General features: G+C 51.5%; 14 protein-coding genes across 14 annotated transcripts; 8 read left to right on the top strand and 6 right to left on the bottom strand.

Annotated features, from left to right (window-relative positions):
• Nucleotides 1-3,217: 3,217 nt before the first annotated feature.
• Nucleotides 3,218-6,286, bottom strand: IUM83_02034 (major facilitator superfamily; the record flags this gene model as incomplete). Its single annotated transcript, XM_067925930.1, has 4 exons — nucleotides 3,218-3,252; nucleotides 5,754-5,778; nucleotides 5,876-6,013; nucleotides 6,083-6,286. The coding sequence occupies 4 exons, from the start codon at nucleotides 6,284-6,286 to the stop codon at nucleotides 3,218-3,220; spliced, it is 402 nt and encodes a 133-aa protein (XP_067800617.1).
• A 21,102-nt stretch (nucleotides 6,287-27,388) lies between these two features.
• On the top strand, nucleotides 27,389-27,982 carry IUM83_02033 (bZIP transcription factor 1; the record flags this gene model as incomplete). The annotated part of the gene is made up of 1 exon (XM_067925929.1): nucleotides 27,389-27,982. One exon carries the CDS (start codon nucleotides 27,389-27,391, stop codon nucleotides 27,980-27,982), a length of 594 nt encoding a protein of 197 aa, XP_067800622.1.
• An 8,642-nt stretch (nucleotides 27,983-36,624) lies between these two features.
• On the bottom strand, nucleotides 36,625-39,159 carry IUM83_02032 (sulfatase-like protein; the record flags this gene model as incomplete). The annotated part of the gene is made up of 2 exons (XM_067925928.1): nucleotides 36,625-37,438; nucleotides 37,535-39,159. 2 exons carry the CDS (start codon nucleotides 39,157-39,159, stop codon nucleotides 36,625-36,627), a joined length of 2,439 nt encoding a protein of 812 aa, XP_067800805.1.
• A 3,249-nt stretch (nucleotides 39,160-42,408) lies between these two features.
• On the bottom strand, nucleotides 42,409-42,986 carry IUM83_02031 (putative retroelement; the record flags this gene model as incomplete). The annotated part of the gene is made up of 3 exons (XM_067925927.1): nucleotides 42,409-42,456; nucleotides 42,553-42,808; nucleotides 42,928-42,986. 3 exons carry the CDS (start codon nucleotides 42,984-42,986, stop codon nucleotides 42,409-42,411), a joined length of 363 nt encoding a protein of 120 aa, XP_067800620.1.
• A 1,794-nt stretch (nucleotides 42,987-44,780) lies between these two features.
• Nucleotides 44,781-44,999, top strand: IUM83_02030 (uncharacterized protein; the record flags this gene model as incomplete). Its single annotated transcript, XM_067925926.1, has 1 exon — nucleotides 44,781-44,999. One exon carries the CDS (start codon nucleotides 44,781-44,783, stop codon nucleotides 44,997-44,999), a length of 219 nt encoding a protein of 72 aa, XP_067800621.1.
• Nucleotides 45,000-46,219: 1,220 nt separating this feature from the next.
• On the top strand, nucleotides 46,220-50,975 carry IUM83_02029 (Testis-expressed sequence 10 protein; the record flags this gene model as incomplete). The annotated part of the gene is made up of 2 exons (XM_067925925.1): nucleotides 46,220-46,583; nucleotides 50,707-50,975. The coding sequence occupies 2 exons, from the start codon at nucleotides 46,220-46,222 to the stop codon at nucleotides 50,973-50,975; spliced, it is 633 nt and encodes a 210-aa protein (XP_067800928.1).
• A 5,382-nt stretch (nucleotides 50,976-56,357) lies between these two features.
• IUM83_02028 (putative secreted RxLR effector protein) lies at nucleotides 56,358-57,227 on the top strand (the record flags this gene model as incomplete). The annotated part of the gene is made up of 1 exon (XM_067925924.1): nucleotides 56,358-57,227. One exon carries the CDS (start codon nucleotides 56,358-56,360, stop codon nucleotides 57,225-57,227), a length of 870 nt encoding a protein of 289 aa, XP_067800927.1.
• A 5,215-nt stretch (nucleotides 57,228-62,442) lies between these two features.
• IUM83_02027 (uncharacterized protein) lies at nucleotides 62,443-65,301 on the top strand (the record flags this gene model as incomplete). The annotated part of the gene is made up of 5 exons (XM_067925923.1): nucleotides 62,443-62,538; nucleotides 64,561-64,615; nucleotides 64,680-64,754; nucleotides 64,826-64,923; nucleotides 65,206-65,301. The coding sequence occupies 5 exons, from the start codon at nucleotides 62,443-62,445 to the stop codon at nucleotides 65,299-65,301; spliced, it is 420 nt and encodes a 139-aa protein (XP_067800924.1).
• A 3,678-nt stretch (nucleotides 65,302-68,979) lies between these two features.
• IUM83_02026 (uncharacterized protein) lies at nucleotides 68,980-69,476 on the top strand (the record flags this gene model as incomplete). Its single annotated transcript, XM_067925922.1, has 2 exons — nucleotides 68,980-69,341; nucleotides 69,419-69,476. The coding sequence occupies 2 exons, from the start codon at nucleotides 68,980-68,982 to the stop codon at nucleotides 69,474-69,476; spliced, it is 420 nt and encodes a 139-aa protein (XP_067800923.1).
• Nucleotides 69,477-78,030: 8,554 nt separating this feature from the next.
• On the bottom strand, nucleotides 78,031-79,327 carry IUM83_02025 (uncharacterized protein; the record flags this gene model as incomplete). The annotated part of the gene is made up of 6 exons (XM_067925921.1): nucleotides 78,031-78,248; nucleotides 78,329-78,418; nucleotides 78,489-78,668; nucleotides 78,727-78,814; nucleotides 78,892-78,956; nucleotides 79,120-79,327. 6 exons carry the CDS (start codon nucleotides 79,325-79,327, stop codon nucleotides 78,031-78,033), a joined length of 849 nt encoding a protein of 282 aa, XP_067800926.1.
• Nucleotides 79,328-79,568: 241 nt separating this feature from the next.
• Nucleotides 79,569-82,878, top strand: IUM83_02024 (uncharacterized protein; the record flags this gene model as incomplete). The annotated part of the gene is made up of 8 exons (XM_067925920.1): nucleotides 79,569-79,590; nucleotides 79,717-79,781; nucleotides 79,859-79,946; nucleotides 80,005-80,184; nucleotides 80,255-80,344; nucleotides 80,425-80,509; nucleotides 82,639-82,743; nucleotides 82,842-82,878. 8 exons carry the CDS (start codon nucleotides 79,569-79,571, stop codon nucleotides 82,876-82,878), a joined length of 672 nt encoding a protein of 223 aa, XP_067800925.1.
• A 109-nt stretch (nucleotides 82,879-82,987) lies between these two features.
• On the top strand, nucleotides 82,988-83,725 carry IUM83_02023 (Pol protein; the record flags this gene model as incomplete). Its single annotated transcript, XM_067925919.1, has 3 exons — nucleotides 82,988-83,181; nucleotides 83,256-83,595; nucleotides 83,699-83,725. The coding sequence occupies 3 exons, from the start codon at nucleotides 82,988-82,990 to the stop codon at nucleotides 83,723-83,725; spliced, it is 561 nt and encodes a 186-aa protein (XP_067800920.1).
• A 5-nt stretch (nucleotides 83,726-83,730) lies between these two features.
• Nucleotides 83,731-97,454, bottom strand: IUM83_02022 (uncharacterized protein; the record flags this gene model as incomplete). Its single annotated transcript, XM_067925918.1, has 3 exons — nucleotides 83,731-83,765; nucleotides 83,854-83,915; nucleotides 97,288-97,454. 3 exons carry the CDS (start codon nucleotides 97,452-97,454, stop codon nucleotides 83,731-83,733), a joined length of 264 nt encoding a protein of 87 aa, XP_067800919.1.
• Nucleotides 97,455-110,908: 13,454 nt separating this feature from the next.
• IUM83_02021 (uncharacterized protein) lies at nucleotides 110,909-126,119 on the bottom strand (the record flags this gene model as incomplete). The annotated part of the gene is made up of 2 exons (XM_067925917.1): nucleotides 110,909-111,272; nucleotides 125,860-126,119. 2 exons carry the CDS (start codon nucleotides 126,117-126,119, stop codon nucleotides 110,909-110,911), a joined length of 624 nt encoding a protein of 207 aa, XP_067800922.1.
• Between the last annotated feature and the right edge of the window lie 8,314 nt (nucleotides 126,120-134,433).

Below are 134,433 nucleotides of genomic sequence, written 5' to 3'. Positions count from 1 at the left end.
GCTGAAGCACGTAGGATCGGAGAGTCGGCGTCCATACGCCCAACTCCTTGCGCGTCCGCCAAGGCAGGACATGGCGAACGCGACCTTCGACAGCGGGTCGACGATGCGTCGAGCCGCTATGGCTGTGTCGAGTTCGACAAGCCATCGGAGGAGAGGCTCGCCCTCTCTTCCCACGTAATTGCTTACGCTCAACTTTAATGGTTGAGCACGCGGTGTCGTCCCTGACGACGCCGTCACTGAGGAAGCAGCGTCACGCTGCTCCTTCATGATGAACCCCAGAGCAACACCATGTTGCTCCGTCGGCGATAGCGTACGCAGCATTGTAGCTATCGCCGCTTCTCCAATGACTGTTGACAGTCGTTGGAGGGCCTCCCACTCTGGGTCAGACAGGTGGGAGCAGTCTGCGCGTGCAACATGCGTTGCAGGCGTGTTGGAGCTCTCCATGGGCACCTCCGTGCTCATGGGGTTCTCGGCTCCGCGTTCGTACACCGCGTACGAACGTCAAGCAGTCGGTCGTTGGACGGACTACAAAGTGCTACCAGTTGTAGTGGGTCTAACTTGACTCACTACTTTTGCTTACACGTTGCGCAACGTGTATGAGGAAGCGTAAGTACTTAGTAATTACTTAGGTTAATTATACTTGAGTCCACAAGTATAATATAAATCAAATAAAACACCAAGTAGCTAGTTTAAGGTAAAATGAGAACTGTATTGCTTGTAAATTGACCTTCCTCTAAAATCTGCTAAAAACTGTTTATCATCTATGAAAGGGTTGACAGCGGCTGGCTGTCAGAGCCCCGCTAATATGCATGTCTCTGATTGGTAGAAAGATGCTGCTAGGATATTTGGGTATGTGTGGACCACTCACTGTGGTGGTCCACTTCAATGTATCCATCGATGTGTCTTACACCAATGTGAGGAAGTATCCAAAACGTTTAACAGATAACCTATCTGTTAAATTCACAAGTGGCTTGCAGCCACTTGTACGTGTAACCCCGTTACAGAAGGTGGTGGTTGCTTTGAGTGCGACTTATGACATCGATTCGAACGTAATTTATATTGTTGGCTGTCCGTGAAAGCGATTTATGATATCGGTTTTCGAGTAAATTACACGGTGATCTATGACATCGATTCCTGCGACAGGAATATTATGCTACGCGGATTGGTGCATTCTCCGAAGGACTTATGACAAAAGCGCGAATTATGACTTCGGCGATGCGGTAATACCTTCTATCAGCTTGCTGTGTTCGGTTCCTAATAGCAATGGGAAGAGTTGGTCCATTAGTTCCCACACACCTCGTGGAACGTGCGTAGTCTCAGCGCAAACAGGTTTTCTTCAAGCCGAGTTGTCTGTAGGCCCGCGGGCCGCCATCGACACAGGAAGACTTGGCGGAGCTGCTGAGCTGCTGGACATGCCCAGAATATATGATGCATAGAGACTCGACTAGCCCTCACGCACTCCGCATGCGGGCACACAAGTTGATCCTGTGTGGGGTCATACAGGGAGAAGGCGTGGTGGCGCAGCCTCAGCAACATTTGGCCCCCCAGGAGCCGAGCCCCACTATTCGGCGCAAACGCTTCCACTCCAGCATCCGCAATCCAGCCACTGCTGCCTTACTTTGCTGTTCCCAGAGCTCCTCCCGGTGGGCGAGCCCCGTCGTCGGGAAGCAGCAGCCACCATCGTCTTAAAGTGATGTCATGGTTGAGTCCACCGACGTTTGCCAACCCACAGACACACCAATCTACTCACGCTAGGATGAGGGTGGACGTACTTAACACGAATCTGTGGATAAAGCTCCTTGGTCACGAAGGTGACCAGCTAGCGGTGACTAGTGACGTGCTGCCTTTTTGGCGGTGCATCGCACGCGTGGATTACGCGTGCTTCGACTGGCCGGGAAGCTGTCATTTCCACCACTACCGGGTGATCGATCGATGTAGCAAATGTGGTGTAGCAGACGTGCCAAAATCGTTAGCTTCCCACTCCCACATCAACAACACCTACACTCGTTGAGCGTAGGCTTGTCGGGTGATCCGAAGATCGCCCAGTCCGTTTACAGCGGTGTAGTGGCTCCTCCCTAGACACCTGTCAAGCTCTTCCAAGAGCCGTGCCACGAGCACACAGCACGCTCCCCTTACTTCATCCACCTCTTCTTCTCCTTCTTCTCCTACTCCTCCTTGAACCCGTGCCCTCCATCAAAGGATGGACGGAGCTTTCGCCTTGACGGGCCGTCGGTGCAAAGCCGCACCGACCTTAATTCGCTGGCGGGTCGAAAACCCGCGCTCGTACGTTCGACAAGCTCCTTGCCCTGGGGGCAGATGTCCAGAAACCACCACACTCACACGCGCTTCTTGGACTTGCCGGGTGGCCGAGATCACTTCCGTCACTTCGATAAGCCGATCTTAGCGGTGGGCATGATCTAGTCCTACGGGGACGGTCGTACCTCGAAGAGTCGCCGCGTGTCGCTTGTGTTGGACCCCGAAATTCCACTCTGTATTTATGTTTGCTTTGCTGGGCTCAACGGCCCTCCCAAAGGTCCCTATATAAATATCTAATGAAAATGGGCTGTTACGGCCTCTCCCATACTAAAACTAATTCGATTCGCGGGCCGACCCTATAGCTCGCCGACCTCCTCGGCGAAACTCCTCGGATCGGTGTCACGTGTACAAACTTGGGTCAGACTGGTTTTGATCACCGAATTAAGTGCCTTGATGTAGACTAAGAGATCGCTTCACCGCACAGGCTTAGCTCGCCGACGTTGGAACATCGGCGAAAATACTTGACTTTCGGCCTGTAGGCAGCCTCGACGGGCGAAAAATCACTTCACCACACAAATATCCGTAGCTCACAGCTAAAAGTGGCCGGATGAAGGAGGCTTGGGAAATTCGTGACCAACAACTGAGCAAGCAATTCCGGTTGGCGTTCGAAGGTCGGAGTACGCCGGGTTTTGTGACACAGAGCAGTGAAAGTGACACGACCACCTCCATGACATCGCCAATGAACGATATCCCGCAGCCGACGCCCTGTATACGGGCATTGTCGCGTTAGACGTGTCGACCTGCAGTTCGACAATGGCGGAATACGATCTCACTGTTGCATTTTTCAACTCCCTCTCAGTCAAATTTGACATAAACTAGACCAGGAGTTGAAATGTTGTGTGTCAAACCCTGACGAAAATGGGGATTCGGCTACCAAATCGTAGTAACCCGCATCAACCCGTCAGAACAAAGCACCAACAGCAATGAGTACGCGTACTATCACGAAAAAACGAAACAACAAGGTGAAACTATCGACGAACCCTATTACAATCAGAGAATTGATTCCGGAGATGGCAGAAAACATCGTCAAATCAAAACTCGTTTTCGAACAAGAAAACAAAACCCTTCAGCAGGCATTCCAAGCAGAGGAAACGAAGGTTTTCTCGATCGTAACGAGCTGCGAGAATGTGATGAAAGAGATTAGCAAAATCCGGCTAGCTTTGTTGCTGAAAGCCTCACGGTGGATGCGCCAAAAATCAGATCTGATTGAAGAACTTGCGCGTGTGCGCCTGTGGTTCCGCTATGTGCACGGCTCAGTGACCAACGGCAACAAATTCACTACGAGATGGAAAGAAAAAAAAACTGTCTGGGCTTGCTTCCCCGACATCCCGTGCGGCGTTATTCAAGAGAACCGGAGAGATGCTGGAGAACATAAAGGACGAGTCGAAACTATACGATATCTCTCTGGCACAGGCGCTGTTTGAACTGCTGTTGTACGCCGCAGCCCATGAGTTCTTCAAAACGACTTCTGGATCCAATTGTTAGCCACGACCCATGTGCCATGGATCCAGTCCTCAGACACCCGACTACTACACCCGAATGCACTAATGGCTATCCTTCGCACTGAGTGCGGACGGATAATTCTAAATCGACTGACAAGCTCTGGGTGGACACACCCGATCCTGGCCACACTCATCCACCTGAGGGACGACCATGAATGGCTAGCAGAGGAAACAGCGATGCAACAAATGCAGGTGCAGGATGGCAACATGCCGCCCCGCTGCACATTGACTGGGGGGGGGGGGGCAGAGAACCTCTATTTTGTTTTTAACCCTTTCGTTCTAATAACAATACATTAAGTCCCATTTAGCAAAAGTGGGTAGGCGACCGGGAGAGCTCATACTGAAGCCAATATTATCTGCTACAACCCACCAGCTTTTGCTAAGTTGGATTTCTTTGCGACAACAGCCTTTTGTTTAGATTTTCAACCAATCAAGATGCAACCAAGTATCAAGTAGTGGTACATCTATTGTGCCTTGGCGCCTCCAGTCTAGCTGGAGCTGGAACGAGCGTCATCCCAGACAAGTTGCGAGCAGCGCAGCGCACCTCCGTGAAGGTCTGGCCGATGGTGACCAACAACTCGCTCACGATGGCAGACTGGCGGGAAGGGAGAGACGGAGAAGGAGGAACTGCTCGACCGCGAGGGACGCAGAGAACTAGCAGACGCACGAGCAGGATGGGGTAGACGACAGCCATCAAGATGCTGAACACGCCCTGGACACCGGCGGACAGAACGTCGTGAGCGAGCTTGGCGTTGTCGCGGAGCTTGGCGTTGTCGCAGAGCTTGGTGAAGAACTCCGGCTCGTTCTTCATGATACGGGTGGCCTCCGAACAGCAAGCCGACGTGAAGGGGAAGAGAACAGGTCGCCAGCGCTGTCGATACGCTGGTACTCCACAACCTCCTGCGAGCCCGTGCTGAAGCCGCCCACACTGGCGGTGGATCCGGCCAGGGAGCTACAGATGATGGCCACCTCCGAGTCGTCCATGCTAGCCAAGGGTTTTGTGGTCGCAGCGTGAGGGGGATCTCCCGAACTCCCAAGCAGCGGTGTGGTTTAGCGTGCATGCACCGATGCCCCGACAGACGTCGAAGTGGTGCCTTCGTCTCCTTCCTGCAGCTGGTTCACACTAACGACAAATCCCTCGAGCACGTCCGACGACTGCCAAAGTGCTCCGTGAGCCCACGACCAGCCTTGCCGAGCACACCGAACGATAAGCTCTCGTCCAGGAAGATGCGGAAGAAGTACTTGTTGCACGATTCCACCACCTTGAGCAGCTCGATCATGTCACAGTGGTTGCAGAACACAGCCTTCGTCACGGCGCTGGCAGTCCGAACCGCGGTTCTTGCGCTTGTCCTCGTCGCGCACGCGCTTCAACACGTGCTCCAGGTCCTCCATGTCGTTGTGCTTGTGGTAAATCACTGTGGAGCGGGCCAGGATGGCGTCCACCAGGACCGAGTCGTTACAGCCCTCATCCATGACAATGTGGTCGCCACGTTTGGCAAACGCCGCCAGAGGACGAAGTGGCCTCCGTGCCCGAGAAGGTGATCGAGTCGGTGGTCCCCATCACCTGCGCGATGTCCTACTCGAGGATCTCGTGCGTGTCGTCGACCTCGTACGTGTATTCAGCGACCTTGTCGGTGAGTGCCAGCGCATCAAGGCGCGGGGGAGAGACCTGCGAGGACGACTCGGAAGTCATTGACGTCGCTCCCGTGGATTTGCGGCGAACCCCCGAGGGGGACGGCGGGGGTGTCACGCTCGGCGATTCTGACGCAGGGCTGGCCGGGCCAGGAGAGCCAATGACGTCTCCGCTGGAGCTCGTCGGGGACATGTCCGACTCGGTGTCCTCGTCCTTGAGACCCTCCTTCATGGCGAAGGGGGACTTCTGATCCTTGTCAGTGGCCACCCAGATACGGATGGTCTCCATCCGGCGCTGCACACCGGGCATGTCCATGTTGTCGGCGTCCTAGTTCATCGTCAATACACCGGCAACCGCACAACAAATCAGTCACAAGATTCTGAGAACAATACGAGAAGCACGAAATAAAAAATTTCGGACGTACGGGGCAGAACCACTCCACGCACACCTCCAGGTCCGTGCGGTCAGCCAGCACGGGGGTCAGCAGCTGCACGAGCGTGCCGCGTGTCACGGCGTCCAGGTGCGGGATCTCGATGCCGCGCACCTCGAGCGTGTTGATGGGCTGGAATAGCACGACGGCCGTGATCCACTTGGCCAGGAAGTTGAACTAGTCCACCTCGCCGCGGCACACCGTCTTGAGCAGCACCGTGAAGACCTCCTCGGGCACCTTGTTCTTGGACACGTCCATGATCTTGCGCAGCGCGAAGTCCTCGCGCACCTCGAGCAGCAGCTTGGACTCCTCGAAGCCATGAATGCCCAGCTGGTAGCAGCTCTCGCACAGGTGGTAGTTGACGCACTTGGAGCACGAGTACATATTCCCCACGATGGAGTCCATGCCGCAGCCGTCGCAGAACGAGTCCTCGTTCACGTGCGAGGGCGGGAACTTCATCGACTGTAGACGCCGCGTGGGAATTGGACTTGTAGAGGAAGGAGGTGGAGCACTGATGTTGATTGGGTTCTAGTATACCGTTCTCAAAAACTTAGTGAAGAATTGCCAGCACCAACCATTTAGCACGTTTCATGTCGCTGGGAACTATCATTCTTCATGTATGCAATAGTACGAGTCGCAGTTATGTCCAAAGACGAGCCTAACAGCATCTCTGGCTCGTCGTCAGGGATCATTCTTATTGGTCATAATTTGCATGCACATCCCTTGCAAAATCGCTCAGTCAGATTTTGTAAATCGACAAAACCGCCAGGCCGAAACTTGTTTTTTTGCGTTTTCTGGCGCTTCCAGAGGGCCTACGGCTAATCCGAGACCGGATTTGAGCTCTCCTCGTGAGGGGGGTCAGCTGGTCGGTTTGCCGATCGGGACAAGTGTGTACGACTCGGCAAATTCTCAAATGAGGCCGTTTGCAAAAATTCTATTAGTTCTTAGAGTCATTAGTTTTTGGAGTGGATGTCCCGTCAATTCATGGGTATCCAGACGGGATACTTTCTGTGATCTGCAAGGGATTGGTTCGGGCCGCACGGTGCGGTCCGCATTTGATCGTTACTGGCTCATTTAGCAACTTGCCACCCAGAGCTTAAGCAGAAAATATACTGTTTTTGCTTACTTCTTGCTTTTGATTCGTGTCCTAGTTGTTTTTGACTAAGAGTTTTGGTAGCTCTCTGCAAAAATGGCTCGCACGAAGCAGACAGCAAAGATATCCGTGGGTGGCAGGCCTCCGAAGCGGCAGCTGGCAGTGCGAGCAGGCTATGCCGAGGCAAGTATGGCCAGGGCCATGGCGAGGAAGTGGAAGGTTGCCTACCTCCGCGACCGTGTCGGAACAGGCGCCGATATCAAGTACACCGTGGTGTGGAAGACTCGTGTGGGAGGACAGCGCCCCGAAACGGATGAACCTGCCACCAAGCTTCGTGAGGATGGCTTTGGTGACGCCATGGCCATCGTGGATGAGTGGGTTGATGCCGGGCGTGAGGGCGACTTTCTCGTCTGGGCACGAACGCATCACGAAGCTGTGCTGGGCGCCAACATCAATGGCACGTGCATGTTTGAAGCTTTGGCGAAGGCTGCCGTCCTTGAGGGTTCTCCGTCCGCAGTGCCAAGTGAAGAAGTTGAGCGTTTCCAGGAGGGTGCTGCGGCTCGCGGCGTGGACATTTCGCGTGGCATCAGCTGGAAACAGACGTGCGCCTTCCTCAACCAGCTGCAACGTGCCGGTTCACCCCTATCGGTTCCCGACTTCAAGTTCAATTACCAGCAGTCCGGGCACCGAGGTGCTGCAGCAATCCGGCGTCTCAAGCTCAAGAATGGGGTCTACGTCGTTGGAGCTCAAAGTACTATGGGCGTCGGGCATGCATTTGCTCTTCACGTAAGCGGACGGAAGCTAACCGTGCACGACGGCGATGCCAAGAAGACCTTGGGACGTTATGGCGAGTGGATTGACGCGGTGATGTTCGTGCGCAAGGTTGTCATTCAGGCTTAAGCAGATAATAAATTTGCTTCATTGACTCTGTCACTCATGTTCACTATTTATTGTTGTATATTCGGTGAGTGTGCCAGAGAAACCTAAATGAGGGTAAAACCTTATAAGACGCTACGAGTAAACCTATTGTTAGGGGAAACCTCAAGCTGTCCTGTGACTCATAAAATAATTGTTGTGAAATGGTGAATTCACTTGTGTTAGTGTGTTGACCTATCTATTTGTTAGCGAATTAATGGATCTCATTCCTAGCTTATTTCTTAACGTTCTGAACTGATTCTTGTCAAGTGATTTGGTAAAAGAAAATAACTTCTTGCATGCAATGACATAAAGCAATGTACTCAGCTTCTGTAGTCGAGAGCACTGCGGTGTGGTGCTTTCTCGACAGCCATGACACTGGACTTGTTCCGCTCATCGTAGCGTATCCGCCAATCGACCTTCTCGTGTCAGGACAATTAGCATAGTCTGAGTCTTGTAAGCTGTCAGATGATCAGCAAAGTTGTTGGCATCAGCAGATAGTGGCCCACCGAGTAGTAGACCTTGATCTGTTGTACCCGAAAGGCTTTTAAGACCTCTTACCGCTGCCTTCCAGTATTCCTTTCCAGGATTGGACAAGAATTGGCTAACTCGCGCATATATAAAATGCCAGATTGGGGCGAATGCCAACCATCAGGTACATGATACGACCAACGACGTCTTGGTAGGGAACTTCTTTCATCGCCTCCCTCTCTTCTTGAGTGGTAGGCGCTATGACTTTCGTCAGTTTAGCGCTGTGGTCTGATGGTGTCGCAGTTGGGTATGTGACAAGGTGTTTGAACTTGTTGAGGACATTAGTTGTATACTTGTGTTGATGAATGAATATCGTTCTGACCTAACGATGGGAAACTGTCTTCATTAAAAAAACACGTCGGAACTGTAGACAATTGCATGGGAGTTAACATTCATCAGGCGATAACATTTCTTATGCTCGGGGACGACCAGATATATGATACTAGGAACAGCCACGGGTTCACAAATGTCAGAATGAACTTTATGTAAAGGCATCATAGCCCGTTCAACGTGTCAATAAGACGGAAATGCATTGCAGTGTGACTTCGTGTAAATGCATACAGAGCAAAAGATACTGTCTCGGGGAAATACGGTTGTGATATCCAGTCCCCTCAACGCTTGGCTTTATTAAGAGCCTGTTAAACACGGATACAGCAGTCTTTAGCGCTTGGGAAAAGGACTTATAGAGGAAGGCGGTAAAAAGAAAAGGTAAGCTTAATAAACTTAGGAGAACTTAGGCTCATTGGGTTCTAGTATGCTATTCTCAAAAACTTAGTGAAGAATTGCCAGGCACCCACGATTTAGCATGTTGCCTGCCAATTGGAACTATCATTCTTCATATATGCAATAGTATGAGTCACATTTATTTCCAAAGACGAGCCTAACTTCAACATCGCCCACCATGGCGCTGGGCGGGATGATGGTCTCGGGCGTCCACAGGTCGCACAGAGCGTCGATCTCGCGCTCAGAGAGCTTGACGGCTGTGCCCTTGGGCTTGTCGCGCTTGCCAAACGTGGTGTAGATGACGAAGACGGTGAGGGACGTCTCGATGAGCACATGCTCAAGGCTGCGCTCGTAGATGGAGCGGATGTATGCGTAGTACGAGCTGGGTGCGTTGGCAAACGCCGCCCTGATCTTGACGGTGTCCAGACTCAGCAGGGTCGCCATCGTATTATACAGATCCATGCTGGACAAGGCGTGCTTCAACGCCGCTGTGCTCTCAAGTAGAAGGTCGCCATCGTGCCAATAAGATCAATGCCACCGTGGCGAATACTACGCAGACATCAAGAACAAGCGTTGTGCGCAGCAGTACCGGATACTGCTGCAACTTTGAAAGAGCTGGAAGAGAAAGGCAGTGACCAGTTCGATGTGGACAGTTGGGTGAGGCAAGTGTAGGGATTTTGTGCAGCTCTCGAGTTCGAGCGGCGGCGCTATTCGAGTAAGTACGCAGATGAAGAGATCCCGATGATTGAAGGTGCGGTGTCCGGAGTCGAATATACCATTTCAGGTCCTACAAGGACGCCACTGATTCTACCTGTGCGGTTATTACATCCTCATGAAGTAGGGTTGCGAACCAGCGATACAGTTCTAGGCCGTGGCGCCTTCGCGTCGGCGCATCGAGGGACCTGGCTCGACTCATCACTGGTGATCAAGCGGGTGCTTCAAGTCGAGACGGCAAAAACGTTTCGAGTTGAGGCGAGACAATCTTCAAACACGAGACGGATGGCTGGTTTTGACTGAATCACTCTCACGTGGTAGCTCTGTACGGCGCCTGCAACGTGGAGTTGTCATTTTTTGTTTGAGAATACGCTGCCAGGGGCACACTGACCAATTTCCGGAACGCTACGGTGGCTTCCACGAACGCTTTGCTCCCGCGGTGGTGGAGATGCTCTTATCCATCTTAGAGATGAAACAAACAATAAATATCACAGCACAACCGTATCAAGATGTATTTCAGCGCCATTACCAACGGCTTACCAGTTTGTAAACTTGGTTGAGCGGTAGAGCTTCGTACGCCAGTTCCGACGGTTGCTCTTGCTGCCATGCAGGTGTGCGATAATACGTGCACTTTGTGCATGAACACGGCCCCCAAGTCAATTCCAACCGCCACTGATCCGCGATGATGTCCACTTCGTTCATCGCCGTCCATAGGTGTTGTATGCCATTGAACTTGTTCTCATAAATAAGGCCTTGAAACCGGTACTTTGACATAACTTTCTCGTCGTTCGAAGGGTTTAGCGCCATCTTGATTCCACGCTCAATATGCGCATCAAGAAACTTTCCTTTGCGCACAAGAAAATCTTTGAGAAATTCGAGGCGGTCACGAATCATTTGGCGAGTTATCTGTAACACGAAAGGGCTTTGTGAGCGTTCTTGTTTCTGAAGGTGCGATGCATACTAAAACTCTTACCCCTGAAATATCCATGGATAATTGAAGCCAGTGCATCATCCACAAGAAGTCATGCAAGCGCTTCTCGTTTCCTGAGCAGACTGCTTTATAGACAGAGTGCATCTCTTTCACCGGTAACATGTCGATAAAGTCGTCAATGTCTTCAGTGGACCCGAACGCTGTTTCGAAAACCTACAACAGACATCTTCTGTTAGTCTACAAGCGTTTACAACCCATTCAATTGTACGGATTCGGCTATACTCGATCTTTGGCCGGCACAAACACAGGGAGCAACGAGTCGAAGTTCACTTTGGTTGGACTGCAATAGTAGAAAAGCGCTACCGAGAGTGTTGAGTTTACGTAGATTCGCCGTCCATTGGATGCTGAGGCGCCTGCTATAAAAGGTAACTGCGACATTGCCCATCAGAAATCTAGATATATCTACACAACCACGCTGGAGTGACTAACGCGAATCTTGTCCACTCGGTCGTCCATGGTTGATCTCAGAACTCAGGTGGAGTATGTCTCTCTTGTTGTTGATCTGATGTCGACGGGGTAAATTGCGGAATGAGCGGCTCCTGCGGTCGCTCCGATCATGAACAGTCAGGGGAGGACTAAATATCTCGTATTTTGTATGTCAGCCTTCGTGTGGTGGGCTGAGGGCTTCCAAAGATCTTCATGGGTTCATGAAGATGGTTCATGGAAAGAAACCCACTCCACCCCACGGAACTGAATATGGCTCGTTACATGAATTCAACTATGAGTACGTTTATTTACGTGATTGCCTAAAGGCTCAAAATCGAGCTGGCGTGCAAGGCGACCGGCTTCGCCTTCACCTCGGAACGACTTACATGGCGTCACGTCTTGCCACCAGCACCTCTTTTCGGCGCGCCTTGACGTCGCTATCGGGGAGCAAGTGCTGTATGGACAAGCTTGAAGTCGAGCAACTCTCCATCAGCCCCCGAACCCGGTGAGGAACGTCTTCAGATGATCACACGCCTCAAGTGTGAAACGACTCCCAGCGCTTGTCCAACCGCTACAAAGACCGCATGTGACGCATCTCGTCCAGCGAAGGCACCAATCGAGTCGGAAACCCGACGGCGTACCCTTATCCCCGAAGTCCAACCGTTGGATAATGGCAGCGAACGCGATCAGACGTGGGTGGGATGAAAGCCATCGCAGCACGAGAAACGGCGTCCGGCACTGGGTAAACATGGCCGCTCAATAGCGCTTGGTCCACGCGCGGTGTCATGTAGCGCGGCAGCGCGGTCGGTCCGGTGTGGCGTTCCTTCCCTGGGTTATGGCACTCGTTGTCACGCGGCGCCGTCCAACCCAGTCGTCAGTGTGTTGTGGTGGATAAGATCCAATGTGCGGGTGGGCGTAAGAACCAGCATTGTGAGTTTCAGGAACCGGCACGTCGCTCGGAGTCTAGCATGTCGCCATCCAACTTGCGTAGACTTGGTGTAGAGCATCGCAACGTTAGCAACTCAAGTGTGGTGCTTACAACGCCATCGCGGATCCGTCATCCGGGCACTCACCATCGAGTACGGGGCTGTCCACGTAGATGTATCCAGCAAAAGGCACCACAAACGACGGAATCTGGGGCACGGCGCTCGTTGCTGAGTGTGGAATCGCCTAAGAAGATTACGCTCGGCGTCGTGCAGTACGGCACGACAGAGCGATCAATCCGGAGTAGTGTTGGTAGATTCGTCGTTGGTCCGACATCCGGGCCACGGTACACAGCTTCGAGCACGGAGCTGTCCAGTACAGCGACCTCGGCGTCGAGTATGACGTCGCCAAGGGGCGCTTGAATAGTCGGCAAATGATGTACGGGATCAGCATACGCGGACCGATAGCGTGGGAGTGGCGAAGTCGTACGAGCGCATGATGCAGGCGTGCGGCATCAGCCGTATGGAGTCGACGCGGCAGCATACGGGCACCATGCTTGGTATAGCTTGGAGGCGACACGGACGTTGTGGAGTTGTGGGTGAAGCCGCACGGTGAAGAGCGTTCGTTGCAGCGGTCTCTTGGACAATGTGTGCAGGCCGAGGTAAATTGGAAACTGAGAGTCGATCAGCAATTGGAGATCTTTTCGCGCCACAGAGCATCAGGGCCATCGAGTGCCCGTTTAGATCTGGCGCGCGTGGTTCCGTCAATCACAGTCTTTCATTCAAATATGAAAGATGTTGATTGGCGGAACCGGACCAAAGCGAACCCAAGGAAAAACTTGTGGCAAGATGATTGGCGGAATTTGCCAACGCGAACCCCAAGACGAAACTCAGCACCGATCTTTTGTCAACTTCAACTTCGCGCCAACGCCATGCGTTGGCGTAGTTGACCCTAATGTGCATGTTACACTATTAAATAAATTGATGATATGTGAAGTTAGAATAAAGGAACTGAGTGTCCTCTGTTTGAATCGGTATTATTGAATTCGTAAAGATTGATTTCTACGACGAGGAATCCAAGTATTATTTCGCCTTGCGACAGCCCAGCAATAGGAAGGTCCCAAAATTGGCTGGAAGCGAATTTGATGCAGAACGCACCCAAGACACCGACCAGCATGCCGGCGGGGTTTCTGCTCAATGTGAATGCTGGAACAAGTCACTTCGGTAACGGTATTATAGTCTACTGAACCTCATAGGGCGTATGTGTATCGCCGTCTCCTCCATTTCAATTGTTCAGTATGAATATTTTCCGCTTCGTTTTCATAAAACCAAGGTCGTTCAGTAAACCTTCTCCATTGCGATATTACAATATTCAATTAGGTGTACGAGCCGCGGCTTCTGTAGATGTAGCTCAGTGCGTGATCGGTTTGGTGGTATTGCCAACCGACGACTACTGCAGTTATACGAGCCTCTGTGTAAGCGTTTCCTGCTTGGGTAACTATTACCCCAGCTGGTTCCGATCGCAATGTCGACGGCGGGTCAAGGAAGGAAAGATGTATGCGTGTTTTGGTTGCTGTAACTGTATAGCTCACCCCGAGAAAGGATTGGTGAGTTGACCAACCAACGACTACCGTAGTTTGTATGACCTTCTGAGTATGCGATTTTTCTGGGGTGACATTGACCGAATATTGCCGCTGGTCGTTCCGACCAACAGCGGGCCGCTGGGTGAAAGGGGTGCCTATGTCGCGACCGCCGTAGATGTAGCTCAGTGTGAGATCGGTTTGGTGGTATTGCCAACCGTGAATGTGCGAGCCTCTGAGTAAGCGTTTCCTGCATGGGTAACTATTACCCCAGCTGGTTCCGATCGCAATGTCGACGGCGGATCGCGAGCCGGAAGCAGTTGTGGTTACTGTAGACGTTCGGCACGCTGTGATTTAACAAAACACTATACTTTCAGGCCATTTATATATTTAATTGTATGAAATGAGTTAGGAAATCTAGGGTGAAATTACTACCGGAAGTCTAACAATTAGCGTACCGGTCCTATCTATACTAGCGCACGCAGTAAAGCTGTGACGCGAAGTTGAAGTTGACAAAAGATCGGTGCTGAGTTTCGTCTTGGGGTTCGCGTTGGCAAATTCCGCCAATCATCTTGCCACAAGTTTTTCCTTGGGTTCGCTTTGGTCCGGTTCCGCCAATCAACATCTTTCATATTTGAATGAAAGACTGTGATTGACGGAACCACGCGCGCCAGATCTAAACGGGCACTCGATGGCCCTGATGCTCTGTGGCGCGAAAAGATCTCCAATTGCTGATCGACTCTCAGTTTCCAATTTACCTCGGCCTGCACACATTGTCCAAGAGACCGCTGCAACGAACGCTCTTCACCGTGCGGCTTCACCCACAACTCCACAACGTCCGTGTCGCCTCCAAGCTATACCAAGCATGGTGCCCGTATGCTGCCGCGTCGACTCCATACGGCTGATGCCGCACGCCTGCATCATGCGCTCGTACGACTTCGCCACTCCCACGCTATCGGTCCGCGTATGCTGATCCCGTACATCATTTGCCGACTATTCAAGCGCCCCTTGGCGACGTCATACTCGACGCCGAGGTCGCTGTACTGGACAGCTCCGTGCTCGAAGCTGTGTACCGTGGCCCGGATGTCGGACCAACGACGAATCTACCAACACTACTCCGGATTGATCGCTCTGTCGTGCCGTACTGCACGACGCCGAGCGTTATCTTCTTAGGCGATTCCACACTCAGCAACGAGCGCCGTGCCCCAGATTCCGTCGTTTGTGGTGCCTTTTGCTGGATACATCTACGTGGACAGCCCCGTACTCGATGGTGAGTGCCCGGATGACGGATCCGCGATGGCGTTGTAAGCACCACACTTGAGTTGCTAACGTTGCGATGCTCTACACCAAGTCTACGCAAGTTGGATGGCGACATGCTAGACTCCGAGCGACGTGCCGGTTCCTGAAACTCACAATGCTGGTTCTTACGCCCACCCGCACATTGGATCTTATCCACCACAACACACTGACGACTGGGTTGGACGGCGCCGCGTGACAACGAGTGCCATAACCCAGGGAAGGAACGCCACACCGGACCGACCGCGCTGCCGCGCTACATGACACCGCGCGTGGACCAAGCGCTATTGAGCGGCCATGTTTACCCAGTGCCGGACGCCGTTTCTCGTGCTGCGATGGCTTTCATCCCACCCACGTCTGATCGCGTTCGCTGCCATTATCCAACGGTTGGACTTCGGGGATAAGGGTACGCCGTCGGGTTTCCGACTCGATTGGTGCCTTCGCTGGACGAGATGCGTCACATGCGGTCTTTGTAGCGGTTGGACAAGCGCTGGGAGTCGTTTCACACTTGAGGCGTGTGATCATCTGAAGACGTTCCTCACCGGGTTCGGGGGGCTGATGGAGAGTTGCTCGACTTCAAGCTTGTCCATACAGCACTTGCTCCCCGATAGCGACGTCAAGGCGCGCCGAAAAGAGGTGCTGGTGGCAAGACGTGACGCCATGTAAGTCGTTCCGAGGTGAAGGCGAAGCCGGTCGCCTTGCACGCCAGCTCGATTTTGAGCCTTTAGGCAATCACGTAAATAAACGTACTCATAGTTGAATTCATGTAACGAGCCATATTCAGTTCCGTGGGGTGGAGTGGGTTTCTTTCCATGAACCATCTTCATGAACCCATGAAGATCTTTGGAAGCCCTCAGCCCACCACACGAAGGCTGACATACAAAATACGAGATATTTAGTCCTCCCCTGACTGTTCATGATCGGAGCGACCGCAGGAGCCGCTCATTCCTCAACAAACCGTCTAGACAGCGTATATTGTACATGGTTTGGCCTTCGCCAAACGATGGAGAATGATTCGCCTCGTCGAATTACTCGAGGTCAATCTCAACCTGTCGTTATATCGGGCAGACGAGGTATTGCGGCATATCATGACGGCGTATAAATTGGTGTCTCCTAATCTAGATTCGTGCTCTTTTAAATGTAGTCGATGCAGCGAGGTTCAAAGACGTGTGGCGGATTTTACATCGCGCGGGATGGGATTCGAAGCCACCTCAACGTCGGAGCCTAGACAACCGTTACAGATATATTCCTCCTGGTGGAAATGTCAATGGCAAAGAAGGCCGCGATTTTTTTCTTGGCGAGGAGAGCCTTGTCGAGCACTACGAATCGTTGAGTGGAGAAAAGCCGTCACGTGATGGAGACACGGAGGCTATGGATATCGCGACAGCTGGTGCTAGACGTGAACGCGACCAATCTACCAATCTGAGTGTGCCTAAATCGCAAGTCAGTGGTAATCGAAGCCTCTTTGCATGTGCAACTAGTGGGTCGATTCCAGCTCCATGTGGTACGCGCGAAGCGATTCCACAGAGCGAACATGATTTGGAGGAACAAAAGGATGCTGAAGTTCATAGTGACGCGTGGAGTAATGTTCAACACAGTTTAGCGCAAAGTATTTCTGCTACAGTATGCGTTGTTTGTCAGATGGAGTGCTCTCTCGAGCGTTCGTGTTCGAATTGTGGTGCATTCATGCACCACTTCTGCTCACATGATGTGTGCGCTAGACTTGATCTTCACGACAGCAACGGTGAAGCGATTGTTGACTTTGGGGAGTCATGCTATTGTAGTGAAAAATGTTACATGGCGGCTACAGCAAACCGAAGCGAAGTTATTTGGACCCATCATTTATATACAGCAAGGAGGGACTCACAACCGAGTTTGGATGGTCCTGCGGCAGACCTAGTGCCTGTGTCGGCGCTGAGCAATACAACAGTACCTATGCCACTCACGAAACGCAAGACAACTTCGATTGCGGTGGTCAAAACGTGTGATCGCGCAACAACGATAACAGAGCATACCAAGCGAAAACGGCAAAAAGCAAAGCATCCCTCTCCGTTGAAGAGGACAAGCGCTACGTCTTCAGAGAAAACTTCGCCACCCACGAAGAAAAATACAAGAAAGCCTGGCTCAAGTTCATCTGTGTTCAAGGCAAAAAAGAAAGGAAAGAAATCCACCAGCAACGTGGATGCCACTTTCAGATCCGAGCTCCTGCGCAGAATCCAAATTTCAGCGGATCGGTTTATCAACGCAAAGGTTTCGTTTTCGCCTGCCGAAGAATCGTGGATGCCAGCAAAATCTTACCGTGATGTAGGAGCAGCATATCTCACCGGTATCATCACTCGCTATGTAATTGAAGAAATGGAAAGTGGTGAACGTGTAAAGGTTCCAACACCAATGTTCAAATAGCTGTTGACAAACACAGCCTTCCAATCGAAAGACCACGTTCACGGAATATCTGAAGACGTTGTAGTTCGTGGTGTCGCCCAGTTTGTTCGTTTGCATCGAGGTCAGATAGAGTTTATGGAGTCGTGGAGTTCACTGTGCAGTATGGTGCCCAAGTACTCCAACATTCCGGCTCTTACCGAGGAGTATGAGGAACTAGATGAAGCAGACTACCGAGAATTGAGTGCATTTCGAGGTAGGAAAGAACTTCAGATCGCACTGAGCCCCGATGAAGTTGAAGCTATCGAATCTATGACATTTGTACCAACTGGATCACTCGAACAGCCAGCGGGCTTGTTTACCCATGCCGATGGGTCTACTAAGACTAAGGTGCATGAAAGTAGTCGCAAGTACTTTGGTCACTCAGCGACCTCAAGTTTTTTTGCGTTTCTTCCGATTTCGTTCTGGAAACAAGTTGTCGAATTCAGTAATGCTTATGCAGTTGAACGAGGCAATGCTTCCCGTCAGCCTATTACATTGGATGAGCTCATGATATTTTTGGGTATCCTTTGGTACATGTCTCTTGTCGATAAAGGCGAAATGAAGAACTATTGGAGAGACAACGAAGAATCAAGAATATTTCCCGGGTCAGGTTCAACCAATATGGCGGGTGTTATGGTGTGGAATCGATTCATATACATCAGAAAGAATTTAGCTTTTCGCGCAGAGGTGACGCCGCGAGAAATGGAGCGGGATCCGGCTGCTAGAATTCGCCCCCTACTTACAATCCTGAAAACACGTTGCAAGCGCCACGTTGTTGTGGGCCGTAACGTGGCGGTCGATAAGGCCAGCGTGGCTTGCAGATCCAAGTATGCCAGGCATATAATTGTGTATAATCCACGAAAACCAACAGGAAAGTACCACTTCAAATTTTACATGTGCTGCTGTTCGACGACCTGGTTTGTGGTAGACTTCAAGCTACATTGTGACAGTGAGCTTCACGACCGTCTGGAAGGTGTACTAGAGACTTCTGAAATTGTTCGGTTGGCAGAGGCTACAAAAAATCGTCAGAAATACGACGACACGTACTGGAAGTAACGAATTCACTGAAGGGGTCACGTCGAATTGTAAACACGGACAATTTTTATACTTCTTGTTTGCTTCTCGAGAGTCTGCGTTCAGTTGGGTTACATGGTCGGGGAACAGTTCGCTCGTCCAGTAAGCATTTCCCGCACTTCACCATGCTTGACCCAAAAGTGGATAAGGACCGAGGGAGTATGAAACAAGGTGTGTGTTTGGACAAGCATATTGTAGCGGCAAGTTGGATGGACGGGTCGATAGTCAACATTATATCGAACGCTGATGACTCCAGCACTACTACCGTTCTGCGTAGAATCAAACAGGATCGTGTGGGCTTTGAAGCTCCAACGTGTGTCAGCGAATATAACGCTGCCATGCAGGGTGTTGATCGCCACGACCAGCTTCGTGGTAGATTTTCTATCGCTGACGGGCATTCATTCAAAAAATGGCACAAAAAGGTGGCCATGTCTGCTATCGATATTGCACGTTGCAACGCGTACATTTGTCACGGACTTGCAGCTGGAGGGTTGAACAATGATGGTGGTAGTGATAGCTCGCATTGTGAAGACAGTAACGTGCCTGACATGCCAACAGTCATCCATCTCACCCACTTCACCCTGTTGCGTCTGGGTTCAACGGATATCAAGACTCACCTACTTCACTAGGTTGAATAAGATCTTTAGGGTACGCACGACAGGGGTGCATATCATCTGGGCTAGCTCGTAAGAACAGCGGAGCGCTAGCCGCTGCATCTCAATATCATTCAGTTCTCAATTTGATCACAAGGACTCAAGTGGGTTGTCACTTTGAATCGATTCAAACAACCAAGCGACCAGGCTCACCCGTCGCGTCAACCTACTACGATGTATGGCTCCGGGAAAAAGGATGCCAAAGAACGCTACCTGACTTACTCCATCACCGTACGCCCGGCCGACAAGGAGAAGGGTGTCGAAGAAGAGGTGGTGACGAAGAAGATGCCCAAGTTTATCGACGGCGGGCCGAAGGACTTTTTGGAGTGGGTGTACCACTTTAAACAGCTCGGCAACACCAAGCACTGGAACGCGGAGGACAAGTTTCTTAACACGACATTACTACTGGAAGGCGATCTCCGCGATGCCTTCGACGATGCCTCTATCACCGACGATGACGTGCGTATGGAAGACGAGTTTTGGAAAACTCTCTACACCGCGTCCAAAGTCATCCTGCCCGTGGACTACAGTGAGAAGCTCCAGGAGGAGCTCTGGGAAATCAAGAAGACCCGCGGCGAGTCGCTCGCTGAGTACAGCAAGCGCTTTCGAGCGTTGGCACGAATGGAGAACACCCTAGCTGGACTGAGTACGAATTCCCCCATGTGCGAGGACGCACTCTGTCGTTTGTTCAAGCGCGGTTTACCCTATGATTGGCAAAATAAGTACGACGCCAGTGGCCAAGTGTATACAACGGTCGCTGCGCTTGTTCCATTTTTCGAGCGCATTGAGCAGGGCGAACAGCGTCTGCACCGTGCCAGTGGATCTAGTGGCCAAGAGCGGAGGAACAACAGTCATCACAACTCGCGAGGCAACGGGCGTCGAAGCAACTACAATACTCGCAACAACAATCGCAACAACCAGAATCGCCAGCAAAATCGGGGTGGCAACAGAGGCCGTGGAAGTAACGATGGCAGCGGCAACAACAATACTAGCAACAAGTATTGCAGCTTTCACCGGACTACAACGCACAACACGCAGGACTGTCGCGCTCTGCAGCAGAACAACCAACAAGAAGAACACCAGCAAGTTGATCACCAGCATGGCAACAACGCTCAACGTCACGGCGGACACAGACAAGTAGTTCGCCGTCAAGCGCAAACTCGAGTGGAACAGCGTACCCACCGTAGCGACAGTTCCAGTGACGAGGAATACATGTTTCTCGGTCTCAACGCTCAGCGGCCCGCTCAAGAACCGCCCATGAGAATCACGATCAAGCTAGAGCACGGTAAAACCCGCTACCACGCGCTCTTGGATACGGGATGCTCGCGAAGCATCATCCGCAGCGACTTTATGCAGACACTCCAAACCCAAGGCGGCAAACTGCAAGATTCTCGTGTCTCGTACCAATTGGCGCAAGGGAACACAAGCAGCACCGGACGAATGACTGTTCGCTTCCGCATTCCAAATCTCAAGCGCGATTCAATTATCATTCACGACTTCGAGGTATTGCCCAACCTCCGCGACGAAATGGTGATTGGTCGCGATATAATGTCGGCGCTGGGGCTAGTTGTGGACTTTGGAGCAGGAAAAGTGTCTTGGGACGGAAGTGAAATGACTATCCAGACCGAGGAAGGTGTGAAACCATCATCTGGTGCACGCGGACTAGTGGCTGTCGCCACCGACGAAGTGGATGAGCTATTTGCCGGAGATGTCCATGACTTGAAACCTGCTGACCTGCTACCAGTGCATCTCGAATCAGCTATCCAGCACTGCTACCTCAAGGTCCTCGAAGAATTTTTCGATTTGTACAACGGACGCCTCGGGAGAATTCGCTTGCCGGACTATGTTTTGCCACTGACAAAAGATTACGTGCCTTCACACGCAAAGCCCTACTCGATCGCACGCAGCCAAGAAGATGCAGCTCGACGGGAGATCCAGCAGCTCCTCGAGCTCGATGTACTGGAGCAGATTTATGACTCCGAAGCAGCAGCGCCAGCATTCTTCCTGGTCAAGCCAAGTGGAGATTTACGGCTTCTAGTGGACTTTCGTCGTCTCAACCGTTTTCTTCGCCGCTCGCCTTACTTCGTGCCAAAGATTCGTGAAATTTTGCTGCGGCTTGGAAAAGCTAAGTGTATGAGCACACTTGATGCGAATATGGGTTATTTTGCACGATGTTTGGCCCAACAGAGCCGCGCGGCTACCGCCTTCTGTCTGCCTTTTGGCAAATTTCAATTCAAACGGCTTCCGATGGGGATATCGACAGCACCAGATGAGTACCAGGCAGCCATGGAGCGAATTCTTGGAGATCTACCATTCGTCATTGTGTACGTGGACGACATCCTGGTCTTTTCGGAGAATGAAACAGAGCACCTGGAACATTTACGCATTGTGTTCACGCGTCTTCGCCAGTACGACGTCACTTTGAATGCCAAGAAGTGCCATATTTTGCGGGAATCTGTCGACTATTTGGGCTTTACTCTCACACCTAACGGGATCCAGCCACAAGCAAAGAAAGTCGATGCCATCCTGCAAATTGCGGAGCCACGCAGCAAGAAGGAGCTACGGCGGTTCCTCGGTATGGTTTCCTACTATCGTGAAATGGTTCCTAACAAGTCAGCCCTTACAGCGCAGCTCAATCGGCTGACTTCGAAGAACGTGCCGTTTGTGTGGACACCAGAGGCGTCAGCAGCTTTTCACGAGATCAAAACCGCACTGGCTCGCAACGTGTGGTTGGCGTTTCCTGACTACACCCGCACATTTCACGTTTTCGCTGATGCGAGTGGACGGCAGATTGGCGGAGTGGTTATCCAGGGCAGGCGCATTATTGCTTGCTTCTCTCGTTCCATGACTGATACCCAGCGCAAGTATTCCACGATGGAGTGGGAATTGCTCTCAGTCGTCGAAATTCTCAAGGAATATAGGACCATGTTGCTCGGATTTCCAGTCGTCATTCATACGGACCATAAGAACCTCCTCTATCCTCAAGAAACCTCGCTGCGAGTGAAGCGATGGAAGTTGTTACTGGAGGAGTATCGCCTCTCGATCGAGTACATCCCGGGAGAGCAAAATGTTGCACCAGACGCGTTCTCGCGTCTTCGGTACGACTACGTGAAGCAAGCGATCGAAGATGAACTCTATGCAGTGGAGGAAGAAGACGTCGCAATCGACGGAGCAGTGATAAAGAAGCACCAGCTTGCGGATCCGACGACTAAGGAAATTATTGTTCGACTAGAGCAAAACTCTGCGGATCCAGAATATTCACTACGGGCGGCACTCGGTACCGTCCTGCTGCACTTCCGAAAACAAGTTGTAGTTCCTGCTTCTCTCCGTGACGATTTGGTGGAGCTGTACCACGACTATCTCCTACATCCCGGTGGTGAGAAGCAATTTCGATCCATGTCCACCTTCTGGTGGCCTGGGATGGAGACTGCGGTGAAAAAGTACGTCAGCGCGTGCCGCCAGTGCAAGAAAGCAAAATGGCATGGTGGAAAGCAAGCCTACGGACACCTTCCGCCTACTCCAATGACCAACGACGATCGCCCATTTGATGTGGTACATGTGGATCTCGTTGGACCGCTACAGGACGATTTCTACTGTTTCACGGCCATTGAACGTCAATTTCGCTGGCTAGAAGTATTCCTACAGCGTGGACGCACGTCTGCTACGACGGCACTGAGTTTCGAGCGGTGCTGGCTGTGTCGCTATCCCCGACCAAAACGTGTGGTCCACGACCGAGGCCCTGAGTTTACTGGAGACGAATTTCAGCTTCTGCTCAAGTCTATGGCGATCAAGTCAAAGCCGATCACGACAAAAAATCCACAGGCCAACGCTATATGCGAGCGTGTTCACCTGGAGCTACTCAACATTATCCGCGCTCGACCCGATCTCAACGACCAGCTTGAAGTTGCACTGGACTACGCAGCCTATGCAATTCGAGCAAGCTACCACTCAGTACTGCGCGCTTCACCTGCACAGTTGCTATTTGGCGAAGATTTGATTACCAGACAGCTCCATTTCGCTAACTGGAGCTTTCTCTCTAAACAGAGGTTCGCTGCGATAATGCAAGAGAATGAGCGTGAAAATATCAGGCGGATCCAGCACTTCTACCAAGTCGGCGACCAAGTGATGCTACGAGTTCCTGCTCGTGACCGCAAGAAGACCGAGGAAGTCGCACGTGGACCCTTCCTCATCAAGTCCGTTTACGATAATGGCACCGTGACACTGGACACCGGATCGACGGAATCGCGCGTGAACATCCGTCGTATTTTTCCTTGTTGAAGTGTGCTTCGCCATGGAGGAGAATGACATGCCAACAGTCATCCATCTCACCCACTTCACCCTGTTGCGTCTGGGTTCAACGGATATCAAGACTCACCTACTTCACTAGGTTGAATAAGATCTTTAGGGTACGCACGACAGGGGTGCATATCATCTGGGCTAGCTCGTAAGAACAGCGGAGCGCTAGCCGCTGCATCTCAATATCATTCAGTTCTCAATTTGATCACAAGGACTCAAGTGGGTTGTCATGCCCCAGGGACGTGACCCACACCGTGTGTTTGTCGCTGAGCTCGTTCGCGAACTTTTTGATGGATCTTGGAAAAAGTGGTTGAGTCCTGCAGAGGGTATTGCATACGCCGGAGAAGATCCCACATCTACTCAAGTCATTCAAGCACTCAGCGAAAGCAATAGAAGCAGCGTAACGGAGAGCGCAGTACCTATTTGTGTCGCTAAAGAATCTTCAGTAATTTTGAAGAACAGGAGCAGGGCGAAGCGTGAGTGCACCGTGTGTAGGTTTGAGGGGAGAGTCCCTACTCAAAAAACCGATTTTTGCGAGACACACCACGTCGCGCTATGTAAGCGCTCCTATTCAGTTGATAGCACGAAATCACACCTGTGTCAAGAAGTATCTTGGACTTGCTGGCAAAAGTTTCATCATTACTACTTACCTCGAAAAGTATACAGTCTTGGTGGGAATTTGCTTCGAAGCTCAACGATTTATAAAGCCCAAGCTCAATATATCAGACGGCGGAACAAGGATCGTTCCCGATGTGCTACCAACGAAACCAGCTGCCCGGAGAGCACAGAGGACGCTGATAGCTTTGCTACATCGTGTACCTGTTAGAATAGGCATTCATAAAATAATTCATGCTTTTAAAACTCATCCATTTGGCGTCAAAAGTATTTACAAAGACTCATGAACTGACGTGTTCCGTCCTACATATGGGCATCGCTCATACTCAAAGGCCATTACCGACTGAATCTGAATGTCCAGGCTGAAAGCTAGTAGTGAGACTATAGAGTAGAGGGCTAACGTTGTGAACTACCGCATCGACAGTTAGATTCTCCTGTGGAATCGAATTGCACCAGTGCCGTACTAAACGCCACTGGTCGCTGATAAGTTCTGGGGCTGTTGCAGGCAGCATTGTTTTTCAGTGCACTTCGTGGCCGTCCACCAGCTCCACAATACACAAACCCAACGCGAAAATATCGATGGCAAACCATTCATCGCCACGTCCATCCTCCCGCGGAACCCCATTGTCACCAAACCCACCATGATTGACGATGCCGTTCCATCCACCAGCATATTTTTAATTTTCAGATTTCCGCGCTCGAGTCCGCGCTCGGGAAGATAATGCAATCCTTGGGCCACTTCCAGTAGTTTTCTCCACACCAGTTTCAAGGGGTCGCCCACAGATCCGTTCCATTGATGGTTGAGATAGCTACTCAATTGACCGTGAGCCACGTATTCGTAGACATTGTAGCGATCGGCACCAAAGTCGCAGACGCCGTAGAGTTTGAGGAGGTTGGGGTGGATATTAGAAGCACATTGATATTACCGGGTCTCTCATTCAAGGCCGCTCTCCTGGGAGATGTAGCTTCAGTGAAAATGCACGTGTCCAGCAAAATTCCTATCACTCGATGTAAACGCGAAGCGGTGAATAGCTTTGACATGTCTTCTATACGTTCCAGCTGCGATAATTTGTTTGTAGAATCGTCCTCTCGTTAGGTACAAGCTACAGCCTGTCGTCACAGCAGCAACGGCTCACACATTAGCAGCATAAAGAATCCAGCAGAAAATTATCCCTCCAGTCTTCTTTGATACATATCACATGAACATACATTGGGTGCTCTTGAGAGGGCACCACTTTCTGGGCGCGAAATGCGCGAATCCAATCCGTCAATTCAGGTACTAGCAAAAAGCTGACAAATTGATAGTATAAAACACTCGCAGTCATTGACACGTATGAGAACGATACCCCCAGCCAACAAGTTACGATTTACTACACAGTCGCAGCGATATATCTTGAGTTGAAACACCCGTATGGTAGATGCACCCTGGTGTAGTGAAATACCCCACACTTAGTAAGTACAACAAACAAACGAATTAGTAGATGTGATCGAGCTTGGGCACATACCGCTACCAGATTAGAATCGCACCCAGCGAACAAGTGTTGTGCTGATTTAGGTTCGAATTACAGCAGCAGGTTACATCTCTTGATGCCAAAGCATTTTTTTCTTTTCGAGATTGCTCTCGAAGTGTAACTGCGCACGAAGCCCGTGCGGTTGTCGCCCTTGGTGTTCAAGAGGGCGGCGCTGTGTTCGCGATCATGACCGCCTGCAACGTGGTCTTGAAGCTGTTGTAACGGCACATCGACACTGAGAATGACGGACAGCGAGTCGCGTCCAGAGAACTGGCGCTGAAGACCAGCAGCAGTATGTTCGAAGGCGGCTGCATCACTGCGTCGAAGCGAGAAGGCAGATAGCTCCAATCCTGGCTATCACCGTGGAGCTCAGCACGAGGATGGCACGCCGCTTGTGTTTCTGCTACGCGATTGGCGGTTGGAAAGCAGTTTTCTTGTTCTGAATGTTGGCGTTCCGCACGGTACTACCAAAACGGTGAGTTGTGCTTGGTTTTTGACGAATAGCAATCATGCAAGATTTATTTCGGCAAATCGATGCGTCGTATGCAGAACCATACTTAATGCCCCATTTTGTTGAAGGGTCGCCAAAACACTTGCACTTCTTATAAGAAATCCTGTTATAACTCGATTTACTTAGCAAAACCTCTACGAATAGATCAGTAAGAACCAGACATAATGTCTCTTTTTACAGATTTGACTTGATTTCACTATAGATCAGCTTAATATAGAAGTGTATGGCCGAACGAAAGGGTTAACTATACAGACCTGGATTTTTCTGGAGGCGGAGCCTATTGCGTTGCCGGTAGCCATCATGGGCTAGAATCGCGATTGCAACGTTGGCGTAAATGTTCCTTGAGCCTTGAAGGCTGTCTTGGTACTCATGCTTGGCTTGACGCCCAATTTTCTCGGCGGTGCTTGGACAGTAGAAGTCGATCACCATTGTTTCGTTGTGGTCAATTCAATCCTTGTACTCCTCTTCCCAACAACCCGTCGAAGTCGACACGCTTTCACGAAGCAGCTTGAACCGGTTGGGGCACTCGGGAGGGAACGCGAACCCGTGACCAAGTGTCCGGGGGTTAGTAAATACGTACCTTTAACGTGACTAGCGCGGTTGCTATGAGCTAACACACGCTGCGCGGGGACAGGGGGCAGAGGGCCCGGAGGCCGGAACCGATGACCCAAGTCGGAAATTACCCGGTCTAGAACGAGTCTTGCCTGGTCCTGCCATCTTCCGATCGCCGAAATTGACAAACGAGGCTCTTTGTCGATCTTGGAGAAGACGTCGCAAACACAGAACTAGTCGCACGGCAGCTTAGAGCGAAGCTGGGGACATACACAAACCGGAGACTGAATCTCAACGGAGCTCGCCCCCCCCCCCCCCTTGCAATAAGATGGCGTTTCGCCCACCGCGCAGACAACATTTCAACAACGAAGTCATCGCGCACGTGAACCAGCGCGTTCAGTCACGCGCACAGGATATTTCCTGCGTGCAGGAGAGAGAGAGACCATCAACAGCGCACGCAAGCACGCAGTACGCATGGGTCATGTCATTGGTAGCTAAGCTGGATGATAATCCCGCAAAAGGCCGATTTTATCAGCCGCGATACCGGCAGAGGCAGCTAGACAAGCTTATTGGATTGGAGCGAGGTATTGAGAGGCTTCAAGAAGAAATCAAAATGTACCAACTGCGACGTGAACATAATTGGCGAAGTATTTGCGTGAAGCTGACACCTTGGCACACGGTAATGGAGTACTATCGCCTCTTCCGTCACGGCATTGCCGGCTTCTCGCCTGCGCCTCCATCCCTCGCCACCTTCCAGCCGTCGCAGATTGCACTTAAGCAGCAGTTACAGTTTCTGCATTTGGTGATGACGCCTGACGTGATCTGTGACGATGGAATCGGTATCGAGGTGCACTTGGCGCAATGGAAGGCACGTTCATTGTGCTTGGCCGAGTTTGACTTGAGGCTCGTGCGGCTAGAAGAAGAGCGTGGCGGATGGCTAGTCGCGACCTCCATACTTTCTTTCACTATCACCAACACGACCCTGCGCCGTGGGTTTCCCCGAGTAATTATCACCAGTAACCAGAAGGAGGAGATAGACAAGAACAAGCTCATCGCGGCCAAACTTCTCGTAAAGCGAATCGAGACCGCCTCAGTTACACGCTTTTCGTGGGATGATGCGCAATACCGAGTAGCGACGCTGCAGTTCCAGGCAGATTTGGTCACTCCACTACTCCGCATCCTGGGTTCGTTAGAGCACATGGAAAGCTTGTTCCGTGACGCCCTTATTTCCCAAGAGGGGCGGGTTGCGGCGCCGTTTACAGCAGCTCATCGTTAAAGAGGAAGTTGCTCTCCGACCTCGTGGTACTTGCGTCGGCATAAAGGATGGTCTTGTCCATGCGTAGGGCTCTTTGATTACGGGAATTCGGGCCAATTTCCCACAAAGCTGTGCTTTGCACGGGGAAGCTCTGGATTTTGCAAGTCATTTTTTTTTCAAATTTTATATTTAAATTTATGTGATGATTAAAGCACCTCACAGACAGAATGCGTAACAAATAGAATGCCAAAACCAAATTTTCGAGCATTTGGATTCGCTTGATAGCTATTTCGTAGCACAAAGAAAACAGTTTCCAATCGCTGGCTAACATAATACTTGATGCATTATCGTTTTACCTACCTAGTGATAGAAGCCCAAAATAGCATTACAATGCATTCAGCAAAAAGTATGTCGGCTTCCTGGTCAATATTTTTCCAGGACAAAAGATTGGCCTCATATGGGATGCCGCCTCAATCCACACGTGCTATGGTGAACGAGCAGCAGGACCCGGGGCGCAAGATAGAATACATGTTCAGCCACCTCGGACAGGACCCACGACAGCCCAATAACCACCTTTTTCAAGAGCACATGGGTCGACTGCAAGACAACAAAGTTTATAATTCGCTCCTCCTGAATCAGACAGCTGAAACCATTGAGTAGGGAAGCTGCAGAACGCTTTCCAGCTTTTGAAATTTGCCAGCTAATCTTAACATAAAGAATGCATATTTTCCTTTTCAACTGATGGTCATAACAGTGCCAAACAAGCTGCACTCAAAGCATTCTTTTTGTGAGGTACGGTAATTGGGCTTCTCCTTCAGTTTTGCGGTATGCAAAACAAAACTTGGCAGCCTTCTTGGAAATAATAATAAGATGATTTGTCTTTGCTTTGAGCCTTCGCGTGCTTCCATCGGAAGAAGCTTGGTTTAGGTCCGGCGTGGTGCATGCCTGAAACGCGCGGAGAAGGGGCGAGCTACAGTAGTGGGGGCTAGGAAGGACCGTAAGCGCAAGCCTTCCGCTGCTAAAAGGACCGGTATTGATAGTGCACTCCACGCGCAAACAACGCTTTGCCGTAAAGACGCATCGTAGCTCGAACTGGAGTATGATTTCCCTCGACGGGATTTGTCGCTTGAACACGAAGCTGTTCAACATTGTGCAGTCAAGTGCTTGGTCCTCCTGCGCGCCAAGCTCTCGAATGCGTTGAAGCATCACCACAGCGGTGAGAGTAGGTCTTGTCCTGTGTGCTTTTTGCCGCAAAAACGAAAGTGAACTAGTTCTCGTTGGATGGGAGAGAAGCCATGCACCCGTTAGCTCCGCGAGTTATCGTTGCACCAAACTAACTTCAGTACGACAGGACTGTGAGCTTGAGCTAAGTAATATGTATATGTAGTATTCTAGTATGCAATATTGTAGGTATTTCTGGTTGTTGCTCTTGTGAGTGTGTTTCGTGACCATCATTGTGTTAGATGTGTATTGAGTTAGAAGCAATATTCAGTTTGGTGTGAAATGATTGTAACGGTTTAATGCAGATATAAATCTGTTGTGTTCAAAATTGGGAGGGTTTGGGATCGCCCCAACAACTCTGGATTAAAAGAGCTGCGATATCGAGCTGCTCTCTGCTCTCTATCATCCGTATCCGTTAGATGTTTGTAGTGTTCGTTCCAAACTTCCATGTCCACATCTGCAGCAAGCAGATCACGAAGTGGTGGGTGCAAGGCGTCAGGGGAAAAGTTCCGCATCGAAACAAGTCCACATCGCGCAAAAGCGCAGAGAACACTATACCACCATTAAAACATGTACAATCTACTCCCCCCCACCGCTACCCCACCCCAGGAGCAATTTTACCAAGCTCAATTTGATTTATATTAGCTGAGCAGCTCGAGGCGAGTTGCTTGTGGGCCGACCTCTCACGTACGGTATCCCGTATTTTTGCCGACGTCCCAACCATATCCACAGCAGCCAACCAACGAATCACATGCCATCATTTCTTGAACGGACGGGATTTTTGGCGCGGTAGTGCTTTGCACTCCACTGTAGTGACGGGGAACTAGATGCACGGTATCATTGTGCACTGAAGTTCTGCGCTGGCACTATGGGCAAGAGCCATTACTAATATTAAGTTTTATTATATATGGTCGTTAGGGCCTGTTCCGCAGACACAGATTTCAGCGGATTTGGCCATTCTAGTGGATATTTACGAAACAGCGGATTACTCAAAACTTTACTATACTCTATCCGCCCGAATTTGGCAGATAGAGTATTCATCCAGCGGATTGAAGTGCTGGTGTCTGTAATAGCACATATTGCTGGGTTATCAGCTACCAATCGCAACCGTGCCGACATCGACATAATTATTCTGCTCGTGGTGTACTTACTAGTACCGTGATATGAGATTTTCATTTGCACTACTTGCGACCTTGATCAGGGAGCGAGATCACCTCAAAGCTACGCCGATATCGGGTGAAGAGTAACGGAGCGCAGATCGAACTCACTCACAAACAACTTGTTACTCTTAGGGGAACTTTCGGACTGAGGGCACGCCGAGTGCGGACTCTCTGCTACGGCCTTTCTACCATCACTCTGCTAGCCAGTTCCAGAAGATGGCTTCAACTTCACTCGTTGTGACAAAAGATGATGCGGTTTCCAACACGCCTTCCTCCGAAGTGAAACTCGTCACTGAGGAAGATGCTCTTTAGATAAACCGATCATAGCACTCAATGTTTCGAGCCTATCGCTGGCCAGTGGCTTCGTCATGAGATCGGATGGATTCACGTCCGTCTTGACCTTCCACAAGTCCACGGTCTTCTTCGCCACTTGGTCACGCACGTAGTGCCAACGTAGCTCGATGTGTCGCGTCCTGCGACTGTAGGTTGGGTTAGTAGCCATTACGTAGGCTGCTTGGTTATCGATGCCCATTCGAAAACTGAACTCCAAATCTGGAAAAACTTGGATCAGCATGTTGCGTAGCCCTTGGCCCTCCATGCATGCTTCGCATGCTGCAACATACTCCGCCTCAGCGGTCGATTGCGCCACGATGCTTTGGCGTCTTGATGCCCACGAAACTGCACCACCAGCCATGCAGTGAACAAAACCTGTGATGCTCTTGCGTGTGTCAGGGTCATTTCCCCAATCGGAGTCGCAATACCCATCAATAATTAACTCGGGCTTTTGCTCTGCTGACTTGTTCCGGGTGTATACAATTCCTTGCGTCTTGGTCCCAACTAGGTACCTCAGCACTCTCTTGGCGGCGCCAATGTGCTGCTGTGTAGGGTTTGCACGTATCTGCTAAGCTGTCCAACGGAGAACGCGAGATCTGGTCTTGTACAGGTAGTCAAGTACATGAGGGATCCGACCAGCTCACGATACGGGAAGTTCTTGCCGTTCACGGGTTTCTCTTTGCGTCGATCCGTATCAGTGTCTTTCACAGTCAAACGCATGTTCGTCTCCATAGGGATCCTACTTGGATGAGCGTCCACAAAATGGAACCGCTCGATTATCTCTTCGCAGTACTTCGCCTGGTGAATTTTAATGGAGTCTGCGTTCTGTTCTACCTGCACACCGAGGTATGTGTTCAGAAGACCTTGGTCCTTTAGTCCATAGTCCTGGTCTAACTGCTCAAACATTCTCTTCTTGAACTCGACGTTGTTCGTCGCGCACAGTATGTCATCAACGTACAGAAGTACGATGGCGAATTCGCCGTCTTGATCGTAGAAGTAGAGGCACGGCTCGGTCTCACACTGCTTGAAGCCGTAGTCCACAAACCAGCGATTCACCTCGCTGTTCCATTCTCTACCGGACTGGCGCAGCCCGTACAAAGCCTTTTCGACGATATATATCATTCCGTCATCTTCACACGGGTAGCCTTCAACCTTTTCCAGGTACTGTTTTATACCTAACGTAGCATTAAGGTATGCTGTGTTAATGTCTCCTTGGTAGATCATCAACTTCAAAATGATGCACACAGCAACAAACGTCCTGAATGTCGCCATTCGTGCCACCGGAAAAAATGTCTCTGTGAAGTCAATACCAAATCGCTGTTTGTCACCACGTGCAACTATGCGTGCTCGGTACCTCACAATGTAACCTAGATGATCTGTCTTCACATCGAAGACCCACATGGTCTTGATGGTCTGCTGCCCGCTAGGCAATCCTGAACGTGGAATCTGCCTTAACACTCCTTTGGCTTTCAAGGCAGCCATCTCCGCGTCCATAGCTTCACGCCAGAACATAGCTTGCTTGGAGCGTATCGCTTGCCTATAGTTCTTAGGAATCTTGATGTCACTAGCACGTGATCCACCATTGCCACGGCGATCTGCGTATAGTGCTTTGAACGCTGAGCACACATCGTAGTCCTCGAATCGTTCAGGTTTAAGGTTCTTTGGGACTTCACGAAGTCCTGGGCGCCTTGTTGCCGCTGCATGTTTGGCCCTCAACTTTGTACGCTTCTTGTCATGCGTACGACGAATATCTTCGTCTCTTGGATGCACCTTTCCGATTAGCATTTGCGTTGGAATTACTAGAACACCATTTTCAGCTGGCGCTGGCGGTTCACTCCCGTCATCACTTACGCCGTTATCACCCTGTGCCTCGTGATCATCGCTTGGGTCGAACAAATAATCGTAGTCATCGTCGCCATCAAGCTCTCTCTCATTCTCTTCAGGAACAGGAGTCAGATCAGACACATGGCTTGCCAGTTCATCAATTAACTCGCCAACATAATTATCATGTTCATCAAATTCTCTTTCTGCATCATCACCAACTTCGCTCTCAGCTTGGACAACAATGCTAGCTACGCTGTCGACAACGTGAACAGTTTCTGCATCCTCGTCCTCCTGCGTTTCACACGCATTTTCGTCCTCCTGTGTTGCACACGCATCCTCATAGTCGGGTAGAGAGCTGTTCTGCAGAATATCATTCCATAGTTGCTGGTCATTTTCCGCTAATTCACTGCTAGAGCCGCTCCTGTCTTCATTGGGAAGGGCGCTGTTGCGCACCATATCATTCCACAGCACTTGCTCAGCTTCGTTGAGGTCGTCTATGCTTGCAGCAACGCTTTGCATTTCGACACTGCTATCGTCACGCACGGATTCGGCGTCACACTCTGCTCGTTGAGATGCTTCGCTGTCATTTTCTGCGTCATCGAAGTCTCCATCCCGAAGAAATTCGTCGAACGTCTGTAACCATCTGTTCACCTTTGTCTTGAATCCGCTGTCGTAGCGGTCTTTGTACTTAATCGCCTCGTTCACCTTCACATCAGCCACGAAGCCCTTTTGGTGCTCGGTAGGAAAATATACCTGGCAGCCAACAACGTCTTCTTGATAGCCAATGAGAAAACCCACCTTGCAGTTCACACTCAGTTTCTTGCGTTTGGCCACGGGCGTGTGACAGTATACCAATGACCCAAAGGTACGAATGTGATGAATGTCCGGTTTAGTACCGTACATCATCTCGTATGGGGTTCGTCCGGCGCCCTTGCAAAATACTCGGTTCTTAATGTAAACAGCAGTTTGCAATGCATGCATCCAAAACGATCTCGGTAGCCCCGAGTCATGCATCATTGTCTTTACCATTCCAATTAAAGTCTGGTGCGTTCGCTCCACGAGGTTCAACTGAGACGACTTCGGACCAACCTTGGTGTGGACTATGCCCTTCGTAGCATACCAGTGCTCAATAGTCTTGTTGCAGAATTCTGCACCCTTGTCGGTTAGCACTTGCTTCACCGGTCCGATAGCTTCGTCTTGCTCATCACTAGACTCTTCCTCAGCACACCACCGACGGGTCACTACCGTATCAACTTTCCGTCCGTGCTGCCGTTCAGCCCACGCAATGTACTGCTTCATGTACCCGTTCACCTCATCTTCTGTCTTCGAATTCAACAGGTACGTGGTCACAAAACGCGAGAATCCGTCCATCACAACTAACACAGCACTATATTTCGTGCCATTGTGTAGTCCAGGAATCAATAAGTCGGCGAAGACCATGTCATTCACGTTCACAATGTTGCGATCGAGGCTCTTCTTGAATGTCTTGCGTCGTTGCTTACCAAAATGGCAGTCAGTGCAATCCATCTTGCCACGCCTCTTCAACATGATGCCCTTGGCCATTCCGCGATCAACCATTAGGCGAATATACTCTGGGCAGATGTGCCCCAAGCGCGCGTGCCAGACGTCAATATCTTCGACACCGTCTGTCACCGCAAAATTTGCCACTATTTGCTTCTTCACAGCAGGTGTCTTCTTGTCGACCTTAACGCCACCAATATTGTGCACGTTGAAAGCCCACAGTCGATGCTCATGCACCGCACGAAGCACCTCTGTGCCATCTTTCGTCATACCAAACATCATTGTTTCCTGCTCCCACGACATTTTGAAGCCTTGCTCCAGTGCTTGTCCTGGTGAGAAGAGGTTACGTCCAGCTTTTGGTACGTATAGCACGTCTTCGAGGAACACGAACACCATCTCTTCATCAATCATAGTAGCTAGAAGAATTGTCCCAAAGCCTTCAGCCTTGGCGTCAACACCATCTGCGAATCCCGAAATATTTGGATTCCAATCACTTTCCTCCATGTTGTTCAGCACAGTAAAATATTCTTTTGTCGCTACAATGTGTGCGTTAGTTCCGCTGTCGAAATACCAACGACTTGCGTCGCAATCCTTTGCGACTCTCTTGACAACTTCTCCCACGACAACGTCACGCTTGTGCACCCAGTTGCTGTCGTCATCAGTCTTCTCCGATGAGATCTTCACGGGTTTCTCACCCGAGCGTGCCATCTTCGCGTTTGCCTTTCTCTCCGCACTGGGTTTCTCTTCCAAGTCGGGGCAATCGCTCTTGTAATGGCCCTTGCCACCACAGTTAAAGCACTTGACGTCAGGCCTCGACGTCTTCTTCTTCGATCCATCACCAGTAGTTTTGCCCTTTGGGCCACTTGAAGCAGTGCCTTGCTTCTTCTTGCCTTGGTTACTGCCAAAAGCATTCTTCTCCCAGTCCTTGTTGCGCGTCTCAGCCGTGAGAATCAATTCTCGCACTAGTTCTGGTGTGTATTTACTCATGTTGGAGCTAAATAACACTTTTCTACGAAGCTCGTTGTAGCACACCTGCTGCGGCAGGCTGCGCAGCAACATGTCCACCATCTGAAGGTCACTCAACGGTGATCCAAGCTCCTTGAGCTCGTTTTTGATCCGGAACATCGTGTACAAGTGTCCACGCACGTCTCCGTTAGTTCGCAGATGAGTCCTGTGCAGCTCACCTTGTAAGCGATACACTTTCTGCGCCTTGGTGGCATCGTTGTTCTTCCCCTCGTAGATCTTGCAGAGCTCGCCCCACATAGCAGTTCCAGTGTCCTGGTCCAACAACTGCTGGGAGAGTCTCGTCGTCAGCGAACCCATGATCAGCATCTGGATCTTCGCTTGCTTCTTGGTGTGTTCATCCTTCTTTTCTTGACTCCAGGTTGGGTCTGCCGTGACCTTGCCGCTTGCTATGTCCTCTAGCAAGCTCTTCTGGAACACGATCTTCATGCTCTTCTTGTAGAAAGGCCAGTTCTCGCCGTCCCAGTTGACGGGATTGCCGGAGGAGTTGATCCTGAACTTCTTGTCCGTCTTGCTCTTGCGGCGATCGTCGTCTGAGTCGGATGAGGATGACATCTTGTCGTTGTAGTGCAGCTCACCAACGTGTAGCGCAGCGCGTAGCGTGTACTTGGGTTTGGGCTCGTGACCCTAACGGAGCGCAGATCGAACTCACTCACAAACAACTTGTTACTCTTAGGGGAACTTTCGGACTGAGGGCACGCCGAGTGCGGACTCTCTGCTACGGCCTTTCTACCATCACTCTGCTAGCCAGTTCCAGAAGATGGCTTCAACTTCACTCGTTGTGACAAAAGATGATGCGGTTTCCAACAAAGAGATCCACAGGGGCCACGCTGTTGCCACAGGTCTGGTGCTCGTCTCGACGCTGTTCGCCGCCGTACGTACGTGGACTCATGGATCGATTTAGCTCGCTGGAATCCAACGCACATTCTGCAAAGATCTGTAAACCTGCGGCAAACTAGCAATGTGTCGAAGACGGTTAGAGGCGTCAAGTACGTGGAAGTTGCTCTTGAAGAAGGTGGAAGTGTTTCGGCTGACGATGGAAAAACCCCGAAGATGGACGGCGTGAAGCATACCGTTGACTACAACCTAGTCACGCGCAGCGCGATCGATCGGTGGGCGAAGCGTGGCGTAGCTCTCCAGAATATTTGGCTCAGTATCCCAACGATCCTTTTACCGGAAAATCTACAAGTTAACCCCTGAAACGTTCGCCTGGATTAATTTCGACTGGTCGTCGCTCCGAACGCCCAAGTTTACGAAGAGCTTGTACGCTCAGTACAACACCCAAGTTACTCTGGAAGATTATATGGATACCCGAAAGCTAAGAGACATTTTCAGCTGAACCTAAGACGCAAAGTGAGTGACCTTCAAAAAATGTCGACGGCGTTCAGAGACCAACTTCTGTAACGAGCATTCACGAGTTTGTTTTCTTAATATATCATGACAAACTTAGCATTGAAAGTTCTTAAAACCTTAAATATAGTATTTAGAAGTAGTAAGTATCCGCAACACTAGCGTGGAATTGCATTTATACCCGGAAGTTTTCCGGGATTCACATCTTACATTGAATCCACTAGAATGTGATCAGGTACTGCACTTGACCGCAAGTAAACAATTTTCATCCCAGCGCTTCATATAATACATTGCAATGCGACGGCCGTCCTCTCGAAATGCCTCCCACTGTGCTCGCTCTTCAGCTGACAATGCCGGCAACAAATCGGACTTCATGAAATAATCGGTCTCTGTGTTGTGGAGCATCATCGTGTCCGTCACGGCATCGTAGCGGAGGCGCTCATGTCCACGAACAACCGCCATTTTGCGAATTGGGTCGTTGCTGAACACTACGTGGTCGCCGGCAGAAAACTTTCGCTTGAGTGAGCGACCTACCCCGCTCTGCAGGAACCCTCCTTCAGGTAAACCTGTGATGTCGGCGAGGGTATTGAGAATATCGTACTGCTCCGCCACCTCGTCAATCACAAGCCCCACAGCATCACCTAGTCGGCCCTCCGCTATGATGACTGCTGGCACACGCGTGACGGATTCTTCGTGGATGTTGGGATTATTTATCTCGGGCGCTTGGCCATGGTCTCCCACAATGACGACAATGGTGTCATTGAGAATTCCTTCCGTCGCCATGCGATCCATGAACTTGCCCAGCTCCATGTCAGTAAAGTACCTCACTTCCAAATAGTTTTTAATTCTCTCTGCGTGTTGCTCTCCTCCGTAAATGTCAGAGAAATCGGGTTTTTCGGCTTCGAAGTACCATCTTGGTACTGAATCGTATGGCTCGTGACTCGAAATGGTGTAATGCGTCAGAAAGAGAGGCCGCTTGGTCTCGCCGTTTGCCACGCGCTCTCTTTGCTTTGTGGCGCGGTCGATGATCAAATCCCCGAGAAGTCTGAAACTCAAGTCATCGTGTACACCCCAGCCAAACCCTCGATGCTCATCGCCGTGTAACTGTTCCCGAGTGATATTAAGGTCTCTTTCCGCTAACCTTGCCATTTTCTTGTCATCCCAAACAGTATCGAAGCCATGCGCAGGGAGAAACACGTTCCATTCATCCAGTGTAATTGAAGACCCAGTGGTAAAGTAGGTTTCGTAGCCTTTTTGCTTGAAAAGCTGCGGCAAACCCGAAAGCGCCGTGTCCTTCTTGCCTCCAGTTATTCCGCTTTGCACATTGCTGTTGTATGGAATTTGGGCGAAGAGCAAGCTCTCAAGCGAACGGCTCGTTGGGATACTGGACCAAATGTTCCGGAGAGCTACGCCGCGCTTTGCCCACCGATCGAAATTCGGCGTAATAGTAATATTGGTTCCCTTGAACAGGTTTGAGAGGTCTGCATCTCCGACGAGGTACCGAGAATCTCTAAACCTGAAGGACTCCACTCCGATGACCAGTACATTTGGCGGGTTATCGCTGTCAATGCTGATATTGAAGGCGAGATCTCCAGTAAATCCTGTCGTACGTCGATACAGAGTGTTGTCTCCAAAGCGGCGATGCAATTCGGAGTCGTCGATATACTTCTCCACCCACGGAAGAGTCTCGTTGCCCTTTGTAAGCTCAACAGCGAAAGGCTCCGGCTGGAATGCGTGGAGGAAAAACTCGTTCAATGTCGCGTTAAGAGCTGAGTACGCCACCAGAGGCGAGCAAGCGCAGCGTATTCCTACTGTGATCGCAGGTACGCCCACAAGTCCGAGCAGAATAAGCGCGCCGCACGCGATCGGATTATAGTCAACCGTATGCTTCACGTCGTTCATCTTCTGGGGTTTTCCATCGTCAGCCGAAACACTTCCACCTTCTTCAAGAGCAACTTCCACGTACTTGACGCCTCCAACCGTCTTCGACACGCCGCTATTTTGCCGCAAATTTACAGGTCTTTGCAGAATGTGCGTTGGATTCCAGCGAGCTAAATCGATCCAAGAAGTCCACGTTCGTACGGCGGCGAACAGCGTCGAGGCGAGCACCAGACCTGTGGCAACAGCGTGGCCCCTGTGGATCTCCTCATATGATATCGGCGCAGCCTTGAGGTGATCTCGCTCCCTGATCAAGGTCGCAAGTAGTGCAAATGAAAATCTCATATCGCGGTACACCACGAGCAGCATGTCCACGACAAAAGGCGCCATCATGGTGAAGAAAAACAGCCACGACACAGCAAACTTGGCCACCCCAACAATAATTCCAACCCGAATTCCACGTATTTGCGTAAACCGTTGAGTGACCGAGCGCTGCAATGTGTCAAATGTCCATAACCCAGCTGCAAAGTAGCTGGTGCACACAAAATCCTCGAGAAACCCGAGGCTTAAAGCGGCGGATCGTACGGCTACAGTGTAGTCCTCGGCAGTCCCGTACATGTCGACGAGTGACCGGAGCGCGAGGCTCCGAGCAACGGAGAAGCAGAATTGCATGAACGCGTAGACGACGAACCACCCGAACCACGGGCGAGAGCTGTACTCCGCCACGACAGCTGTAGCTGTCGCCCAGCTCCACCTACGTGAGACCTTGACATCGAACTCCGTCGGCGTAACAAGATGTTTGGCATTTAAGGTACGGACTTCGGGGAAGCGACATCGAGGCGAGTGGTGGCCGCTGCCTTGCGGGTAGAGTGAGGGGTGCGAGTCCATTGTCACGTGAGACTTGACTGTAGGCAGCAGACGACGCCGCTGCCGGGTGGCAAATTTTCGAGTGAGTGTGCGGTCCGTGCCCCGGACTCCATCATGAACAATGGAGACTGCGTGCCTACAGTACCACCACTGACTGCCTACACTCGCGAAGGCACGAGTGGACGATTTTACTGTTAGAACGCGGGATCGTCGACCAGCTGCAGCCATCGTGTTGAATTCTGTGTCGTGGACGGACCAGCGCGGGGCGCTTTGTGGGTACAAACATGAGCGTAATGAGATGGCAGCGAGCTTGGCTGAACTGCTGAAAGAAACGCTACTCTTGCGCCAGCGGCCTTGGTGGTGCTTATGGATGGCCACACTGGGTTCACTAATCAAATATCCGGACGCACTCAATTGTGCTGAGTTCCAAGTCGCTACCGGCACACCTTACCTTGTAGATGTAATTCGCGGAGTGCCGATGAAATTCGACATCAAATTCATGAAGTGCAAGTTGTAATTCATCAAAAACCTCTTTGAATTAAGATTGAGACTGACCTTTCGCGATATAATGCTTTAGTGGTCATTGAGAAATGGAATGGTCGTCCAAGCAGAGGTTGTTTTGCGCCGTGCTAGCGAAGCACTAACTTATCATAGCGGGTGTTGGTGGCGTGGTCTACAAAGTAGTGGTGCAGGAGAGTATCCTGGGCCAGGTTCTAGCTCAATCGGTATATATTGATGGGCATGAGCCCTTCTGCCTGTCACGTGGTAGTTGTTGTAGTAATAGGCAAATTGTCAACTGAGTGTATTTTGCCGTTGGTTAGACTGTCTTGTACTTCCATGGTCTCTAAGTATGTCCTTGTAGTATCCTTGCTTCTTGACATCTTCAACTTCAACGTCAACCTACTGCAATCTCCCGCTACACATGTACTTGGCTTGTTTCAACATGCACTCGGCTCAGTTCAGTCGATGAGATACACAATACAAGTCCTGCTCCACATCCGTGCTGGTGCACACCCGTTCGTAGAGCTCGCATGAAGAGCTCACATGAGGCGCTCGCATTCACCCATCATGTGCGGAAACCGCACACTGCCATCCTACATTTTGATGCATAAGTACTCAACCATAATAATATCTTACAGGATGACAAAGATTCCGAAGGTTTTGCTGAATTACGGCTTGCACTTCACCAATTTAATTTTGCTCTTGCCAAATTTCACCGGCACTTCGCGAATTACGCCCAGAAAGGTGTAATCCACTTCTAAGGCACAACAATTCGTACGAAACTTCTGATTTTGGCCTTCGAGCTATAGCATCTTAGTCTTCATCCCGATAATATAGCTATTGCTGCATGGATCGCCATGACATCGTACAAGGGCTTGGAAGTACGGTGCCGGAAATACCAGGTCAGCTTTGTTTTTGCGTTGTTGTCACTTACCGATTCCAAACTACAGCTTCTTCCAAACCCGCTCAGAATTATTTATTTTCTCGATGGCGTCCGCATATACATTCGCGACATTAACCCCCACCTCGACGAAACGAACGGCAGGCACTGCAATGGAGCAGCGCTAGAGACTTCTAACACCCTGGTGTATAGCGTTAAAGCCGCACCTATCATATTACAACGTACGGGCGGATCACGAAGGGCGTAATATCACAATTCGCCATGTTTCGGTGACGATCCCAGCTCGCGATAATTTCCATGGCGGTGGAAGTCTCATCCAGGCAAAACCTTCGCAAATACTTGAGGGTCTCGCCGTGTTGGTTGGTGGCTATGAAGAACGTGGATCGCGCCAGGTAAAATACTGTGGCGTGCACGTAGGTGACGAGGCGAACGGCTTTTTGAAGAGGAGATCCCAGCTCACTTCCGAGCTGACGTTGAAGCTTGAAGGCAGGCAGTCGCAGGGGTACGACTTGGTTCGGTTCTGCGGTGTTCAGCAACATGAGGGTGCCAGCGAAGAGTATGTTAACATGTTGACGAAAATTGCAAGCCTGGACGCAAATTGCAGCGCGATAGTCCATGCAAATTTGCAGCGCGATAGTCCATGTGTGGACATCAATATTCCGCTTCGTGTGTGCTGCACATGTACAGTCTCAGGAATATATACGGTAGGGATGCTAAGAAGGCTCTTAAAGGCATCCACTGTGGTGAAAGCATTATCTGCAACGAGTTAGATAATTATTATCGATCTTCCATGGTGAATGAACTGCCGCGTGGATGTATTCGATGCACTTCTGTGATGGAACCGTTGACTGCAGAATTTAGCGATTTTCTCATTACTCATGAAATGACATGAATCATGCAGATGCTGGTGGAGAACAATGTATGGTTCTCAGAAATTACTAATGAGTGTTGATCTGAACGAAAACCTGGCGGATGCGTGGGAGTCTGACCGACCAATGGGACGGATCGCGATTCAATGCCCATGGCTACAACCCAATCAACTTCGAACGCTTCTCGTGATGCTGGACGCCAAATCGGCGACTCGAACAATTCGACATCGTGGTGCTTTTCGAGAACCATTGACGCCTTCAGGAAGCACCACCTAACGCCTATCCAGCTACTGTCTATGCCTGACCAAAGAAAAATGCAAAGTCGAGCTTCTGACCGTGGTTTTATCCGGAAAAGCTGGGCGAAATAGGACTCGACGTATTTGCCAGCTCCACCATTTCCCACTTTGCACCCGCCCGTCCTCCGTAAAGTGTTCTTTCGCCCCTGACTCTGACACGGTTTGCCCATGGCATTGGTCGCTGTCAGGTTCAGCGCAAACACTTGGTGTTTACTCAGCCCAGCACGCTCCAAGCGATCTCGGGAGGCTTAACATCGCTGGAAATTCGATTTGTTTTGGTGCTAGCACGGAGCGGCAAAGCGTGGCTTGCAGAGGCGCTAGCTCGATCGCGTCGACGGCCTGCAGCAAACAGTTGATGCCCAAACTGCCATCGGCTTAGACTCAGCAGCTCGTGCCTACGACGAACACAAGCTGCACGAGTTAGTTCATTGACACCGTTAGCTGAGCGCGGGGCGCGGGTGCCCGACAGGCGCTTAAAGATGGCGTCCAGCTGGTCCGCCACGAGCTCCTAGCCGCCGTTGCCCTGCGACACCTGCTCCTTAAGCCTACCGGGCGTGGCGGCCTCGTCCGCCATATCGCCGAAGCTCTCGTTGGACTCTGCGTATGCCGTCGCCAGCGCGTGGAATAAGGACGCGATGTAGTCAAGCGACACCGTTTTCGTCAATCCCACTAGGTTTACAAGCGTCGACGTCGGAATTTCGTTCTATGCCTTCTTAATGGCCTTGACAAGGTCCGCCTTGGTCTCGTATTGCTTGTCGTTGACATACACAGCTCGTGTTAGGACCCCCCATAAGTTTTCAATAGTATTTAAGTCCGGAGACTTAGCAGGCCACCACATGACACGCACATTTCGATCCTCTAAATACCACTTGGCAGCTCTCGCCGCGTGGATGGAGCCATTGTCATGCTGGAACTGGAAGTTTAGCCCGTGATACAGGTGCGCAAACGGGAACCGGTAGTCACCCAACGTGATGATGTACTTCTCAGCGTTCTGCTTGCCCTCCAGGAACTCCAACTCACACTTCCCCTTCGCACTAAAAGCGCCCCACACGAACACACTTCCACCACCAGACTGTCGGTTAGAGTAGATCTGTTTCTCCTTTCTAAGATCCCTCCAATAATATTGGTAGCCATCAGGACCATCTAGGCTAATTTGTTCTCGTCCGAGAACACGCTGTTCCATTTGCGCCCATGTTCCACAAACTGATTTGACCACTTCAACCTGGCCGCGATGTGCTCGGGTTTTAGCGCTGGGCACGCCAGTCGCTTCTCGTGCACCATGTTATCCGAGTCGTGCAGCACCTCCTGCACTCTGCGCACTGAAATCGGAAGCTGGAGGCTTTCTTTTAGTGATCTAGCGCTCACACCTGTCTTTGAAGCCTCACGTAGCAGGCAGCGCTCGGCGGTAGGTGTCAGCTTCCTGGGTCTCCCAGTGCACTTTCTCGTGCCGTACTCTTCCGGGTGGCGCAGGAAGCTGTCCACCACCTTCCACGAGCGTTCCACGCGCTATGCAATTGCATTAGTGGACAGGTTGCCTTCCCGGTAGGCTACTATCTGACCCTTCTCGATGTCAGTCAGCGCTTTGCCTCTCCCCATCTACAACCGTTAATTTGAAGACTGCAATGGCATAGCAACATCCGTTAGTGCTTCCTCTATCCATACTAGTAAGCAAAAGCCACCAAGAAGCTCGTGTCAGCTGCAACCGTTGGAATTGGGGGGTACTGGGGAGAACAGATTTTGGAGTGCATCTCCGCCGCCACGTGTCGGATTCGAGCAAGCGACACCGCAAACAAACCGCCAAGCGCTGCTGATCATTAGGTAAAAATCATAGCTTTATTAGCGTTGATTTGGTAAATATGCGACTGAAAAACGTTTTTTGCCCATAATTTCCGCGCGCACTGTACACCATCCTCCCAGTGGGTTTCGCTGTCATTCCCAGCTGTTGTTGCTGTCCGAGTCATCGTCGTCCGAATAATCCTCGTCGCAAGTCGGGCGGATGGAAACATCAACACAGAGATGGCACGCTGTAGTGTCTGCAGAATGCCAAACCTGGCTGTCGTTAACCAAAGAAGTTAAGAGACATCAATGCGAAACAAACAAACATGGTCAAAGTGTATTACTTGGTAAAGTCAAAGTGGATAGGACATGAGCTACTCCTACCGGTAGTACTGCGGCTCCCATCCGGGGGAGGGGGCACAAAGTGGAGTGAAAGCGAAAAATGCTCTGGCTCATGGAGAAGACCGGCGTGCTATCCACCACCTTCAAGCCGTCTACTAACGCAAAGACAACACAGCTTTCGAACGACAGCAATTGATCCCCGAAATGCATTGGGTAGGGCTCTAGCAGTAGATCGTGAACTTGATCAGGCATTAAAACCCAACGCAATACATGTAGCATGATTTCTTTTATCTAACACGACTCGTGTTATACGAGTGGCGAGCTACATCAACGCCCGTACTTGTGCACGTGGGCAAGAGGTAAGTTACCGCCATTCCAGGTGTGCGCTGCGCGGGGAAATTCAAGACTGAGGGGAAAGTTGCCGTTCCGGATGACCGACCTTTCCGACCATTTTAGAAATGATCGGTCATTTCGGAAATCGTTCTCCCAAGCAGCTGAACCATTTCGCAAAATGCTATGTCCGCTGACCATAAGAAATATGGTGACCATTTCGGTCAGAAAATGTCGGCCAAAAAGCTAATTCTGACCCCCCCCCCTAATTTACGGATGGCCGACAGATAGCAAGTAATTTGTCTTCAGTATAATCACAAGAGCCAGTGCGATTAGTCGGTACGGTTTTTCAGCGAATCACTAACGACTGTCCATGAATTTGACCAATTATCAACGGTAGGGTTAGGTTTACAACGTGCGGCACGTGGCCGACGCATAATGTCAGCAACGACAGCCAGACACTTGTCCGTCAATACTCAAAACAAACCATTCGCTCATTTACCGGATATCAAGCAGACAGACATACAAACACTGAGTCTACAAGATCGTACCCCTGAAAATATGAAGAGGGTCTAGTCGACGGCGATCAGCGTTTTCAAGGCATTCTTAGCAAAGGACAACGTCACGATGGATTTCGTTCGTGGGGTCTTTCTGGCAGACAGCAACGGCGCGGTGTTCGTGAAGCTGTTAGTCCGATTCGCCATGTTTCTCGCCTCTGCTCAAGGGCGCGGTGGCGAGCTGCGCAAGCGCAACATCGTCATGAGCTACTACCGCAACGTCAAGAACTGGTTGCTCGAAGACTTCCCCAGAACCGTCATGTCATCGAGCAGCGGCTACGCAAGATAGGTCGCATCCTGGAACGCTACTGCATGGAGCGACAGCAGGGAGAAACGGTGGAAAAGGCACCTGCGTGCACCAAGGATGACTTGCACTCTCTGTTAGATGGTCTTTACTACGACGAGAGTTCGGCCAATGAGTACCAAGATGCTGTGTGGTGTAGCGGGATCCGCGAAATCTGGGAGATTGTTAGATCCAACTTCCCAATAGCGCCCGGACACCGACTAACGGAGGGGGTCCCCCGATGATCCGTGATCTGTGCTGAACTTCTCACCTTGTGTACCCGTTGGTAGGGCTGGATCTTGCTCTTCTGGTAACTTCCGAAGAGTCCAAGCGGTGGAGAAGGATTGCCTTGGCGAGACGCGGGGATCCGGGTGGAGCAGTGTGGAAATCCTCACTCTGCTCGCGGTATATACTCCAGATCCAATACCCGTGTACTTGGATCCGGCTGTAGGGGTGCCTTGTATGTGTTGTGACGCCTTTTCTTGCCTTCGTAGATCTTCCTTTGTCGTACTTGCCGTCTCCTATGACGGGATCTTGGGTTGCGAGAACCGAAGGGATCCACCGGCCAAGTCGAGAACTCGGGTGGATTAGGCTTAGGATGGATCACTAGGAGGTTGGATCTGGCCAATATATTATCCAGAATTAATAACCAACACTAGATCTCCTACCGTTAACCTCTCTACGCCGTGTAGGGTCAATGTAGTTCCCGGATCCAGGCGAGGGAGGGAGGTCTTGTGGTGTCCAAAGCAAATTCGGTTCTGATTTACCGTTAAGTCCGGTCCTATCCCAAAGTCCTATCATTCCTATCGATCCTATCTTCTCATCACTGTCTACTGACTCTACGTGGCCTGTTTATCTTCCTTGCGTGTCTCTTGATTACCTCTGACAGACCACAGTCTCAGATCCAAAGCATATCCCCAGATCCAGGAATCAGGTTGGATCCAGGAATCAGATCCCTCTAACCTTTGGATCGAGCATCCTCGTGCCCTGCATCGTCTTCGGGACCCCTTGAATATTATTTTCACACACTCCATGCATCTCGCAAAGCTTTCCATAGCCCAGATCCATCGCTAGTAATAATCCACCATCAGTAATAATATACCTCCATTTCCAGGGTCGGGATCCAGGTCCGTCAGTCTTGCGGATTTGTGACACAGTCTGGATCTATCACTTCCTTCTCTCGAAAACTTGAAAATCACTTCACCACAGCTGCACTCCTGAGCAACATGTCGCTGTCTTCGGGCAATATACTGTTCATTCGTCTGATCAGGGCCAAGACGTCTGAAGAACAAGGTATTTCTCTCTTCCCAGACAAGAAATCGTTTATTACGTGTCCTCTACACGCTATCGGGATGACGCTAGCGATGCAAGCGTTTCCAGTTCCGTCCGTCCTCGACTTTGAGCATGTCAAGGCCACCGAGGTCAACGAGACTGCTCCAATGCTGGATCAGATGCCGCTATCGGACGCTCTTCTTCACTGTGGAGATGACGAAATTCCAGGTCGTATCACGTCAGAGACCACGACGCAGCCTCACTCAACCACCCCACAAAAAATGCAAGGATACGTCAACCGGATTCTGAAGGGAGCAAGTGAGCACCAGGCTTAAGCTGGAGTGTCAGATGGCCTGTCGTCACGTTCATTCCGTCGGGGGCGCAGCACGCAAATGCTGACTCTGCTCTGAACCCGCAGTGGATTTTTGACCGTGGTAGCTGGAGCATGACGGCTACCAACAAAGCGTTCGCATACGTTTTCAACACCACAAATGAGGACAGGAAAGTTCGAAAGTTCCCAGCGATTGGAAACCAAATGATAACCCCACCGTACCTTCGCTGGCTACTTTCGATTCCGCAACGAGAATGAAGCTACGCAAGCTGGCGCGTATTCTGTTCGCGTCAAACATGACTCTCGAAGACAGAGCCCTGACCATCGATCAGCAAGTTGCCGACCTTGTTGTGGCTTCATTAATCCAGCATTTTCCTGAGGTCAAAGAGTGGTACCCCGTGAGGCCATACACATCGAGAATGTGAATTTGCCTTGTTCCCTCAAGGTGTGGATGTCTGAATTACTTGCGTGGAGTGTGCAGCTGAATCGCAAAGGAAGTGAGGTCAGCGCTGACGAGGAGAGGACGATCACACGTGAGGTGGAACTGATAAACCACCAGAATGCTGTCATTGTATAGCTTATTGACGAAAACAAGAGTTTGTTTGCTCGTGTGGCTGAGCAGGAGAAGAGAAAATCGAACAACGAGACTGCTGAAATCTCAAATCCCGACACGACATCTTCTGTATTTACACCTGCCACTGCGACGCAGTCATCATCGAAGCCGAAGAGAAGAAGTGCATCTCAGTCTCCTGCTGCGACGTGGTTCGAGTGGTACACGAAAACACTGCGTCTGTGGGAGGTCTGTGATGACCGACAATACAAGTCTCAGTCAAAACAAATTGTCGGATTCATGAAGCTATTCTTACCTCAAGGCTTTCGGCAGGATCCGTCCGATGAGAGGTACTCCGCCCTAGTTATGCAGGCTGGAAACCGGGCACAGACCACCATGTACAAGTTTCTCAAAGAGAGAGGCATAAAGCGCAACTTTGGATTGGGTCTGCTCAAACAACTTCGTTTGCTGCACCGAGATGGAGCTTTTCAAGAGCTCATCGAAGCGTACCGTGGACGCCTTGCCATCGACATGATTTTCGACCCCGTACCTGAGTCAACGAAACACTTTGTTTAGAAAAAAGATAGCACAAGAGTTTTGCAGCATTTTTTCTTCACTATTTTATCGCTTAGAAAACGTCAAAAATAAATCCAGTCATTCGTTACAACAAAGAGGAAAGGTGGTGCCACTTACCCATTTTTGAAGACGGTAAACGATGCCCAGCCGCAAGGGGTATGCTTCATTTCTTCTACAAAACTTCACCAATGTTACGGCTACAAACGAGGCGCTTCGCCTACTTCGCCTCGCAGCTCGAGACAATCTCCACGGCGGTGACCTACCTGCGTTCTTGGCCGAGGCATTTCGAGCGCTCCGTGAACCCGCTCGAGGCCCCATCGAGGGGTGCCACGTGAAAACCTAGCGGAGCTCGACGTTCCTGAACGAAGAACGGTGTCCTGTGATCGAGGCAGCACCGTCCTCGTCCAGCGGTGTAGCCGCTGATCCCTCAGACGCTGCTGAGCTTGAAGTCGCCGCAGAAGCGAAGGAACAGGGGGTCGCTGTTGCAGAGGTGACCGCATCGGCATTCGCTGCTACAACCCCAGCTGAAGCGAAAAGCTTGAATGCTGCCTTAATCAGCTAGGGGTATGACAATGACGTCATCTGGATCCCCGGTCCTTCAACTCCCTTGGAGATGGCACCACCGCCAAGTCCAAGGGCAGCCAACTGGAAGCTTGGCTGCAGCACGCACATAATACGTACGGCAGATTTTAGGCTCGTACGTACGCAGTGGTCGGCGCGTCTACTTCGTGGACTGGGAATCCACCGAAGAGCCGGCCGAAAACCTGCCGTCGCGAATGGTAGCTGACTTCAACCGTCGACGCCGAAGTCTCGTCCGCCGTATTTTCATCGAAGATGCAGCTCGAGGCGGTCGTGCACAAGCGCGGCCCTCAACGCCAAGATGCCGACGCCCACTTCATCGTCCTCGAAGAATTGGAGATGCCTAATAAGCCAGTATCAAAGCACAACAAACTGAACACACTATCACAGTCATCCGCATTTATTACCCATGATGGATCAAGCCAATGCCGCCTCCGTACAACGAGGTGTGCACCAAGTTTAGAGGCGTCGAAAGGTACGACACGAGTTGGGGGCGGAACAACGAAGCCTGACACCAAGTTTCACCCCCCCTTTCAGCAACATTTTCAACAGTCAGCTCTGCAGCACAAGGAAGCAAAACGTTACTAACACGAAGCAAAATTCACGAGTCATAGCCTTACCCAACTGTGTCTGCTGCCTCTTGGGTGCGAGCCCCCCCCGCACGCGAACGCCCCGTGCATACTGGCGCCACGGCTTGTGCTACTCTGGCATTTTTCTTTGTGGTGCGCCGTACCGGCCCTCTGGACTCGTCTTGAGACTTTCAGCGAATGAGATGATTTTGGGTTTTAGCGAATCAGACTCGACGTACCGACCAATCAGGGCCCTGTCGGCGGCTGTCGGCAATTTTACGCTATAGCTTAATTTAGCTACATTGGCGCAACATTACGTTCTGCTGCAACATTCAACCAACTGTCCCATCTTTTTGAAAACCGTTTAAAAATGACCAAGCAACATAGATAGGATAATAATGTGAGGAGAAGCGGGACTTCTTATCTCCGTGGCGCGCCGTCTTTCGTAGTAGAGTCTCGTACACGGCGCTTCTGCACAGCCGGGGGGGGGGGGGGGGGGGGGGGGGGGGGGTGCTGGGACGCGCCGAAGAGACCCACCTGGTGCGTCTGCTCACCCCTTGGCGCTTTTAGCAGTTGGATTAGTTGCAAAACACGGTGTGAAATTTGGAGAGCATGATGTGGGAGCGCGGAGACATAAGGTTAACCGCACATACAAAATAAGGAAATGCACAGAGCCAGATACGTTAAATCCACAGATACACAATACGCAGTGCCGCAGCTCAGCAACTCTGGCCCTCTCACTTACCTTTCTCCACCACGGCGCGCACGCGTTTTCGGTCCTTTCCGGGACCCGCCGCCCCGCGCTCGCCGCCGCCCCGCACTCCCCGCAGTCAGTCACCTCCGCCTCACATCGGCGACGCGTTGTGACGCGTCGCAGCAGGCGTACCGTCCACCGCGCATTGCGCCGCTGTTGGAGGCGGAGGTTTAGCTGTCGGTTTCCATAGCAACCATTCACTAAACAAGCTTTTTTTATCGAAGAAGTATGGTACTGGGTTTCTCTATGGGGGACTTGGCTGCCTTGTGGAACGTTGGGTACACTATCAAACGAAAGGTATTTCGTGGGTCGTTGTGCGATGAGGCTCTACATGAAGTTGAGCATTTGGACTTCGAGCCTGTATTTCGCAAGGTTCATGCGAAGAGGCTTGACCCCTATCGGGGCCAGGCGAACTTAGACTTGAATAGCAATGGTTTGGCAAACATTCATAGCGTGGTGGCCGGACTTGTGGAGGCAGCTAATACCCAGTGGGAAGTGAATGAAGGTACGTGGCATGCAATGAAATCGCTACCAGGAGGTAGAACGCAGGCACCGCATCAAGACTTTCCGACTTTTGAGATCACGCGGGCATTTTTACGCCATAGAGTTGTGCAAGGGTCGGTGATCGTGGCGTTAATGGATAATACAGCCATACATGTTTATCCGGGTTGCTTTGGAGGTCCAGTGGAAAAGGGTGGAATAGTTACGTTGCTACTAAGCCGAGGCGATCTCCTTTTGTTCCGTGGAGATCTCGCTCATGCAGGAGCCAAGTACGAAGAGGAGAATATCCGTCTTCACTGCTACGTACGGGTGATAGGTTTTCCGCAAAAGCCAAATGCAACGGAGGCTGTTCTGTTTAAAACCTACGGCTGCAAGAATTGCATGCACATGTTTTATTCTCACCGCGACCTTAGAGAACACAAATCTGCGTGCACTACCCGAGGGACATTTCCCTGCCCTAACTGCGACAGCAGCTACAACATTCGAAACTCCCTCACAAAGCACATTGGCCGTGAGCATCGCAATGAGCATCAGCCCCCCCCCCCCCCCCCCCCCCCCCCGAGCCCGCGCACGTGATGCAGAGGAGGGCGAAGAGGACGACAACGAGGACGGAGAGGATCCCAACGACGACGTCGAGGACGACGATGAAGAGGACGATGACGACGATGAAGAGGACGATGACGACGAGGAAGATGGTGACGACGAGGAAGACAGCGATCTGAGTGAGATCGACGAAAGCTCGGCGGAGGAGAGCATGGAAGAAGAGAGAGACGAAGTGATGAACGGCGCAAGCGGCAGTGAAATGAGCGAGGAAAGCGAAGACGAGATGGACGACGAGTTCGATTTGTAGAGTTGAGTTTCGGGTAAACAACAGCATTTAGCAGATAATTTCAATTAATTTGCTGAACTGGACTAGCGAAGGACTAATGCATTTAGGTGACTGGCATAAAATTAGTGACCGGCAAAAAGTAGGTGACCGGCATAGAATAGGTGACTGGCATAAAAGAGGGGACAGACAGAGAGTAGGTGACCGGCAGAAAGTAGGTGACCGGCGGAAAATAAGAGAACAGCGATACTAATAACTACATTACCTATGCAAAGTAGGTGCCCGGAGAGAAGGTGAACACGGTTGCAGCGATGAGACCACACAAACACTACAAACTCGATACACGAACGGATGACATGAATTAGGTAATGGTACTAGCTTTGGCGTCGGTGCTGCTTCGTATCCTGTTTCGCTCCACCCAGACGGCAAACAGGCCTATGTATCCGTGCAAAGTATATACTGCACATCCAACGCGCGTGAAGCGAGCAGTGGACGCCCTCGACTCGGGTCTGTAAGCGTTAGTGCTTTCGCGTCCGTAGCGTGATCTGGTTGTGTTTGCTTCTGCTTCTTTGCTGATGATGTGGGTTTAGCCTTTCTAACTTGTCGGTTGAAGAGCTTTTCCGACTTATCCTCGACACCAGGGCGCGAAAGTCGCTTTGCTTTTCGGCCGACAATGATGTGGCAACACGTCTTGAACTTGGTGTAAAATTTACACCCACAGACGCACTTCCCAACATCTACAATCCACCCATCTTCAGGCATCGTGACAGAGTGTGCATACCATAATGACCACGTGACCACGTTGTTGTACAGACGCGCAGCACGACTGCGTTGCTCTCGAACAAGAAGCACGTGTCCTACACTGAGTTCAGTTTCATCTTGCTCCGTCGATTCAGCACCGGTATTAAACGGGCTGTCCAGTGCGAGGGAGAGATCCTCTAACTCTTGTACTTCGTTGTCATCGGCTTTAGGAAATTGCTTCACACGGCACAAAGTCGGGTTGTCGGCAGCATAGACAACAATACGCCCGGTAGCAATCATTGATGCTGCAGCTTTCGACGCTGCAGTCGTAGGTGCGTGGATTTTGGTATCCGCAGTGGGTGTATGAATGTTTGCGTCCTGAATGACTGTCATGGTGACCGAGAGAAGTCGTTGCATGAAATATCTGCGTCGTCCGGTATACTTCTTCAAAATAGCGTTGAACGTCTCGCAGGGATTATTCGTAGTTGCATAGCCAACGGGCGTATGAAAAACTAGCCACCGCCAATAACGACTGTCGAGCCATTGTTCCTTAAAATACTTTGTAAATTTCGTTAGCTCCGGGATATCTTTCCATTCTCCTAAAATTCCATCCTTCAAGGCGTAGTACGCGTTGCTCTCTGCGTAATGTATTTTCACAATTCCATCCATAACAGCTCTCCGATGTTTTAGCTGCATGTGGTTGGTGCGTTTGCGGACGTTGTAGAGTACGTGAAAGAAGCACATCAAGCAAGTAGCCGAATCAAAGGGCGACACCTGTTGAAATCCGTTAAGTTGGGCATCTTCAGCATCCCCCATTACCGCGTCGATGTGAAGGATAGATGACGGCCGTATTTGTTTCACCATGCGAACAAATGCACTTAAACACATCGCATATTCTTTAACTGTGCGGCGGCTAACAATGAATATTGCAGCTAGCTGATACGACCTGGAAGAATCCGAGTAGCCGCACGTGATCAGCGGATACCCCAAATCACTCAACTTGAACGTTGCGTCCGCATGAAACAGCGTGAATCGACTCGACGACGCGTACTCAATACAATCATTCACCAGAGCTAGACTGGTTACTCCGACAACGAAAGAGTCGTCGTCAGTACCCTTGCTAATGAACACATGTCCGTCATCATCTTCTCGATTTCCAAAACAAAAGGCTCTGTTCAGATTTCCGGTCGGGTCAATTGCGTGTTCACGAACTAGTTTGCGTACGACATGAACGGAATTCTTCGTGCCTTGTAAGCGCCGTAAATATTTAGCGCAGTTTGATACTTGGCGCAGCGTAGGGTAGCCTCTCGTCGGCTCCACAATGTCTACTGATCGCCTCATGCTGCTTAGGATGAGCTGCGGGGGAATGGCACATTCGTCTTGTTGTAAAATGAACTTCTTCATTTGGGCAGTTATAATAGCGTTGTGAGGACCTTAACAGTCTAACTGGCCATCACGAGCATGGTCAATTCGGTTGTGAAATACTTGACAAGCGTTGGTCGTCTCGCACAACCAAATCTTCATAACGAACTTGCATTTCCCATATAGCTTACACGTTTTGCTTCCACACCGCATTCGGCGCTCTACCATCGTGTGATCTACACCATCGCAAATTCGACATCGACGAGCTGGGGCCGTGTGGCCTACGCGAGTGCAACAAAACTTGATATCCAAGAATTATCCCAGTGCTTCTGCAGAATCCAGAGTACAGAGGCTCACCCAGTTGTACGATACGCGCGTAATCTCTGGTCTCTCCCACTCTCATACACACTTGTCACCACGACTCCAACCGTCTCCACTAGTCTCCTCCCCTCGTCACCTCGCTTTCACTGGCCACCTCGCTTCCACTGGCCCCCTCGCCTACACCGGTCACCACGTCACCACGTCTCCACGTCTCCACTGGTCACCTCGTCTCCAGTCGTCACCTCACCAACACGCCCCCACTCGTCGACGAGTGCTCTACTCCGCAACTGGTTACCAAAACGCTTCTCCTAAAGCTCCACGCGTCACCGGTAATCGGCCAAGAAAGGAGTGGCCTGAGATCGATTGAAATCCACACTGATGTAGGGACTCTTCACATTATACTAGTTGTGGCTGTACTCTTTTAAGGTGAACCACTTAATAGTTACAAGTTGTCTGTGCTTTTCATGTTAATATCTGTGGATTTCAACCATGTGACCAGTTTACCTGTGCGATTCCTTGATTGTCTGTCGATTTACCGCTTCGGATGTGCGATTTGCGTGTATTGTCTGTGCAATTCTACCGTTCTCGAGCGCGGAAGACATGTTGAAGTATTCGGATACTTTGGAACAATATATCGTCCGGTTCTGTGGGGCTCAGCAACTCACGGACCAGGAGTATTTAAATGTGCTGTAGGAAATTGCGGCTTTGAGTGGAGAATTGCAAACGGAAAACGAGAGGAAAATCACCGTGGAGATTGTTTTCTCGACCTCCGCTTACAAGAGGTGGACGGGTGCTTAGCCCCGCTCAGAGCATCCAGGCTACTGAAAAAGTGGCTAGGGATCAGTCGGCGAGTTATGACCAAGAGGTGGAACACGGGAAGGTTCGATGTGGAGCCGACGGTTGTAGGCCAGTCCCGGACGAAGCGTGAGACCGTCTGCTTGTTGGTCTTCATCATGATCGCTCAGCATCTGCATTACCGCGCTCTGGAGCGTCTTCAGTCGCCGCACTCGCGTGGTTTTAAAGGATTTCGTGCGGTTAGCCGGCTGCTGGTTTCGGTGCCGTCCGGTCAGGTCCGATGATCAGCTGATAAATAACTTGAGCTGTTCTGCCAGATAGACACGATCTACCTCGATTTCTCAGATTTCGTGATGGCGTACGACTTCAAATCGATGCTGTTAGCTATGATGGTTTGCCAGACAGCCCGTCACCTCACACCTAAGTTTTTGGGTGGGGCCAAACCACCCAGGAACAGCGGCCATAGATGGGAGTGACTCGCGTATGGTTTATTGTCGAAGCGAGCTCGCGCGTATTCCTCGTTGGAATCGCTAACGCTGGCCGGGTTTGATGCTTGAGCGCTGAAGACATGCGCGGATTTATGGCTATTCTAGAGTCAGATCACCCTGAGAAGGATGTTTGCTTCGGAGACCTACCATGCGTGATTGCAGGCAGAGATGCATCGCTGAAGGCAGGTTTTCCATTTCACTGGTTCGAGATGAACGGGCAGCCTACCTTGGATGTGTACAATACGTATCTCAAGTGGCCTGCCTCAGTTTCTGAGGATGGTTAACCCTTTCGCGACCAAGAATGACGCTGGACATGAACGAAATCCTTTAAAGCTGCCCCGTGTTGGAAGAACTGTCGCTCTCTAGGGTCTGCGTAGTCGTGCGCCTGAATTTCAGCGAGTATCGTGCGAAACACGAGGTGGTTCCTCAGGTAATCTGCGACTGGGGAAATGGATTCGAGCTCTCTCGTTACTTGAGCAATGTAGCAAACCCAGTCGTGAAGTGTGTGCATCGCCTACGCGTCCATCTCGAAGAAGTTCGCGACATACGAGTCCATAAAACTTTGAAGGCACTTCTGAGGATGCTAGACGTGAACCGCAGTCTGGAGTTTCTCGATGTGTGCGTGCCATTTCTGTTTGAATGTATTCATCCCCCCGTTCAGGGGAGCCATCTCACGCCAATTGGTCGCCCACTGAAGCTACCGACACCAAACAAGCTCGCGTTTCTGAGTGTCTTGGCCCGTCAGCAAAAGCGAGCAAAGCCAAGAAATACACGACACCGAAACTTATTATGTCATCTCTGGATAACAACGTTATCTCCAGGGTGCTCGCATTCGCTGCACCTCCTGCTCTCCGCGACGTATATTTTCGCTGGGATTACCACTGCATTTTGTTTCACATCTTCTTCGTGTTGAGGAGTAAAGAACACCGCAGTTCCGTGATATGAAATACATGTATCAACTACGAAATACCTACACAGAAGTTGTTCATTGACCAAACATTGTCATCCTCAGCGAGGGCCCCTCACATCTCGCACGGCTATCTTTCTTCTCTAAAGTTGTAGCCGGATGCACGATTCTGAATTGGATTGGTGTAAACACTGGTCGCGGAGATCGATAGATCGAGATAGGCGATCTGCTGCCCGCCACGCGCGTAAACTTTTGCAAAGTAAAGTTAACTACTGTATCAAAACGTGCTTGAAGTCCACAAACATACTACATGCACAGTGAAGAAGGCCGTTGTGAGGGTGTTTCATTTCACCGTTTATGGTACATGTACTACCAGGATCTGTACAACTTAAAGTTCGTAATTCGAGTCACTTGCAGTGTCCCTGCCACTGCCACTGACTGCTGGCAGTGCCAGCGACCAGGGAATTCCTGGTCTTCGTGAACCGTACATACACCTGTTTCCGCTGCAAGGATTGAGTCTGGGCTGAGCTCCAACCCTACGCGCCAACCCTTGCAATGAATGCCTTCATCATGAAGGCACATCGCATGAAGTTCATGCGATGTTCGTTCTTCCCGCAGGATAGTGATCAGCCGATGTGTTCCTACGGCTCGACTATAAAGCGCTCAGCTGCAACACGCACTCATGCGTGTTGCGGGTGAGCGTGTCATAGTCCAGTCTTCAATTTGCTCCGTGCCAGTCATTTGATCCTCCAGTGTTCCATCACCGACGACTCCGATCGAGCACAACTAAATATGCGACCTTACTTCGTGCTGCTACTGGCGCTGGCGCTGATTCATGCCTGCTCCATCGTGGTGCTGGCTGACTCGGGTCGCGCTCTCGAGACGGCCAACGGCGAACATGGTCGTTACCTTCGAGCCGCCGAGACGGAGGTCGATGATCTCTCCGACAATGATGAGGACAGACTTCTCGGCTACAACACGCTTCAACTGTGGCGAATGAGGCGTGCAGCGGGCAAACTCATGAACAGCCAGCTCACTACCCAGCAAGAGGCCGCCCTGAGAAAGTGGCTGGCGGCGAAGCAGGACGGATTCCTGACGAAGTGGTTGCAGTCGTCGTCGGTCTACCCTGACCAAGTGTACAGCAAGCTGGGACTCACCAAATTGGGAGAACGCGCTAAGAGTAGCCCCAACTACAAACTGTACAAACAATACACCGACGCGCTGTTGCAGCGCTGGACCAACTTCCAGGCGAGCCCGGAGACTGTGTACAAGTCGCTGCGCCTCGACAAGCTGGGCACAGCGGCGAAGCAGAGCCCAAGCTACCCGATTTACGAGAAATTCTTGAAGTTGACGCAGGCGAAAACCTCCCAGCTGACACCAACGCAGCGGCTGCAAAAGTGGTTGGAGTCGTCAGGGACTTACCCTGACAAGCTGTACAAGGAGCTGGGGATCGCTGGATTGAGCTCGGACAGCGCAGACTACAAGCTGTACCAGCGGTATGTCGACGCTTTGTTCGAACGCTGGTCGAGCTTCCTCCCAAGCCCCGAGACCGTGTACAAGTCGCTTCGCCTTGATACTCTGGGTGCTAATGCTGCTAAGAGCCCCAGCTACCCTATCTACGAGAAGTATTTGAAAAGGTTCTTGAATCAACCTGCGCACTAGCTCCTATAACCGGTGTGAGGACACGGAAGTTCGTAGCAGCTATAAATCAAACTTCATGCTTTAATAGCCGTTCATCGCCTCACTTACGGACCCGATATCCGTGAACTTGGATCCTGCGCTGCAAGTGCAGACCAATGGGCAACGCGTCGTTTGTCTCCGAGGGTAGTCGACTACATTACTGAATTACTAGTATCAACGTTAGCACTGGGTTTGTCTGTGTGCAGCTAGGCTTTCAAGAACACATTATCCATATGCAATTTCTTGGCCGAGTCTCAAGATGAATCATTGTATTTTCCGCGGGCAGTGAGCGTAGCCAACGGAACAAGATGATGGAAGGCATTCAGCTCTAATTCAAGGCCAACCAAACGCTTTTATCGGGCAAGACTCAAGAGGATATAACGCGCTCCGGATTTTTCAACCCGCCCACCATCCCATTGGGGCTGCCATTCGGCACCTTGCCTTCCACGCAAGGACCCTCATAACAATGGTCCATAACCGAAATGGACCACTTTGCCCCCATTACCTGTATGATCGATGTGGAAATCGCAAATTTGAAGAATCCTGGAGCGCCAACTCGAGTTTCTCTTTGCGCTATGCTCTTTCGTATCCCCCATGCCAACGGCTTTCCCGCTTAAGCTCTTGTTTCCCAGATAACCAGTAGTCAGCGTCTCGGGCCACAAGTTGCGACCCTCCTTTTCAAAATATTTTGGTTCGTCACCTCCTCATCAAGTGTTACAAGGAAGAAGAATGGAATAAGTCGCCCTTTATGACGCAGAGTTTGCGCGTCTTGCTGCCCGCGCGGCCGAGAGAGCCACGACGAGTGCTTATCCAGGTTGAGCGTTACAGATTATGGACAAGAGTTACTAAATAATTCCCGGAAAGTGAGGGAGGCCCTGGCGCTACTAGCTGCCGTGGCTCAGGAGGATTACGCGGCGTGGAGGTATTTACTAGGGAAATACTGCTTAATAGGCATCAGCATGGAAGGAGAACCAGTTTACGGGGAGAAAATCCCAGTTAGATATGTCGGGAGCCTAAGCTCCAATGGACAAATTACGGGGTTTCCGGGACCTTGAGCTGCACGAGTACGACTTGCTTTTACTTTTTGGGCTACACCAACGCCGTCTCCCCAGTGATGAATACCTGAAAACTTTAAGGAAGGAAAATTGCTGCGCTTGACCAAAATTGGCAGCGAAGAAAAGCGGGGTTTGGATGTCGAGGTCCCCGTCCGCCTGGAATTTACGAATGCCAATGAGATCAAATACGCGGAAAAACTTGCTGACGTTGGAGCAGCGGCGACGATCTTGAAGGAGCAATGGAAGAAGTACCGCCTATCTAGTGAGAACAAAATGCCTGCCCTTGGAGAATGGAGAGGTATCTTCGTTTTGGAGCGAATGATTGGAAACTTGCCTGGCTACGATTTGAGTGATGAAGTGAGGCCAACGATTAGGATCTTGTTGTACCAGTTTTCACTGCTGTCGGAGTGTTTTGATAATGATTCGATGATATCGTATCGCCAAATCATTTCAAGTGGGCTTGATCATACCCGCCGGCACCCAGAGATCGCATACACAGCGTGCTACGCTGGCTTTGACCCCCTAGGCGATGCTTTGCGTCCGCTGCAGCTGGATGAGATCGGGATTATTTGGACTCCTAGTCTGCGAGTTGACGACTTTGGAGTGATGTGTTCCATAATGGTACACACTCAGATGACAAAGAACCTATCGATGCGCCTCTGGATGGATATACACGACCAGGGGAGAAATCGACAGTATTGAAAATGGCTAGCGTGTGCACTCTTTTTGAAGAGAGCTCGAGCGTACTCGTCTGTGGAGTCGCTGGATTCCAGATATTTTGCAGCATGAGTTTGTCAGATAAGGAGGCATTTACATTCCTACTGGAGTCTGGATACCCCGAAGAATATTAATTGGACTTGGCTACCGGACTAGTGAAAGCAAGAGGCGCGACACTACCTCTTGGCTCAATAGTTCGGTGCATGCTGAACGATTCAACTAATACCCAAAGCATCACATTTGACGCGCCAGTACCTTATGTCTGAACATTCAGTGATGATGGTAAGAGCACGTAGGTTGACTGCATCGTTCCCGGCTACGGTCGATGTCGAGTTCAACGACGCGATTTAGTGTTCGGCAATTGCATCAACAGCAATGATGGTCCGACTTATAAAGGAGGAGCTACAACCTCCCTCCGATCCAAATTTCAGAAGGAATGCCCTTCAGAACCTGTTCTCCGAGAAGTCTACTTTTGCATGGCGCGTCGTACCAAATTCGACCTTCTACACGACGACGCCCTTGTCTAGACAATTTCCGTAGTAGTAATGGCTGGCGTGAGATCAGTCATTATAATATACTCGCTCGCTTCAAGAGATCTTCAAGTGAGGTGCAAAACTTTAACTGCTTATCGCCATATCATCCTCGCCACCAAGAAATACGACAACAGACCGACAGACACGCCACTCCGACTTGAAATGAGTAAAATATGCGTTTTTGAGCGTGTTATGTGATCGACAAGGATTACGAGGAGCCGGAGCGATGGTGTCACAGAAGAAACGCAGAACGCCGCAAGCGTCCTAGTATCCAAGACTTTTACAAACGCGTCTGGTTACAAACTGCGGGAAGTGCGTATTCGTAGCTACAGATCGAGCGTGTCTGAGCAAGATGATTCAAGTATTGACGTTGAACTTGACGACCTGAATGACAGCGAAGGTGGCCCCACTATCAGTATAGGTGACTCGAGTTCTGGTGTTTCTTTCAGCGAATCAAGTGACGGAAATGAGAGCGATTCTGCGCTGGTTCTGTAGAATCAAGTGACGGAAATGAGAGCGATTCTGCGCTGGTTCTGTAGACCAGTGGGCGAACTATTTGATTTTGTAGCACTAGGCAAGTACCGTGATGAAATTCGCTTTCAGAGTCCTGCGTCTATGGGCTGTCACGTATATTACTGCATGTTATCTTCAAGGAACAGACGACTATGGAATTCCAGCACATTTAGCCCAGGCCATCGTAGTCGAAGTCGACGCCACAATGCTGCCGCGCTGCGATCGCCTTGGCTATGGAGCATTTTCAGTCTGTAAATTGACCGACGTGTACTTCCGCCATTTGCGCCATTGTCACGGACCATCCATACAGACTAACCGAGATCTGTAAAGCAGGATAACTATCAGAAACCGCAGTAGCGCACCGGAACACTTCATTATTAGAGCCCACTGAATCCATAGGCGTCGGTGCTGCACCAAATGCGTCAAAGGTCTTACGACAACAAGTCTAGGATGTCTTCCTCCTCCTCCGAGTCCATCGCTTCATCCACTGGAGGAGTCGGTCGGATCTGTTTCACCGGGTCAGGTTTTGGCGGCGGTGTTGATTTCACCTTCACTGCCTTCTTCGTATGTGAAATGCAGCTGCGTGGCTTCGACGACTCCATCGTTTGTGCCTGTGTCGCCACCGGTCCAGTCTTCACTGCACGATCCCTCATCTCGCCTCTGCGTTGCCTCATTCGCCTCTTCCTCACTCTTGATAATATCATCCATGCTCGACAGCAGGTCTTCCGCGGAGCTGATCTGCACTAAGCCTGGCTTCACACTCGCCGGCAGCTGGCTGTACGCGCTGATCGCGTTTCTCTTAGCACGTTCCCTTCATCGTCTTCCGCCTCGTCCTCCGAAACAGTACTCTCTCCTCCGCTCTCGTCCTTACTCGAGTCCTCCTCGCTCATGTCTTCCTCTTGCTCCTCCTCCTGCTTCTTCTTCTTCAACTTGGCCCTCGTCCTTCTTGCCGTTCAGCACGGCGCAGAAGCCGCGAAGGAGCGCGTCCTCCTGCTGCTGGCCGCCAGCGCCGCCTCGAGCAGCATCTCCTTCCGCTCCAGCAATTTCTCCAACTTTACCCGAGACGTTGTATAAGGCACGATAAGAAAAGAAACTTAATGTTGTATCAGACACGTTAAGGAATTTTATACTTAGTTTTTGTATAGGCTTAAACAAATTTGACGTCAAATAAGGATGGGGTTCCGCCCATCGTTCCTTCACAAGTGTGCATGGGTTGTGCGCAGGCTTACATAGAGATGCAAGCAAGTCGAACTTCAAGAATATAGCATCTTGAAGACTTTATGGGACACATATTTGTATCGAAAGTGGAAGGTGCTTTTGTCAACCGCCAGAAAATACAGGACCTTAATTGCCTGCTAGCGTTTTGTGCAGGACAATTTGTTCGCGAAATCCCGATTGCAAAGCGTGAGGACCTCCTAATAAAGGGGCTTTCAGTATAGAGCCAGTACAAAGAGCACTTTGCACCAAAATTTGCAGGACTCAGTTCCTGCTTTCCCTCATTGGCTAAAAACGGCTAAAAACCATGGAGACGGTGGAATGGAGCGAGCTAGAGAGAAAGGTTGGGGAGATCAAGCGCAACTGTAACGGGGTTACACGCACAAGTGGCTTGTAGCCACTTGTGAATTTAACAGATAACCTATCTGTTAAAAGTTTTAGATACTTCCTCGCCTTGGTGTAAGACACACCAATGGATACATTGAAGTGGGCCACCACAAAGAGTGGTCCACACATACCCAAAGATCCTATTGGTAGAAAGCAGCATCTTTCTACCAATCAGAGACATGCATATTAGCGGGGCTCTGACAACCAGCCGCTGCCAACCCTTTCATAGATGATAAACAGTTTTTAGCAGATTTTAGAGGAAGATCAATTTACAAACAATACAGTTCTCATTTTACCTTAAACTAGCTACTTGGAGTCTTGTCTAAGTTAACTTATATTTGTGTATTCAAATATAATTAACCTAAGTAATTACTAAGTACTTACGCTTCCTCATACACGTTGCGCAACGTGTAAGCTAAAGTAGTGAGTCTAGTTAGACCCACTACAGCAACACGGTGACCCCCCGCTCCCGAGCTGTGTACCAGAACTCATACGGTCGCTTTATCACGTGGATATTCTTTAACAAGCCTAACCTCATGTCACCTGCATTTACTGAGCGACTAGGTGATTTGTCTGGGCTCTCTGTTAAACAAGTTCGTGGGCGCCTCAAACCCCTTCTCGATGATGACGAATCACGCCTCCCCCCTCAGTTTGACGCCCTGCACGTCGAAGTGTTCATGACTTGGCTCCTCACCCTCCAAAAGCCCGACGGTAGCCGTCTAAGCTACTCTGCTCTCAACACCCATCGAGCAGGATTCTTCAATTTGTATCGCGACTATGGGCGCGAGATGCCCCCCCGAAATGGAGAAGGACCTGCGCCACTACTTCAAAGGACTGAAGCGTGAGATGGCGAGTGCTGCGTCGCGAGGTGAAGTGCGCGCGAAGACAGGCAATGATCCACTGTCGTTTAAATTGTATCTCTACTTGTGTGAATAGCTTCTCAAGTTTCCATCAAACGACATCATTTTCGCGCGGACATACATGATTGTAGCCTGGAATCTGATGTGCAGATCAGCTAACGATTTTGGGACACGGTACGCACACATGGAGTGGAGTGGGGATGCACTGTGCGTGTATTTTGCACACCAAACGAACGACCAAGATGGTAGCAGGCCGCGCGACCCCAGGCACATTTACGCCAATCCTCTCCGATCATCGATCTGTCCAGTACTTGCCTTAGGTATCTTCTGGTCCACTACAGCGTTCGATGAAGGCGATCAACTATTTCCCGGCAGCAATCTGTACGAGCGGTTCCGCAAATACTTGCAGCGCCTCCTACAATTTGATTCAGTGGCTGAAGAATTGCGCCGGAGAAGTGTTGATCGAGACGAGCTTGGTTCGCATTCAATGCGCAAAGGCGCAGCAACGTTCTGTGACTCGGGATCCACGGCGTGCCCCTCCTCAACATCTGTGCATCTTCGAGCAGGATGGTCGCTGGGTGGCGTACAAAACACTTACCTTCGCTACGAAGCTGCAGGTGGTATGCACGTTGGAACGACGGTGGCTGGACTCCCTCCAGATAGTCACGAGTTTGCGATGCTTCCACCTCATTTTGATGAACGTGACGAGCAGATCGAAGAAGCAATCGGGTGTGTGTTCCCTGGTTTGCCTTTGCACCTCACATTCAACGGTGAATTCTGCTTGGCATCGATTGTCTACCACGCGTCATATCTGCGAGAACACTTACCAGCGAACCACATACTGTTTGAGTCAGCGCTATTTCAACTCCCTCGCCTATTACGTCAGTTGTCAGTAAAGGTACGCTGCGGGTTTAGCGGACCCACCACCCACCTGCAAGCCACAGGTGTGCCCCCACACGTGTCAATTCTGGGCAAAATGAAGAGCCTACAAGAAGCAATTCTGAAAACTATGGAGCGGATTGACTCCACGCGGCATGCAACCGTGAAAGATATTGTTAGCGAGTTGGAGAGGCGCACGATTGGAGCTAACACCGTGACGTTTGATGGGATAGATGAGGCGTTAAAGCGGTGCCTTGACCCCGCTGGGGTTACGGAGATATTGCAGCAGCTTCACACAGGTACATATGATCACGGCAGTGGGCAACTCGGTGAGGATGGCCCACCAACTATCCCAACCTTCATGTGGGGTGGTCGTCTTCGTCGAGTTCCCTCAGATTTCAGGCTCCCTGACTGCTCGGTTGGGCAGTTGTGGGTGTTGTGGCAGTGCGGGAACGCTACCAAGAAGACCCCCCCCCCCCCCCTCTGTTAAGATGCTGGACGGTAGAGATATGCCGAGTCGCAACCTACAGAAGCATCTCAGTGACATCCGTTATCTGATGGGCATCGTTGAGGCGGAAGCAAACGTACCGGCTTATGACGCGCCACTCAGACTGTCGAGGAGGCCGTGAAAACGTTCACTGCGTGTATGGGGAGAATTTCAGTTCCTCAGCTGACGGCATCAACTCGTAAGCGGCGAAGGGGGAAGCTTAGCTGGACGACGGTAGCGGCGCTTCACCGGCGGGCTCACAGACATCAAAATTCGTAATAGTGATTGGTCCCGTTTGTTGAGAAACCTTAGCTCTCATTGGCTATACATATGGCATTGCCGTGTTCTGCAAATGTCCTACAAAATCCGTCTAACATTCATTTTCAGTTCAGTTCGAAATCTCCCTCGCTCCAGCCAAACGCCCGCGTCGTGGCGTTCCAACCTCGCTGGAGGGAGCTCAAGCGCCCATGCTGGACCTCCGAGCGCCTAGCAGGCCTGTCCAATGAATTCTTCTACATCAAGCCGGGCAAGAGCAAGAAAGGTGTGCGCGGCGATGAGTTCTTTGTCGGCGAGCACAAGTTAATGACGGATTTGGATCGGCTGGACCTCGGTAAGCTCGACATTTTGGTGGATAATTTGCAGTACCTTACACGTCGTATATGTCGACAGACGGCGTACTCGGACGCGCAGAACCATTCCACAAATAGCAATGACACACGAAAGGGTACGTATTGAATGACTTGTACTATATATACATTACACTGCTGACGCTGTCATCTATTATACAGAATCGTATAAACAGGCAGCGCAGACCCCAGCGCTGACCGAAGGCAGGGACGACCCGGGCAATCCGACGGTTGCAGGTAAATGGTGGCTTCATTTGCCACTATTATTCTATATACTGGCTATCGTTTTCACCAAGTAGAATCCCCAGAACCCCCTGGCCTTAGCCGTGAGTTGATTGTAATGTCGCCACACGTAATGAGCGAAGGGAAAAACGCGACAAGCTCACAAAGTGGTGACAGCACACCGGTAGGCGAATTTTGCTGACAGTGCTATTGTTTTGGGTGGGAACTAGCCGGTGTGTGGATGCTGTCTCCAGTCGCTGTAGCCGATGATGGCAGCAGTGATGAAGGACCAGATTCATCCTCGGATGACGAAGAAACATCGAATGGATCGACGGCTCCCATTCGCACGCACGCACTATATAAATAAACGGAGGAAGACGAAGTTGCATCTAGCCCTCCAACATTCGGTTTGTGTATCGTGCACTAACACACTAATGATACATGTTATCAAACTTAATTGTGTTAGACACTGTTGCAGAGGATCCAAACATTGTCCTCCCTGGCGATACCAGACCGCTCTTGGAGCGTTCCTGCATTTTGTTTTGCCCCAACTGTTGGATAAAATCGAAGGAGCGAATAACGGCTACTTTGACAAGAACGTTGACGAGACCTTTGACGCGCGCGTGCAAGCACAACATGCCAAGCAAACCGACCCGGCGCGGAGGCGACCAACTTTTCAAGTGCAAACCGCACAACAAATCAAGACAACTGTGAAAAAAAATACACACTAGAAATGTCGGGCAGAAATCTGTGCATCTTTATTGGTTTTCTTATAGTCATTCAAGCCCAATTCACTCGCTGGTGGGGTAACCAAGGGATCTTTGTGTTCGGAGCAGGCGGCAGCACTACGAAGGATCGTATTGTGCGTCGTGATCCAGCTACCGGCGAACAAGCTGAATTAGTGTGTCCATGATTCAAGAAGGCCTACCAGACTTTCATAGGCGGTGTTGATGTCCACGATCAACTGCGCCTACGGCGACAAGTTCCCTAATCGTGTACATACAACGACGTGTATTATACAACAGGTATTCGCTTCAGCTGACCAGACGCTTCAAAAAGCACTACAAGTCGTTGTTTTCCGACCTAATTGGCATGCCAATTAGCAATGCCTTCATCATTTACAACGCACGCCGCATCACCGATGGTAAGAGCAAGGTATCTCGTCAGCTTTCTAAAGCAGCTACACCTGGAGCTCTATCGGTTCCAACCAAGCGACGGGGGACCAACAGCTGCATCACGGCCTCCAACGTTGTACATACTGACAAGTGGGGGATGGACAACGGCGAGGAAATGCGGAAGCACAGACAGCGAGCGCGCAAAGTGTGATCAGTGTTGAAGGGCGCGAGTAAAGCGCGTGGAGGGGAGACAGCGTTTTACTGTGTGGCATGTAAGCTGAAGGCCGCCTCGGTGGTAAATGCGATTCGGTTGGCTAGTCGAGCGACGATTCGGCAAGTGTCGCTCCACCGAAGCGGCTTCAGCGTACACCCGCCATTGATGACTCGGACACGGTCCACGTAGGTGTAATTGACTCGATGATAATATATTACATTATCTTGTCGTGCTTGCACATCGCCATCTGCCGTTACTTCAACAAATCTGTGCACTGAATACTCATCGATTGTTCCGCCTTTGACTAGACAGTGCTCGTTACCTATCACCAAAAGACACGATGTACGTGTTACCACGTATTACTCTTTATCGAGGAGACACGTTGTAGCCGATATACTCAGTAAGGAAGCTGAGGAAGAGCTAGGGATCGGGTGCCGTCCCGACTTTGAAAAGGGCACGTTACCAAATATGTTGATTTGACTATAGAAGCCCATCCTTGGGATAAAATTATCGTGTCTAGGGATTCGGTTACTGGGCGCAACCAAAAGGACTTGGGTTGGGGGGGGGGTTGAATCCTTATCTTCTCTTCCTTCTCTCTTCTCTTCTCTGCGCCTGCTGCGCAGCCACTTGATACAGCAACTGGCGCCACTTTCCAGCCGCGTCATGTTCCGTCACGGTCTCGAACTGAACGGACGAAAACTTCATGGAGAACCCAACGCGCTCCATGAGTTTCAGCAGCGTCTGGTCGGCCCGCGACCGGCGGAAGTCGAAGCGCGGCTGCTGGCCTCGAGCCATGGGGCTCAACGCCGACTGCATCGCCGTTAGGGACTCGAGGGCGGAGCAGGCGAGCGCCCGAGGAGACCTTGGTCTCGAAGAGAGAAGAACCGTCCAGCAGCTGCAGGCAGAAAGGAGGTGAAGAAGAAGAAGAAGAAGAAGAAGAAGAGGTAAAGACCAGGAAGAGCGGGAGTAGAAGTGTTGTCCACGTCCATGGCAGATATCTCTGCCAGAGACATATTATAATATAGTACACATATTATGTGGTTGAACGAGAACTTTTCTCTTGTCCGAACCTCCTATAGTTGATACGTCAAAGTATTAAAAGACGAGGGTCAGATTTTTGGTGAATTCAGACAATGGAATTGAGAGTTCGGTGACCCGAGGTGCAGTGAGCGTGAAGTTTTAAGAGAGCATGTGCACATCCAGCTGGGAATGCGCTAACGTTTTTTTCGTGATGCGCCACGCTTCTGCTTCTGTACTGTATTTGTAGCATTGTTGAACTATGTCAACACACTCAGGAACACCAGTTTACTCTAGAGGGCCAGTGCTCGATCGGTAGGTTCCAGGTGGTGCTTTTGAAGTGATTCATGAAGTTTCCGTGAGTGATCAAACGGTGTGATGACGTCGAGATACCCCAATATTTTGTTCGCATCCAGCATTGCAGTAGACCGTCCTAAATAGAGTTAAAACTTTGTGCCGAATACGTACCCATTTTGTCAATGGATTGTTAAGATTACACAACTTGGTGGTCAGCGTTGCAACATCATGCCAACCGTACGTGGGTTCAGGTAGCAGTAAGTTGTTGGTGTGATAGGCACTGAAGTATATACGTACATCCACCGCCTCTCGTCCATGCAACGCGAGTTCCTTCAGATTAGGCCACCTTCTCAAAGTTATGCTTTCGTCGAAATCACCGGAGGCACCTCTGAGCACCAAAACCTTCAGCGACGATCCCCCTGCATCAATAAATTGCGGTAAACCGTCAGTATTGAAAGAAACGGTAATATCGAGCTCAATGAAGAAGGAAGTCAAACCGTGTGCGCCACGTTCTTCAGCACCGGTTGCACCAAATACAAGGTCGATGCGCTGGACTTGGCACCACCCAGATCCACCAATTACGGCATCAACAAGTTCACTCTCTCCGTCGTCGCTAAAAGAACGGGCGAAAGCCATATCAGTCTCGAACGTCAACGAGCAGAGATCGCTTCGGGGTTCATCTCGATGACTCGAATATCCGATAAATAGGAGCACCTGTCTTAATTAAGAACTGTATTGCTTTCATCAAGTTTTTCGCGGGAACAACCACACAAATCTTCTTCTGGGTGCTCGGACTTTACGATATCTGCAAATGTCTCCTCCACATCACCCACATTCATACTCCCGATTGACATCGATGTGAGCGACCCCACAAACAACACCTCATGAGCTCTTTTCGCAAAAAGACCATAGGCTAGCTGTTTAAGTGTTTGCTACTAACAGGACAGTCCAAATCCGGTGGTAAACCCAACGACACCATTTCGGATGTCTGATTGACGGCCATCGACGAACCCATCCATCTGAAGGACTCTGTCACGGGCCACGTCTGACACCTCGGCTGACAGCCCTTCTCCAGGTCATTGACGGTGCGTTGGCTCAGGAAGAGTCGCGGCGCCTGGCGGAGCAAGGTCGGGGCAGGCAAGCATTTCAAGTTTAAGTGGTGGGTCTACTCTACTGGTGACAGATGACGCGAGGTAAGGAGGAGCTCTGCACGGAACATTCGCTGACAGGACGCCAATGACGGGGGACACGAACTCGGCTGCGGCTCGGAAGCAGGAGGCGTGTCGTCCCCAAGAACAGGTTGAAGTAGGCGGAGAACGGGTCGGCGGGTAGCTGTCGACCGCGCAGGGAATTGCGGAGAGCTCAGTCGTGAATTCTCCTCGTTAAAGCAACTACTTTTCGCAGTTTCGAGTGTGTTAGCCTTCGTTCCTTCTAGCTCCTAAGCCAGCAAGCTTCACGTCGTTCACCTGTTCGCCGAAGTACACGACCGTGACGGAGGAGGACCGCGACAAGTTGGTGAAGAAGCAGGGTATTTCTCACTGACGGGAACGGCGCCTGTACTAAGGCGTACTGAAGGAAGGAGGCATTGGGGAACTGGATGTGTTCTCCTGGGGAGCCCGGAGACGGGCAAGGAGGCGACGGTTCGCACCACGAGGACGCCGGTCGAGTCTTCGAGTTTGCTGGGACCTACGACGTGTTCGCCAGCGACAGCGAGAGTGGGGCCGCGCATGGCTCAACCGCGGAGAGGTTGGAGCCGATCGTGGAGGAGATGATCGTCGGGGACGTCGCGCTGAGTGGAACGATCGTGCCGGGTGGAGGCGCCTCGGGCGTGGCGCCAGCCGCGGTTGCGGTGGGTGGTTCGGAACTGCGTCCGGACATTCCCGCGAAATGCGAAGGCACTGGACGCCTGAACCTGCTCGAGACACCGGAGGGCCGGTGGGCCTTGGACGGCTTCCTGAGGTACCTAGCCCTGGGCCACCGGACGGATGTGGAAGCTGGGTTGAGGGGCGTGTCGGCGGAGACGTCCCCTCCGCTAGGGGGTGGAAGTCCATTGGCGGCGACGGCTGCGTCGACGGCGGCTGGGACGAGTGGTAGTGGAGCGGCTGTCACTTGGGAACGGGTGCGGCGCCTGCTTGGACAACGCGCCCCGCTCCAGTCACGACGATGGCGACGGGAACCGGTGTGGCGACGAACGTGGATTCGGCGAGCGCGACTCGTCCCCTCTCCTGGGCGAACGCACCGGCAGTGGTTGCCAGCGCGGCAGCGCTCCCGCTTGCTTCCGCGGGTGCGGCACCTCCTGCGCCAACTGTGTCACGAGTCCTTGCTGGTGAAAATGGAACTGCTGACATTGTAGAGATAGATGTGCAGCTGAAGGCTATCCTATCGAAGTTCCTCTGCCTCGATGGTCTATCTCTATGATGTGCATGTGTAGGTGAGCTTCAAGCAGTTGTAGACGAAGCTCAAGCAGTTGTCTGCTTGCGTGGTTCTCTACATTGTGTGTTATCTGGTAGCTCACAGTCTTCCCCACGCTGGTCCTTGTAAGGAACGATACGCTGAATGTGATTCATCTCGGTGTATCGCCTCTTGTCAATTACCAGCGTCCCGTTGTCGCGAACGGCAAGCACCGTATACGGGCCGTCGTACGGCGTGGTCAACTTGGAGTTGATGTTGCCGTCGCGCTTCAGCAGGATACGATCTCCTGGCTAGTATGCCCATGTACGTCTGCGTGCATTCTCACGCAGGTTGTTCTTACGCACTTGCTCTACCTTTCGAGTGTGCTGTGCTTTCCAGTCGGTGGTGTGCTCGACGTCGAAGATCATGTCGCGACCGAATGTCGCTTGTGCTGGCGAGATACCAAGCATGGAGTGCACCGACGCTCTCAATGCAAACGTTGCATTATGCAGGAAGTTCTCCCAGTCTTCCTGTGTTACGATCTGTTGCGTTCTCATCTTGTTGCCGATCACTCGATGTAGTCTCTCGATGATGCCGTCGGCCTGTGGGTTACGTGTCGTTGTCGGCACCGCTGCTATGCCGTAGCTCTCAAGTAGCTCGAAAAACTCCTTTTTAAACTCGGTACCTTTATCGTAGATCACGCGACCAGGGCGGGGATATCTGCATAGCCAAAGTCTATCAAAGATGTAGGCGGTCTCGTCACTGGATGCGTGTACCACTGTTTGCATTTCTACTAAGCGCGTAGTGGTGTCGATCATTGTGACGGCTCTGAATTTTTTGTTTACCGAACGGCCCAATTGAGTCGATGGCCACCTCGAACCATGACCGGGTTACCACAGTCTTCTCCGGCAGTTTACCGTACTTAACCGTAGGGTGCTTGTTCTCGGTGCAGATCAGGCAGCTGCGCACATGATGCTCGACATCACGTGCCATGCCGGCCCACGTCAACTCATTCTGCATGGTTTTCAGCATGGCCGTCGTACCCGGGTGGATGACCCACTCGTGGTAAGCGGCGATGATGGAGGTCTGTAAACTCGAGGGGATAATGACACGGCCGTGGTGCTGTCCACTTGCAGTTCCACGCCGTTAATCTCCTTCGTCGTTGCGCCTTTCAGCGCCTCCGTGCCATCTCGCTTCTGAGTGCGATCACTTTCGCGAAGATCAACGTTGCTGAATGTGGTTAAGTCCATAGCAGCGGTTGCAACAAGTGCCTCCTGCTGCTGTACGCTGGTTTCGTCTTCACGAGGTAGTCGTGAAAGGGTGTCAGCGACGACATTGTTTTCACCCTTCACGTAGTGGAGCTCTGGCCCAAACTCCTCAATCTCGAGTCGCCAGCGCAGCATGTGAACGTTGTTGTATGTTCCATAGGTCAGGTTCAAGTGATCAGTATGGATGTGGACTTCGTGTCCCAGGAGCATCGTCTTGCAGTACTAATTTAATGCTTAGTAGCTCCAGTTTGTTCGCGGGGTATTTCTTCTGAGCGTCATTGCACGTTTTAGACCAGAAGACAATAGGTCGTCCCTCCTGCGAAATCACGGCGCCCAGTTGGTAACCAGAGGCGTCGGTGTACACGTGGAACAGCTTACTGTAGTCGGGGAAAGCCAACTCGACCGTCTGCATCATTGCGGTCTTCATGCGAGCAAATGCAGCTTCATGATCATCGGACCACCGGAACGGAACAGTGGGCGACATCAGCGCCGTCAAAGGCGAGAGAATTGCCGCTCGTCGTGGCCACATGTCCCTGTAATAGTTTACCATTCCGATGAAACGCCTCAGCTCACGGCGTGTGCGGGGCGATGCGATCTTTGCAATTGCTTCCACCTTGTAGTGTAGTGGCTGGGTCCCAGTAGTGGTGATCCGGTAGCCCAGGTAGTCTGTCGACGTTGTGAACAGCTTCGATTTGCGGGGGTGAATTGTCAGGCCAAACTCCTCGAAGCGCTCAAACACAAGTCTCAGCAAGTCCACGTGCTCCTCGAAAGTGTCTGACAGAATTAACACATCATCCAGGTACGCCCAACTCCATCCAGGTCACCCAGCATCATATTCATAATTGACTGGAACTCATCCGGTGCTGTGCTTACTCCCATCGGCAGGCAGCCAAACACAAATTCCCCCCACGGGAACACAATGGCCGTGACACGACGGCTAATTTCATCGAGGATGCGTGCGTAGTAGCTCATGGGGGTATCAAGTGATGATATGTACTTAGACTTGCGGAACTGACGTAGCAAGTTCCCACTGGCAGCGGGTAGAAGCTGCGAAGTAGTAGTCGATTGAGTCTGCGATAGTCACATACCAGTCGCACGGATCCGTCTTTCTTCAGAATCACGAACGCCGGTGACGCCCACTCCGAATCATTATTGGGGAACAAAATACCAAGCTTCACTAGTCGGTAGATTTCTCGCTTAGTTGCCTCGAGATGCACTTGTGGGATCGGATACGGGCGACAAGCAAATGGCGTCGCTCCCGGTTTCAATGGTATAACGTAAGGCTTGGCTTTGATCTTGCCAAGACATCCCGAACAAACGTGCGAAAACGCTGCAACCAGATGCTCGACTCTCACACGCTCAGCGGCTGAAAGCATCTCACCGTCAATCATCATGAGGGGGTCGAGAGCCTCAACTAACTCCTTGATTGGCGACCTCCACCATGGTCTCAGTGTCGGGCTCCGTCGCGGCCACCTTCGCAGCTGGAGGCTGAGCGTAAATCATCGGAATGCGAATGTCATCCCACTCGAGGCAGTTAGCCGAGAACAAAATGTCAATACCGTGACTCGATAGAAAATCGGTGCCGAGAATGATCGGATGCAACAATCCGTCAACCAGCCTCAGTGTATACGCGCATTCACGCTTGCTCGAAAATGCAGGAAGGCAAAATACAGTGTCTGCCACGTGTGTAGTTTTGTGCACAGACAGATTTGCCATGCGGTATGACCCCTCCTGGCGTCGTAACTGGAGGCCTTTCTTCACGGTCTACACTAACTTTTCATCAATGGCGGACCTGGTGCACCCGGTGTCGAGGAGAGCGCGGAACGTCTTCTCTCCGATGCGAATTTCTGTTTCGAGTGAAGGCGTTCGCGCTGCGGGTGGAGCTGCAGGCTGCTGTCGCAATGGTACTAATGTTTCTGGTCTGTCATCGTGAGACTGCTTCTCATTCACACACTCGTTATCGATCATTACACTTAACTCATCCTGGCGGTAGAAGCGCAGGGCACTCAGCTCTTCCTCATGACGACGTTTCATTTTTTGCATCATGGCTGCCATCTCCGCAACCTGTTCTTGCATGGCAGCAAAGGCTCGATCGTTGCCACTGCCTCCACTGTTGCGGTTGCTGTTCGCGCTTAAGCCCCGGTTGTTGTGTCGTCGCGGCCGATATGCCAGCGACTCGGGGTTGCGGAAGCACTCTGCGTCCGTGTGGTTGCTGCGCTTACAGAACTTGCAGTATTTTCCGTTGTCTACTTCATTTCGGTGCTGCCGTGGCTGTCCACGCGACTGGCTACCGTGGTTATTCTGGCGAGAGGCCTGACCCCGCCTCTGGTTTCTGCCCTTCTGAGGTTGCTGTGTTACTTGGCTAGTGCGACTGCGCGGCCCTCGGCCTCCGTTCCTGAGCATTTCTTCTTCCTGCTCATTGCGCTCGATCAACTCAAATTGATGCACTAAATCGTTGTACTCCCAACTACGCGAAAGTTGACTTCAATTTGCCAGTCAATTGGCATGCCACTCTTGTACATTCTGATCACGTCAGAAGTTGGGATGGCTTCATTGTCCGTAATATAATTCAGCATGCGCCCGAGCTTCCGAAAGCTGCGGGTGTACTCTCGCACGCTGACGCCGCACGTTTTCTTTAGCGCAGACATCTCGTCGAGAATCACGCCTCGGGTTCCATCGGGACAGTGACTCTCAGTCTGTCGCTGAAGGGCGACAGGGCGACAGTCGTGGGCCGTAGAATACTCTCCTCGGCCACGGAGTCGTTAAATTGCTGCAGGTCTTCATCGAACAGAAGGACTTGAATGTCCTCGACGAATGCTACTTGGTCCTCTTCGTCGTCTGCCACATAGCCCATGAATACATAGTACTCAGAAAGGCGGAGTAACCACTCCAGCCAATCCTTCCAGTCTCCGTCGCGGAAGGTGGGCACTCTTTTCTTCACCACAACTCCGTTGCTCTTGACCTTCTCGAAGGTAACTTCTGCTGGGTCGCTGCTGGACATCCTTGTGGTTGGCGTGGTGAAGTCTCGTAGATTCGCTACGTTTTAGCTATAGCTAAATGTCACGAGTCCTTGCTGGTGAAAATGGAATTGCTGACATTGTAGAGATAGATGTACAGCTGAAGGCTATCCTATCGAAGTTCCTCTGCCTCGATGGTCTATCTCTATGATGTGCATGTATAGGTGAGCTTCAAGCAGTTGTAGACGAAGCTCAAGCAGTTGTCTGCTTACGTGGTTCTCCACTGTTGCGTCTTATCTGGTAGCTCACAAACTGCGCCACCGGTGATGACGGCTCCGGTTCCAGCTTCTGTGAGTACGGCGAGTACTGCACCAGCCGCTGGTACAGGGGTGGCACTGCCGGGTGGGGACCAAGCTTCGAGTGGAGACCCCGAAGTGGATCTGCTGGCCCGAGTGCTGACGAGAGCCGTCCGCCTGTCGACGACGTCCCAGTAGCAAGGCTCGGTGACGCAGCAACAAGCAGGCGCTGGTCAAGCTTCGGCAACGACGGGAGGGCCGACGCAGGCAGTACATCAGCCTGTTGGACCCGTCCAAGCTGCTCAAGTGCCGAGTGTTGGCGCGACGACTCAAGCCTCGGGAGTGGCTCAAGGTGTGCAAGTTGGTGTTGGAGGAGCAGTACCGCAGCATGCGGTTGTGCCTCCAGTACCAGCAGTCTCGCAAGGACCAAGCGTGCCCCTGCAGGGGTCGGGAATGGACCCTGCGGCGGAGGCGTACCTGAGCGAAGTGGTACGTCTTGCCATGCCACGTTACCCTGGACGGTGGATGGGTGCTTCGGCGACAAGTACGGCTAGGCCGAGTGGGTTATCCACGAGCGCCGTGCCGACAGCTTACATGGCGACACCATGACGATGGCCGTGGCGCCGCAGACTGTGCCGGTGGCGCCTACTCCGGTACCTCAGTCACGTGGCCTACCGATGGCTACGATTCCCTCGCACGGAGCTGTGACTATCGCGCCTACACCGATTGGAGGCGGAGGAGCGACGCCGGCGAGCGCGTTCTCCCCGCCTTTCAGTCAGTTATGACGGCCTCACCAAGGGCGAGTGCGCCCGTGAGTCAAACACAGCGGTGGCAAGCATCGAGCGGTGCGACCGTGGCCCCCTCGAGTGCACCGAATCCACCGCCGGGCTACCAGAGGTTCATAACGTCAGTGCCAAATGTGCCGCCGGGGTATGGCCAAGCACAATCCGGTCTCCTGCCAGTGGGTCAAGTACCGGTGCCTGGACTTGGACTCGGTGGTGATGTCGGACCACAGCATGTTGGTGGTGAGGGTTCTGTGCTAGGTAGCTTCCATGTTGGAGTGACTCCGAATGAGCTACGGAATGCGGTCAAGGTGATCGTGCCGTTCTACTCGGAGTCGGCCTCGAATGAGCGGGCGGCCACGTTCTGGCGTTCGTTCGAGAGGTGAATCAAAGGCATGGACGACGCGTTGAGGTTGATGTCGTTCGAGCAGTGTCTGAAGGGCATGTTCGGTCAGGAGTGGTGGTATAACTCCAGGATCGAGGACTTCGAGACGCTCAAGGTGCGCTTCCACAACCGGTTCGCGAGCTGAACGCAAGCGCAGATGTGGCACCAGCTCCGGACCGCCATGCGAAACTACGGCGAGTCCGTCGAGGAGTGGGGCGACCGCATCGACCGGATGTGCGAGGCACTGCAGTGCAACGAGCCGCGGATGCGGTACGAGTTCTTCGTGGAAGGCATTCGCAACAAGCAGCTGCGTGCGATGCTGAACGCGAGCGTGGTGACGTCGATTGCGGAGGCGTGTACACTCCTGCTGTTCAAGGGACTCCACCGCTCCGTGGAAGAGGAAGACGAGTTCGCTGAGGAGAGCAAGGAGGCGGCCGGTGGAAAGTCGACGCAAGTGAATATGCTCGAGGAGATGCAGCAGATGAACGCGATGCTGCGGCAGCAGCAACCTCGGCAGACGCCTGTGCCACCTCCTATTGTTCCCGCGTTCGCCTCGGCGTCCTTCGGTCAACGCGGTTGCGGCCCCGTTGCTAGTGTCGACTGTGCCGAGTGGCGGTGGCACCATGACGAGGCGACTCAACATCCGCATGGGGCCAGACACAAGGACGGGCTCTCGTTAAAGCACCTTCGGGTTGAGCACCTTCCGCACCTTTGTGCACCTTTACGCACCTTCAGCGTAGAAGTTGCGCACCCTCGTGCACCTTCGAGCACCTTCACTTGAGCACCTTTGAGCACCTTTGGCACCTTTGAGCACCTTCAAATGAAGCTGCGCAACTTTTAGATGAACGGCGGCGCAACTCGAATATTTGCAATAGCGCGGTTAGCGCTAACAAGTGAACCAGTTACACGCGTCACGCCAGCGGTCGTAACCGTAGTGTTGATTCATTTGGCAATTCCTCACAGTCCGACACAGTGCTGTGCAAGGCAAAGTAATATCGATCAGAAATAAGAGTTCTAGTTCGCTGAGCTGCTACGTCTAGCTATTTCATGCACGCCTCGCTGCGAAAATCAATACTCAACAGCCCCTCAACTGTACCAACGCTAAAGTTATGCCTCGCTACGGGCAGACGCTGTGAAAATCTGTTGATCTTCATGTCGGTCGCTAACACTTCGGGATCATCGCTAAACTTTGCATCGGTAGCGGTTTGTACTTCATCACAGTCACGCAGAAGCTGCCACATGGTGCATAGGCGCATCGCCTCAACGTCTCCGTCCCCCACTGTCTTATTCAATTTGAAATTGGTGGCGTCGATGTTGACGTGACTATACGCTTGGGCCAAATATTGCACACCACAACTCACTTGGTCAGCTGGCGTGAGTGTTTAATCACTTCTTCCTCTACAGATGGAGTGAAGACACCGAATATACGTTGTGCCACATTAGTAGAGTCCAAAACGTTATTTGTATTATCCACAGCGTTCTCCTTCGACGAGCATGGCTCCGGTTTAATTTCATCGCATCGGGTTGAACCCGGACTATTCGCATCTCCACGTCCCGCATCACTATTTGCATCGCGAGCATGCCAAGCTTGAAGAAGTGGTAGCGTGTGTGTCTTCCATTTACTTCGAAGCAAATTCAAATTCTGAGCTGCGCCAAGTGGGTAGTAGAGAATCAACTTAAAGTTGGGCATCACCGTTGTGGATACTGAACGGCTGACAATCTGGCGAATCCAATGAAGCCGATGCTTCAACGTTCGCATATACACAGGAACAACTATGTGGGCATAGTCCGTCATTCTGTGCACCGACAGCTCAATTTCGTTACCGTCTATGTTAAGAGGGTCCACCTCGTACACAGCCTCTTCTGGGGTGAGAATCGATAATGGAAAGCGCAGTGCATAACCATATCACTTAGCCTCGTTTCACCTGCAATATGATCCACAACATCAGTAAGCTCCAAGAATCCCCCCCCCCCCCCTTCCTGTACTACCAGCACTGAATTTAAATTTCAACCATGACTCCGCCAAAAGTTGCGCAACTTCCTGGGCAATCTGAGAAATGGGAGGCATCGTTAATGGATCGTGCAGCACAACATTAACACCGTTCAGATGGCTTCAATCTCTTCGAATCCACTCGAGATAGTCCTCATAACGGCGGATGACGTCCCTCGCAATATATATCTGCTGAACCACATCTGCGTATCTCCTACAACTTGGCAAATTAAAATTAACAGCAGCGCTATAGTTTTTAGTTTCAGCAAATGCATCCAAAAGCTCCAAGATGCTCTCGTCTATAAGATCGTTAATACCTGGAGAGCAGCGTACAGTGCTTTATTGAGGTTGTGGCAGTGGCATGTCTTCTGTTGTTACATGTTTTATGAGCAGCTATACTACATACGGTATTTCATTACAGAGAAATTACTCTCCAGTGATCCTAACCACCCACATGTTTGTTGCTGGGGAACGTTGTACCACAGCCCGGAAGTATGCAACGCATCCCCGGAAGCGATCGTTGCGTACGATACGCTTACCCGTTCCTCTTGACTTTCGGTGACAACAGAACTTGCAGGACTACTTCTTGAATGCATGACTAAAAGCCAACGGAATCTGTTTGGTTGGGTGAGAACTGTTCCATTTATCACGTGTGACTGAGTCGCGACACCGATAGGACACAAGATTTGTCTCCTGATAGCGAGTCCAATACGCTTTAAATGCGTCCCAGTCTTCAAATTCCAAACCCTCCATCTTGGGAGCCATGGTGCAAAATGGTGGGCGAATCACTTCACCAGCTACAAATTCAAGTTTAAACAACGACACCAGTGTGAAGCAATATTAAACAAATTGATGATAAAAAAAACAAATACCATACATGGTAGAACCGTTGGTTGGGTTGGCGGGAGTCGATCACCGTCACTGTCACGGTTTTCGAGCAATTTGGTTGAACGTCCCGTTTGTTTAGCTACATGTGATCCCAACCACAAAACATTACAACATAACGCCACATCACACGTTTGCAAAGCACTGCTTACCCTGTTGCCTTGTAGTCCTCGGCTTTTTCTTGTTCTTGTTAATCTGATGCCGTGTACTCTTGCGTGACTTTTTCAGGAACTTCTCCTCCTCCGAGCAGTTGCTTTCTATGTCGCTGGACCCTCCGTCACTTGACCAGTGGCTGACGGTGTCACTCGATTCACCATTACATTCGTCTCGGCCTATGCATTGGATATTCGTGTTAGAAAAGCGTAGCTGTCGCAAACACCAACTACTTACGTCGTCCGCGCATTCGTTTTCGTTTTCTGTCGCGCTTGTTCTTGCGCTGGCACTTCCCTTTCCCTGACATGACGCTTGTGAAGCTGATCTACAATGTGGAAGAATGTCAGCCTCCCTGAGCACGAGTGATTCACCCTCGATCTATCACGTACGAAAGGTGCGCACCTTTGAACCTACCGAGACCTGTCGTCGAAGCTGCGAATCGGGGAATACGGCGGTTAAAGATCGTGCTGGGTTCACATGAACCGTGGTTGTGACTCCGGTTCACCCGAACCGTGAAAAAGACATTAGGACTGCAAATTTATCGAAGGTGCTGAAGGTGCTGAAGGTGCGCTAACCGAAGGTGCTTTAAGGGGTGTCCCTCCTTGTCCAACATGGTGCACTCCGTTGCACCGGGGGCGCATTTCTTGCCCATCACAACGCCGCGCACTTGCACCATGTCTTCGTCCATTTTCATCCTGACGGAGCTCGTCACGCTACCGTCCGCAGTCACCTTCATCACGACGAGTTCGGACGCACCGTCCTCGCCCTTGTCATTGCCTTGATCGGTAGGCGTGCCTCGCTGGGCTGCACCCACCTCCGTCTTTGATGCACGTTCCATTTTCGTCGGCCTCGTGAAGCTCCACTTGTCGGTGTTATCGGCAAGTTCCACTCCATGGAGTAGTGTCCATACTCACCACAGCGATTACACGTTCTCTTGGCACGGGGACACGTCAACCGGCTGTAACTACGCCAATCACATCGACCGCACACAGTCTCGCCCTCCTGCGTCCTTGTGGACACCCCTTAAAGCACCTTCGGTTAGCGCACCTTCGGTTAGCGCACCTTCGCGCACCTTCGGTTTGAGCACCTTCAGCACCTTCGGTTAGCGCACCTTCAGCACCTTCAGCACCTTCAGCACCTTCAGCACCTTCGATAAATTTGCAGTCCTAATGTCTTTTTCACGGTTCGGGTGAACCGGAGTCACAACCACGGTTCATGTGAACCCAGCACGATCTTTAACCGCCGTATTCCCCGATTCGCAGCTTCGACGACAGGTCTCGGTAGGTTCAAAGGTGCGCACCTTTCGTACGTGATAGATCGAGGGTGAATCACTCGTGCTCAGGGAGGCTGACATTCTTCCACATTGTAGATCAGCTTCACAAGCGTCATGTCAGGGAAAGGGAAGTGCCAGCGCAAGAACAAGCGCGACAGAAAACGAAAACGAATGCGCGGACGACGTAAGTAGTTGGTGTTTGCGACAGCTACGCTTTTCTAACACGAATATCCAATGCATAGGCCGAGACGAATGTAATGGTGAATCGAGTGACACCGTCAGCCACTGGTCAAGTGACGGAGGGTCCAGCGACATAGAAAGCAACTGCTCGGGGGAGGAGAAGTTCCTGAAAAAGTCACGCAAGAGTACACGGCATCAGATTAACAAGAACAAGAAAAAGCCGAGGACTACAAGGCAACAGGGTAAGCAGTGCTTTGCAAACGTGTGATGTGGCGTTATGTTGTAATGTTTTGTGGTTGGGATCACATGTAGCTAAACAAACGGGACGTTCAACCAAATTGCTCGAAAACCGTGACAGTGACGGTGATCGACTCCCGCCAACCCAACCAACGGTTCTACCATGTATGGTATTTGTTTTTTTTATCATCAATTTGTTTAATATTGCTTCACACTGGTGTCGTTGTTTAAACTTGAATTTGTAGCTGGTGAAGTGATTCGCCCACCATTTTGCACCATGGCTCCCAAGATGGAGGGTTTGGAATTTGAAGACTGGGACGCATTTAAAGCGTATTGGACTCGCTATCAGGAGACAAATCTTGTGTCCTATCGGTGTCGCGACTCAGTCACACGTGATAAATGGAACAGTTCTCACCCAACCAAACAGATTCCGTTGGCTTTTAGTCATGCATTCAAGAAGTAGTCCTGCAAGTTCTGTTGTCACCGAAAGTCAAGAGGAACGGGTAAGCGTATCGTACGCAACGATCGCTTCCGGGGATGCGTTGCATACTTCCGGGCTGTGGTACAACGTTCCCCAGCAACAAACATGTGGGTGGTTAGGATCACTGGAGAGTAATTTCTCTGTAATGAAATACCGTATGTAGTATAGCTGCTCATAAAACATGTAACAACAGAAGACATGCCACTGCCACAACCTCAATAAAGCACTGTACGCTGCTCTCCAGGTATTAACGATCTTATAGACGAGAGCATCTTGGAGCTTTTGGATGCATTTGCTGAAACTAAAAACTATAGCGCTGCTGTTAATTTTAATTTGCCAAGTTGTAGGAGATACGCAGATGTGGTTCAGCAGATATATATTGCGAGGGACGTCATCCGCCGTTATGAGGACTATCTCGAGTGGATTCGAAGAGATTGAAGCCATCTGAACGGTGTTAATGTTGTGCTGCACGATCCATTAACGATGCCTCCCATTTCTCAGATTGCCCAGGAAGTTGCGCAACTTTTGGCGGAGTCATGGTTGAAATTTAAATTCAGTGCTGGTAGTACAGGAAGGGGGGGGGATTCTTGGAGCTTACTGATGTTGTGGATCATATTGCAGGTGAAACGAGGCTAAGTGATATGGTTATGCACTGCGCTTTCCATTATCGATTCTCACCCCAGAAGAGGCTGTGTACGAGGTGGACCCTCTTAACATAGACGGTAACGAAATTGAGCTGTCGGTGCACAGAATGACGGACTATGCCCACATAGTTGTTCCTGTGTATATGCGAACGTTGAAGCATCGGCTTCATTGGATTCGCCAGATTGTCAGCCGTTCAGTATCCACAACGGTGATGCCCAACTTTAAGTTGATTCTCTACTACCCACTTGGCGCAGCTCAGAATTTGAATTTGCTTCGAAGTAAATGGAAGACACACACGCTACCACTTCTTCAAGCTTGGCATGCTCGCGATGCAAATAGTGATGCGGGACGTGGAGATGCGAATAGTCCGGGTTCAACCCGATGCGATGAAATTAAACCGGAGCCATGCTCGTCGAAGGAGAACGCTGTGGACATTTTGAAGGATATGAAATTCAATGGATGGAGCGTTCCAAACAATTGTACTCCGTTTCCATACATGGGGGAACCGTATGAATCACGAGCGAATACTTGGATAAGTGATGACTACCCTAATATCTACCGGGGACAGCACGGTCCCACTGATGAAGCACTGGCTGCTGCTTCGACGGCGTTGGGGGCGTTTTTTTGTTTGCGCCGCCCCAGATGGGGGACGATATTGCCGGCAAGAGTGACGACTACTTATTGGAAAATTAAGACAAGCGTGTAGCTGCTCAACACGCTAGACAGCAAGATCGCCGTCGACAGGATAGCGACTTTGTTGTGCAGTCTCCTGATCGAATCAAAGCCCGGTTGCTTGCTACGCCCGACATTTCGGGTAGAGGATTTTGCGTTTTCATCGGCCTGTTGATTGCGAGAACGATTCCCTCAAACAAAGCGAAGTTTGACAACCACTAGAGGACGACAGACGAAGGAGCCATCCCCCGTGGGTGTTTCAACCCATTTTTGACTCGGGATCGGTTCGCTCACCTGTCACACAATATGCACTTTAGCAGAAATGATGACGCGCATGCTTCGACTGATCGCGCGTGGAAGCTACGGCCTGTCATTACTACTCTTCAACAAACGTTCCAGAGCAACTTCATTCCGCCACCCGTCATGGCATTTGACGAAGCAGTGCTTTCATCGAGGTCTTTATTCAACCGCATGCGTGTCTACATGAAGGATAAGCCGCATAAATGGGGTACCAAGCTTTTTATGCTGTGCTGTTCACAGACCGCGTATTGCATCCGGTAGGCAAATAGCGTGCCTCAAGGCACGCTATTTTGTTTTGGCTTTTAAGTTATCTTATCGTGTCTGCTACATGCTGACCATGTTCCTGTTGTGCCTCATACAGGTTTGAAGTCTACTGCGGTAAGGGCCAAATGTATGACGGGAGCACACCGCCCGACGAGAAGTCTGGTCCGGCAGCGGTAGTGCGAAACCTACGCCAAGTATTCGGGTCCGCCGGACCGCGCGCGTTCCGCCTGATCGTAACTGATAGGTTTTACACCTCAGTGGTTCTGACAATGCAATTGCTATCGATGAATATCTACACAGTGGGGACGATTATGATGAACAAGCGTGGCCTGTGTGAAGCCATACTCCCAAAAACACTAAAAAATGGGAGAAGAGCGTCAAACAAGCGACCTGCAGACATCGAGCGAGGCACCTATGATGTGGCTACCTCGGTTCACGTTCCGGAAATGAAGGCAATCCGGTGGTGGGACAAACAAAGTGTTCACGTGCTGGCGACTGGAGGAAGCTCGAAGCAGGACCGAATTGTGCGACATGACCCTCTGACAGGAGAAAAGGCTGAAGTGATGGCCCCAAGGGTCGTGAAAGACTATCAGACGATCATGGGAGGCGTAGACGTGCACGATCAACTACGACTACAAAGGCAAGTTTTCTTATCGTGTATTCTGCGCTTTATAGACTTTTACTTATCGTGTCTGATACAATGTGTGTCTACAGATACTCCCTGCAGCTTGCTCTGCGTTACAAGAAATACTACAAGTCACTGTTTCTTGGTCTGATCGACCTCGTCATTATCAATGCCTACATCGTGTTCAACTACCATCAAGTTCACGAAGGCAACCCAAAGATGCCACAAGTCCAGTTCCTAAAGCAGCTTCACCTGGAGCTGTGCCAGCTGCAACCTGAGGACTGGCGTCAACTGCTGCGGCACCGAGGGCTCCAGCCAACACCAACAAAGGCGCGCAAAGCCAATGCTAAGCATGTTCCAATTCAGACCGATGAGTGGAGAGTGGGAGGCGCTAATCAGGCTAGAAAACGCCGCCAACGCGCTTGCAAGGTATGCTCAGTGATCCAGCAGGACGGGGAAGCACGTAGCGGCGAGACAACCTTCTTGTGTGGTGAATGCAAGCTAAAGACGGCGTCGATAAACGTTCTGGCAGCTCGAGTGTTTCTCTTCAACAAGGTGAAGCACTCAAGCAACGGGGTGGCAATGTCGTGCTTCGAAATCTGGCACAAGCATCGGAAAAAATGGTTCATTGATTCCTCAATCACGGAACAAGCGCAAGATTCGAGCCCGAAAGCCTAAGAAACGTACCGGTGGCAATGCTAGCGATGGCGGGTCCTCGGGCGAATCCAGCAATGAAGGGAGAAGTGACACTTCGTCTCAGCACAAGCGCGCGTAACGTTGACGGCGACTAGTCGGTCTCTGACTCTTTTTTTTACTTGCGTTGAATATACTTTTTGTTTGTGCATTTCCATCTGTTACTTGCTCCGACATGTCGCGAGAAGCCTGCCTTTTCTTCTGCACTATTTATATCTTGTGTGTGCAGACTATGTACTCAACAGTCACGATACGGTTGAAATCGTGTCTTTAATAAGACACTTTTGCAAGCCAGCGACACGATAGCGCATATAGCGGTGGGGGTGTGAACCGGCTTTGCTGCAGATACGATAAAATTTAATAAGGTTACAGTATGCATGCATATCCGTTTGCTAAACCTTAACGTGTGTAGGAATAGGTGAGATGGTGAGAACTAAAAGGCCTCGCGCTGGAGGGGTTAAGAAAAAAGTTCACTACTTGAATTAACACAACTACAAATGGATTTCCGCTTCACTATGAGCCTAGAACAGTTTTGTCTAATAGTGTATATTTTCCTTTTGTATCGCTACCTCACTAATAAACCTACCGTTCCGTGTTACCTACTCATAATGAACTGCCTCTTTCTTCATCTGATGTGTTCCTTTGTCGTTTTGTTGGAGTGGTGTATATCCTACGGTGTTTTAATATACTTTCCTTGTTACCTTTGCATCAACCACATCACGATCGCGTAATGTAAATTCAGTCCGGAACTGTGCTAGAGCATCCTTAGGTTTAACGGATCGATTGTGGGAAACGAGGTTCTCCAGATAGTGTGAATAGTTTGGCCTCATAGGTTCACGTCTGGACCCTGACTTCAAATGTTTGTCATAGTTATTGTTGTTGGGGACGCCATCGATATCAATTTCACCGTTTGCAGCACGATTAACCACCGTAGGTATTGGCGATGACGCTCTGCGCACCTTCTTTCGGCTTAGTTTTGAAATTTCTGAGCGGATTTCATATTCTGACGGCAAATCATATGGCTAGACACTAGCAACTCGAGCATGCGCGCAAGACCGAGCTTACATTAGCTGTTTTCCTCCCCTTGTTGATACATTTCTGCAATCTCACTTTCATACTTCTTGATATAGCGGGCTCCGTACATTTTCCCCCATACCGGCCGTCTAGCCCAGCCTTTTGTTAGGGCCGGAAGTACGACACTATCATCTTGAAGATATGTTGCAATCGCAGCTATTTCACGAGGAAGACCACCAGCTTCAATGATACAAAGATCCCCGGCATTTTTCATAGCTATGAGCGAGCGTTTCGCGTACGCAGCGATATCTCGCTCGGCATGATTAGCAAAAAACATCCCCTGGATACGCTGTCCGCAGGGTACATGTTGAGCTTGGCTTGATCTGTTTATGCGTATGCGCCGCCAAAGCTGGCTACCGTCGTAATTTTACGCCAGTCACGACACCAACAATGTTTCGAGAATGTGCTGTTGTAGCTGAAGAACCTCTGTGCTGAAAATGGTTTTCCATTTCAACAAGCACTTCAATTTCACTATCATCATTATCGCTCTCTAAACTGGCATCAGACAGATCTTGGTTATTGTCATCTTCAGCGTTCAAACAAATATCTGGTTCACACTGTTCTCCGTTATTACGTCCATCAAAAGTGCTGGATGGAATATCTGATTCTAACTGGGATCTTCCGTTGACAGATTGGATGACACATGTGTCATCTTCCAAGTTGGTAGCGACACGAACACCGTCGCCAATTCCAGAATACGAGAAGAGGTGGACCATGAATGCAGGAATTAGCCTGTAGTGAAATTTGGGGGAGTCATCCGGGCGCTGAGGAATTCCGACTTCCGACGGAAACTCCTAAAATGTATCATTGACTCTACACTGTATAGAAGAAAGTTTCTTCGCGATTTTGTTAACCTTCGCTCCCAATTGATGTATGCTGCTCCTGTCATAGTCGGTTGGCTCAGCCACTCAGTCTGGGATTCCGCCATCTGCACGGAGAGCGGCTACAAGCTGATGTGGCGTCACACAATCATTGCCTTGTTGTACATATCGCTGAACTTTTTTCATTGCTGCGTCTAGCATTGACTTCCCGTCTTGTGTGTCCGTATGAATGTATCGTGCAACGCGAATACCATGAAGAGCCCCAATAATAGGGAGTAGCAGCAGCACTAGAGCATTTTGGTAACAACTTGCATTATCACTCTGGATAGTGATCGCAGAAACGTGAGGAAGAGCTCGTTTCAGTGAGATTACCAAAGCTTCAAACAAGTTGATGACAACATCTTTGTCCTGTTTATTGTCCCCACCGGATATTTGGTCAAAGTAAAACTTGTTTCCTACTGGATCATGCGATGACGATTCTCTGGACCAGAATCTTACCATGGCACCGTGCCATCTCATGCCTCGTTTTCCATAATGATCAATAGTTTTTTCACGGAAATAAATTGGTGCTGCTTTCATCTTGAAATTGATAACAACAAACCCTTCCTTAGCTTGACCACCAACTCAGTGATCCCTCATTTCATCGAAAAGCTGACACAGTGCTCGCTGTTGGTTAAGTATACGCAGACGATGACAAAAAAACAATTTAAGTTTCACATGGCACTCTTTCACAATCTGCAGTACAGAATCGTCTGCACCGGGTTCTCGAAGCTGGTTAGTGACTTCATTTATTATCGAGTGATATCCGCGACATTGTTCACATGATACAGGCTTTTTGTTTGCATCTCCTACTGGAGCCATCTAACCATATTTTATCTGAAGTCGAGAGCATGCTTCAGAATCGTCACTACCGTGTACGCGACAGTACCATATTTTAGCCAGCCCTTTAGAATCTCCAGCTTGCGGGATAAATCATCATAACTATTTGGTAGAATATCGTGAATAACACGGTCCAACCGCAAAACGTTATCATTCAAAACTATCCCAGTAACGTAATCAACCGCGGAGCGCGCCTGTACTTCTCCATGTGTCAGGATTGATGACAAACGATAAAATGCGCTTTTATTGAGACTATTCACACTAGCATGCGAATAGCGCTCATACATCAGACTTATTGACCGGCGGCGTAAAATACTTGGCACGTCGTAGTACGTTCCGTCAACCTTAATCCGTTTGGTCCCCCACGAAACAAAAGCCACGTTATCAGCTACCTAAATGCTTCTGATAGCAGCATCAACATCTTTGGTTTCAAACCGCTGACGTGTCCAGCGTGGGTTTCTCAGCGTGCCCTCAGCAGTTAAGATATCATAGTCACGCTTGCCTTTCCAATAACTTCTTCAACACACATTTAAGCCAGTAAACTCGTCTGCAGCAAGATGAAGCTCTTTCCAAAACAATGACTGGCATAACACAGCTCGAACAACACGGCGCTCTGTACTACCGCGTGTCAAATGGGGGGCCATAGTGTTCTGCAGCGCTTGCTTGTCAATAACTGAATCTGATTCGATCGAAGATAAAAATGAATACCTCTGGTTTGGAGTAGCAAGCCAGAGCACAAACAACTGAAGCGAAGCGTGCGCACCATCTTCGCCAGAAAGTGATTCTGCAATGCACGTTAGCAGTGTCGTATACAGGTTTAAGATGACTGTGCGCATCGATGGCTCATTGAAGGTCGGCTCCAGTTTGTCCCAGAACATTGATGAGGAGCGAGCCTTGGCAGAGCTAATATTTTTTCCAACGTAAGAGATCCCGTCACCTGACTCTCCAAAACACTCCATGATAGCCTTATATCCAGGCATTTGGTGTTGTGGAGGTGTGGAGGTAAGCCGAGGAGGGCTCATGAACCAACTTTGCTCCTGACGCGGCCGAAGTTGTCTCTGCACTGGCGTGGTAGGTACTTTCGGGACAGACGATATCCCTTTTGGTCTACCCCTTCCTCGCGCCAATTTGGCTTCAACGGACAGACCGTCGTGGTCACAGCCACACCGAGAACACTGAAGGCACTCCGGGACAGGGCACGCTTTCACGTTACATGAATAGCGAGTATTTTCCTTCTCCATGATTGTTGTAACGGGATTACACGCACAAGTGGCTACAAGCCACTTGTGATTTTTTAACAGAAAAAATATGTTAAAAGTTTTAGATACTGCCTCACCTGGGTGTAAGTTACACCAATGGATACATTGAAGTGGTCCACCACAATGATTGGTCCACACATACCCTAAGTTCGTATTGGTAGAAAGCAGCTTTTTTCTACCAATTAGATATGTGCATATTGGCAGGCCAGCCGCTGCCAGTCCCTTTCATATATGATAATCAGTTTTAGCAGATTTAGGAGGAAGATTAATTTATAAACAATACAGTTCTCATTTTGCTTTAGCTAAGCTACTTGGAGTCTTTATTTGATATACATTATACTGGTGTACTCAAGTATAATTAACTCAAGTTATTACTAAGTACTTACGCTTCTTCATACACGTAGCGCAACGCGTAAGCTAAAGTAGTGAGTCAAGTTAGATCCACTACACCTGGTAGCACTTTGCAGTCCGTCCAACGACCGACAACTTGACGTCGTACGAGGCGGAGCCGAGAACCACATGAACACGGAGGTGCCCATGGAGAGCTCCAATACACCTGTAACGCATGTTGCATGCGCTAACTGCCCCCACCTGTCTGACCCAGAGTGGTCGGCCCTCCAACGACTGTCAACAGTCATTGGAGAAGCGGCGATAGCGGCGATGCTGCGTACGCTATCGCCGACGGAGCAACATGGTGTTGCTCTAGAATTCAACATGAAGGAGCAGCGTGATGCTGCTTCCTCAGTGACGGCGTCGTCAGGGACGACACCGCGTGCTCAATTATGGAAATTGAGCGTAAGCAATTATGTAGGAAGAGAGGGCGAGCCTCTCCTCCGATGGCTTGTCGAGCTCGACACAGCCATAGCGGCTCGACGCATCGTCGACCCGCTGCCGAAGGTCGCGTTCGCCATGTCTTGCCTTGGCGAACGCGCGAGGGGTTGAGCGCCGACGCTCCGATCCTACGTGCTGCAGCACGTACGAAGTATTCTAGGAGGAGCTCAAACAAGCGTTTGAGCCCCCGCAAAACGAGTTCCGGTCGAGGGCGGAATTCCTCGACCTTCAGCAGGGTAAGCATGACGTCCATGCTAACGCGCAGCGCGCACGATACTTGGTATCAAATATCGTGACTAACCCGATTGACGAGGCGACTAAAGTCGTCACGTTCATGAAAGGACTTAGAGATGGGCCCGTGAAGACCTATCTCTTCCGAGAGTACCCGAGTACTCTCGAAGCTGCAATCACCCTTGCCATGCAAGAAGTGTTTAGCCTGCGGCAGGCTAAACTCCATGTAAATGTGCCGAGTCCGCAACCGCGCCCGGTAGCGAGGACGGGAGGTCCGGAACCAATGGACCTCTCGAATGCAACGGCTGTTGGTTACCAGCAGCACGGAGGCAACGTGCGATGCTTCCGTTGCGGAAGGATCGGTCACTTTGCACGGGAGTGTACAGCTCCCATGCCCCCTGGAGGTGGCCGTCGTGGCGATGCTAGGCATCGCCGCGGACCAACAAAAAACGCGAACATCCAGTAGGCGCGGGGCGCCCTACTGGTAATGCAGTCACGCGTGCCGACATTGGGCACGCGACACTAAGGACTGCAGCCCCCAGTGAGACCAGATCTCGCTGCAAGAAGCAAGATGACAGGCCGAATCTGGTCATCTTGAAGGTTTACTCGAAGAGAGCGAGTGACTCTCTTCGAGCATTGGTAGATTCAGGCGCGTCGAACAACTTTGTTCGACTACGAAGCCTGCCGAGACTTGACTTCGAGAGGGTAAATGTACCTCGAAGTCTTCTGGAAGTTCGATTGGCAACAGGTGCCATCGTGAAGACCGAGAAGCGCGTCGTAAACGTGCGCTTCTCATACAAACAACGAGTGTTTGTCGAACACTTTATCGTCCTGGACCTGGACGATAAGTTCGACGTGGTAATGGGTATGCCGTGGCTTGCACGGCATGATCCGGTGATAGACTGGAAGAAGCGCACGCTCGTGCGCTTCGGCCGCGACAGTGGAACAGAGAGCGATGGCCCTGTTACCGCAGCGTACGCACCAGTAGGTGCGCGCAACTCGCCAGTCGAGACAGCGCTTAATGCAGCAGTTCCGGAGTGCCCAAGAAGTGCGCGAGGGCGCGCACAAGTGAGACCAACGTCGGCAAGGTTGCCGACGTCAGACGAAAAAAACGTACTGGTTCCGGGAACCAATACCCACGTTCAAGCGTGTAAGGGACAGTCCCTGACCCGAAAAGGTCAGGTCGACAACGACGCGTCGGCTCCGGGAGCCGACGCACCCTCGGTCATGAGGGGCTCCGCCAATGAATGGTGTCGAGGTGGCGACGGCGTGTCAACTCCGGGAGTTGACGCTGCAAACAGTACAGACGGTTGCAAACGTACCGCACTGACGCAATTTGCATGCTGTCGTGCAGTCGGGCTGCACGACGAAGCGCCATGCGATCAAGCCGGGCTTGATATCTCGCGCCCGCAGACAGGGTCTGCCCGTGAAGGAACACATTACCGTGCAGCCGGGATGCACGACGAAGCGCCATGCGATCAAGCCGGGCTTGATACCGCGCGCCCGCGGACAGTGTCCGCCGGCGAACAACTGCCCACGGCCGGGCCTGGACCAGCAGAACAACTGTGCGGAGCCGGGCCCCGCACAACAAGAAGACGGCGAATGCGTCTCGGTCTCGGTCCCGGACCGAGACACGACGAGAATTGTCTGCTGAGCAGACTGAGGCGGTGACGCCGGACGTCGAGACGCTAAGCGTCTTGACGCGCACCGATACTGGATTCCAGTATCGTGAAATGGAATTCGCTAATCCTCCGACGACGGCGTCGGAGTTGACTTCGCTTCCAGCCACGAGCTGGAAGCGCTTCACGCGCGACTTGCACGATGGACGCACCGAGCAGGTCTGCGTTCTTTCGAACAGCGAAAGAACGGAAAGCGAGAGCGAAGAGCTGAGGCAGCTCTTCATGGGAAATACCACTGAGAGTGAAGACACTCTCAGTGCGAAGACGAAGCGAGAGCGCTTCGAGGAACAAGACTGGGACTCGCTGAAGTCGAGTCCCTATTACGAATGATTGAGGGAGTACAAAGACGTACTCCCGGAAGAGATCCATGAGGAGCTTCCGCAGGATAAGGGCATTCAGCACGAGATTGATCTCGTGCCGGGCACGAAGTACTGCGTCACGCGGCAGTGGCCACTGCCGCGAGAGCAAGTAAAAGCGATCGACGACTTCTTTGAAAGTCGTCGCAAAGCAGGACAAGTGCGGGAATCAAAGTCCCCGCACAGTGCTCCGACGTTCTGTGTCAAAAAGCCCCAGGGCGGATGGCGCATCGTTCATGCCTACAACAAGCTGAACGATGCGACAGTACTGGCGCAGACGCCGATAACGCGAAAAGATGTTATCATCGATTCGATGGCCGGGAGCATCGTTTACAGTGCTCTCGACTTACGAGATGGATTGTATCAGATCCTAATGCGCGAGAGGGACATCCCTCTCACGGCAGTGAGCACGCTAAGTGGCATGCTCTGGGAGTGGCTAGTAATGCCGCAGGGACTTAAGAACGCCCCTGCGACCTTCAAAAGGTGCGTGGCGCACTTGTTGCGCTCGGTGCGCGATTTCGCACCGAGCTACTTCGATGATGTGTTCATCCACAGCCGAGCTGTGGACGGGAAGACCGACGTAGAAATGCACAGGGTGCATCTCCGGAAGCTACTTGAGCTTATGCGAAAACATAAGTTCTACGCGAACCTGAAGAAGTGTATCTTCGGGGCGAGCGAGATACCCGTCCTCGGGTGCCTCGTAGGGAAAAATGATGTTCGCCCTGACCCGGAAAAGGTCAGAGGGATCAATGAATGGCCAACGCCTTCAAGTGTCAAGGAACTGAGGCACTTCCTTGGCTTGGCCACGTACTTGTGCAAGTACGTGGAGGATTATCTGGGCAAGATCCGCCCGGTGTCACAGATTCTTAAGAAAGAAGCTGTGTGGAATTGGACACCCGATTGCCAAAAGGCATTCGGTGCAGTCAAGCGGGGCTTGACTGAGGCGCTGATCTTGGCAGTGGCTGACCAAGATCGTCCATTCCACGTCGTATGTGACGCATCCGACTTCGCGATCGGATGTGCATTGATGCAGCACGATCACGAGGGCCGTGATCGTGTCGTCTATTACCAGTCGCGTCAGCTGAAGGCAGCTGAGCGTAATTATCCGGTACACGACAAGGAACTCCTTGCCATGAAATATGCACTCGCAAAGTTCCGAGTGTATTATCTTGGAAGTAGACCGTGCGTGGTCTACACCGACCATGCATCACTGCGCACCGCAGTGAAGTCGCCACACATATCACAAAGAATGACGAGATGGCTCTCATTCTTTGCGGAGTATAACTTCCGGGTCGAATACAAACCCGGAAGATTGAATGTAGTGGCCGACGCGTTATCACGTCGGCCGGACTACGCAGAAGCTGCTGACGTCAATGCCATTGACGCCATGCGAACGAGCTCACCCACATCGTCTCTGTTGGACGACGTGAAGGCCGCGCACGACGCGGACACGAAGCTCTTGCTGGCCTATGGCACAGCACCTTCTGACAAGCCTGGTCAGAAGCTGCCCAAGCATCTTCGAGCGCGTGCACACCGCTATCTGGTGCACGACGGACTGCTACTTTATAACGCAGTCGTCGACAACGCGGATCGCGTTGTCGTGCCGAATGACCATAACCTGCGACTCAAGGTCATGTACGAATAACATGATGCCCCGACTGCGGGACATCTCGGATGTGAGAAGACTTACGTCCTTCTCACGCGCGACTTCTACTGGCACCACCAGTATAAGTGGGTGCGCAAGTACATTCGTGCTTGCGAGGTATGGCAACGCGTAAAGCTTGCGCCGTTTGCACAGGCTCCGTTACAATCACTACCGACTCCGTCGGAATGTTGGAAGCCCATGTCTTTGGACTTCATTGTTGGTCTTCCCCCGGATAGCTGAGGCAATACTGGTGGTGTGGTCTTCGTCGACCGCTTCAGCAAGATGGTACAGCTTGCTGCGCTGCCGGCAGAGGTGACCGCGAAACAGACGGCCCGTCTGTTTGTCGACATGGTGTTCAAACACCATGGTATGCCGACCGACATCGTGTCGGACAGAGACCCGCGCTTCACAGCGCACCTGTGGCAAGAAGTGTTGCACTTCTTGGTAGCCAGTTTTCAATGTCGACTGCGGATCATCCCCAGCCGGACGGTCAAACCGAGCGCGTGAATCGCGTGCTCGTCGGCATTCTGAAGAGCTACGCTCACTCGCTCCAGTATTGGAACGAGTGTTTGTCGATGGCGGAATTCGTCATCAACAACTCGGTGCATGCTTCGAACGGGCATACACCGTTTTATGTGAATGCCATGCGGCATCCCCGTCTGCCGAGTTTACTCGGAGTGGTGGCTCCCACTTTAAGTGGGGGAGGATCTACGACTGCAATACAGCAGTCGCAAAAAGACGATGACGCCTGCACAGTGTCAGCCGCGACAACAAGGAACAAGTCAACCAGGTCTGCGCGGGGCGCAGGCCTTGGCAGGAAGAACCAAGGGTCAGCGCAGTGCGCTGACCTCCAGAACAAGGAAAACGAGTCTGTGCAGAGCACAGACTCCACAAGGAACAAGGACCACGGGTAGAACTACGCAGAGGCCGGGCCTCTTGCGGAGAGCGAGCGGAATGACTTCAGCTCGGATTCAACCAACTTCATTACCAAAAGACAAGCCGTAATTCGGTTTGTCCAGGATTCAATAGCAGCTTCTGTTAATCAGCAGAAGCTGAACGCAGACAATGTGGGCAGAGGCAACACAAATGAATTCAAAGTTAGTTCATTTGTTAGCTACTCAAAAGCTGCATAAACATGCAGTTTCGGATTTCGGAACAAGCTTGCTTGCTCCGCGCTTCATCGAGCCGTTCACTGTGTTGGCACGGCACGGCAACGCTTACACGCTAGACATACTGTCTAGCATGCGCCTCCATCCGACCTTTTACGTCGAACTGCTGAAGCCATACCTGCAGCACGAGCCATCTAGCTCGGCTGACCCGAAGCCTCGGCAGGAGCCGAGGCAGAAGCGGAGGACTTGGCCTCGGCGACCAGCAGCCTCTCCTCCAGCGCGCGGACGCGCTGGAGCAACCCCTTCATCTGGATGCCCAACTCGACCTGGATATTCGAGGCGGTCTGCGAGACCGCCGCGACTTGGGCCTTATGGTTCGCCAGCTCCTGCTTCAGGGCGGCGAACGCAGCGCCCTGTAGTCGCTCCACGGCGGTCACCCGGTCGTGGAGAGACGCGTAATGATCAGCCCGGGGCTGATCATACCCGGGGCGTGTTCCCACCCCCGCCACCGCTGATCCGTGACGCCCGCGGCTCAACCCGCTGGATTGTTGAGCGGATTGTTGACCATAGTATCCCGAAAACGAACCCTCAAGGGGCTCGTTTTCGTATTCGTTGGAGAGGATTTCCTCCCCATCAATATACATGGAAGCCGCGGAACGTCTTGCTGGAGGACGTTCCGGAAATGTTGAGGGCGTACGAAGAGCAGTACGTGCTGGCGCAGCGAAAGTAGTGCGAGCGCTGCGGTCATCGCTAGCGCCCGAACCCTCACGTGCTAAGAATTGAGCACGGAGCTCTTTGAGACTCTCGGGCACACGGAATGACGTGTACCCGTTCAGGTCGCGGTCGCTCAAGCGGACCGCGCCTGGGAAGCACTTCGTGCACTGAAAGCCCTCGGGCACAGCGCACGGCACATTTGCCTCCTCAGCAGCAACATGAAGTTGCTCCAGCTTTCCACGCTTCGAGTACGTCTCGAAGCCATCACGCGCTTGCTTAATCCGATCACGGTAAGCACTCGGTTTCTTGTTGAAGTTATCAACAAAGGCGTTCCAACTTTGACAAAGTGCCTGCCACTCGGGCACTTTGCTGCGAGAAGAAGTCTTCTTGCTTTGAAACCATCGGAGCTCATGGAAGAGTCCGATGTAATAATCGCGCATTTGATGGGTTTCCGCATCAAAGTCCAGCTCGGCAGCCATGGCGTCACCTTTGATGGCACTGCATACGTATAACGGCACCTCATTCGGAGGTACCGAGTTCCCATGCTGGTCCGCGATCTCGGACGCGGACGGCATTCACGGATCGCGGACTGCGGGTGCAGCGCGCGGAGAACTGAGAGCCCCAGCGGAAGCGAGTGGGGTATCATTCTCCCTTCGCGAACGCTTCGAACTCGAAGCGTCCGATTCGTCCCCTTCACGCGGGCGAATGATCTTAGCGTGGGTGTCGAGCGATTCGCTCGACACTGAGTCTCTGCGCTTTGAGGACGAGTCCTTCTCGTCCTCCATGTAGTCATCGAAGTCGACGACGTCGCCATACTTCGCCTTTTGGCGCTCGAAGTAATCATCGATGGAGAGATGACTCTCCACCGACTTCGGATTCTTCTTTTCTTGGGGCGCGCTAATAGTAGAATGAGCGCGGGTTTCTTCTACTAACACGGTGAATTGACGAATGGTCAATCTCTGAATTGACCATTCGTCAATTCTCCGCGTTTGGAGAAGATACCCGCGCTGGGTCCCCGCACGTCTAACCTTAAGGAGGGGGGGGGGGGGGGTAGCGCTGTTACACGCACAAGTGGCTACAAGCCACTTGTGATTTTTTAACAGATAAAATATGTTAAAAGTTTTAGATACTGCCTCACCTTGGTGTAAGTTACACCAATGGATGCATTGAAGTGGACCACCACAATTAGTGGGCCACGCATACCCAAAGATCCTGCTGGTAGAAAGCAGCATCTTGCTACCAATTAGAGACGCGCATATTGGAGGGCTCTGGCCGTCAGCCGCTGCCAACCCTTTCATAGATGATAAAGCAGTTTTAGCAGATTTAGAAGGAAGATCAATTTACAAGCAATACAGTTCTCATTTTACCTAATCTTAGTCACTTGGAGTCTTATCTGATTTAAATTATATTTGTGTATTCAAATATAATTTACCTAAGTAATTGCTAAGTACTTACGCTTCCTCATACACGTAGCGCAACGTGTAAGCTAAAGTAGTAAGTCAAGTTAGACCCACTACAATTGTAGGCCGCATGAATCTCCTTGTGGCCCACCGAAAGGACGCTTCAAAATGGGTAAGCTAACTGGGTAACAACCTGGCCGTTGGAGTCGCACCAGGAGCAAGGTTGGTGAGCGAGATGTTCACGCGTGAAGGAGTCGACACAGACCAACCAAACTTCGTCAAGAGACTTTGTTGATGTTAATGGCAGACTTCACCAAGTTTGATGTGAATCAGAGCATTTGCGGATTCAAGTTTTTTAAACGCAGCTATGTTTCATATGACCATCGTACAAAGAAACGGTGTTATTGTGCCTTTCTGATGTTTTGCCGATGATTTGCAAGGGTTAGATCGGTACTTGCGATGTAAATCGGACTTTGTAAAATGGGGGTAGAGCATTGTAAAACGTACGCAGCTCCTTGCGATTTCATCCAATCAAGATGCGACACTTCATTTTGTGATCAGCGGGGAAACCTGTACAGATACCGCTGAGAAACTTTGGCATCTTCAACTTTTTTGCTCATAGAGGGTATAGATAAGCCAAGAGTAATGTGATATTACAGTGTAAAATAGCTGGTGCATTTAAGAGAATAGTTGTATCGACGCTTACCTCCCCCCACGCCTCATCAATCCAGTCCATCGCTTGATGTTGCTCAACGTGGTTAACGCTCTTACCAGGAGGTGCTCCCTCGGGCCGGTCGTCGGGAGAATGCGTGCATGTTTATGTGCACCTCCCTAATATGATTTAATAACATATTTGGGGGTATTAGCTAATCGTGTACCAAAGTTTATCAGCGGTATCTGTAATCTATGTTAGCACATATACATGTACTTTAGTTTACCAACATAGACTAGATATTTGATGACCTGTCTATCGGAACCGTACGATTGAATGCAGGGAGGGATCAAATGAATTACAGTATATTGAATGTTATTACAGATTTCCCCGGAAAAGATAGAAAGGTCGGACAATAATGTCTGCGAAGCTACAAAGTTGGTACGGCCATCGCCGATTGTCGGTGAAACGTAGGCCGTAGATGGCACTTTGTATGTAATCGTAGGAAATATCGAGGCCAAATCGACAAAAATGTTAGTGATAGCGCAAATGAACATATAGAAATTTCTATGCACTCACAAAGGCGAACGCATGGCACATGTTTCGTAGGCGACATATCCGACGCGCTAGGATTGGTAGAAAACAATTCACGCCGTCAAGTCGATCCCTCCTGCATCATGAAGACCTGCAGTGCGACCAAGCAAGTTAAGGAGAACCTGTCTTCGAGCACATCCAGCTAGCCGCTGTCTACCTCTAAGCGCGGTAAGGCTCCGCTCACCACTGAGCCCAGCTTGGCCTCGAGCACCTCGAGCACCACCGAGTCCAGCGCGACCTCGAGAACGCCACCGAGCCCAGCTTGACCTCGAGCGCCACCAACCGCAGCTCGACCTCGAGTGCCACCAAGTCCAGCTTAGCCTCGAGCGTCATCATGGTCCCGGTCTCCATTGAGTCTGTCTCGCCTCGTACCCAACCGTCGAGCAATCCATCTTCAGCAACTTCGTCGTGCAACTATGACGTATTCATTTCAGCCACTAGCTTGGTGGCGTCCCCCTCCCCCAATCGGCCAGCTCACCGTCGTCTTGGGCTGCTGCGCAAAATGGGAGTGAAACAAGAGAAGTCACTGTGCAAGATGTAAGGGATGTGTACGTGTCTTTCAAAACACAGCGCGCGTATCGAGGAAGCTTGGCGGTTATATCTCGACGGATTCGATCAACTAAAGGTGACGGGGCACCGATGTATTTTACGAGCCCTAGTCAGCTCGACCTCACATACTTTACACCGAGTGATTTTGAGGCGTTCCTGTAGGAGAAGCGCAAAAGTGTCAGTGTGGGGACGCTCAGTGGGAATCGCAGCGCAATAAAGGATCTCTATCGACGTCGAGAAATACCTCTTCCTACAGCTTACGAGAAGAGAATGGCTACATTGTTTTCTTCGGCTACGAGACTCGACTAGACATTACTCAAAAGCAGGCACAAAAAATATTTAGGGTAGGAATGGAGAACTTGCTTCTCCTAGCTTCGACTCGCAAGCGCAGAGTGTCCGGGCTCGGAACTACGCTCCGCCTTCTAAGCGCTCGCGGAGCTTGCCATAATTGGACAAAATTCAGTGTATTTCTACCAATAATAAGAGAGACTTTGTTGCCCGCGAAAATTACTACGTTTTTCCTAGATAAGTGACGGTAAACGTGCTGAATTACTACATTTAATAGTCTGGTCGCTGAGAATGGGTCTTAGGTATTTCTTCGACGACAGGATTTTAGACTTGGACTTTGTCGGCATAGTGACCTTTTGATGATTGAAGAGATGTAGCACACACAGGCCGTCACTGCAAAAAGAAAATGTCACTGCGAGCCTTTCATTTGTCTTTGTCAATAGCAACCTGCATGTGTGCATCCTTCCCGCGAGACCGCCTACATTAACGTGTTTCAGTAGAACTAGTCCTTGTCCACAGCAAATCCCTTGCACGGTCACATTCTTTGTCCGCGGTAAATAGCTGGTCGCAATTCTCTCTTTGCCGGGGAAATCTTTAATAGGCTCTGCTATAGCCCGGAACATATCGTCAAAATCCTCGTCCAGGCTGAAAACACCTACAGTCTTATCTACACTTCCTGCACCGAGCACTTCGTCCAATTTAGCAGCTGGCAGCTCAGAAGTGGTCGATAGACTTCTCGATATTATCACAGGCAGCAAAATGGTCTGAGATCTTTATCTTGTGTGACGCAGGGAAGGATGAAACAGTGTGCGGCTTCACCTTACATCCTTCGCCACCAGGCAGACGTTGGCGCTGCATACCGCATCCCCCTGTCCTAAGCGAACTGCAATGTATGCAGTTTACGGTACATCTGTTGCCAAGTCTCAGAATTAAATGATAAAAAGTAAAAGTTATAATAATTCTTGGTATTTTGGACCAATCAAAAAGTATGGACACGGCGGAAATTGAACCTGCGTCCATCCGCATAAAATTGCGGTGTTCTTTCCCAATTCAACTACGTGTCCAGGCTCGTTTGGTTACCTTCGCAATGAAGTCTCACCAAAGTAATGTGTTGTATTGTGCATCTAGAAAAATTCAACGTCGGAGCTGCTGGAATAATCATCATCACTACAAACCTGTTTGCCTGCTGCAATTTGGGTAGAAGTGTGCAATAGCTTCGTTTACAGAATAGCCAGTAGCCAGGAATTCGAGAACGCGGCGTTTGTGCGTATAGTCGACTGCAATGCTGGTGTAGCGCTTTGGCTTTTTGCCGGTTCCTGTGGTGCGTGGTCTACCCATAGAACTTTGATCACTGAGACCGAATGGCTGGTAGCAGCCTATAATTAGCTGGTCAACACGGAATTTTAACTACATACATGCGGTGTCAATGCATTGTTTTCATTGGCTAAAATAAAAATTCGCTTAGGACAAAACTTCGCTTAGGACAGGGGCGATGCGGTACTGCATACAGTTACGGTACCAGTTGTTCTCGATACAACACACGACAGCGAATGTACAGCTGTATGCATTTCCCAAGAAATCCCACGGCTTTTACCACGATCACCTTCCCGTCGTAAGCAGAAGGAAGAAATGCTTTCCGACCTGCAGTACTGTAGTACTGATCGCGTGGTTTACGGTACGTATGTTTGCGGTAGTGAATGACTACTCAGTGAAGGGAGCTCACTTGATCCTGAACAAGGTTGCTCCTTGTGGTGGTGCCTCGCACCGGGTATATTTCGGAATGAATTAGTTTGGATGTTTGCTAGAAAAGCTGTGCTAGCCTAGTATGCATGAGTCGTTTCGTCTTTTGTAGCTGGAGGGGTCGCTGTAGTCGTCGCAGGTCGTTATCGTCGCCACTGCACTCACCGCAGGTGGAGCCAGCACTTGTGATGTCCAACATTCCTCCTCGGCCGAGATGATCCATGTCTACAGCTTGTTTGTATGCGGGTCGACTACCTTCAGCATGACCATGTTGCGTTCATGCAGCGTTTTGCCGAGTGGCTTCGTGAAAATGTCAGCCTTCATCGATGTGGTAGGGCAGTAGGTCACCGTTATCTGCTTCTTGCGGATGGCGTCACGAATGAAGTGAAATTTTATGTTGATGTGCTTCATGCGTGCAGTCGTCACATCGTTCTCCATGTTCTTGATCGCGCTCTGATTGTCGATGTACAAGTCGATATTATTATCTTTGCCGTGTAAATCAAGCCCATCCAGGAGCTGCTTCACCCACAAGCAGTCTTGTACTGCCGTCGCCCCAGCGATGTACTCAGCTTCGACTGTAGAGAGTGCGACGGTAGACTGTTTCTTGCTGTACCACGCAATGGGCATAGCGTTGATAGTGAGCAATCCTCCTGAAGTCGATTTTGCGTCCTTGCCCCCGGCCCAGTCAGCATCGCTGAAGATGGCTGCTACAATAGTGTATCGTGGTGCTTGTGGTCGGGGAAAAGTACAACTTCAACTCCCGTGATCCTTGCAAGTAGCGCAGGATACGTTTGACCGCAGTCCAATGAGTCGCCGTGGGCCTCGCTACGAAGCGTGCCAGGTAGTTCACTGGCATGGTAATATCGGGTCTAGTGCAGTTGCTAATCCATAGTAGAGACCCGATCGTCTCCCGCATGCTGCTTGTGCCGTAGAAGGGCTCACTGTCTTCTCCGTTCAGGTCCTTAGTCGATTCCATCGGCGTAGTCACGGGGCGGCTGTTCTCCATGCCACACTTGGCCAGCAAACCGTCAATATTAGTTGCCTGGTGGAGGTAGATGCCTCGGTCGCTTTGCTCAATGTTAATTCCCAAACATTTTTTCGCTGGACCCATGTCCTTGGTCTGGAATTTGTCGGCGAGCTTATGCATTGTCCAGTCGGAATCGTTTTCACGCTGGCTGACGACCACCACATCATCGACATAGAGGCCTAGTACCGCTAGTTTGCCCTCATGCCACCTAAAGTGCAAGCACGGGTCAAGTTGGCTCCTTCTGAAGCCAAGTTCTAGCAAGTAGTGGTGAATAGTATCGTTCCACAGCTTGCCGCTTTGTTTTAGACCGTAGAGGCTTTTTCGCAGCAGTAGAAATGTGCCCTTGGGGATTTGAAGTCCGGCGGGGGCTCGCATGTAAATGGGTCGGTCGAGGTCTGCTCGTAGGTATGCATTAGGGACATCACCTTGTCGAATGGCGGCATGACACTGAGATGCGAGGGCCACAATGAATCGTAGACTTGCGATCTTAAGTACGGGTGCAAAGGTTTCGGCGAAATCAATGCCAAACTTTGAGTGAAGCCGCGAGCCACATGCCGGGCTTTAAACCGTTCCAATTCACCTTTGTTGTCGAACTTGATCTTAAATACCCATTTTGCACTAATCAGGTTTCCATCAGTAGGGATGCCCACTATTTCTCAGGTAGCGTTCTCTGATATCGCCCGGAGCTCTTCTTGTATTGCCTGCCGCCACTCGTGCCGATACGGACTGTTCATGGCCTCCTCCACGGTTACTGGTTCTTTAATCTCGTCACGCTCCAGAAGAACTGCAAACGCTGTACCCTCGTTGAGTACGATAGTAGGCTGGCGTGGCAAATTCATCAAGGAAAGATTGAGGAAGACGAAAGTCATCGCGGAGTAGTGCTCGCGCACCTCGACTCAGGCCAAAGATGCGCTGAATTGCACGAGACGTCAGTTGGTGCTGCTCCTCAGGGCTGCCAGATCGTGTGGTCCCACCATTACCATCCGGTGGGCTGGTGTTTTCGTACTGCAAACCATCAGCTTCCTCCTCCGTGCCATTGTTTTCTGCGTCGACAGTGTCCATGTATCGCCCCACAGCGCGCGAGTCCAGACGATCGATGTTCCGGATATGTGTTGTCGAGATAACCCGTTTGGTTCGCGGGATGAGAACACGGTACGCTTTCTTCTTGAGGTCGACACCCATAACAACTCCTTTTTCAGCTCGTTTCTGCGCTGATCGCTTCGTTGCATGAGCAACATGGCTCGTACACTTCGAGCCAAATTTTAGGATGTGCGAAACACTAGATCTTTTTCCTGAGAGTGCCTCAATGGGAGACGCGTGGTCGGCGTTCGCTCGAGTCGGCACATAGTTGCGAATGTAGCTCGCATAAAGGACAGCATCGCCCCAAAATCGCTGGGGTAGTGCCGAAGCCCATAGCATTGCTCGAGCCGAATCCATAACTGTCCTATGAAATCGTTCTGCCTTTCCATTAGACGACGACATACGTGCTTCAGTTTCTTGGTGGAGGATACCTCGATTACGCAGGAACCGGCCGAGTCTGGTGCTACCAAATTCACCACCACCGTCTGAGGGAATCACTTTTACTTTGATATTATGTTGACGCTCAAACTCACTTACGAAATCCTCTAGATGTCCTTCAGCGTCGCTATTTTTACGGAGCAGGTAGACACAGTTGTAGTTTGTAGCGTGATCCACAATTGTCAAGATGTGCTTGTGACCGAGACGATCAGGGGCCATGTCTGTCTTCAAGTCTACGCACAATGTGGCACCAGGTTCATCTGTTGGAGCAGATGTGGACGTATCCTGCTTATTCTTCGCACGTCGAGCTTGCTTCGCTTCAGCACAGTTGATGCCGAAATCCACCTTGCGATTAGAAGCAACCATGCCTTCAACAAGGTTCTTGTCAATCATGCGTACTTGGTCCTGGTAGTTCACGTGACCCAGCCGTTCATAGCACTGCTGGAGCGTAGAGGTTGTCATTGCTACAAAAGAGGCCGAACCTTGCTCGATTCCTACCGACCAGAGACCAGTCGTGGGAGATTTTCCCACTTCAGCTGCAATTTTGCCCGTCTTAGTCGTAATTGTGCACTGCACTTTTCCAAAAGTGCAACTGAATCCTCGCGTCGTGAGTTGGGCCACTGAAATTAGGTTGCGATCTATGCCTTTTGCGTAGTACACGTTTTCTAGTAGGACTATACGTGGCACTCCTTTCGCCATCGTCGTGATGACAGTCTTTCCCTTCTCAGTGGCGGCGACAAGATCTCCATTTGCAACTCGCACCGAAAGGAAAGCTGGCTCGATCGCGAATAGTTGTTTACGGTCAATGCAAAGGTGGTGAGTAGCTCCAGAGTCCACAGTCCAAACATTTGTTGTCGAGGTAGCAGTGCTTCGCTCATCGTCGCGGGCTGCGACCCAAACGTGGGCTTCGTTATCAGAATCACTGGATGCGCTGTTTTCGCTATCGTCGGTGGCAGCGATGTTCGCACTTCCACCGCCGACTAATTTCTTTGCTTGTTCGACGAGTGGACACGTGAAGATCTTGTGTCCAGGCTGGTCGCACACATGGCAGCGAATTTCACCTCGATTCCCAGTGGCAGCGTAAGCTTGACCATTATTTTGCTGTTGCGGACTTCGATCCGACGTGCTATTGTTTTTCTGCTGGTTGCGCCAATGGAGGTCATCATTTTGGCGGTTGCCACGTTCGTGACTGCGATTACTATGTCAACTCGGGTTTCGGTGGTCCCTATGGCGAATTTTGCGCTCATCTCGCTTCGCCCCACATCTACGACCGTCACCTTTGTGCTTGGACAATAGTCGCTTCATGCGGTCAGTTTCCACTACATAGTCGGTTGCATCGTCGGAGACCGATGACAGCAGCGTGGGCGCTAACTCGGGGCACGCGTTGTTCCCGAACACCTCCGTGACCATCTTGGTCTGATCACCTTCCATGAGGCTCTCGATGAAGTTCAGGTATTCCAGGTAGTCGTGCCATGCGTCACCTTCTCGCTTGTGGCACTGCATCTTCGTGCTGAGTTCGCGTTGACTTAGCTTACAGCCAAACTCTGCACGCATCGCTCGCTTCACATCTGAATACGGCATGCTGATACCATCATGGAGGCGCTACCACTCCGAGTTCTTCTTGTGATAATACCTGGACGCCTTCCCCTCGAGGAAGTTGACAATCACCGATGCTTTGATGTCATCGGTCCATGTAGATCCGTTCACGAGCTCCTCCGTCCTAATTGCGTGCTCGAACTCGTGGATGAAATTCTCGAAGCCAGCTCCTAGTCCAGGGTATACCTCGTTTCCCTTGAAGTTTGAGCAGCGTACGTCCTTGATTTTAGGTTTCTTAGGAGATGAAGGCGCAGTTTCCATGCTAGTATCTGACATGGAGGGGGCACTGCAGTTGAAGGATTAGGTGCAGTTGGTCGTGTTCCTCCATCGTCTCTTGGTCCGAGGGGTCGAAGTGCAGGTCTTCTGGTAGTCCTAAGCGAGTCTTCCGTCGGGTTACGTCTTCTTCGTCAGTGTCGTCAGCACCTCGTGCCTCCGAGTATTCGTCAAGGTCTTCGTGATCGCCTCGTGAGTCTTCGAAGTCTTCACTGGTCGCAGCAGAAGGCGAGCCAGTTGGGCTCATAACCTGAAGGGAGCTCACTTGATCCTAAACAAGGTTGCTCCTTGTAGTGGTGCCTCGCACCGGGTATATTTCGGAATGAATTAGTTTGGATGTTTGCTAGAAAAGCTGTGCTAGCCTAGTATGCATGAATCGTTTCGTCTTTTGTAGCTGGAGGGGTCGCTGTAGTCGTCGCAGGTCGTTATCGCCGCCACTGCACTCATCGCAGGCGGCGCCAGCACTTGCGATGTCCAATACTCAGGTATTAAATCAAAGGTATTGTCTGATTGGCATACTATGTCGATTCAGAATAATCTCGAACAGATATCACAGGGTACTGCATTAAGGGGTATGTAGCATGAAATGCCCACAAACCCTAGCGCGCACGACCTCACCTCAGCCCAAGCGACGACACAATGCATTTGTCCGTCTAGCTGGCAAGTCCGTTAACAAGAAGTCCGCCGCCATGATGCATTGTCGCGGCGCCTTGTTACTAGCTGCCAACATCCTTCTCTCAAGCGTCAATGGCCATGCGACTGGTATCACCAACATGGTCACGCCCAATGTTGCAGGTGTCGGTATACCTAGTCCGCGCGCTGCTGCCCAGTACGGCGCTCCCATCAGGAGAATGCTGAGGACTGTCAACCCCGAGGACGAAGGCGAAGACAGAATTTTCAAGAGCGTCACCAAAGCACAGACGAGACGAAAAATTGGCTAAAGAACGGAGAACCCACGGACAAGGTGCTCTCGAGGTTGAACAAAAAAAAGAGTACACAGTAGCCTGAGCGACCCGGCGATCCCGAAGTTGGTCAAGTACATTTCTAGGTACAATGAGAAGTTCAAAGCTCAAGAGACCATGGTCGGGACCCTCGCGCGAACCTATGGTGATGAGCCAGTCGCTAGAATGATCCAAGCTGAAATGAAGTCTTCTAATTTGGAGACGAGGACTTTGGAGAAGAAGCTAGAGGCTGAGCAGTTTCACATCTGGTTTAATGGAAAGAGGAATTCTCCTCTTAACATTTTTGAGCGACTAAACCTCGTGAAGAACACTGAAGCAGCTGTGAAGGGGGTACTGGATTTCGCGCATTGGAAGGTGATGCGTATGAAGCTGGGCTTCGCTACTTGGCCTATTTCAACCGTCTCAAACCAGAAAACGAGATTTCGGTGTTCCAAGTCTTGAGGGAAGGGTACGGGAGCCAAAAGGGAATGACCGTGTATGGCAAACTGCCACGAACATGCAGGATAAGCAGTTCAAGTACTGGGACACCGAGCTACACGTGGAGCCAGAAAACGTTTTTAGCAGCGTGTTCAATCTGGGTCGTGCTCAACCGACCAGAACCGAGGCAGCCATCGTGAATGAGTACGCCAAGTGTTTGAAAATAGGCGAAATGCTTCGGGCGGATCGGGCGGATCGGGCGAATCGGGCGAATATACAACCACACCGCGGTCGTCGTCTTCTCCACTGACCACTTCCAACAAGCACTGGTAAAACAGACGAAGGGGATGCAAAATACACATATCCCAAAAAAAAATAAAGGACATTGTCCGATGGTGCAGCGAGCAGATGCGTCCGAGGAGTTCCTGGAAACGCTGTGGGTAATTTACCGAAGAGCAATCCAGGTGAAGGCTGTGATCCCTGTCAAGGTATCTCTCGCGGCCATTCCAGGGGAGACACTCTGATCAGCGGAGACTTGACACCGTCGGGAGATATTCGAATGCAGAAATGGTGGTTCAGAAGGAGTGGGAGACATACAGCGTAACGATGATGGCCGTCTGGGTTGCTGCGAAGCACTTTTACACTGGAGCCGATGAGAGTAGACTAGACCTCGAGTAACCTGCTGTTGCGCATGGAATGGTGGACTTGTTAAGGGAATCGATGCTGGACAACGTTTGGTTCTCATTCCTGTCAATTTAGCCTGGCATGGCCAACAAGCATGAAGAAGACGTAGATAGCATGGCGCAGGACTGTGCGAAACCAGCGGACACAGGTTCTAACGCTTGGTAGCAATTATCTGACCAATCGGAACCTTAAAGGCTTTTACCGTTTCTTGTTGCACAATTGACTGCATCATTTGAGGAGTGCATGAGTCGGTTGGAGGAGCTTCTGGCGCCCTTGGTACTACGCGTAAATGCGTTTAGGACTCTACCGGTGGAGAATTTGTAGTGTACAACGAAGACCAGGGTGCTTCACTTGCGCGTGCCTGTCCAACTTGCGGTTTTTCTAACCCGTGGGCGACTTTTAAAGGGATTCAACTGATTCGTGAAGCAATCGCGCTACGGGCTACTGTGGAGTACGTAGAGTACATCGCATCGAGATATTTACTGGAGAAACATTGAAGGGTGTCATTCAAACGTGAAGGGTGCGAGATTTACGAAGAAACACTTCCAGTTCGCTTTGGGCTGGTTCTTGACAGACGCATGCAGATTGAAACCCAACCAGAAGCTTCAAGGTCGACTACCATTTGGAACGAGCCTACAAAAGCCTAATTGTCACGTTGGGCCCGAAGAGTGTTTGTCGTTGAAGTGGGTGCGAGTGTTGGTCCTGTCGAGAAGCGCGGTAGTTGTGGTCGATGTGCGGGGTAGACGGTTTATTTAATACTGAATTGCTACTGCTAGCCTAACATGCATGCTTCACTGTACTCCTACGCGAGCACAGGGCTCTCTTTGCGTATTTCGGGGGGGGGGGGGGGTTCTTGACTATGTGCTACCCTGCGTCTTTTTGTTTTCTTTTCTTTTCTACTAAATGCATGTTCCATGTTTCTTTTTCATGTTTTTCTTACAGAATGCATGTTCACTGTGACGGCTGACCCTCTCGGGTAGCTGCCACAGGAACTTCAAGCCTCTGGCCGCGAGCAAGCAAGCCAGAGCCTTTGCGCCGCATCGCTCTGGCTTGCTTGCTCAGCAGGCCAGAGGTGGGCCTGACACTAATGCTATGGCTGTCCCAACGGGAGTGGGTCAGTGTGGCCTGCTTGTCGGGAATTACATCTCTGAATACAAGAGTTCGAGCAGGCGAACGAACTGGAGTGTACATCAAGAACCCTGTCTCAGGTTTAAAATCATGGTGGAGATCCGATCCACCTGAATGTAGCGGCCGGACTCACTGTTACAGTTCTGCACGTCGGAACAGAGAATTGGAACCGAGTACGATTATCTCCAGCACTTGGTGACACTTCGCCAATGCCATGTATCGATAATAGTGCCTGCATCATTGCTTCAACATGCCCATTCGATTGGTTGGGCGGCCACCCGTCGGTACCGGCGCACGATATCAACTTGTTGCAGCTCGTTGGCATGTTTGGCAACTTGTCGCTCGCCTACGATGTCGGCATTGTGATACCAGCTCTTCAACGCCAACACAACGAGCCGAGTCGCATGGCTCGCGTGATGTTTGTGACCATGGCGTTTATTTCCTATCTGTTCGTGATTCTCGTAGCACACGTACTCAGCTGTCGGGTGCCAGATCACGGGCAACTTGCTGTACTCCATCTACCCGGGCGAGGCGACAGGACTCACGACGCTGGGCTTTGCGTCGAACTGGGGCGCCGTCGTCATGGTCTACTTCTTCAAGCAGCTTCACATCACGATCACTTTCTCCGCCATTATCAACCCGGCGTTCTTCCTCGCCGAGCGTATGATCCTCAACATGCATCAGCTCAAGTATAATGACAAGGAGAATGCGCTCTCCTACGCCCCCTCGAGCACGCCGGGTACCACCAGCGTCAATAACCAAACCCAGCGATCGTCCAAGATTTCGTTCATTTCAAATACTGATGCGGAGAACCCGTACTGAGGTGACTACTGTAGTACCGTGGGCCCAACGCGATCAAGTACATGACCCTCCGCGTGACTATCATCGAGGTGCTCTTGATCTTGTCGGTCATTTTGAAGGACCACTTCTCCGACCTGGTGACTTCGTGGGCGCCTCGTGCATCACGCTGACTTGCTGATTGTCTTCCTGCTCAAGAAAATGTGGCAGGATATCCCCATGTGGGAGAAGCTCCCATCTCCGGTTGTTCTTGTTGTTCGTGGCTTCTTCAGCTGCTACGTGACGTACACGTCTGGTAAGACGCTGTTGGCGCCCACGGAAGCTTGCTTGTAGTCCCGTTTTGTCTTAATTGCCGCAATCGAAAAATAATGGTGTACTACGTGACATGTATGCTCTGCATTTGGGGTCTTGCGAGAATGATGCAACACCGGAGCGCAAGCCTTTCAACGGCGTCCGCTACCTAGTGATTTCCCGAGGCAATCAACTCGCATTGTTGTCTGGTTGTTGTCGCTGCTGTGCACCGTGCAGGGCTGCTCGTAATTGCTCGACTTGCTGTCTCGATGAAACATGTCCGTGTCGTCCTAGTAGCACTTGCTGGCCTTGTTGGTCAACAATGGTAAGCCGCTGAGGAGACCCAAACGAAATACACTTCTCAGTTAATGAGAGGAGATGTAAACGAGAAAATACTCGCCACCACGTGGTGGTCGATATTCGCCACTGCACCCTCGGATGTTTCGGTCTTCTGCTTCTTCATCGTCGATTCCGCTGATTTTCTGGGCTCTAGCACTCTCAACAATGCGAGCTTACACTTCATTGGCACTGGCTTACGCTGTCGATGGGGAGATTACTTCCCGGGTCGTATACCGGTCGGGTCGGCCGAATGGGTCGTGTGATTTTGCCGACCAAATCATCAGGCCCGATCCGTACTAGTTAAGATATCGTGGACTCTGCACGTCGTGCAACTCACAAGAAAATAATGCATTCGATATATCAGGTAGTCCCTAGTTCATGGCGTCCACTACGCTCACTATATCTAGCCCCTACCACGACGGTTCAACTGCTGAGCGCGCAGCGATGTCTGGTTAGTACGTTGTGCGCTTCATCTCGACCACTACACGTTTGCAGCTTGGATCTCATCCTCATCTCCGCACTCACTAGGCTCAAATGAGTAGTTAGGAAACACCTCATCACTTGCGACGTCTTCTCCGTCGTCATGACCGCCTTCATTGCCGTCATTGCCCGTATCTCTAAATTCATCAGTGGAAGAATCGTCACTTTCTTCAAATTCTCCATTGCTTTCAGAGTCATCACAAGTATCCGCTTCAGAGAAAGACACTGACTCTGGGAGCTCTATACTTTCCTGAACCGCCCGCTGAGCGTTCTTCCTTCTCTTCGCGTTTGACCTGTTGCCTCTTCTTCGCCTACCTTGAGCTACGTTTGTCAATTTTGCAACATAGTTCTGGGAAATGTATCTGATAACTCGCACGAAAGTGGCAATGTTGGGGTACGGAGAAGGAAATGCTTGGTTCAACTCCCTGTTAAACCGCTCAAGCGGGTTGTTGGTCCTGGCCACCAAACTGGTTTCGAGCCCAAATACATTCCACGCCTCGACATTGTAGCGATCGAGCCACGTCGCACGGAAATACCCCCAGAACTGCTTCCATTTCGAGCGTGTGTACGTCACGCCGGCCGCAGCACACCGATCACGTATAGTTCGCTTTACCCACCGAATTCCTTGTCGCGGCACTAACTCTGGGTCGATTTCAGTTAGAACGTCTAGAACTCCTTTCTGCATTGCGATTCGGATCTCTGCCTCTGGGATGTGGTATATAGTTTTCATTCGTCCTCGCACTGCCTGTTTAAAGTGAAACAGGCAGACGATCACCTCAGCGTTCGGGAACAGCTTTTCAACGGCGTTGAGCAACGGCACGTGGACCGATTCAAGGAAATCGTGCTCCAAATGGAGACGATTGGTGAGCCTCTCGACGAGACACGCCAACTCGTGCTACTGCTCGGCAGTTTGACGGACGAGTACCGGATGACCAGTACCGTGCTCGAGAACACGCCGAACATGACGCTCTCGTACGCAATCCAAGCGCTCGCTGGTGTTGAAGCCTCGGATGAATCGTCATCGGCTCAAGAGAAGGCGTTTGCTACGAAGAAGAAGGAGAATTTCAAGCATCGGTTCAACGGCAAGTGCTTCTACTGCAAGAAGACTGGCCACAACGAATTCGAGTGCCGCAACAAGAAGGCCGACGACGAACGTGAGCAAGTCGCGCAAGCTGCGTCCGACTTCGCGTTTACGGCAACAGGTGCTGTAACGGGGTTACACACACAAGTGACAACAGTCACTTGTGCATGCAACGGTCACAAGTGACAACTGTCACTTGTGCATGATATTTGTCACTTATGGTTTAACAGATAAATATCTGTTAAAGGTTGTTAGATACTTCCTCACATTGGTGTAAGTTACACCAATGGATACATTGAAGTGGGCCACCACAATGAGTGGTCCACACCTACCCAAAAGATCCTATTGGTAGAAAGCAGCATCTTTCTACCAATTAGAGACGTGCATATTGGCGGGGAAGCCGCTGTCAACCCCTTTCATATATGATAAACAGTTTCAGCAGATTTAGGAGGAATATCAATTTACAAACAATACAGTTATCATTTTACCTTACACTAGCTACTTGGTGTTTTATTTGATTTATATTATACTTGTGGACTCAAGTATAATTAATTTAAATTATTAATAAACTCCTACGCTTCCTCATACACGTAGCGCGACGTGTGAGCTAAAGTAGTGAGCCAAAGTAGGCCGACTACAATTGGTCCTGGCGCAAAAGGGAGTTCGTCACCCACTGGAAACTCATCTTTTCACCGCCAAGCAATGCAGGGTCGGCCAACTGAGCCAGTTGCTGCTCAACATCAATGCCGAGCCCCTTCAGCACGTCACGTCCGAGCAGTAGCTTGTCGCCGCCACCGCTCAAAATAAGACACGGCACTGGCCGCAGCGTCACCAGGCTGGCCAACGTCGTCAGTTCGAGGTCCAATAACAGCTCATGATCGCATACCAGCCGGCGTCCGTCCGTCATTTCTGCCTCCACTGGCGCACTTAATAGGACAGATGAGAGAGTCGGTTGCACAGCACGAAGTGAGGTCACGATGCCTTCCGGGATGATGATTCTGTCAGCACAAGTGTCAGGGACGTAAGGAACCGTGAGGAGACCGCTGATGCAGACCGATCTAGCACTTGTCCTGTGTCACGCAGCATTGGATCTTAACGCACCAGCGCGCCGCTCCTTAGCAGCCTTGAACTTCTCTCGGGCCTCCGCTCGCTGCGCATCCGTAGCCGTACGACAGGCGTCGTGAACCGCGTACCGGGCTCCATCTTGAAGTTATGCAGCTTCTTGGTGACGAGGAGTCGGTTCTTGAGCGTGCTCCTGGAGCATGATCCATGCGTCCATCGCAGTCATCGCACCACGGGTGTACAGTTGGAATGTGAGGCTGACGTCGCCAGCGATCACCCCAAGGGCTTACCGATCGTCGGTCTTCCATGCATCTGTGGTGCGGTTGCTCACTGGGTCGAACTCTACCTGGATGTTGTGGAGCAGCAGACCCTTCCGCGAGAGCTACATCCGCATGTTGAACTCCCAGTGGAAATAGTTATCGTCCACGAGCTTGACAGTGTCCGCGTAGCTTGGGCTCATAACCAATTGAGAGTGTGCAAATGAGGTTTGGTAGTCGAGTGAATGGTTGGAAGGGAATCCAAAAGTGAGCTCGATTTAGGTTAGTGTCTTTGCCAGCTAGCAGTCCCTACTGTATGCAATGTTCCCTAGTAGGTGAGTCTTGTAGATGTGGTCCAAACGATCTGGCTGCGGTCCAAACGAAGTTGCCAGTCGTAAGACTGGTCCACCTAATCCCGGCTGCGTCTCAAAACGGTTGATTCAACATATGCAAATACATAGGCACCCAAATTGAAGTTGTCGTCCAATCACATTCCAGTACCAGAGATAGTCCAGCCAATCAGGTTGCGAGATCCTCCCTTCTTCAACCACAAACCCCCGGTGGCACGTGTCACCACGCCCAGGCCGTCTGCGTCGCGGTAGGGATCCAGTCGATCAGACAGCGAAGTGCAACCTCAAGATCACCCTCGTTCTATCACGTACGAAAGGTGCACACCTTTGGACCTGCGAGACCTGTCATCGAAGCTGCGAATCTGGGAATGCGGCGCTTAAAGATCGTGCTGGGTTCACATGATCCGTGGTTGTGACTCCGGTTCACCCGAACCATGAAAATGACATTAAGACCGCAAATTTAACGAAGGTGCGAAAGGTGCAAACCGAAGGTGCTTTAGCGAGTGTCCAATGCAGGACTATTTGCAGAAACTTCACCCAAACTCGTAGCTGTTGAACCCCGCCGGTACTAGCGAGGGGAGCGAAAGCGACGGTCAAAGCCGACCAATATTTGCGTATCATAGGGTTGGACTTTAGAAGAAACCGGCTGACTGGGGTTGGGATTGCCCAAAGAGAAATGACAAGGTCTCGGTAACCGCGAACAGCCAACTGAGTCGGTTGGCTACCCGCCATGTTGTAGCAGGATCGGAGGTTCGGATCTGGCAGTGCTGACGGATCGGACGTTTGCTCCCATATGGTCAAGGGCATCCTTGTTGCAACTTGCAGCGTGATTGATTGTTCAAATGCTGGGAAGTATTAGTTATATGTACTGTGCAGTAGATGTTTCTGTGTATGGATTGTGCAATTTGGAGAGTTCCGGACCCAATTCCCCGCTTACCTGACGTTGTGTTTTGCACGCGTCTGAAGGGCACGAACTGCAACGCCCATCAAGTATGAAATATGTCATGACTACCAAACGCTGGCGTACATAGGTACACTTGAATGTCAAACTAGTAAGCGTAATCTATTCTACCGTCGCAATGCTAAAAGTAAAGTGAATTACTAGCGAAGAAACCTTCATCACGTTGAAGCTACGCTACGATAAGTAATACCTGTGGTGGCATACTTCAACTAGTACAGGTATCGCAATATACAGCAACTTTGTTATTATTTTAATGTTCTATCTTTTTTTTTTCTAAATACGTTATGATCGCAATGGGGCCTTGGAAAGAGGGGGTCGAGCGTCAGGAGTTGGACCAGTAGGTGCTTCCAACGCTTTTCGGGTTCTAAAACGGGGACCTGAGCGGTAGAGGTTAATGAAGAAGAAACCTCCTTACCGTTTATCTTTCTTTGCTGGTCTTCTTCTTCCATTTAGTTCTCAAGTGGACCTACTGCAAACGATGGAGGGCTCGGAGGAGGAGATCGTTTCGTTATGGCGCGCTGGGGGGGGGGGGGGGTCTTAGCCCCGTGGTGGAAAACGTAAAAGCCCCGCATCCATTGTAGCTACACTGAGGACCAGACAACCGAGGAGTATGTGTCGCTGCTCTCTAGCATCGTCCTCAACGCCACCATGCCAACCCGTCGAAACTCGACCAAAGATGAAGCAGCTTTTCGGGGGGAATTTCAGAAGATGCAAGAGGCGTTGGCGCTGCTCGCTGCGGTCAAGCACGCAGACGCCTCCGTCTATGACTAAATGCTAACGACCCTTTGCAGAGTCAAGCGAGGGAGCACTGCAGTCCAGTTTGGACGTGGAAGCACACGAAACCCAGACTGACGACGGTGCTATCACGTACGACCTCGTCCACTTCTGCGGGACACACCAACGCGAGCACCCCACCCCAGCGAGGAATATCTGACGGTTTTGAGGAAGATCGTTACTCTCGACGGTAATTTGAAGCCAGGAGATGCTGGCGCGGACATCAAAACTTCCGGTTAAGCTGAATGTTTCGACCAGAATGTCTGACCGTGCTCCTCGTGATTATGAAGTTACTGGCGGGTATCATAAAGGCGGAGAAGGCAATCGAGGCACAGTGGGCTGCGTATGCTGAGCATGCACCGGAACAGGATCTGGTGCCTGGAACACGTCGAGTTCGTTTTGTGCTGGGGCCAATGACGGCCGATTTCTGCGGGCTAGATTTCACAACGAAATTCAGCAACGCGATACCGCTACGAGTTGCTAATGCGATGGGGCAACTAGTAGCGAGCAATGTGTGCTTCTCGTGTGTAGACCCGTGTTTGACATTTGAGCGCGGGGACACAGAGAACGAGCTCGAGACTCGAAAAACCATCTGAAAGATTCTCAAATGTCTGCTCGACGATGAGGATCGGAAACAGAGTGGTCACATTGGTTACCACGTTGAGAGTCTAACGCAACTTTCTGGATTTTCCCAGCTGCTATTTCTCAAGTTGATGTGTGAAACGATGATGCCAGCGAACGACTTCGAAGCTATGTGTACGGCGCTGGTGACAACCCGAACGACGAGAAAACTCGCGCTAAAACTCGAGATCGACCAGTGGGACCACACGAACCGAGACGACATGCGGAAATGACTCGCGTATGCTTTGTTCTCGAAACAGTCTCGTGCGTGCCCCTCACTGGAAACTCTCGTCTTTTCTGGCTTAGGAAAAAGAAGATTATGCGTTTGAACATCGGGGCACCTAGACGAGACGTTATTTGTTTATTTATTTTTGGTTTGTATTGTAGTCACTTAGTTACTCTAACGCCTTCTAATACAAAGTTCCTGCCTCCGCTCGTTTGCGTCGTCTGCAGGCTGACACCCTTCGTGGGTAGGAGACGTTATTTAGCTTTCCTCGTGGGGTGATTGAGGAGAGAGATGCCAAGTTGGCACTAGGTGCTCCGATTTCGATGAAGAAGGCCAATCTGTCTTGAACTCACGTGTTAACACGCTGGATACGACTATTGAGTTTGTGCGAACATTCAGCGACGATGGCTCAAGCGAGTGGGTCAACGTTCTCTTTGCTGGATTCGGTCGGTGCCAGGTCCACCGCTGCGACTTGGATTTCGATGATGAAACGTCTACAACAGGGTTCAACCTGGTATGTCCTCGCTTACAATTCATTTCCGATCTGCCGATTGGGGCAATAGTTCCGTTTATCAAGTCGATTGGTTCTTCGTTGAGAGTGTTGGCACTGGGCGGCCCGAGAATTGCTCACTCAGGGCATATCGACATGAACACGATTGTGGAATTGTAATGGAGCACCGGTAGAGCGTGGCCACGACGCGGTGGTCGGCGGAGATGAACGGCGGCGACATGCCGTACAAGTTGGGCGACGAGTCCAGCATGGTCAACGAGAACGGCTGGCACGAGTTAGTGACGGAGGGTCGCTGGACGGCGGAGACGAACAGCGGTGACATGCCGAACGGGTTGGGCGACGAGCCCAGCATGGTCAACGAGAACGGCTGGCACGAGTTAGTGACGAAGGGTCGCTGGACGGCGGAGACGACCAGCGGCGACATGCCGAACGAGTTGGGCGACGAGCCCAGCGTGGTCAACGAGAATGGTTGTCATGGGTTCGCGACAGAGAGTCGCTGGATCCAGACGGTAGCGAGCACGGAGGACCGCACGAACGCGATCTTGGCAGCGAGCGGTCGCGCCGAGACGACGGCGGCCGGAATGGACGGCTGGTAGTGGCTGACGGCGAAGATCTCGGAGCTGAAGGGTCGGCAGCACGAGTTGGCCCAAAAGCTGCGGTGAACGATGGCCACCCAGTTGAGAATTGGCAGGCACGGAGACAATCGGACGGAGTTGAGAGCTTGTTCGCACGGAAACGAGTGGCACGTACGACATTGACGGCTTGGTGACGAGCTGCTAGACGATGAACGAGGTCGACAGCTCTCATTGAACGAGAACGAGGGACGGTGGAGTGCCGACAGGTACTCCGCAGTCATTGGGCGAACGAGGGACGGTAGAGTGCCGTCGGGTACTCTGCGGTTCATTGGGCGAACGAGGGACGGTAGAGTGCCGACGGGTGCTCTGCAGTTCGTGGCTGCAGCTGGACGAGCAGTTGGGTGGTTAGCTGGGTTTCAGGCGGCGTGAGGTTCCAGCGGGTGGTGGACACAAAGTCCGTCATTAGCCGTGTACGTACTTGACGTGGGATCTGGGGACGGTGAAGCTGCGTGATTGCCGTGTGGCTGGGTTGAACGAACGAACGAACAAACGAGTGTGAAGGTAGTAGCTCACGTGAGGTGGGTGAACTCTCTTTGTATTGATTGAGGTCGGTTCTGGTTGTTAGCCGTGGGCTAGTGACTACGAACTACCTGAGGACTATTGAGTAATCTAGCCTCTTTAATAAATAGGATCCGTTCGTGTATACGAGCGATCCGGCGCAGTAGCTCGGTTAGCTGCTGTCGGCCAGTGCGGAGTTGACTTCCAGTCCTGCGGTCGAACGGACGCAGCGGAGCAGTACGATCTGCCCAACTAGCCGGGCAAGATACAAGGCTTGTTACATGGTGGCCATTTTTCTGGGGCTGGAAGTACGATCAAGACAACTCTATTAACTGGCACGGCCATGACAACGACGCTGACGAGAAAGTCCGGCAAGTCGAAACGAATCGTGAGGCGACTGAAGGACGCCACAAAGGAGGCTGACTCAGGCGAAGACACACGGAACGACGAACACGACGAGAATGACGAGCACGATGACGACGCCGAACACAACGAAGCTAACAACGAGGGCGAGCGAGACGAAGAGGATGAGGGCGGCAAATCGGTGACGATGGGGCAGCGCGAGGAGCCACTAAACCTTCACGAAGCGGATCCGGAGGAGCCAGCAATGTCGACCACGACGACGAACGTACTGTCGAACGTGGGCGAGCAACAAGCTGAACACGTCGTGCGAGAGCAGCCGACGCAAGGCATGCTGACGGCGACGATGGACCCGGCGACGATAACGGCGGTCATCCAGCAGCTGACAACGGCGGTGTCGGGATTGCAGGCGGCGGCAGCCACGATGAACGGCGGATCACGCCAGGCCGATAATTCTTCCAGACACCGACATCGACCGGAGCCACGAGACGACCTAGACATTGGACAAGCTGAGCGACGAGGCCGACGGCACCAGGCAGTCCCGACGGCACCAGCAGCTACAGCGATAACGAGGGCCACGGAACCCGGAAGTACGGCAACGAGTGAGCTTACGGCAACGACAGCGACATCAGCGACGCCCGAGATGACGGCAATGGCGGCAGCCATCAGAGAGTTGACGGCGACGGTGTCGAATCTGCAGCCAACGGGGACGGATGACAGCAACCTAGGGCGACAATTGGGACGACGTACGGCACGACGACGAGCACATGCACGAGGGTCAGCACCGGAGCCCTCGGACAGCAGCAGCTCTTCGAACGAATCACGTGACGGGGGTGCGGGTGGAAGACGTCACCCCAGACACCACCGTCATCATGACAACGACGAAGGGAGCGGCAGCTTGAGCAGCTCGAGCAGCGACGACAGTAGCAGCAGCTCAAGTAGTTCCAGCAGCTCCAGCGAGGAGTTGGGGAGCGACGAACGACGTGAACGGCACCACGGACGACGAGAACGACACGGGAAGCAGCCCGGACGACGAAGCGTCAAGGACTTGGAGCTCCCGACGTTCTCACTCTCTCCGAGAGTGTCCGTGTCCACTTGGATCGACAGGGTGGACTTAGCCTTGAAAGGCGCAGCGAAGTCGGGGCGCGGCAAGTGGTCTGACCACGCCTTGTACTTCATTCTGGGCTATAAATTGATGGACGACGCAGCAAAATGGTGGGTTAATCAAGACAGTCAACTCAAGAAAAGACAAAGAACTTGGACGAACCTGAAGAAGGCGTTGTTGCGACGATATGGGCCGAAGTTGGACAAGTCGAAATTGCGCGTGACGATGAGACGTTTGATGCCGGGTGAGACATATGCAGACTTTGCGTCTGGCCTACGCGATATTGTCGGGCGCAACCGAGTGAAGGAGCGCGTGCTGTTGGCACAGTTGCTGCGGTGCCTAGACAAAACGACGAAGAACTTAGTGCACCAAGATCCGAAGCGGAAGACGTTGGAGGAGGCAGTGGATATGGCTACCGAGATTGACGACCCCATGGACAACGTCGCCCAGGGGATGGCCAACATCGAGCAGCCGTGGGCAGTAGCGCCCAGTCCTCACCTCGTGACTATGACGGGCACGATGGGGTCCTTGAATGTAATCCCTGGTATTAGTGGTACGGGGTTGCCGGCCGAGATCGCAAGCGCGGTGGAGGCGAACAATGGAGAAGCCAGCGGCGTGGCTATCTTCACCAATCCCCAGGGCGTGTGGAACGAGTGCTCCGGTACGTGGGATCCGCTGCCTGACCACGTGTGAAATGGGTAATTTTGGGCCGAAACGAAGAAGCGCGAGGTACGACGCCAGCAGACGCGGACGAATGTGAAGCTTGAAGAACTCGTATCAAATGGCGAAGAATCAGACGTGAAACCACAGAAAAAGAAGTTCAAGGCAGCAGTGAAGCAAACTGCCGTGGACACCTAGTGGCGCAACACGGGGCGAACGAGCGATGGAAAGTGGCAGAACGGTGACGAGAAGGGTCCCAGCGAAACGTGTTCCAAGTGCGGCAAAATCGACACTGGTCATCCTTCTGCACGGAGCAGCCGAGGTGCTTTGCCTGCAACCAGATTGAGCACTTTGCACGTAAATGCCCAGACACGGAAGCTATGGCACGTAATGATGCGTATCTCGAGAGACGTGGAAAGAATCTACAGCTGGTGGCGGAACACACGCGTCGGGCACAGTTGTGGGTTACGGCGCATTCGTAAACGAGCGTGCATCCCCAACGAAGGCTGCATGAGGAGCGTGGTGCGGTTGGATGTGGACAGACGACGGTGACGGCGCAACCACAGCACACCAAGGGACCGCATGGTCGTGTGGTGAATGGGCGCGTTGTCGGCGGTACGAGCGAAGGACGCGAACAGATGGAGTTGGCGATGGACGAGAACGTGAAGGACGACACGGACGAGATGGCGGAGAAGCGCTCCGGCGCTACGGAAACGAAGACGAAGACGGCACGGCTGGCGCAGCCGGTGCGGTTCGCAGCCAAACCGACTGTCATCGGTATGAATAAAGTGCTGCAGCATATGACGGCAGGCGCCGCTGAACGGGACACTACACGGGCGGCGACCTACGTGGCTACGGTGCGACCAGCACGAGTGGCTGTGCGGTTCGAGAGAGCTGTGCGCGAAGCCGAGTTACGAGGTCATGAGGCAGAGGAAGAACGAATAACTGGAGAAGGCGCGAGCCGACTCCACACTACAGATGATAATGGCGTGCTTCGAGCTGGAGAAGGCGCGCGTGCCGGTGCAACGAATGAGGAGGCGACGATGGACATGTCGATCGAAACGAAGGCGACCAGCGTGTCGACCTTGGACGAGAACGGGATGAGTGGAATCGAGACGGCGAGGATGCTCACAGTGTCCGCAGCAGAGGTACCGGTGGACGAGACCTCGACGGCGCCGAGTGGTGACATCATGACGGGTCCGGCGACGAACGTGGAGATGGAGATGCACCCGGAGTTGTCGATGATCGACACCGAGGAGCTCAACGACAGCACGGGATCAGTGAGCAGCGAAGAGCAAGGTGAGATCGAACAAGCTCGCATTGCACGACGCAGAGCTCGCAAGTCTGCGAAACAGCGACGCTTCAGAGCCCTGTAGCTCAAGCAGCGACGAGAAGCACGAACGGTTGAAGCAGAGCGGCGACGAGGAGCCGAAGCACAGCAAGTCCAGCGACAAGCGGACGCTGACGGAGCCTTGGCAGCACTGGAGCAGTTGATGCGGATCAGGGCGCTACGACGGCGTTCATGGCAGTGCCTGAGGAAATGGCTGGGCGATCAGGACCTCCGGGTGGCCCGCCAACAACTGTGAGATCGACGGCAATGACGGTTGCAACGCAACCGAAGGAGCCGACGACCACGCAGGTGACGCTACTGGATACTCCGACGGCTGAGACACCGGCGGCTAGACGGAAGAGGAAAACGCGGCGTGCAGTACGGCCAGGCGATAGCACTGCTGCTCCGGGACCGCTGACACGAGCTGCCAAGCGTCTCCTTGACGCTGAAGAACGACGGAGACTGGATGCGACGACGGCGCTGAATGCCACGAGCGACCGCGGCAAAAGCCCGAGTGACACAATGACGACGAGTGGTACGAGCGACGAGTCTTCGGCGTCAACGGCGCCCAAAACGAGAGCGACAGAGGCAACAAAGGCTACACACGCACTCGATGCCCATGGACAAGATAAGCGAGTAGCGCAGCGACGCGTAGCCGACAGAACGAACGTGGGGGCGATTCTGACAGACGAAGATGCAGTCACCGATGCTGGTACGATTTCGGCAACTGCGCAACGACGGCAACGTCTGCATGAAGCTGGGGTCGGCGACACACACACCGTACCGCGACATGAAGGTGTTGGTGCTGGTGCACAAGCACCTCGACACCAAGCAGCAGTAGATTGTGATTCGGGCGGTATTGATCCGCCACAGCGGCGACCTACTACTGCAGCAACTACGGCGTCGCGGAAATCGGCGACAACGAGTACGACGAAGAAGCGGGGCACTGGTGACGGTGCCATGAGACCGACGGGCAAGCAACCCTCGAAGCCAGCAATACGAGACGACGAATCAGCGGGGGACGATGGCGTCCGTGCACTTCCGAAGGCACGGGCACCTTGGGCGAAGTCGGCGACGACAGGGCAACAACGGCCACCTCAAAAGAGGACAGACACGGGTGCTACGAGTGCTGGTGACTCTGCAACAGCTCGAAGTGATGCTTCCCAACGGGATGGAGTACGAGCGAATGGTGAAGTTGACCATGGTGCCGGGCTACACAATGGACGTGGTGATGAACTTGACGAACGCCGACCGATCGAGCTGACCCTGCAATTAACCGACACGGAAATCATTGAAGCACAACAAAAGAGCAGGTTTGTACAACGACTTGTTGAAGCCGGCGAGTATCAGGGCAAACTGGTAGTGAAGGCATTCGGACTCGTATTGATCGAAACGCCGAAGGGACGACGTGTTATACTACCTCCTGCACTATGGGCGATAGTCTTTAAAGAGTGCCACGACTCGATCTGGGCGGGGCATTTGCGAGCGCCCCACACCCATGCTCGAATCGCGCAACTCTACTGGTGGCCGAACCTTCAACGGGAAGTCAAACGATGGGTGGCTGGGTGTCAGTAGTGCGGCAGCCGAAAGGCACGACCGCGTGAAGTGATCCCTCCATTACGAAGTATGAAGGGCGGAGACGTCGGCGACCGATGGGCTCTAGATGTAGCGGGGTCATTGCCAATGAGTGACGGTGGACAACGATACGTGATCGCAGCGGTGGAGTATGTCACCCGCTATGCAGTAGCGAAGACTGTGCACCAACACACAGCGGAAAACGTGGCAGAGTTTCTGATGAGGAACGTAGTGTTACGATTCGGACCGTTCAGAGAACTACTAACGGATGGCGCACCTGAACTTACTGGACGAGTGATTGAGCAGCTTGTGACAATGCTGCAAGCACAGCAAACGAATCCGGTACTGTACAGGCCGCAAATGGTTGGATTGGTTGAACGCTTTCATCGTACGTGGAAGGACTGTGTGTTCACGTATATGAATTCGGACGAACAGCACGACTGGGACGTGTGGGTAGATTGCGCGGTGTATGCCTACAACTCAGGACAGCACTCAACAGTCGAACTATCTCCAAATGAGCTAATGATGGGACGTCGACTGCGGTGTCCTAACGAGCTCTTACGACGCACCAGTGTAGCAGAAGCGGGCGAGTTGACGAAGTATCATCAGCGGCTGTTAGCAGCCTTGAAAAGCAGTCAGCGGTGCGCTGAGCAAGCACGAGAGCGTGAGCAACAACGACAAGCACGTTATTACAACCGACGCGTGAAACAAAGACGAACCTTTGAAGCTGGAAATCGTGTGTGGGTGTATCGACCTCCACGGGGACCGAAAGCATCCAAATTCGTTCATCAGTGGATGGGGCCGATGCGAATCGTAGAGCCGGCTGGTTATGACAACTATTCTATCGAACGCGAAGATAAGAGCGACGAGTGTGAGCAATTTGTGGCGCATGTTTCATTTTTAGTTACCTATCGCTATCCTGCTGCACTACTACGCGACGTAGTAACTGATCTGGAAGCGCAACTGGAATATGAAGGCGCGTTCCAACGCGAAAGTGATGACACGGTGACAGGAGAAACTGTGGGAGCAACGACGGCTCCAACACGTGCGGCAGCTGCGGGCCGAAGCACGAAGAAATCGAGACGAACAGTGGCAGGTACGAGAAAGTCCGGAGGACAGGACGAGCTCCTGGTGGAACTACGACGACGCAGACGGCGGAACAGGGCGGGCCACTACATACTCGAATACGAGTTACAGCCCATTCGCACACGCGGACGACAACACGGAACGGCAGCGGACGATGAGCGACGTTGGGTATCCGTCCGGGAATACGACCACCTATTCCAAGACGGCAGAGTCGTGGAAGACTCTGCAGGTGGAGAAGGCGTGTAATGGGGCACCGGTAGAGCGTGGCCACGACGCGGTGGTCGGCGGAGATGAACGGCGGCGACATGCCGTACAAGTTGGGCGACGAGCCCAGCGTGGTCAACGAGAACGGCTGGCACGAGTTAGTGACGGAGGGTCGCTGGACGGCGGAGACGAACAGCGGTGACATGCCGAACGGGTTGGGCGACGAGCCCAGCATGGTCTACGAGAACGGCTGGCACGAGTTAGTGACGAAGGGTCGCTGGACGGCGGAGACGACCAGCGGCGACATGCCGAACGAGTTGGGCGACGAGCCCAGCGTGGTCAACGAGAATGGTTGTCATGGGTTCGCGACAGAGAGTCGCTGGATCCAGACGGTAGCGAGCACGGAGGACCGCACGAACGCGATCTTGGCAGCGAGCGGTCGCGCCGAGACGACGGCGGCCGGAATGGACGGCTGGTAGTGGCTGACGGCGAAGATCTCGGAGCTGAAGGGTCGGCAGCACGAGCTGGCCCAAAAGCTGCGGTGAACGATGGCCACCCAGTTGAGAATTGGCAGGCACGGAGACAATCGGACGGAGTTGAGAGCTTGTTCGCACGGAAACGAGTGGCACGTACGACATTGACGGCTTGGTGACGAGCTGCTAGACGATGAACGAGGTCGACAGCTCTCATTGAACGAGAACGAGGGACGGTGGAGTGCCGACAGGTACTCCGCAGTCATTGGGCGAACGAGGGACGGTAGAGTGCCGTCGGGTACTCTGCGGTTCATTGGGCGAACGAGGGGCGGTAGAGCGCCGTCGGGTACTCTGCGGTTCATTGGGCGAACGAGGGGCGGTAGAGTGCCGACGGGTACTCTGCGGTTCATTGGGTGAACGAGGGACGGTAGAGTGCCGACGGGTGCTCTGCAGTTCGTGGCTGCAGCTGGACGAGCAGTTGGGTGGTTAGCTGGGTTTCAGGCGGCGTGAGGTGCCAGCGGGTGGTGGACACAAAGTCCGTCATTAGCCGTGTACGTACTTGACGTGGGATCTGGGGACGGTGAAGCTGCGTGATTGCCGTGTGGCTGGGTTGAACGAACGAACGAACAAACGAGTGTGAAGGTAGTAGCTCACGTGAGGTGGGTGAACTCTCTTTGTATTGATTGAGGTCGGTTCTGGTTGTTAGCCGTGGGCTAGTGACTACGAACTACCTGAGGACTATTGAGTAATCTAGCCTCTTTAATAAATAGGATCCGTTCGTGTATACGAGCGATCCGGCGCAGTAGCTCGGTTAGCTGCTGTCGGCCAGTGCGGAGTTGACTTCCAGTCCTGCGGTCGAACGGACGCAGCGGAGCAGTACGATCTGCCCAACTAGCCGGGCAAGATACAAGGCTTGTTACAGAATGATGCCCCCATCTGCTGGAGCTAACACTCGTCAGGGAAATATTGAGGTGCAGCCTAACTTCCGCTTATACTGCGAGGCGAAGGAGCCTGTCCCGAAACTAACTTTCGCTTGATTAAACGCACCAAAATTCGCTGCCTATCTGAGTGACCTCCAGAACCCACTGACGAACTGTGTCCGACACCTGAGGGTTTCTCTGCTCCGATGTTTTGTTCCTGTTGCTGATCTCTAATCTGACGCTGCACCAGATTATCCGTACTACCTGGACGCAGTACATGTCGGAGTCGAGTCAAAGGCTGGAATACGCAGATGCGGTCACATTTGTTTCCGCTGTCAAAAAAATTCACTTGAAGCCTATTCATCGACAGGTAGACTATTTCCCGGGACGTATACTGGTCGGGTCGTCGTGAAGGTCGTCTGTTTAAGTGGGTCGTATGTTTTAATGGTCGTGGATGGGGTCACTGATGATCGGATACTGTGAGGCTCAGGCTCGCTCTTTGGTGGAAGTTATGCCAATTGCGACGAACATTTGACTGCAATCTGTTCACAAACTTACTTATGGCTGTCTTACCTGGACCTTATCTCGTCTTGTCATCTGCACAGCCGATATTACCCTTGAAAATACCATCTTATCCAGGATCCGAAGCTGTCATCGCGACATGATGCGGTACACACTCAGTGACATTAAACGCTCACTTCTCAAATTTCTTTCTACGGGTAGCGTGGTCAGCAAAATGACGAGGCAGGACAATCCGAATCAAAACCGAGAAAGCCCACCGGGAAGGAGGGCATCAACGAAAAATTCGACTACCACGATCAACCACAGGGGCTTCTCATACACTCGGGGCTGGTCTTCGAGCCGCAAGATCGTTTTCCGGTGCAGCGTATATCGTGGCACGGGGTGCAAAGCTCGTTTAGCGATTCGGCCTACTGAGAGTGATTACGAGTTGGCGAATACACACACGTGCAGGCAACCCATGGTGCCCGCAACCTCTATGGTTGACTGTACGACTGCAATGAAGATCTGGGTTGACAACTACTCGATCAGTGACTTGACGAAGTCAGTCCCTGATGTGTGGCAGCAAGTGAGCGCTGAGTTTTATCGTGACGACGACGTGATTCGAAAGGGCTTGACCGAAGAACAAGTCAAGAGCCGTGTCTACCGTGTTCGTCAGAAGCATTATGGGGCCTTCCTTCTCGGACGCGTCGAGGTGCCACCCCTTTCAATGATCGAAGGCAAGTCGTTGAGTTTTTTTCAGTTCCACCAGTCAAGACCAAAGTCTGACCCCACCTCTAAGCCTGATCGAATTATCGGCTGGGCTCATCCGGAATTGCGGCAGCTCCTCTTATACAACGGTGTTTCCCTGTTTTTGGACGGCACATTTCGCTGTGTACCTACTGAGTTCAAGCAGTGCATGGTTCTTATGGTGCATGATCAAGCAAGCGATTTATTTGTTCCGGTCTACTTTGTTCTTTGCACATCAAAGGCACAAGATATGTACCTGGACACACTGGAATTGATTCACAAAGATACCGCAGAGAAGTTGAACCCATGTGATGTTGTGTGTGATTTTGAGCTTCCTTGAGCCAATGTACTCCCATGCAGAATAGACAATCGTCGTGCGGCGGGGTTGGAGCCGAGCGCGGAGCCCGTGCGGCTGCTGACGTCGGCTCGGCTGTCGTCGAGGCTTGTGCTGTCGTGGCTTTGGCGCCTCTATGTCGCAGCTGCTTGCGTTCTGATTTGAACGACTTGGAGTCAGTCTTTGCAGAGTAATCCTGTGATATACGGTGAAACCGTTGCTGCACCTTCGCGTGTCCCAGTATCAAATCAAAGAGGGCGACATCATCAGATTTACAGTCACTCTTCTCTAACTCGATGAGCCGGGTGATTTGAGCTTTCAGGACTGGGGGTTGCAGGTTGTCAACCAACATACGACAGCGAGCCTTCATTCTGCTCCTGTAGCCATCATCAGACTCATTCCCAATACCGATAAGTCCTTGCAGCCCATTATCCTCCATGATAGCGTTAAAGTCTTCATAGTAGCGGAAGACCCTTGCGTCACAATCGTCCATAGAAACGTTCATCTTGAGGTTTTGCAGAAACAGCGACGTGACATCTGGCACGAACACGTTCTTGAGCGTGTGGCAGCGTGCCTTGACAGCGTTCATGATGTCCTCATCCGTCACCGATGCGAGCGATTTCTTCAGCACGTACGTGGCTAGGTTCTTCAGCATCCCTGGCTTCAGACAACCTTTCACGGTAGCCACTACGTTCTCAAACGTCTCGCCAGTAATCGTGTAACGGTGCTGCATCTTTTCCACGTAACGTTTCCATTCGCGGTGCCACTCAATAAGAGCAGCGTGCTCCCAGCTTGGCAATTCTAGTGCACGTATGACATCGAAGATCGGCTAGGGGATCGACATGTCCACGTCGCCATCGGAGTCCACCGTGTAGCGTGGCCCCATGGTTGACGTTGAAGTTGAACATACCGAACTTAATGCGAACCGCACTTAAGACGGGTGCGAACTTTCAACCCGCACTTAGTCGACAATAGTCGGTAGTGTCCGCGACACAACGACCTACAGGAGTCGACGCGCGCACCGAAGAGATGAAGTACTGCACAGCGGCGTCCGGGATCAACAAACTCGCGCTTCGAAGAGTGGAAAGCTAGCTTTGTCGCGGAACCCGGGGTGTCTCCGAAGAAGGAAATTTATTAATGAGCAAAAGTAAAGCACAGCAAATCGAGCGCTTCCGCGAGAGCGCGCTCCTACATGAAGCTGAAGTGATAGCGTGCCATCGCCCACTAACGGCGAGAGCCGCGTGCCAACCCCCACTCGATATACAAACCGCGTGCCCCAGTCCACTTGCTTACCATGCCATAATATAATTCTTGGCGCGCGTCCTGCCGTCCGAAGTGGAGCTGATTGGGCACCAGCGAGAACTCGTTCTGCAACGCAGCCCAAGCTTGAATTTTGACCGTCATCACGGCGACAGCCATGTAAGTGTTCCTGACCCGTTCCAGTTGCGACATACTCAACATTAGGCTTTTGTAGGCGCGCATCAAATGGTAGTCGACCTCGAAACTTCTGGCTGGGTTTCAATCTGGACACGAATGTCGGTAACCCGTCCAAAGCGGAAGTTTTCTTCGTAAATCTCGCACCCTTCGCGTTTGAATGACACCCTTCAATGTTTCCCCAGTGAATGTGACCATGCGTTGTAGTACACGAACTCCACGGCAGCCCGTAGCACGATTGTTTCACGAATCATTTGAATCTCGTTAAAAATCGCCAACGAGGTTAGAAATGCCGCAGGGTTGGACAGGCACGCGCAAGTGAAGCACCCTGGTCTTCGTTGTACACTACAAATTCTCCACCAGTAGAGTCCTAAACGCATTAACGCGTAGTACCAAGGGCGCCAGAAGCTCCTCCAACCGACTCATGCACTCCTCAGATCATGCAGTAAATTGTGCAGGAAGAACTTTTCTTCCTTGTTGCACGGAAAAGCTACCAAGCCTTGGAATCCGCGTTCGCTGGTTTCGCACAGTCCTGCGCCATGCTATCTACGTCTTATCCATGCTCGTTGGCCATGCCAGGATAAATTGACAGGAATGAAAACCAAACGTTGTCCAGCATCAATTTCCTTAACAAGTCCACCATTCCATGCGCAATAGGAGGTTCTTCGAGGTCTAGTCTACTCTTATCGGCTCCAGTATATAAGTGCTTCGCAGCAACCCAGACGCAGCCCAGACGGCCTTGGACGTCTTCCATTCCCTCTGAACCACCATTTCTGCACTCGAATATCTCCCAACGGTATCAAGTCTCCGCTGATCAGTGTGACTTCCCCAGGAATGGCCGCGAGAGATACCTTGACGGGGTCACAACCTCCACCTGGATTGCTCTTCGGTAGATTACCGGCAGCGTTTCCAGGAACTCCTCGGTCGCATCTGTCCGCTGCGCCTTCAGACGAGGTCCTTTATTTGCTTGGGATATGTGTATTTTGTATCCCGTTGGTCTGTGTTTCCAGCGCTTGTTGCAGGGGTTCACCGAGTAAAAAAAACGTGATCTTGGCATGTCATACATGCTCGACAAAGTCAGTATTACTGAAACGGATGGCACGGATTTCGATTGAAACTACCTAAAACGATACACGCGGCATCCGAACAAACATCCACGAGCGGAAGAAGGAGTACGTGCGTCGGTGTGTTTGTTCTTTATTCCTCAGGAAAACGATCGGAATTAAAATGGTCATCACATACGCCGATGCACGTGCCTTTCTCGTCCTTGGTGTTGGAAGTGATCAGTGGTTTGCCCCATACGTCGGCTTCATTCTCAAATACTCGAAGTACATATTCTTAATGGCTGCGTCGATTTCGGTCGGCCGATGCTGCAGATTGAACACGGCGTAAACGTTTTTTGGCATTGCCTTTAGCTCTTCGTCCCAATACTTGAACTGTGCAAGTTGCATGCTCAGGGCAGTTGCGCTAATACTGTGATCCCATTTTCCGCCTTCAATCATTAATGCCAACTGGTGGTTCCCGTACCCTTCCCTCAACACTTGGAACACTGAAATCTCGTTTCCTCGGTTATGCTGGTTGAAATAGGACAAGTAGCGAAGCCCAGCTTCATACGCATCACCTCTCAATACGCCAAACGCAGCACTGCCCACAGCTTCTTCTCCGTTCTTCACGAGGTTTAGTCGCTGGAAAATATTAACAGGAGAATTCCCCTCTCCATTAAACCAGAGGCGATTTTGCTCAGCCGCAAGCTTCTTCGCGAAAACCTTCGTCGTCGTATCACTAGACTTCATTTCAGCTTGGATCATTCTAGCGACTGCCTCATCATTATAGGCTCGCGTGAGGGTCCCGACCATGGTCTCTTGAGCATCGAACTTCTTATTGTACTTGGAAATGTACAAGGCCAACCTCTTGATCACCGGGTCGCTCAGGCTATTATGCACTCTTTCATTTTCGTTCAACCTCGTGAGCACAGTGTCCGTGGAAACTCTGTTGCTTAGCCAACCTTTCATCTCGTCGTCCGTCCTCGATACCACCCTGCCCAAGAACCCCCCACCAACCCTGTCTTCGTCTTCGTCCTCCGGGTTGAGATTCCTCAGCATTCTCTTGGTGGGAACGCCGTACTGGGCAGCAACGCGCAGATGAGGTATACCGGCACCTGGGACATTGGGCGTGGCCATGTTGGCGGTACCAGTCGCTTGGCCATTGACGCTTGAGAGGAGGACGGTGGCAGCTAGTAATAAGGCGCCACGATAATGCATCGTGGCGGCGGACAGACTTGCGGGCTGGACGGACAAATGCGTTGTGAGTTGCCTGATATGAGGTGAGTAAGTTTGGTCACCAATCCCAAACCATACTCACGTCAGGTCAAGCTACGGCCCAACGCACCAACTGGTGCGCACTGTCGTTCAGGTACATGCTACCCCTTAACACAGTACCCTGTGATATCTGGTCGGGATTTTGTTGAATCAATAAAGTATATTAATCAGACTATGCCTCTTGATTTAATACCTGTGTAATCACTATCTCAACTTTTTGTAACCTAAACCACGCGATGGGTACTAGTACGTGTACAGTACTGCACACCGGTAAACATTCCCTCCTTATGGCGCATGTGACCGTGGTAAAAGCCGAGGGTTTTCTTGGGAAATACATCTACATCGTACATTCGCTGTCGTGTGCTGTACAGTGCGCGGCCATATTATACATGTACAGTACATGTACATGTAAATACTGTATCGCGTTGTGTGGTTCACCGTCGCGTATTTTGTGTATCCTGCGCCCAATATTAACCGAAACCCCGTACAAGACGATATGACGAGAGATTTGTACTGAACATGTTTATTAATACCAAGTCCAGATTGCTGAAAGCTGTCTGTGGAGCTTGCATGCTGAGCTGCTTGATAGTACAGATATGGTGTTTCGCTTTACTTCATACTATATATCAACATAAATGACTTCTAGTTTGACCCACCATATTCGTTGTTTCCCCTAGTGATAAATATGCTCTACGTTGTGGCATAACTGAGGGAGGACCTGACCAGCACAAGTCGTGGGTAACCACAATGATGCCTGACTGGCACAAAACCCATACAATTCCCTAGTATGAGAAAATGTCGCATGGGGATGGATGTCATGGTGACCAGCCGCTGGGCACCCCAGCGGTTCGCTTCACTGGCGCTATAAAGATAACATCCTGGCGAGTGCAATGCACTGCTCGCTGGAATGCTCGTCGCTGGGCCTGCCTCCTCAAATTCCGGGCGGGCACTCCGCGCGAGTTTACTGCAGTTGCGCTCCTCGCAACCCCTCGCCTTAGTCGCACCTCCCAGTTTGTGCTAAGTCGCATTTTGTTGTGTTTATCAGGAATCATATGGCGTGTTTGATATTTTCTCTCGTGATAAATATCCGGTTCAAGAATGTTGATCCGCACTGTATGTACTATCAGTAACGAGGTTTTGTAACTGTCACAAATCCATGAAATGTTTTATTTGGATTGTGACCTCATGTTACAGTGAAAAAGGTCATCAGTAGGTTATTCTATGCAGAATGTGACAGTGAGCAATTCGAGGTTAGGTTAATTTTTGTCTACTATATGTGCTCTCCCACAGTTGCACAACTGTAGGTCTGTACTGTTGCTTCACATGTTTACGCTAAGCTATACGACAACAGACGCTGATCGTCAACAGTACAGGTGTCCCCGCTGAGGGCCGTTCTTAAGGCCCTGGTTTCTCCGTCCGGGTCTGGGTCTCGGAATAAACGAAATTGCAATTCCCCAACGCTGTCCCCAGATTGCTGGATCTGGGGATTGTGTTGCTGCTACACATACCCTGTCAAAATCGTTTTCTAGCATCGAGGAAGGACGCCTCTCAATCGGAAATTTCCACTATACAGGTGTCCCCGCCGAATCTGCAAAGGTGGGACCAAAAAAAACTGCGAGGTTACAATATCTGCACAGGTTGCGCATAGACGCTAATGTACTGCTTTTATAGACGCTCATGTACTGTTTTCAATGTTACGGATCGACATAAGCTGAGTTTGCGCTAGATACGATGCCAGAATGCATCCAGCAGTTCCTGATAGTGGCCGGAGTTACAGCATTCCAAGCCTGTGACGCCCAACTTAAGGCTGTGTAGATTGAGATCTTCTCCTGCGGCAGCCCTACTATATACCGATCAATGCTATCCTCGACCTTAATGCGCGTGAAGTGACTCTTGATGCACGCAATGATGCCCTGATCTAAGATACAATGTTCAGTGTGGGCCTTTCATTTTCTACCGATCTAGCAACTCGATGTTTCCCGCAGAGACATTTTCCCGCAATGATCTTACTAATTCAGTACGTCTCACCAAACAGCTGTGGCAAATCTTGCGCACTGGCAGACTCCCTCACACTCTGTGTTCGCGGTAGATACAGTAGCCGATGGCAGTTGCAGATTCAGCGGGGACACCTGTATGATGTCGAAGCCAGGGAATCTATTATAACGAATGATTTGAACAACATATCTATAACTCCCTCTTATATTATTGTTGCTATTAAAAAATCCACTGCGCTTTTTGTGGGGGACGTCTGTACCCCAGGGAGCTTGAACGTTGCCCCCCATTCCTTAGTTTTGAATGGCAGAACTGTCAACATTGGCCTTTTATTGACCCCGTTCAGACGGAACTAAGGCCGGTTCTCAACCGAGGCGGACGCATGCGTTTTCGGACACTTTGTGATCTGATTGGTTAACAGGACGTTACAAAAATGATACTGTACAACGCATGCGTTGGCAAGCGTTAACTACTTTTGGCCAATCAGTGCACTGCATTATTTGCATTCCCCCTCAAAGCACTCCCCCTCCTCGTACATGGCGTCGGTCCGGCTTCGACGTGCTTCTCCCCCGCGATTCACCCCCACTGCAAGGTATCGGCGTCGCTGGAAAGCTGAAGATAAGCTGTGCGGCCTTCTGGTTTGTTTGGTAGTCATCAAGCGACACCAAGCAGCACGAGAAAAAAAAAGCCAACAGTTCGAGAGCGGATTTCGTGGCGAGTGCATGCTTCTACGCTACTTAGAGATTCAGCTTTCAAGAGATACTACAGGAGCTTGGTGGGTTGGACCAGCTTCGCTCCCCATTGCCGGACGGGGGAGTCTTGGTCAGCGCTTCAGATATTGTTGAGTCGTGAACCACACGTAGATCACACAGAGTAACAGTACAATGATTGGATAATATTGATCAAACACTGGGCCAATCAAATTTGGTCAGTTTCATTCTCAACCGAGCATACGGGGTAGGGCACGCAAGTAACGCACGCGTCGAGAAAAACGCTTCGGTTGAGAACCGGCCTAAGATCTGGAACCTGAGACAAAAAGCCCCAGGTGCCGCATGTTCGGCTACAGTATGCGGGCGAGTCTAGCGCATAATCTTTCCGAACATTGATTCTGACAGGGCTGTCTTCACAGAAAAGGACTCGTTTCGCATAAAGCAAGCACCACAACAGTGCTTACCGGTATTCTGCAATCCCTATGTTACGGGACTGATCATTTGATTCCAATCCTGGTTTACATATGCTGCCGAACTTAAAAATGTGCATGCACAGGTATCGTACCCTCAACAATGTGAAGGTTTTGGATCGGACATGTTCGAGGAAGGAATAACAGAGGAATAGAACAGCAGAGGACAGCGTGAAGATGCCGAAGAAAGCCGTCTTCAAGGTGCTCGGAGATCCTCGTGTATTAGCAGTCAAAAGAAGACTGGTAGTCCCTGGCGGAGGAGCTATTAATACATGTAATCCCCCTTATTAACCCCCCATTCACCAATGTCGGAGGCTCCGACGACACAAAAATATTCAGGTCGGAGCCGCAGACATGATAGCAGATTAGGAAAACGAAAACATAAATGTGATCTGTACAGTCTACGTGTCACTCATCAAGTTTTGTGACGTGTGACAAGCTGACACTGCGAAAATTGGGGGAAACAGTTAATATTCACGATTGGTCAAAAATAGTAGTTTCCATTGTTTTGCGATGATGATGTTGGTCCTGTGCACGGTGAAGAGGGGGGAAGGCATACCGGTAGTTATGCGGCCGGTCTTCCCTCCCCTCTCCAGCGGTCCAAGCCCTCTCTCCAAGCAGCTCGCAGGGGCACCGCTCGACTTAGACGGTGTCGCGTTGACCCCCCTCAGCCCACCAGCACGGCCTTGGACAATATCAAGGCGCTCATGAAGAAGGCCAAGAAGAACCAGGTGGATACCCTGGCGCAGCAGTGACGTCCCCGGCTCGCTGCAGCCGACGGTAGCGGCGGGGGGGGGGGGGGGGGGGGGTAAGCCCAAATTAGCGTGTGCTACTCGCTTTGGCGTACGGCGCCGCCGTTGTGAACCCCGACCTGCAGTGCCTACACATGCAGCCGGAGCAGATGCCGCGCATCATCACCGTCAGCATGAACGTCGGCACCGTGATCTTCATGGCCATCGCCATCGCGGGGTACGCTGCCGGACGCTGCCAGCTCTCAGGTAACCCGCTCTTCTCGGCTGTCTACACCCCCGACCCGTACGCGACGTCCGTGGTGGGCCTTGTCCCCAACCACGGCGTTGTCATCATGGCCTACCTCTTCATGCACGTGCGCATCGTGATCGCCTTCTCGACGATCGTCATGGCGGAGCGGTTCCGGCTGGGCACGCACAAGAATACACCCACTGTCGAACGTCGAGATCGTCGAGAAGTTCTCGTCCGTCCCCGTCGCGTCGCCAGCGACCCCGGACATCGAGTGCAACTACACGGAAACCTCCAGGTGGCGGTCAAGTACAAGGCCGAGTTCGCCGAGTTCCGCGGCAAGCTCAACATGCTGCGCTACATCCTGTTGCGTCTGTGCATCTTGGCGCCGCCGGTGGTTGCCTCCATCTTCGTGCGCGACCACTTCCCCGACCTCGTCAATTTCACGAGCGCTTCGGCTGTCTCTACCGCTCATCTTCTACCCCAAGCACTATTGGAACAAACTCCCCATGCGCGAGCGCGTAGGCTCCATGCTGACCATCGTCGTCGCCACGATCCTCGGCGTGTACGTCATGTTCTACACGAGCAAGAACCTGCTCAACCTAGACTCGAACGGCGCCACGTTCCCGTATTGCCACGAGGAGTACCAGGCGGAAACGTACTATGCACGCAACTCTACATCGTCGACCAAGGCGTGCTGTAGTCAGCATGGATAGTAGTAGGACTCCGAGAACCTGCAGGCTCTGGGCGTGGTGACTTACGATTCGGCGAGCAGAATTCCTGCGGCAGGAGAGTCACTATTATGACGAGACGCAATCAATAACGAGACCTAATGGTGTCAAGGTATCTCGCTGTCCATTTACAATCTAGCCACTTCGCCTCTACCTTGTCACAGCTACAGCCGGCCGCGATCTCATCTTTGCGCATATCGATCGTCTCTTGTGAGTAGACACACTCGGCCCTCCCAATGTTCTCGTTGAAGCAGATTCCGGGACCCTCGGACTCCGATGAACACTCGCGAGACTACACCCTCTTGCAGGTGTCGTCGTCTATGCGTTTGCTGACCA

This window comes from Phytophthora cinnamomi, assembly GCF_018691715.1.
Source record: "Phytophthora cinnamomi strain GKB4 chromosome Unknown Contig0, whole genome shotgun sequence".
Lineage (NCBI taxonomy): Eukaryota > Oomycota > Peronosporomycetes > Peronosporales > Peronosporaceae > Phytophthora > Phytophthora cinnamomi.
Note: the sequence above shows the minus strand (reverse complement) of the source record. Positions and strands in the feature narration are given on the sequence as shown.